Below are 141,736 nucleotides of genomic sequence, written 5' to 3' on the forward strand. Positions count from 1 at the left end.
GATAAAGAAATGCGATACATAATAATACAGTAAAAATAAAAGTAAATACGTTCCTGTACCAGGAGGCGAGAAGCTGCTGAAGCCGAGCGGGGGGAGGAGCGTCACAAAGCAGTACATTTAACCCAAGTTTTTTTATATAACCGGTTTTACGGCCGTCCGTTTTTAAGTACGAGTTGTCCACCAGTTGGATGTTCTTAACTCACGGACTGCCTAGATATTTACTGGAGCAGTTCACTAACCGCAGCGCCACCTGGCGTTCTGTTATGGGTACTGGATAGTTGTGTTGTGATAGCTGGATATCTGACAGCACGGGGAGATGTGTAGTAGAGCACTTCTGCACTTTTTCCAACACACACACACGCACTTTCATTAGCCGGAGGATCTGATTTGTATGATAATTCATCCTGTGGAGACAGCGCCCCCTATGGGTGCACTGTATGTGAGGTGCGTGCACATTGAACCTGCATGAGGAGTTGGAGATCATGCATGTAAGACCCACTAACACAGCTTAGCATGACGTGTCTGGCCCCCTACTGATCTGCCCAAAAATGAGCCCCTCTGTGGACCCCCCCCCCCCCCCCCCCGGGACCACAACTGTCACTGTACTAAGGATTCATCACATATTGATTCAGGATGTTTAGCTGGACATAAATATCGGGGATTATCTGCTCACACAAAACTCACGGTGCTGTCATTCTTCTGCTTTGGTCCCTCCATTCCTTCCCGCCACTTCTTGACATCCGCGGGATTAAAGGCGTTTCCCTGTCACCGCCAGACACGGCGGACTCGCTTTGGTAAACTTCCAGACGTCGAGTTCTGCCAGTAAAACCTCTGCGCATGAAGGTGTTTCCTAAACAAACACGCTGCGTCACGTCCACCGATCACGCACGGCCCGCGTGTGCAAATACAGTGTGAAGGGTCACTCTTACGACACACCCTGACGAGAGACCCAAAGGCATGATGGGTAGCCCTGACTAAGTGTCCTATGGAATATTGGCCTTGTCAAGTCAGCCAATCAGGGGAGGGGGAGGGGCTGATACTGCTGTGAAGATGGTGTGGAGTTGAAACAGCCAAGCGGAAGGGTATTCTGTTATAAAACAGAGGTGTACCAGTAGGCAGGGGGGTGGTGGTCTGTGGAATGCCCTGTTTACATTTGGATTAGTCAAGTACCAACATGGAGGTCAACACAGCATAGATGGAACCCGGTGGGAAAAACATTTAGCCAGACTGCTTAGATTCAGATTGTCCAACCAAGCTTTTTCTCTGGGGTTTCATGCAACACCACACTTCATGCCCTTTGATGACCATAGTCTTGCTAGGAAAAATCACGCTATTGTTCTGCTTCGAGCCACTATCACATGTAAAGTATGGTACCCGTCAGTGGAACCAGAGAAAATGAAGAGCAAGGAGAACGGTGTTCCACAACAGAGGAGCCTAAGCTAGTCCTTATGGCAGACTAATAGTGCAAATTTCGTGGCAAAGTTCTACGTGGTTCTTATGATGTTGACAGTTTGCATTCCTCTAAAAATGTGGCAGTTCTGATTATTGCAGGAGTAAGAAGGTGACAAGGGAATGCAGTTCTCCCAGAATGGTCATACAGGTGCGGCCTTTTCCACATGGCTAAACATGTGGGTGATTCTGGGGTGGGGGGCGGGGAGAGGAGGATTTGTTCTGGAAGTTTCCTCCGGAGTGGAGCAGGCGATCATGTGACTTGGGAAATGGGTGCAATTCCTCCCCAGGGTTGTTGCTCGCGGTTCCAAGTGGCCACTCTGAGTCCAGCCCAGAAGTGGCCACGTCTAACCACACGTGCAGGAGGTACGTTCCACACAGCGAGAGGCGGATCCGGACCTATGCAGACTTTGCTCAGCTTCAGACCAGCTACTCCATATCTGAGGAAAAAACAAGAAGACTCAATTATGTCTCTCATTTCCAACGCCTAACGTCCGTTTTGCAAGGCAACCGGGATTAAACACCCCTATGAAAGGAACATGCAGCAGTACTGTGGCGTGTCGTACCACAGACCTGTTCCAAGGGCATCGCTTTGGGTTGAGTGTGTGAGGTCTCCACCCATTTAAGGGGGTCCCGGGGGTTGTATCGGCTGGTTTTGATTTACGTCCATGAGATTACATGTCCTGTCTTGTTGTTAAAAGCATCACGCATGCACCAATCCCAACGGTAAAGCACTTACGCCTGACTCCCTCTACCCGTCTGCTGTTTGGCTGAGAGGGACGTCTGCGGGACTCATGTGGCTCCAATGTCATGGCTAAACCTCTGGGGGCCCCCTGCTGGCGGGAGTAGTGTACCACAGCACGTCTGGCCCTCAGAGTGGTACAACCCCTGCCCAACCCCCCCTTTTTTTTGGGGACAAGGTCGCACACACTGAGGAAGGCAGTCCTAATTAATTAGTGGGGAATTGCTGCTGAGTGTGCTCCCGGGGGGGAAAGGGGGCAGGGGTAGGCTGAGAACAGCCCTTTGAAGAGGAGGTGGGGGGGAGGGGCCGGCCCACAGATACCCCCGGCACGCTCGCCTCTTACCACAAGAGAGTACAAACAACCCCAAGTGAGTCTATTCCCAATGCCATCGGTAGCACCAGGCACTGACAGCGCCGCCCTGCAGGCGTACATGAAGATTGCACTGTGTGGTGACATCTCTGTCCCACTCTGGTGCCATTTTAAAAGGACGTATACGCAATATGACGTATGCTGTTAATAAGAATGACAAATCCCCAGTTAATGTAAACCTCTTATGTAAAGATGCCGGTCTGAAATAGATGGACAGAAAGCATCACTGATGCGCACAGACACACACACACATGCACACACACGCGGTCTGAAAGCCTCTTACCACTGGTCTTCGTTGCCATGGCAACCTATCCAGCCCATTCTTGTCCGGTGCACGCAGGTTCTGTCCGGATGACACACCTCAGAGCCTGGTGACGCCCCCCGCCCCCCTTGTCTCCTCGCCAAAGCAGGGCCTGAAGCTCCAAAACAGACACTCCACCTAGCCAGACCGGGTGGGACCAGCTCCATCACAGGCATCATTTGCCCCCACCCTCCCTGCTTGTCCGTTCTATGTATCCCACAGCCATGTGCCAATCAAGTCCTGGCAACCCCCCCACCCCTAACACAGTTCTGCCCGTACTGTGAAGGTTGTCTCCCTCACAGGGCTCTGAAGAAGGCCTCACAGGAGGCTAATACTGACATCCAGAGACTTCCACTTGCACCCGGATCGGTCCGCCCAATCGCCCTGGTTCTCCATCCCATCATTATTTACATAAAAGTTCCATGGGAGCAGGACAGAGAAGCATGACAGGTAACATTTCAGGCACCTTCAGACACCTGCGTGGCCCCTTCAGTGTCAAAGGGTCAAGCTCTGCTGCAAAGGATTCTGGGACTTTGGGGGTCCTCTGTGACTCAGACGCCTTGTGGCAATGTCAATGTGCCCCTGCCTGGGGTCTGCTGAGGTAGATTTGTGTTTGCAAATGTCTGAGCTTTTTTATGTATTATTATAGCGCCATTGTGTGTGTGTGTGTGTGTGTGTCTGTATGTCGCATGAGTCAACAAGATGGCGGTAAATTGCAAAAAGCTCTGGGTATGTCAGCCATCTAGTACCATCCTATTCGCCAGGTGGCCAACGGCTTCAAAGAGGGAGCAGTTAGTCCACCCCACAACTAGGGGGCGCTACACAGAACTCTCGTCCGGCTGGCTGGTCACCAGCTGGGTGTGCTTCCTCTTCTCCAGAATACGGTTAAGCTCCTCGGTGAAGGAGTGGTAGAGCGGCGACGTGCTCTCAGGGTCAGCCTGCCTCAGGAGCACATAGCTGTTCCCGTTCATCTTGCGCAGGACGCTGGGCAGCGTCGCCGACAGCCCGTTGGCGTATTCGGAGGCTGGCAGGGGCGGAGGTGCTGGGAGGGGCGGAGCCTCGGGCAGGGGCGGCTCCTTACCAGGAGACAACTGACCCTCGCCGGGGACGATCTGCAGAAAGCCACCACCAGTGCTGTCCTCGGCCCCGCTGTCCTCAGCCTCCTCCCACTTGCCATTGCAGCGGCTGGAGATGGTCTTGAGCTCCAGGTGGGAGCTGCGCTTGCGCTCGGCGCCACCCTGCTGGTGGTGCAGCCGCTTGCTCCTGTGTGGGCCTGCCACAGCACAGAAGGACACATAGAGGAGCACGGTGGTCAGCACGAGGCACAGGCCGCCCAGGATGGCCACCAGCGAGATGTAGAGTGTCTCCATGTTCCGGAAGGTCTGTGGCAGCGGTGGCGGCGGTGAGGGCAGCGGCTGTTCGGTGGGAAGGTCTGGCAGCAGTGGGCGGGATGTGGGCTCTCCTGGGCCAGGGCGGATCCACACAGCGTAGGTGGCCATCGGGATGCGCAGCCCGTTCTCTGCGGCCAGACAGACGTAGCGACCGCTCTGCTCGGGTCGGGCACCAATCAACAGCAGCCCGTCAGTCCCAACCCGGTAGCCCGAGTCCAGCCCGTAGCCCTGCAGCTCGCGACCATCCAGCGTCCACTGCGGCGTCGCCAGGTTGGAGCGCAGCTCGCACTGCAGGAGCACATCGTCGCCGGACGTGACGGAGCGCGTGCGGCGGATTGTGGAGTCTGCAGGGGGGTACAATCCATTAGCGAGATCTGGCCTTTAAAACACTGGAATGATGTTGACGTGTCGTGTGATCTGAGTGTGACGTTTGGTTCATTTTGTTCCCGGATTTAATGGCAGTGCCCTCAACAGGAAGGCCTGGCATCACACTCCTGACAGCTAGGGGGCGCTGTGGAGTATTTATCTGGATTGCCATATAAGCAGAGGCACAGATAATAAACAGGTAGGGGTTTGGTGGGAGCGGCCCAAGGACTGGGTTATAGTTATGGTCACTCAATCCAATACCACCTGAAGTTTCACATGGAGCCCCACGGGGTCACGCCCTGTTAAGTCTGGAAGTGGGCGGGGTCACACTCACCATTCTCCTTGGGGTTTCCACAGCCCCGGTTCCCTTCAGCGACGTCCTGGACGAGGCTGGACCTGCCGGGAGGTGGGGCAGGGAATGAGTTCGTTTCCCGCAGCGATGCCATACAGCGCACTCTCTTCCTCTCACACCCAGCGAAACATGTTTGGCATCTTGTTTAAATCACATGTGCACACGTGCATCCTGTGTATTCCCCCGCATATGTACAGCAGCACAGGAGCAGACAAGATGTAAAGATGTCTGCCCCGGGATGAACCACCCCGTCCCCTCCAGATCGACAGGCCCTCACCTGTCTGCTCGAGACTGTACCCCTACACAGGCGGCCCCATTCCAAGCGCACAGGGGGTCCCGAGCGAAAACGCAGTCATAACAGGAGGAGTAGCGTCCGCACGTGGAGAGGGGCAGCTGGAGGACGGCGGAGGGGGAGCCCACGTAGACGCTCCTCTTTGTGGGGGGGCAGAGAGGGACATGTTAGCATGTTTATCTCCCGTCACACACAGCCAGCGTAACACAGATGCTTGTCTGCAGAATCCCTGTATTTACATGACGGAAAACAGGCCCTGACACGTCAGTGCGCGGCATTAAATCAGCCAACAGGGGGCGTCTTCCAGGGTTTTCTGCTCATCGTCATTTTCTTGTTCAGGCTTTTAATGACAATAGTCAGTGGTGGCATTTAGTTCCACTCATACTACGCATTTGCATGCCGCCCCTGAGGTTTGGGGCCCTCTGTTGGCCACAAACAGTCATTACACTAAGTAATAAACAAAAGTCTCCTTATCTAGGAGATGTTGAAGCAGCATTCTCTGCTAACCAGCTAGTTAGCGATGCTCTTCTGACTCTGCTTAACGAGCGAGGGAGACATTTACATGAGCACTGATGGATTCTGCAGGTGAACGTGAACCCAAAGCCTAAACGACGATCAGACTGGTACGGACATGGACGTCACCTGTGCCTGTGAGATCACGATCCTCTCGACCGGCTGGGGCTTCTGAAAGAGCTGCAGCTCCTCGGTGATGTGCACCTGACCTTTGACCTCTACGGCCCTGTGCAACCAGCCATCATCTGGGGGAGGGGGGGGGGGAGCACATTCCTGGAACGTAAGTCTGCCTGGCCGTAACGGGTCCCATACAGTCATCAGCAGAACAGGTATGGCAGAGAACCATAGATGAATAAGCAGGATGAAGGTATCTCTAACAATCCTGCAAAGAATGTGGCCGCATGAGTCATACTTGGAGGTCAGAGGTCGCCGCCGACCCACCTGTCCCAATGAAAAGCAGGTCGTACTGCTGACTGTCCAGCGCCGCCACCCTGAGCACAGCAATCTGGGTGTAGCTGACCCTCCTCTTGACCAGCAGGGGGCGATTTTCCATGGGGCGGATGTGCTGAGACACCAGTGGGTGTCTGCGCACGAAGTTAAGTACCTCGTCTGGGAGGTCGCGTGAGGAGTTGATGCCCTTCGCCCTGAATGCATCTGTGATACACTGGGGGGGGGGGGGCATTCAAACAAACAGCATGACTGGAACTGCGAGGGTCACTGTACAGTCACACTGCATGATCTGTGTCATGTGTGAACATGTGTGTAACAGAAACAGCGGCCCTGCCTACAGCCGATCCCTTCACCTCCTGCCCTCAGTTATATATTCACCTGCCTTCTACAGAATGACACTGGGGATTCCAGTTGGGTTCTCACTTCTCCCTAGGAGGCGCTACACTGACGTCACTCACTCCTTAAACTGACACGGAAACGTCTTTCACGTCGATGTTCCCAGAAGGTCCTGTCAGGATGAGCTGGCTGTCTTGTGCTTAATGAATGTCGCCTTAATCCCGGCTCAGCTAGACAGCTTCCTGTAAACCTGACTGACTGTTAGGGTCTCGAGGTTGAGGGGTCAGACGCTGACTTTTTAAAGTATCTTCTTTGATACTAAGCGTCTTTTAAAACAGCTTTTTACAGGGATTTGTATGCGGGGTACTGGTGCACGGGAGCTTACTGAGCCGGGTCGTGGTTCCGGAACATTCCCTCTGTATTCCGTCCACTTGGAGTCCTCGTTCTCCATGTAGGGCCCGTCGAAGGCGTTCTGCACTTCCTTGATGGAATAGCGGCACACTGCAGACGTTTTCCCATTTTTCCTGTGGATGAGTGTTTTTCCGCAGGTGAGGAGTAAGGTTAACATTCTACAGCCATCGACTGGGGGCTTCTGCTCTGCTCGGGTTGCGAATTTCCACTGAGGGAGACGCCATAAATGACTCAGACTCCTGGCAGTTTGGGCGCAGCTTACAGGCTGGACGACTGCATGCGGAGAATGACAGGGAAACAGGCCGGGCCATCAGAGCTGACAGAACTGATCCTGGATCAGTTTGTTCATCGTGATGACAGGCTGAGACTGCTTCAGGACCCATTTGGCTGTTTCTGTCTGTAAACTGGAACATCCCGCCTGCCAGATGACTAACTGGAGTGGGACACATCGCTGGCAAAATCACTGTGACAGCAGAGTGACTCGAACCAAAGGGAGTCAGAGCAGCCGATACAGAGCCAAAGGGAGTCAAGGCAGCTGATACGGAGCTAAAGGGAGTCAGAGCAGCCGATACAGAGCTAAAGGGAGTCAGAGCTGCCGAAACAGAGCCAAAGGGAGTCAGGGCAGCCGATACAGACCCAAAGGGAGTCAGGGCAGCCAATACAGACCCAAAGGGAGTCAGGGCAGCCGATTCAGAGTTAAAAGGAGTCAGGGTGGCCTGTACAGATCCAAAGTGAGTCAAGGCAGCTGATACAGAGCTAAAGGGAGTCAGTGTAGCCGATACAGAGCCAAAGGGAGTCAGGGCAGCCGATACAGAGTTAAAGGGAGTCAGAGCTGCCGATACAGAGCCAAAGGGAGTCAGGGCAGCCGATACAGATTTAAAGGGAGTCAGAGCTGCCGATACAGAGCCAAAGGGAGTCAGGGCAGCCGATACAGACCCAAAGGGAGTCAGGGCAGCTGGACAAAAATATATGGGGGGGGGGTGCTTGGAGACGAGGGAGAAGCTGGAAAAAGACTGAGAGCAGAGAAGGGGATGCATCGCCCTTGATGATTTTTAAGCTTTTGCAACTGTCTCTCCAACTCAAACCAGTGCTCTGCTGTTGCATAACATTCATAAGTGTTGGAGAGATGGCTTTCAAAAGGTGATTGATATGGGAGGCAGCACCCCTAGAGGCCGGAGGCTAACAGGCAACTACCTGTCAAAGTCTTATACTCTCCCCATATAATCATGTAAATGCAACATGAGGGATGAGATTTAGATGCATTCGAGTTGCACTGTGTTTATCACACCTGGGTAGTATTGTGCATCACATACATCAGAGGAACTCAAATGGTGGACTGTGGTCTACATCCGGGCCGAAACACAACATAATCTGGACCCAACCCGCCCCAACCCCAAAAGATTCACCAAGCAGGCATCCCTGTGCCCCACACACCAGGACCCTGAGGGTCGATCTGCGTAGCACCAGCATGGTGCGTGGAGGGGGGGCTTTAAACATGGATGCTTTGCTGGCTCTGTAGATCCCAGTGCCGGGGGAGGGGACCTGGAGGGTTCTCGGTGTCCTCACCAGCCTCAGGAGATGAAACACGGTTTTATTCAGCCTCGATCCCTGGCCCAGTTCTCTGACACACATCCACCCAGCAATCAGCTCAAAATCTCCCAAACACCCCGAGCCAGGTCTCATTAGGGCACTGCCCTGACCCCGCCCCCTACTGAATGACACGCCCTCAGAGCCCAGCTCCACCCACAACCCCTCCTGCAGTCCCAGGCTCACCCAGATCTCTGTATCCTTCACAGTTTATCATTATATTATTTTTAAAAACTGCTATAAATGACTGTAAGACCCATTTCTTAACATAGACTGCAAAGTTCCCCTTATTCTTCGTTGGTATTTCCTGTTTTGTTATTATTATTTGAAGCTACTCTGTTTAACCTACATTTGGTTGAATAATGTCAGTTTTAATAAACACTGCAGCTCAGCAAACGTCCCAGTTCTCGATCGATTGGCTTAATTTGATAGCAGTTAAATTAAAAAACGCATTAAAAATGATTACAGAGCTGAGGCCCAAATCCCACCCCCAGGGCTGGCTCTACCAATGGCCTTCTCCTCCTTCCCCCGATGACCCGCCCTTTACCCAAATCCCGCTCTAATCTCACCACTCCAGGCCGAAGATGCCGTAGAAGATGCTGTCCTGGGAGGCCTGTCCTGGGGCCTCCATGACGAAGACGTCACGCAGCACATTGAGGTGGAACTCGTAGTCGGGGATGGAGCAGAGCAGCCGGGCTTTCAAGAAGGAGGTCCACTTCTTCTGCAGGGTGCGCTGGCCTCCCCAGTCCCCCTGGAGGAGCAGATGGAGGAACGGCGGACGGTGAGGGGGGGGCACCACAGTCACACTCTCTTTATGATGGGTGGGGGGGGGACTAAATCAAAATCGCTGGCCAGTCGCTGCTCTATTGATTAAGGAAATGGACCAGAGACAACGGTCAAAGGTCACGTGCAGAGTGATGTGGGCCACAGGAAATGACATCATATGCCGCAGGGATCCATCCATACGCCGTGGGGCTGAAGCCTCGGAATGAACTTCACAGATGTGCCCTATCCCTCCTGCCGTATCTGGGCTCACCATCAAACACGGTGCGAGTTCAGACCAGCCTGCCCAGAGATTTGGCAAGAGCTCCAGGCTCCCTCGGGAAAGAACACAGACAAGCAGGGGCGCAGAGGCGAGCGGCAGCATGCCCGCGCCGAGGCGACAAACGAGATTCCCACATGCGCACACACACACACACACACACACACGTGCCGTTAGGCAGACCTCAGCCTTGCCTGTGCTGCTACTGCATCACGTGTTTTAAACATTCTGGCTCATGCTGAGTCTTCGTTACCATATTAATTATCCCTCTAATTACTCTTCAGCCGTCGGAGGACTGGATCCAAAAGCTCCGGGCCAGAGGGGACGACGCAGCTCAGCATCGTCCCTCCACTCGGAGGCTTGCCTGATGTGTCGCTGGCCTGGTGCAGCATCAGCCGAGGAAAAGCAGTCCTGACTGGGAACTAGAAACTAACCTTTGGGAGGAGTTGAGTGGCGTATATGTGAGGGTTGTGTGCAAGAAGGAGAAAGCATGAACCATGTGTTCTAAGAGCAAACCTTCACCTGGTAGGAATGCTTCTATCTGCGAGGGAGCATCAATCTCACTAGAACCATGCTTTTTGCAAGACAGTGTTAATCTCATTAGAACCATGTACTCTCTGTGTGAGTGTTCCTTCACATTAGAACCATGCTGTCTGTGAGGGAGTGTTAATCTCACTAGAACCATGCTTTCTGCAAGGAAGCGTGAATCTCATCAGAACCATGCGCTCTCAAAGTGAGTGTTCCATCTCATTCGAACCATGGAGGGAGCATTAATCACAATAGAACCAAGCTTCTATAGAGGAAGGAACAGCCGCTGCATCATCAACGTTATCAAAGCCACCAGTGGTGGAGACGAAGGTGGATTTGGACATTGTCATGGTAACGGTAGGCGGTGACGTGGGTGCTGGTGACTGTCGATGTCTGTTTAAGGTTACGGCTGACGCACCTTACACACGCGTGCCACCCTGGCCACCCTGGTCTGGCTGTAGTAGGCCGTCTGCTCCTGACTCTTCTCCGTGAAGAAAAAGTAGATCTTGTCATCGTCCCCGATGGAGCTATTGATGCTCTCCCGCAGCATGGCAGATCCCACAAAGTCGGCCTCTGGAACCACACATACCGTCCCCTCAGTCCGGGATTCAAGCCACGGGCAAACAGCCCCCATCCAGCACAGGCCACAGGGTATTTTACCCATTTGCTCTACTGGAGGCTCATCAGAGCAGATCACCTGACTTCAGGCACCAAACGTCAAAGGAGTAAACCGCCATTCCACAAAAAAGTTTCTTTAAATAACAGCGGCATACAAAGTGAATACACAAGAAACCACTGGTGCAACCAGCAAAATCGGTGACACCAAAGAAACCGGCAAAACCAGTGAATCCAGATAAACCAGTGAAACCAGCAAAACCAATGAAACTAGAGAAACCATTGACACCAGCCTCTATGATCCCATGACTTTAGGTTTTTACACCACATTTTTGGTCACCTCCACATGACACATGGAGTGAAAGATGCAGTCACACGTGACACATGGGGTGAAAGATGCAGTCACACGTGACACATGGGGTGAAAGATGCACTCACACGTGACACATGCGGTGAAAGATGCAGTCACACGTGACACATGCGGTGAAAAATGCAGTCACAAGTGACATGGAGTGGAAGATGCACTCACGTGACACATGGAGTGAAAGATGCAGTCACACGTGACACATGCAGTGAAACATGCACTCACACATGATACATGCAGTGAAAGATGCAGTCACACGTGACACATGCGGTGAAAAATGCAGTCACAAGTGACATGGAGTGGAAGATGCACTCACGTGACACATGGAGTGAAAGATGCAGTCACACGTGACACATGCAGTGAAAGATGCACTCACACATGATACATGCAGTGAAAGATGCAGTCACACGTGACACATGCGGTGAAAGATGCACTTACACGTGACACATGCAGTGAAAGGTGCACTCACACGTGACACATGCAGTGAAAGATGCAGTCACACGTGACACATGCAGTGAAAGATGCACTCACACATGACACATGGAGTGAAAGATGCAGTCGCACGTGACACATGCAGTGAAAGATGCATTCACATATGACACGCATGACCCAGCTTGCATGGGTACAAACACGGCTGCCCACACAACCGGCTATTGCACCTCACGCATAAATATGCGACCGCAACTTAGGCTGCCTCTCGCACGAGTTTATATTGTGAGCAAATATTTGCAATGCAGTTTATAAATATTGATGCAGGATGCGGGCCTGGTGTCCGGCGCTGGGCCGAGGTCCATCGGGCTGGTGCAAATGGCTCCATGCAACACCCTGCTGGGGCTCTGGGACAAACCGTGTTCATGTCACCCCTTTGTGTGTCTCAGAGAGGCTGTCAGTACATGCACATTGACACCGGCTCTGGGGGGGGCGGTTCCACAAGGTAGGACTTCTTGCTTAGCCAGATAAATTGTCAGATTTAAGGTAGTCTGAGCTAAATATAAGGGAAGGCAGATAAAGGCCATTTAGATTGGCTCAAATCCAATAAAGTATCCAGCTACAACCCCCTCCCCCCCCTCCCCCGCGGGCCTCACCGAGCAGCCAGCGGTTGGGACCTTCCTCAGTCTTCACCATGGGGTTGGGGAAGTTTCGACGGATGTCGGGGGAGCTGCGGAAATCATACTGCGTGGCCGTGTACATCTCACCATCTGGCAGGACGTGAGGGGGTGTATGTATCAATCAGCCCATACTGGCTCTGATGCTGATATCAAAGAGGTCAGACACACACACACACACACTCACAAAAATGAGACATGTCAGCCCCCAAACTCTGCCCCAGTCACCTGAGAACCACCTGCACCGCCCCCTAGAGGAAGCATCTTCACATAACAAGAGACTCTGCAGTCCGATAAGCATGCCGGTTGACAGTCTTGCTGTGACAACGGAGGCTCCGCCCCCTTACCCACGAAGAGGCCGGTGTATCCTTTAGCTGGGTCGTAGGGACACTTCTCGCGACCTTCCTCGAAGCGCGACGTGAAGGTGAAGCGTTCAGAGTCCTGCAGGAGCGGGGGACAAGGGGGGGGGCTTGTGAGGGGGAGTCTTGGAGAACCTCACCCACCACCTCCCACCCAAGTATGTCTGTGACAGGCCGTTCGTGGGGGGGGGGGGGTCTTACGATGTAGACGCAGAGCGGCCGGAAGGCGTTGGTGCCACAGGCGTATAGGTGGGTCTCGTTGAACCTCTGCAGGAACCGGATGTAGTTGAAGCACTCGGTCTGAGGGGGGCACAGAGCAAAAGACCTTCAGGCAGGGGAGGGGGGTGGACCAGCCTGCCCCCTGGGGTCTGTCTGAAAGGCCTGTAAGCAAGGCCTGGGGAGCAGGAAGCGAGTCTGCAGGGGAGAACCTGTGCGACCTGATAGCTGGGAAGCTCACACACACTCACATACACACAGACACACACACTCACATACACACAGACACACACACTCACATACACACAGACACACACACTCACATACACACAGACACACACTCACATAGACACACACACACTCACATTCACACACACACTCACATAGACACACACACACTCACATACACACAGACACACACACTCACATACACACAGACACACACACTCACATACACACAGACACACACACTCACATACACACAGACACACACTCACATAGACACACACACACTCACATTCACACACACACTCACATAGACACACACACACTCACATACACACAGACACACACACTCACATACACACAGACACACACACTCACATACACACAGACACACACACACTCACATTCACACACACACTCACATACACACAGACACACACACTCACATACACACAGACACACACACACACATACACACAGACACACACACACACATACACACAGACACACACACACATTCACATACACACAGACACACACACACATTCACACACACACTCACATAGACACACACACACTCACATAGACACACACACACACATAAACACACATACACACACATACAGACACACACACATACACATACAGACACACACACAGACACACACACACCTGATTGTCTCGCCCTTTGTTCATACACTGCTGCTTCTGCCCAGCTGAAGCCTCCCAGCGGATCTGAAACAAACAAACCAGCCAATTAGGGCCCTGCTTACAGAGAGGTGGGGTAACCCTCTGGCTCCACCCTCTCATTTTCCCAGTGAAGCCTCCAGCGTAAAGGAGGCAGGCACCCTGCACAGGGCGCCCCGGACCCTCACTCACAGACTGGTTGCCAGCGGGGGCAGAGATGTTGCGGGCGTCCAGGGCGTAGAGGACCTCGCGAGCGGCCACATAGAGCGTGGCCTCTCTCTCCTCCAGCAGCAGTGTGCTGTAGTTACGCACCAAACTGGAACCAAACCGGCGGCATCCCAGCAGCCCTGGAACAGCAAAGGGCCACAGTCAGAGACTCCGCCCAGAGTCAAGGCACTTGGGAGTTTGTGGTATGTGTGTGCGTGGATGGATGGATGGATGGATAGATGGATGGAAAAACAATATTAACATTGCCTGACTTCTCAAAGGGATGGAACACAAAGCCGTGTTATAGGGGATGGAAGTAGGAACAGGTGATGATGAGTTACCAAACTGGGGGGGGGGTGAGGGTCAGGCCTCAAGGTGTGGGGGTGTTTGGGGGTGTGTTCTTATATGACCAGTAATCAGACACATGTGAAGTGACCCCGCACCCCAGTCTGTGCACCCCCCCTACTCCAAATCCGGTTGCAGCCCCCATAAATTGTGACCTCCTCTGCCTCCTGCCGCTCGTTTTCACCTCCAACCCCCAGCGCTGACCCCTGACCCCTGACCCCGTCTAGTCCTCCCCAGGCTTAGCTAACGTCATACTCATACACACTAACCCTAACACCCCTATGAGTACCTCACCGTCTATCAGGGCCTCTGAGCTCTACCCCGCCCCCCATGTCTCTGTCACAGGACAGGTGCATTATGGGATGCCCCACTTTCCTTTTCGAGGTCTGACTATGTGGGCTGCTCCTTTCTGGGCCATGCTGGTACATGTGAGCTCTGTGGGATTGCTGTGCTACATTACCGCTGCCCGCCAGGGGGGTGCGCCAACCACAGCTGCCCTCTATCTGAGGCTGCTTCCTCTCCCACTCTCTTCCACCGCTCTTTCTATTCATCCCCTCCCCCTCTTACACTTCTCGGTCACCTCCACTGTCACCTTTTCCTCCTTGCTCTTTCTCCTCCTCTATCCTTCCTCCTCTATCCCTCCTCCTCTCCCTGTCGAGCTTGCTGTCGACCTGCCTTCCCCCCTTACAGACTGGGAGTCCATCCTCATCAAGCTGGAGTACCTGTGCAGTGACTCGCTAGCTTGCTGGGGGGGAGACACTCCTGCTCTATGCTCCCTGTTGACTCACCTCCCCCCACCTCCCTGTCTCTCCTGTAACCTCAGCCCCCATCCAGAAGCCAGACAGGCCTGGTGACCAAAAGCTCTGCTGCTTTTGGATGAGATGCGCTGACTGATCTTACTGCTGCACTGACCCCACTGCCGCACTGACCCCACTGCCGCACTGACCCCACTGCCACACTGACCCCACTGCCGCACTGATCCCACTAACCGCACTGACCCCACTGCCGCACTGACCCCACTAACCGCACTGACCCACTGCCGCACTGATCCCACTAACCGCACTGACCCCACTAACCGCACTGACCCCACTGCCGCACTGACCCCACTGCCGCACTGATATTACTGCCGCACTGACCCCACTAACCGCACTGACCCCACTGCCGCACTGACCCCACTGCCGCACTGACCGCACTGCCGCACTGATGTTACTGCTGCACTGACCCCACTGCCGCACTGACCGCACTGACCCCACTGCCGCACTGATGTTACTGCTGCACTGACCCCACTGCCGCACTAGCTACTAGCTACTAGCTACATATGGCATGACATTAAACACCTTTGTCAGACTGTCAGGGTTCCTCCAAACCCAAATGGATGGGGGTTGGTCTGAATCTCTGATCCAAGGGCTCCAGGCTCCAGGAACCCAAGCCAGCAGCCCACAGAGCTGCTCAGGTGAACATGACATGGCGTTGGGCCAACCTGAAGCATCACACACACACTCACACACACACATGCGTGCTCCTCTTGGCTAGCCAGCATAACTCCCTGACCTCTGGCAGACTGACAACAGTTCGCCGCAAGGTCTAACATCCAATGGCTCGTAGAGCTTAGAAATGGACCCCCCCATCTCTACTAATGAACAAAAACCTTCCCTGCCTGTTACTCACATGTACGAGGTAAATTCTGCTGTTTAACAGAAACACTAATGCTTTGCAGAGGGGAATCCATTCAAGGACAATGTTGTGGTGCATAAACAGACGCATTCCTGTGCTCTGCAGCTGGCCTGACACTCTGTATACTGGTTTTTATTTAAGAGCCAGTAAAGAGACCTGCAGCCAGTCAGTAGTTCTCACATGAAAGATATGAGCTGAGAAGTCGCTGGTTTATTCTTGCGATCATTGACAGGGCAGGGGATACAATGGCCTGCAGAAAGATATAGAAGAAAACTGAAGTGGCTGTTGGGGGTGTTGGGATTTTGCTCAGAAACAGTACCTCCCCCCCCACTAAGCCCCCAAAAAGAGCCTGTCCACCAAGCAGCTTCTGTCTGACCTGTAGAGGCAAGTCAGAGCAGAAGTTCATTTCCATCCTGCAGTTCCTGAGACCCTCCAACCTGGAAGAGGATCTACAAGCATTTCACCAGCTGGCGGGTGCCTCCACCTCCCCCCCCGTCTGTGTGGTTGCTTTGCCCCCCCCCCCACATATTCTCCCTCTCCACACCCAGCAGATCAAAGTGGAACAGCCGTTCTGAGCATTCGGGTCTGGACTGGGCCCAGAGCACTGCACAGGGCCTCCAGGCGAGGCAGACGAGCGTGGATTTGGATGAGGAGCACGAAATCTGTGACTGTTTCCCTCACATCAGATCTGATTATCACTTCACTGCTTAGGGGACAGTTTCATCCAGATTATAATGCCCTTTCATTCCGCTCATCACCGGAGTGATTATCGGTTATCCCCGCTGAGGTTCACGACACTTCTCTCCATTCAGACCCTCGGCAGTTTCACACACAAACGTCTGTTCTTAACCGTGACGCCACCTGCTGGTCAGGGCTTGATCTTCACCAGCCGAACATATGGCAGCCGCACTGAAGCACGTCCACCAAGCGGGGACCAGCCGCCTGTCCTCCTTTCATCCCGTGTACCTCCTCTATCTCAGCCTTTGTACCTCCCAAATAACCCCTATCACATTCTCCTCCCCTGGGCTGCGTTTGTTGTTCTACGACCTACTTTTCACCTCCATATCCTCCGGTTCCCATTCTGACTCCGGCTGTAAGGATTTCCTTTCATGCGCGGTGGTATTGGTCAGTATTAGCTATTGTCTCGTGGAGACACAACGCTGGCTCCGCCCACTCCCGTCCAAGTGTTACTTGTTCCATGACATCACGGAAGTTATCCAATCAGCTGACTGGAACAGAAGACGGCACTGTCTGTGCCCCCTTGTCAGTCCTGGCCCGGAGAGCAGGGCGTGTGGTGATGACACTCTCTCACGCAGCTCCACAAAAGCTGTCATTGTACGATGGCGTCGAGGGCCAATCCAGCCAGAGTGTGTCCCCCATGCTGCCACTCCCTGTGGGCCCAGAGGGTATGACGAGGGTGGGGGTGCCGCTCTGCCTGGGGGGGGGTGTCCTTTGAGTTGTACGTTGCCATGCCGACTCTCCCCCACATCTTCAGCTCTGCACTTTCCCAGCTATACATTGTGCCTGAGAACTTATGTTTCAGGGCACCAGTGATTTGCAGCCACATTTTATACAGCACAGAAGTGCAGCAACTGGATAAAGGCAGAAGGACCAGCCACTGGTTTAACCAATAAATGCTTGAGCCCATATTCAGACATTATATGATTGGCCGATCAGTGTTCCTGGTGTGCGGCCAATCAGAACACCATAACCAGGGATCCTGTAGCAGCACTAATAATTTGCTATAATTTGGCCATGTATTGTGTGCTTGATAAGTATTACCCTTATTTACACAATTCCCAAGGTAAGGGCACCTGAACAGGGGCAGATTCGCCAAGCAAACACATGGAACAGTTAGTCCTATTTTTTAAATCCCCTGGAAATGTGATATGGCTTCCGTATCATGGATAACAGGTTTAGCCAGGTGGTGGGTAAGTCCCAGATCATAGGAAGCAATCACAATGCGTGCTCTGTTTCCTGGCTTTGAGTGCATGCAGCGTGGCACTGTCACGCAGGGGGGGGTCCCACCCACGGGGTCCTGTAAGCCGCGCCTGCAGGGGACAGCTGGGAGTCCCACTCAAATGGAGGTGTGTTTGTGTGTGTGTCTGTGTGTATAAGAATGTGAATGGGTGTGTGTGTGTGTGTGTTATGTACTAAATCTCCCCACAATGTGATAAAAAGCTGCAATTTTACTATTTATTTAGGGTTGGGTAGGGGTTCAGGTCATCATGTTAGGGTTAGGGTTTTGCTCCTAGAAATGAACGGAGAGTCCCCACAAAGATATGAATATAAACGTGTGTGTGTGTGTGTGTGTGTGTGTGAAATCGTCCACATCCATGTGTGTCCACAAACCTGCTCACCCCATCCACATTCTGCTACGCTTGCAACGTTCACGGGATCAGGTAACGTTTGTGCGTGATTTGGTCTGATTATTATTATGTTTTGTACTTTCGGTCTTTAAACACTCATGTTTCGATGAGGAAGAAACAAGGTTGAATTTAGTCATTTTTAAGGTGGGGGTGGGACATAGAAGAGGCCATAATTCATACAAAGGAACCAAACCTTATCAGTAGCCAATAATAAGTGCTGAATCAGGATGGTGCACCGTGAGGGCCAATCAGCTTGCGGCTGGGGCCGGTACCTCTGTGGCCATGTCCATCTACAATCCCCTGTGGAGAGCCTACAGTGAGTATGCTCCCCAGGTTGTTTAGGCTTGCTGGACAGACAGGGCACAGCAAGGGGGCGCAGGGCAGCCCAGGAAGGGGAATTTAGGAAGGCTAAAGGTTGGGTCACATGATCACTCCTCCCCCGACCCAGCCCCCTCCTCATAAAAATAGTATTTTGTGGGAACCAAGGTTATGCAAGAAGATACAGAGGGTTATTCAGACAACATGCAGTTATGACAGCCACGCTGACACGCCCCCCCCCCCCCGCAGGGCTATGCACAGCCAGAGCCTCCCGATGAGCAGCAGGACCCCCCCCTCCGACACTCCAGGTGCACGTAGCCTGGGAGTGACAGGCCGGGCCCGAAAATGCTGGTCCAGTCCCATAATTCTCCGTGTGGCCAGTGGCAGAAAGAGAAAGGATGGAGTGTAACTGGATCACACTGCGAGCGGAAAGGCTGAACGAGCTGCATGCCGTGTGGCGCCGTGGAAACCGTCGCCGCGGGCGAGGCGGTCCTGCAGCTGGCTTTGTGAGGCTCCTCAGCACACCCAAGTGTCACATTCCCACACTCGCCTGAGGCGCTTGCTCTGTCCTGCACACGGACGACCCAGAGTCACGCGAAGAGCCACCCCTCCCAGTCCGCCACGTCACCCGCGGGGCTCGCTGACACGCCCCCCCCACAGGGACCCTGTCCTCGACATGCACACACCTCACAGAAACTCTTCCAGGTAATGATAGTTAAGCTTTTGACTGCAAACCTGCTTTCTAAGTACCGGAAGGCCTGCTTCTTCTCCACAGACGCATAATCCTGCATGGTGCAAGGACTGGGCGTGCCCCCCCCCCCCCCAACCCTGTGCAGACCAGTCTTCTATAGGAAGGCCTTCATAGTCAACGACACCAGTCACCCTCCTGATAATCACAGCCTGACCTGCTAGGAGCTGGATGATCAAGCTGATCCAGAACCAGCTAATGAAGACAAAATGCAGCCCCGCCCAGGCCGCCTCCCCCTGGCCCTGGCCCCGCCTATGACTCACAGCAGTCATGCCATTGGCTGGCGTGGCACCTTCGGTTTATACAGGGATCTGATGGCTTTTCACAAACCAGGACTCGCTTTCGTTTCTAACTTTTGCCCTTTATGAAGCACAGATTAAAAATGACCAAAGTGTAGCCTCACACCTCCGGGGAGAGGGTTCGAATCCTGGCCCCTGGCTCAGCGTGTGTGCAATATGCACGGCCTCCCCACATTTGATGGACTGACATCCCCCCCCACAGGGTGGCCCCCGGCTACGCCCATTAGCCCCCAGATGCACAATCACCCTTGACTGGGTCGGTGCTCATGGGCAAATCTTCAGGCTTGGCAGACAGAACCATGTGACTTTATTTGGGTATGGGGGGGCAGTATAAAAGACAGTTATCTGAGATTCACACAAAGGAAATAAAATGAGTCTGAAGGGTCAGGGGTCAGAGGTCACTGACCTATGTGTTCACCTGACCTCCCCGCAACCCTGGGTGTCCATGCCTCTCCTTATATCTGACCCCCCCCCCCCCCCAGTGCATACAGTCCACCCCCCAGATCCTGTTTGCCCTGACCAGTCAGCTTCTCCTTGCGTTATGTTTGTCTTATTGAGGCCCCCCCCCCCCCCCCGACACTGCATCGTGAGCTTTGTCCTCTGCCCCCGCCCCCAGTGAGGGTCATTCTGTCCACAAGACAGCACATGCATCGGGCCGCGTCTCAATGCCGGGGACACCGGTTGTCTCAGCCCGGTCTCACCAGCCCCCCTGTTAAAGGTGAGCCATCACTGAGGGAGGGGACCTGAAATGACCTCCCAGCGGAGAAGGATCATAAGCCACTATGAAGGTTTGGGACTCAATAGGGATGCCCCCCCCGACCCCATACCCCCCTGGATGCAACGGGGAGGGGTCTGCAGGTTTTGTTATTTCACAGCCGAACCCTAATGACAGCCTGTACCTGCACTGAGCAGGCAGACACACACTCACACACACACATGGGCACACACTCACACAGACACACACACACACACAGACACACACACACAGACACACTCACACAGACACACACACACACACAGACACACACACACAGACACACACACCCACACACACCTCCTGCCAGTCCTGTCCGCCGGCCAGGTGAATCAAGGCTGTGGGTGAACCAGCTTTGTGAGATTCCAGCTGAACTGGGTCTACTGGCCTCCGCATTGTGGGGAGACGTCAACAGGTATGAGAAGTTCCTTCCATTTCAGTCAGCAAGTCAATCAGACCGCATTTACAAAGCTGCTCCTTAAGGGTCATTTCATGGGGAAATCCAGCACTGGTTCAGATAAGGAGCTCAGGTTACATGACTAGGTCACATGGTCAGCTGAAAACATCAAACATTGTACTACAAGGATCTATTACAGTGGGAGGTGGGAGGCAAGGGGGCGCTCTGGGAAAAGATGTGAGCATTGGAAAAACCCCCCACATGGCTCCGTCTGCCCTGTCCCTCCTGCCACTAATGCCCATCGGGGCGGGAACCTATCAAGACCCATCTGACCCAATGTTAGGCCGCCCCGCAGCGGCTGCCTCCAGACCTCCAGCCCCCCACAGGCTGCCTCCAGGGCCCAGTGAAGACAGAAGGCACGGGGTGAATTAGATGTGGGGGTGGGGTCGGCGAATGTTTTCCACAAAACTCGAAGGAGACATGGGGAGGGGGGCGAAGGCGGCAGGGTGGCACGAGTAACACAACAGGCCGTTGTGGGGCAGAGGAAAGCAGCAGCAACCAGTGAGGATGGGGAGCTTATTGTAAGACCACAGCAAGACAAGAAGACACCCCCCTCCCCTCAATATAATGCGGGACCGGACAGGACAACCTGCAGGAAGTTCACGGGGAGGCAGCAGCATAATGTGGAGGGCTTGGGATGCTGTGCTGGTGATCGGTAGGTCACCGGTTCAAATCCCAGGGTTGGTAGACTGATGTCACCACAAGGTCCTTAACCCTGAACTGCTCCAAGAACTATCTGACCCTGATAAAAGTGTCTGCTAAATCAATGAAATCCATAAAGAATATTTTAAAAAATGTATGGAAGAAGATGAGCTATGCAGGGATATGTGTCGATAGAACACAGGGATTCTGGGAGAGCAGAAGCACACAAACTTCCCTGGGACTCGCAGACAAGGACACACAAGCTCACACACGTGCAGAAACACCTTCACTGCAGCTCCCCACACTACATGGGATATTAGATAAAAACACAGGGCCATAAATACACGTTACCGTGCACATCTACGGGGGTGGGCGGAGCTTCCCTGGGGCAGTGGGAGGGGCCGGCATTGCCATGAGATGAGGTGTGAGGTGTGAGGCGTGTTGGCCCCGTGCCCATGCAGACAGAGGGGTGACTAACTCTCTGTCATTCTGGGGGGGAGGTCAGCTCCATGCATGCAGATCTGAGCAGGAACGCTGATGGCCACGATAAGGAAGGCAGATCCAGCCCCCCCTGCAGTGTCCCAGCTCCAAGCCGGACGCGATCCGGGCCCCTGTTTCCACGGCAGCCGCTCCGGCCCGGCTGCAGGCACGGCTAGAGCTGGCTAAACATTTACCAGACCTCCTAAAGGTTTATATTCCTCCCCCGGCCCCCCCAACTGGGAGCCGTTACCATGCCGACACGGTGTGACATCATCTCACAGAACACATCTATGAGGAAGGGACAGACCCCACCCCCCAACTCCCCGATGCAGCATGGACCCCCACTATGTTTTTATCTGCCACTGGCCTGCCCGCTCCGACAACGAGGACGAATGCTAAAAGAAATGGGGGGGGGGGGGGGGGGGGTCAGCGGTATGTTTACACTCAGTGAAGTAGGACAGGGCTGCAGAGGGGTGACTTATGCAGTCTGACAGTCCGAAGAGGAGTCGGGCTGGGCCTCGGAACATTCTGGAAAGCATGTCAGAATCCCCGCAAAACAGAATGACTGCAAACAAGGAGGGACTCGGACGGGCCAGCGAATGGTTGGTGGGCCAATCAGTGCCCAATCAGTGAGGGTTTGGGAGACAGACGCAGGACACAGACGTGGGGGGGTGATCCTACCGCTGAAGGGCACGGTGATCCTGGGGGTGACGTCCAGCTCCAGGTCGGACTTGAAGGGCAGCCCCCAGAGCCGGGGAGCGTAGAAGTACATCCAGAGGAACGTGAGATGCAGCCACATCTTCACACACGCCTGCTCACTCTCTTCACGGGCCTCAACGGGAGGGGGCGGGGGGGGGGGGGGTGCAGTGTTAGCACGTCTCCTCCATGCCAACTGGGTCTGGAGTGGAGAGAGACAGCCGCAGACAGGAGGACGCATTTCTCATTGCTCTCCGGAGTCACAGATGCGCTGGATTGTCCAACAGCAACACTCTCTATGGACAGCAAGGCATGCTGGGTAACAAATCAAACCCATGATGTGACCAGTGCTCTGCAACCCACTATTACAATTACAATTACAATTACAAACAGGCCGTTTGCGGATGATCAATTTAACCTGGTTACTTTATTTTTATAACAAAGTTAACAAGGTTACAGTATCCAAATCATTCATTTGCTTCAATGTTCTTCTGTAGCAGGTTAATGCTCTGTGTCCCCAAAACACACACACACACACACACAATGCAAGGTCACGCAGGTGAATGCACAGCCACCCTCCACAGCACAGGATGGGGGCCAAGGGAAGAGCAGCAGAGTGTCACCATCACTGCGGAGTGGAAGGTACACTTGGAAGTGATCCCCCGTTTGTTCATGAGAAATGCACATCATCAACCTGCAGGGGGCACTCTGGCCTGGACTCAAAGGTGACGGATTAAGGTGACCAGCTGAAGGTGCTCATGTCGAGTCCCCATTTGTGTGCACGGCCTTGTGGGTGTGTGGGGCACTAATGAGCCTGCCGTGAGCCATCCGGCGTCACACGAATGGCCGGCCAACTCACAGATGGTCGAGTAGTGACAACGACAACAAGCATGAAGAGGCAGTCCGCCCTGGTGCATGCCCAGGCGAGAAACAACACGCTAATTACCAGGAATAACACAGCCCCAGGCCAGACAGACCCCCCCAGCACCACGTCACCCCCACAGGACCTACCTGCCTGGAAATAAAAGAGCAGGACTCTGAATATGCGTGAAGTGCAAAGACCCAGTGCAGGCGCCAGAGTCACGTCCCTCCAGCTCCGGGTGGTGATCAGGTCGCGTCCTGCTCACCTTCCTCGCCTGGTCTGCTTAAGCCCGGAGAGGCAGTGGACCTGGTGCCTGAGACACTGTCACTCTGTCTCTCCTTCTCGCTCTGTCTCTCCTTCCCTCTGTTCCACAAAATAACATGTGAACAGGGTAAGTGTCTCTCCACAGCCTTTATCTATCTATCTATACGCGCCTCTTTCTAAGCTATAATGATTCTTTCCCTGTCTCTCTCTTGCTCACAGACAGTAAGCCTCTCTCTGTCTCCTCTTTCTTCCCTCTTTCTCTCACTCCAATGTAAACAGTAAGTCTCTCTCTCTCTCTCTCTCTCGCTCCCTGCCTCCCCTCTCCCTCCGCCCTCCCTCGGTTAGTTCCCGTCCCTGGGAGGAGATGTTCTCCGCTTGTCTTCAGCCTCGGCAGCCCCGCACCGGAGGACCATGCAGCCCGCAAACCTCTAGCACGTCTTCGCATTTAATCCCGTTGCCATGGTGACAGCTTGGGTATAGCAGCGGGACTGTAGTACATGCTGGGCTCGCAGCTCACACACACACACACACACACACATTTAATTTAATTTCTACGGGGAAAACAATCTTAACCCCTACCCAGCTCTAACCTTAACTATAAGTAGCATTTTTTGTTTTTTGATTGCATTCACACAACGTCAACATAACAGGTTTTCATCGCATTGTGGGGGACATTTGATCCCCACAGTGGAATATAAACATAACCCCCCCACACACAGAGGGCAGGCCTCAGTACAGGGCTCACACAGGATTCTCTCACACGCGGTACTCTCACACAGGGTACTCTCACACTGGGTACTCTCACACTGGGTACTCTCACACAGGGTACTCACACACAGGGTACTCTCACACCGAGTACTCTTACACATGGTACTCTCACACAGGATTCTCTCACACGCGTTACTTTCACACAGGCTACTCACACACGGTACTCACATGCACCGTACTCTCACACAGGATTCTCTCACACACGGTACTCTCACACAGGATTCTCTCACACACAGTACTCTCACACAGGATTCTCTCACACATGGTACTCACACAGGATTCTCTCACACAGGATACTCTCACACAGGGTACTCTCATGCACGGTACTCTCACACAGGATTCTCTCACACACGGTACTCTCACACAGGATTCTCTCACACACGGTACTCTCACACATGATTCTCTCACACACAGTACTTTCACACATGGTATTCTCAGACGAGATTCTCACACAGTACTCACACACAGGATTCTCTCACACACGGTACTCTCACACATGATTCTCTCACACACAGTACTTTCACACATGGTATTCTCAGACGAGATTCTCACACAGTACTCTCACACGTGATTCTCGCACAAGCAGTACTCTCACACACAGTACTCTCACACACGGTACTCTCACATGCAGTGCTCACACACAGTACTCTCACACGAAATTCTCTCTCACGAAATTCTCTCTCACACAGTACTCTAATCCACAGTACTCTCACACGCGATTCTCTCACAAGCAGTACTCTCACACACAGTACTCTCACACATAGTACTCTCCCACACAATACTCTCATAGATGGTACTCTCACAAATCATACTCTCACATTCAGCCCGCATAATTGGTGTCATTAATGGCTCTACAAGCTCTACTCACACATGCCAGAGTGTGAGTTTACGTCCCCAGTGATGGAGTGGCATGCATTCTGGGGTGGACTCTGTGCTGCCTGAGATGGGGTCCAGTCCCCCCCACAACCCCTATACCTAAAATAAGCCATTAGAAATATAATGGAGGGATAAAGGCTTTATGGTCTCAATACTCAGCCGCAGAGTGGAGATTGCCTCGCTGGTAGGGTGGATTTTCCCATCCACCTCAGTGATCTGAAAATGAGACACAATAGCCTGATGTAGATCGATATGACCCCCACCTTGGGACCCTGGCTCTGCCAAGGAACCCCCCTCTCTGACAAACCAGTTCCGGGTGCAATGGGGGTAATATGTGCACGGACGCCGGACACAAGGAGCCACCGCTCTGAGCTGCGAAGCGAGCGATAAGAGGTTAAGAGGAAACACTTCTCTGCATTAAGAAGCCCAACACATGACAAAATTCTTCCTCCTTTCTTACACATCCTGGTTTCCTCAGAGATCCACCTTGACAGACAATATGAACCAAAAAGACCGGCAGTAGTAGCTGGTCATGTGGATAAACATCTCAGGCCTCAAGCTGCAGGTGTGTGGACAGGCTGCGAGGGTCTGTGTCTAAAAAGCCCGGCACCGGGATGGTGTGTGTCAGTCTCTGCCAATGGGTCGTGCCAGGAAGGAGATGTGGGTCACAGCCCGGTTAGCTGCGTGCCTTCTGAACACTTTCCCATCAGTTGCCTCCAGAACGTTCTTAATTTCACGGACAAATACATTGTGAGGAACAGCGTACGGCAGAAAAGGGAAGATCTGAGCAAAACGGAAGATGCGAATTTCACCCTTTTATTAGCCAAACAATGATGACGTCATGATGGGCTAAGCTGGTGGGGGGCTGTCATGGCCCCCAAAGCGAGATACAGGATCTGGAGCGGGCAGGGTGAAGGCTGACATGGGTGGGGCACCAAGGACCCGGAGGCATCGGTCCCTGGCCTCTGTGAGGGCGGACAAGGCCAATGTGGGGGGTGTGACGTTCAGATGGGCCAAAAGCAGGAATAAAGTAACATTTTGACAGATGGGCAAGGCTGGGGTACACCACCGGGGGGGGGGGGGATGGGGGGGGGGGGCTCTGCATGCAGTTACCTCAATCGGTGCCTAACAGTTTCTGTAAGCGCAAATGCAAAAAGATGGCAGACAGCTGTAAGTAGCTGGGTAAAGATACACTTCATCTTTTCCTCCATCTAATATGTGCTCTTCAGTATGCATTACTAGTATATTTCTGGCCCTTTGCTAAGAGTCTTGAATGGTACATGAAGTTAATCTGACCGGTTTGGGAGTAAAATGTGACATATGTGAGGGTTCGTGGAGCAGATTACGCTGTGGCAGGTGAGAACAGCCTGCGTAAAAGTTTGTGATTAATTGTAAAACATAGGAAGTGCCCAGAGTAATCTGTGAGTAGCTGGAGAGGAGCCGCTCCTCGGGGTCAAAGTGCACGTTCGTGGCAGAACACGCGTCTGTGTTTTTCTCAGTTTGACGGTGAGCGAGTGATTTTGCAGCAATAGTGTAAATTTATGGGGAAGCGGGCGTCTCCCGGCCAAAGCGCGTGGAAAGTAGAGCCGGTCCGATTCATGGACTCAATAGCCCCCCCCCCCACCCGAATGCTATTATATGGGCCTTAAATGGGCCATTGAAAACAAACAGTAAAAAATAAACCATCCATGCATCCAAGGAGCACAAAGGGGTGTTTCAATTCACTTTCAATCTCTGCTCTCCATTAAATTCACTTATTAAGCTGCAAACAGACAAAGGGGCGGTCCTAGGCATCACGAGGCCGGCTGTGCGCCAGAGACAGGCATTTTAATCACGGATAGGACGCGGCGCCGGGCCGGGACCACATGCGGTACGTTCGGGAGCGAAGTCTGCTTCCTCACTGCGCTGGTCCATTGTAAAGGGTGCCATTTAATTAGCTTTTCTGTTCACGTCAGACAGAACCAGGCTGTGTGGACCGTGCTGAATTATGAAAGAGGCCAGTGCACCACCTTGGTCTGCAGTTACGGGAATGAGGGAACGCCGAGCCAGTGAAAAATCATCAGTGCTGGAGCGGCAGGAGCAGTTGCTCCTGGAGACGGCCTGTCCCAGCAGGTGCGGTGCACTGCAGGTGGTCCTAAATATATAAAGCCCCTCACACCCAGATTCACCCCCTGGGGTCTGAAGGGCACCCTGGCATCCCAGATCGAGGGCAGGAGATCCGAACGGTGTAATCCTCAAATCCTCCAGAGAAGTATCGGTGCAGCAAAGTCAGTCTGTCGCCAGACAGGGCGAAGAGGGGGCGCCGTCTGTGCGCCGGGCTGCCATCTGTGACTCTGACGACTGTTAGAGATCACTGGTGTGACATAGGGGCTCTCCCGTAAACACTCAGGAGGCCGGACCGGCCGAGGACACACCGGGATCCTCTGCGCGGGCTGTGAGCTCTAACGACCCCGCTGTGCCTCACGGCCCTTCATCTGTTCGCCCGCATGGTGCGGGGTGACCGGGGGACACGTGGCCGACACCACACCGCTCGGGAAACACGCAAAATCCGCCCACTGATCAAGTCGTTGCGTATCTCTGCTACACGTGAAAGTTAAAGGGTTCTTTGCACACGTTTATTAACGATAATGTCCAGTTTGAAATATCCCCGGGTTATACTGAACAATTAATAATATGCCGCCTCTGCTGTAGGTTTCGTGCTTAGAACGGCGTATTTTAAATCCATCTGTTCGTTTCCTAAGCAGCTGCCTTAATGAGAGATTCTGTGGAAAGCTTGTGAAATCTCACGGCTCCTCCGCGCTGCGCTTTCCGTAAGCCTCGCAAATCCCCGTACACACTTCGCCAGTCCCATTTTATGGGTTTATCTCTCCGGCGCGTCGTTTTATTGTTGCAGCAACACAAAAACATGTAGGGAAAAACAAGGGGCAGACGTTTTGACTCCCTTTCAGTACGATTTCTTTGAAGCTAGTGGATGAAAGACAGTCCAATTGGGGGGTAATGGTGTAAATCTGCAAATCTGCCCTTCCTCGTCCACAAAACTGACTATTATTATTCATCGTTTTTTACCGGCACGCTGCCCCGTGTGTTATTAAGCCAAAACAGTTCAAACAGCCCATGAAATAAACTTGTGTCCAGCGGCTTGCTGACAAAAACACTTTATTTGCTATAGAGGCGACGGTCCTTTAAATAAGCCATTGTCACAGCGGGGACATGACTGGCGCTGGGAAGCCTTGCAGCATTGCGGACGGTCTCGGTGTGACGCTACAGAAACAGACTAATTCACAGCCATAGAAAGGATATCGATCATGCCAGTAAATCACAAAGGCATTTATGTCGCAGTGCATGGGGATCATTCGATCTCCACATGTTAATGGCTTTAAAATTAAAGCATCGATTCAGCACAATGACACCTACGTGCCGGCAGGTAGGATTTTAACACAACTATTACACCCAAAGACCCAAATAAAGCCTATCTTTCATTTCAGCTACGGAAGAAAAGACTAACAAGCACATATTTGTGCTTTAAAGACACATACAGCTAAAAATGCTGGACAAAGGCATGTATTGATGATTACACTAATAAGGAAATACCCTAACGGAATGTTAACAGAGTCGTCTTTATATTTCGATCAGTGCGACTGTCTCCAATTGCACGCAATAAAAACAGTCCACAGCAACGAAAAAAAGATGACCAAAACCACAATGCACAGTGCCTTACCTGATTGTTGTGAAGACTTATAAAAAGAGAAGGAGTTTATGCAGCATGCATCTGTTTTGCGGATCGCAGTTTAGCGAAGCCGCGGCCGGCCGGACTGCGCTTCGCTCCCCGAGTCTATGCCTTTGACTTTGGTCCCAGGTGCCGACACGCCTCTTAGTCACTGCACTGTCAACAGGACATTTTTCAACACAAGACGATTAGATTGGCGTAAATATGCGCAACCGGTTTCGTAATGGAGCTTATTAATTACCGTCAGTTGTTTTGTGCATTATGATTTCTATTAAGAATTTAATAGGCAAGTTAATGTTACTTTGATAGATGCTTTTGAGTGTATTAGCGATTAGAGAAGTAGTCTACAACTAAATGACACGACGTGTCTCGCCATTTTTAAACGTCATTGTAGTAAATATTTAAACCGAATGTTGCAACACTCAGACTTCCAGCTCTTCTTTGATCCTTTAGTTTTTCAAGTCCAAATTCTGTATATTTTTATGGTAATTATCATGTGAGAACCCGCACTTTGTGTTTCCTGCATTTTACCCTGGAACTGACGTGCTTTGAATAAATCCCCGATAATGAAGGCATTTATCTATCAGGGAAATCGGGTGTAATCATGAGAAACCCGGAATAAAGTTATCAATAGATTACACACATCGAAATGAGAACTTAGCTAGAGAAAACAGAGGCATTGGAAAGTGACTAAAGTTGGGCACGTCTTGTTTTATTTCATTAATATAATTGCTAAGGCGGGTTAGTCAGCTTTGTATCTTGGTTTAGACGTGTGTGAGTCAGATTAGACCATTCGTTTCCAACCAACGAATTCCAAGTTTTTCCCATTTGAATTCAAAGAGTGAGTCGTTTTTGTTAAAATTAGTCTCAGTCCTAATTTCTAAAGCACTGTGACGTTCGACAGCATATTTCGACGAATGTCAAGGTCATTATAAAACAATTAAATCTTAATACTAGAGAGAGAAAAACTAATCTCAATAAATAAGCACGTTTCAGTAAAACTGACTAACCCACAAACACACAATACATACCTTAAAGACAACTTAATGCGACTTTAGACAGCTTCTACTTAGTAAAAGCGTGTGAGGCGATCTACTGCCATCTAGCGTCACATTGTAGTACCACAAACACACTTGATCGCACTCGTACGGTTATCTGTGACACGCCAGTTTGGCATGATTTAAAAAACATATCTAGCTGCTTTCGTAGTGTTTATATGTTGTTGCCATGTTACACAGATTTTCTCCTGCAACACCGGTAGCGTAATAGGCAAACCGGTATTTCTAAATAGTTCACTGTTGCGTGTGCCTATGAATGCACTGACATCCCGTCCTTGAGCCCGGAGATACCTGGGATAGCCTAGCGTCCACCTGACTAACACGATGTCGTGAGGAGTATTTTCATATATATTTTCAGTTCAGTTCACTGAGAAAATCTCTGAAACATAAAACATGAAGATTCATCCATCCATCCATCCATTTTCCAAACCACTTATCCTACTGGGTCGCGGGGGGTCCGGAGGCTATCCCTATGCAGGGAACAACCCAGGATGGGGGGCCAGCCCATCGCAGGGCACACACACACACCATTCACACACACATGCACACCTATGGACAATTTAGCAACTCCAATTAGCCTCAGCATGTTTTTTGACTGTGGAGGGAAACCGGAGTACCCTGAGGAAACCCCACGACACATGTGACCCATGCGGAGACTCGAATCTGGGTCCCAGAGGTGTGAGGCAACAGTGCTAACCACTGCACCACCATGCCGCCCCCACATGAAGATTCCGTCGTTCTATATTTTCCCTCTAAGTTTCCCATAAGTTGACGGTCGCTTCTTCTCTGCCTTCTCATGTTATGCAGTAGAATCGTATGGCCACCACTTGGCAACGTGTAAGGGGGCAGGAAAGCAATGACGCAGGGGCCAAATGTGACCCAGAATATTGGTTTACGCACAACTGCTCCCCCTGGTGGTCTTCAGGGCCAGAACGCCGTCCCTGTAGAAAGCACACCCCAAAGGTGCGAACATCAAGAGAATGGACCACCGAACCGATTCGGAGAGAAACGGCACTTTCACTGAGTACACCACGCGCAGGAAAAGCTGTAACATCTTACCTCTGCATGCATTCAGCAGGTCAGGTTCAGAGACCGTTGTTTTTTGCTTTGTACTATGCATGATGATGCTCTGTAAAAGGTGAATGTTTCTGGATTTATGAGTGTTTTAGGCTGGATTCAAATTGCTAAACGCCATTGGTAATTATAATATTTATATAATATAGCGATAAATATGATATGTATGTAATATATAAAGTTAGTCATATACAGTTACAGAAATAGTGATTTTTATGATATCTGTCCAACTTGAGCTGTAAATGCGTATTTTAATTTGTAGTGAACCCTAAGAGTGACCAAGCGTGATATTTGGGGGGGGGGGGGGGGGGTAAACAGGGGGTGCGGGGATTTATGGGTCGTCACACTGCTCCAGCCTCACTGTGCAGAAGGGGCCAAGTGGGTCTGAGTGTAAATATAAGGGTGGGGGGCATCTGTTTATACATTTCTCTGGATCCTTTACCACAAATAACTGATTTTATGAGGCCCTCCTACCTGCCAAATGGGTTCACATCACCCCCTACCTCTGTGCCTGTGACTTTATGTCTAGCCCAGGAACCCAAGAGTCCTGTCCAATAGCTGATTATTTTCTCTGGAACCAGTAGCTTTGCCTCTATGAATAGAAAGCGAACTTCTCCTTGTTTCGCATCTGGCACACGGAGCGCTCACCGCTCGGGATTATGGGTTTGCTGTTGTTTTTATTCCAGAATCTCCATCAACAATGGATCTGTGTTCTACTGTGGTCCAGAATTCAGAGGCACACAAAGGGGCCGGTGGCGGCAAGGCGGCCGGAAACAGAAGTGCGTCTATTTTCCCTGAGACCTGCCAGACACGCGGATGCGAAGATGCAGTTTTACAAATCCGCTTTGTCTGACATCGCGAAAGGAGAACTTCTTAGGGGGACGATTCAGTTCAGAGATGGGGCGGCTTTGGATTTTATTCCAGAAGTGAGACCCAGGTTTCCGAAGGGGTATTCAATATGGTCGCCACAAAGCACAGAAAATGGAAACATCTCGAAACAATCAAGCTTTGATTCACTGCTTCATGTCTACAGATTCTTGCCAGGGCGGATCTCATGAACAGGCAGTGACCGGTCCCCAACCTGATTACTGCCTCCTGCCCCCCTCCTCTCCCCCTGTCCCCCCCCCCCCCCCCCCCCCCCGAGCCTCCTACACGGGGCACATCAGCAGTGATGACTGCCTGTCCACGCAGGGCATTGCGGCTGTTTACTCAATTGATAGTGTAGCTTACAGAAAGACTTCCATTCCCCTTTGTTAGCTTCTTATTCCGAGGGCGGCATGACAACAGAAATGAAACTGAAACCACTGTGTTAATCCAACAATGAACCACTAGGGGGCGACAGCCCCACTGTCATGGTGCCAAATGCCCACCACACATTTTTAAAAGCTTTTATATGAAGACATGACACAGTCAGTTAGTAGTTGCTTTTACTTACCTTTTCTAAAAAAATGCCACAACTTGAAGCCATTGAAATGTTTCACTGCCTTTTCACCCAGAAAGACATATAAACACATAAATAACTCAAGCAAGGGCACAGGAACCTGAGGCTTCCCCCCCCCATGTCCATCTGCACTCACCGGGGGGGGGGGGGGGGGGGGGGGGGGGGGTCAGGTCTAGAATCGAGGCCAAAATTTTGTTTAAACTAACCAGTTGAGTATAATAAGTACATTAGTCTGGATTTTTACTTTCTAGGCCTGAACTATCCACCCCTTGTCACGCCCCGGTCATCCTGACCCCCCCGTGTGCCACGCCCCCCTCTCTACCTCTCTTCTTTGACGTCTTTGATGTTCTGGGTGGTACGCCGTGTTCCTGAGCTGCCCTGAATAAACCCCATCTTTCCCCGTATCTCCGGACCCCGATGCCCCCCTCCCCGCTCCGTACCAGTGTGTCATGACATCTCTGGTACTCACAAGGGGTTCCTCTGGGACGCCCCCCCCCCCCCCTCCTCCCCTCCGAAAATGAATCTCTCCCACAACGGTAGTATATTGGTGAATTCCAAAATTGCCCTAACTGTTTGTGTGTGTGGCTTAACTGACCGCAGACTGATTTAATGAAAAGACTCAATCTGCTATTTAACAAGAAGGATGAAGAAAGCTGCAACTTTTTAAAGGGGGGGTGGGTGTGTCATCCACAGTAGTGTAGAAATTTCCTGTTGGCCCCACCCACGCTGCTGCACAGGGAACGCGGGTAATTAGCTTCAAAAGGCTGGTTTCGCTTGTAATGCTGTGAGCCATTTTGAATCACTGACCCTCTTGTGTGTTTCCAGGAATCAGCCAAGTTTGGTCATCAACACCACCTAGGTCCTCCTACCGAGAAGGACACCAAGAGGCCCCTGGCAGGGCTTAGTGGAAACTGGAAATGCTATACTGGGAATACCCAAATCCACCATTAGACCAGTATTGAGTACAGACTGTCCCTCGGACTCGCGATTCCCCTCATAATGTGACATCAAGGGCACGTTCTACGATCTTGTGTCTTTTTTAAGAGGGGAGGATTAATTCTTTTTTTTAACAATATTTACACACAGTATTTCATTTTCGGAGTTTAATGATTTACAGAATAATAAAGGTGTCAAGATATTATACAAGTCAGACAATGAAGAGAAAGTCATAGGTTAATCATTTTCATTTGTTCACTCTAGAAATTTCTCTGACAAAATCATGGCCTTTCTACCCAGACCACCCACTCCTTCTGGCATTACTCATAGTTTAACAATTGGGGGGTGGGAGGGTCACTGCTTTAAGTATGGCGTTTTCTCGTCAACATATGTACCCGAGACAGTCATATAACATCATATAGCAGAATGTCTGCTATGCATGAATGCATGTCCATATTAAAGAGTGTGTCTATGCCTGCGGGATGTAGACGCCTCTGCATGCAGGATGTAGACGCCTCTGCCTGCGGGATATAGACACCTATGCCTGCGGGATGTAGATGCCTCTGCCTGAGTGATATAGACCCTCTGCCTGTGGGATGTAGACGCCTCTGCCTGCGGGATGTAGACGCCTCTGCCTGTGGGATGTAGACGCCTCTGCCTGTGGGATGTAGACGCTTCTGCCTGCTGAATGTAGACACCTCTGCCTGCAGGATGTAGACCCCTCTGCCTGCGGGATATAGACACCTCTGCCTGCGGGATGTAGACGGCTCTGCCAGTCAGATTATCACTTCAGCTTACCGCCTTTCTGGAAATTTAAATAATTTCTGCTTACGAGCAGTTTGCCTGTGGTGCGGGCGGTACAAAGGGTTCTGCGGTGGAAAAACTGTAAACATTCAAAATGAAAATAAACTTTGCTAATGATGACAATGGATATATTTGTTCATTCAGGTTTCAAGGCTTCAGTTTCAGTCTTGATGGCAGTTTACTGTAAAATCAGGCTTCAGAACTCATGACAGGTGGAATCTTCCTGTGCAAAACAATCAAACTGACCAACAGAAAGAGAATCCAGCCTGTTAGCTACTAACACCGGGTTTCACAGCATAATTTCTCTCTCGCATAGACTCAACTTCCTAGCAAGATTACCGTCTGCTTCTCGCACCAGAAAAAACACTCGCACACCAGTACAAAACAGATGATGCACACTGGGAATCAGCCGATTGGACAGAGATCTGTACATAGCTGGTCAAGAGGAACATTTTGTAGAAAAACCTGCTTTTTTTCACCAAAACCACTAAAAATACTCATTTTCATTCCAAATATATTCTTTTTAAAAGGTCCGTTTGCACCTCTGCCACCTTTCTCTCAAGAAAATGCTAGAAATAAAGCTGTGACCCACATCTTCGCATTAACTCATTTACCAGAAGTGACTTACAGTAGAGGAAAAAGGTTCTGGGGGTTTGAACCCACAACCTTTTCCTTGCTAACGCAACACTACAGGAGGGTTTCTGCGAATCTTTCTACCAATCCCTCCAGCCTTCACTCTCCATTTGTGACAGTAAAAAGGCATGATGACAACGATCAGGTCAGAACCCAGGTCTCCTTACACCAGTTTTTCTCAAACTGCCCTGCTTGTTTTCCAGCTCTCCCTGCCCTACACACTGCTGATTACCTGGATCAGGTGTGTTCAGCCAATCAGAAGCTGAAAGACAGCTGGGACTTGTGTGTGGGGCAGGGATAGCAGGAAAACAAGCAGGGCAGTGGGGCCCGAGGACCTAGTTTGAGAACCACTGCCCTACACCCAGACTGAAATGTGGCCCCTTTCCACACACAAGGGCACCTGAAGAGACATAAAGCGATGGTTCACTCCTTACCGGGGTTGTATGTTGCTCAGCAGACTAAAGCACTGTGTCTGTCACAGGAATGTCACTGGTTTAGATCCCATGATTAGCTGTTGGGCCAAGCAGCAAGTATTGGTTATAACATCAACAGGGTTTTTTGGGGCTTGGGCAGTAGGACGGCGTCCCATGGATAAACTGCACAAGATTCATCTTGAAAACAAAGGTCACAGCATTTCAGTTCCTTGGCTGATGTTTTAAGGTTGCATGACAGGCTGAGTGATACTGACCCACAGTTAATAGTAGTTGAATGACTTGTCCCTTAAGAAGTCATATCCATGACTAAAGCTACCGTTTTTCTATTAGGAAACATCCTCCATTAATGCACGGGAAGTGCAACGTGACTAATGTGCTTCCTGAGAGTTTATCGGTAAACTACTTCCAGTGAAACAGAATTCAGCTTGCGACGGAGGGTAATCAACGAGGGCCGTCCTGCCCCCTCTCTGCTAGGAGGTCTTTGCCGAAACGAAAGGCGCATTCAGGGAAATAGGATTCGGGTCCCATTTCCCGTCCCACACGGTCACCCAACGCGTGATGCAAGATTGGTACCAGATTGCGTGAAATGTGATAAAACCACGTGAGGTTCGCTGTCACATTTCGGCAGAAGCTCGTTAACAAGTTAACTCAGTATGCAGCCATGGGGAATCACACACGCAGAAGCCATTGAGCACAGACAGGCAGCTTGAGTTGTAACTGGGGGGAGGCTAACTAGGTCAGCTGGGGGGTTTTGAGCCACCATTTTCTTCAGCCTTGGTAAGTTCAAACACTACAGGGATCCATTGTGCTTCTCCGGTATTTTTTCTGTGTTATATGTAGCTTTATGTGAATGTAGATGCTCTGCAAAGTCTTGAGGCCCAAAGTACACGACAAAGGGAGTAACTCTCACCACAGAAACCACTCTTCTCTCAGCTAACCTGAAACGCCTCGTTCGAATTCCAACTCTTACTTCCATGACACAGTGAGGTCACCTGGGTAACATAATTCTTATTGGCCGCCTACCTCCAAGTATCTGGCAGCAGACTGCAAGACAGGGGCAGAACATGTGGAAACAAGCTGACCAATCAGGAAAGCTGACCAATCAGAGTACACTGAGAAAAATAATGTGTTTTTGGAACATCGACGCATGTAAATCTATTCTAGTAGATTCCAAAAATAAAATTCTGAACAATGAAAAATGCCACCATTAAAAACACCCCTGAACACATGGCAGGTAAAACCTGACAGCTACCTAGCTAACTGTTCAAGTTTAGCGTGGTAAAATGTAAAAATGTGGGATGAATTTTCCCATTTCCTTCCAATTCATTTTCACGACTCAGGTATGAGATCTAGATTTAGAATTATTTAAAATAAAAGTCTGTATCCAGCTTCTCCCTCGGCTTCCAATCAAATTTGACAGGACTAGAAGAGGAAAATCATCTTAACCAAGTGACTTAACTTGCACCTGAATCATGCCAATTATTTTTGTTACGTTAAACAAAGTCTATCGACATGTAGCATTGCTGAGAGTAAGCAGGTTGCGCAGTGAGCGTGAGGTCACCACCCAGGCATGCGTGTCCGCAATGGCTTTCTACGCATGGTTACTCACATGTATCACTACTGTGTGTGACCATCTCAGCCCAGACGGGAACAGGGAAGCTGACAGCCCCCCTAGGGACCTCGGAATATCAGGACTTATTCCAGGGGACACGCGAGCAGCAAATCCATCCATAGGATCCTGTTGTTCATATGGAAAATCGGGCACCGATTAATTTAAATGACCCTCTACTATTTGCATGAGCACCTGGAGGTAGCCCCCTGTTGGCCATAAACAGTTACTACATTAGGGGCAGTGGGTGATTTTTTATTTTTTTTTAGTTGGTCCCCTAAAAACAACAAACCTGCCTTTGCCATCTACTGGATAAGCAGTTATGGATAATGAATGGATTTGTATGAATTTTCCATATATTTACCTGAGAGAGGATTACAGAGAATTGGAGACTATCCCAGGCCGTCGCAGGGCACGCACTCGCTGGCAGGGAGCCTGGAGCCCATCACAAAGCAGCAGAGAGAAAGGCAGGGGCACCCTGAGACACCCTGGGGCACCCTGAGACACCCTGGGACACCTGGGACACCCTGAGACACCCTGGGACACCCTGAGACACCCTGGGACACCCTGAGACACCCTGAGACTCCCTGGGACACCCTGGGGCACCTGAGACACCCTGGGACACCCTGAGACTCCCTCGGGCACCCTGGGGCACCCTGAGACACCCTGGGACACCCTGAGACTCCCTGGGACACCCTGGGACACCCCGAGACACCCTGGGACACCCTGGGACACCCCGAGACACCCTGGGACACCCCTCGGGCACCCTGGGGCACCCTGAGACACCCTGGGACACCCTGTATGGGAGGTCAGGCCACCATAGCAGACACACACAGCTCAGGGCCATGCATGTCTTTGGACTGAGGGTAGGAGATTAGGGTACCCTATGAAAATTGCAGCACGTGGAGAACATGCAAAAAGTCCAGAGAACAGGGATTCAAACCAATAACCCTGCATATGTAGTACAGCAGTACTAGCCACTAAGACGGCTATTCCAGCCATTCTCTCTGTCAGCGAATGCACACTCCCTGCTCCTTTTTGTAACTCACTTTTACAGACACGGCATACAGCTGTGTATAAAGGTCCAACAGAATCCTCCTGCACAGATTTCACGTTGCTGGGGCCGCATCCTACAGAGCACGCAAACCGAAAGCAGCACAAAGAAGCGCACAGCCATAAGGGACGTGACCTACACGCCCGTTATCTTTCCCTAGAATCTGTACAGCTGGAGCGTGACCTCTTACTGTGGAGGCTGTGGGTTCCAGTCCTAAGTGTGTACTGGGCTGATGTCGCCACTCTGCTCTTTTCACAACCCCGGCCAGTTCTGTGGAAGTCGTAAACATTTCGAGACTCTGAGTAAGGCATTCTGTGTGCGTGTGGCCAGTTATGTAAAACCTTTTTAAAAACACCTTCTTATTTATTTCCCTAAATTAAAAGTGCCAGAAATGTCTACATTTGTTTTGAATTTTGGCGGTTTTGAGTCAACGGCTGTTAGTGACATCAGTATGGTGTCAATGAGAAGCTCTGAATGTGTGTGTGTGTGTGTGTGTGTGTGTGTGGCGTCATGCCACCATATCTGTTGCATTGAGTCACTGCATATTCAGCAGCCAAGTGTGAACTCTGCTGACAAAAATCATGGCATCTCCTCAGTCCCAACACCACACACACACACACACACACACACAAGGAAACTGCATTTACACACGTGTGCCACACATGTCCTGCCAGATTGCCCCCCTTCCTGCCCCCTGTTTGCAGGATTGGCCAGGTCCCTGTTTGGCCAGCAGGTGTCGCTGGCCATCCCGCTTGGTCTTGGCTCCTAATGTCCTTCTGAGGTTCATCGTCTGTTACGTTCATTTCTGTTACGGTTCTGTGTTTCTGCATCCTGTCCTCATTCGCTGTTTTGTAGTAATGTTCAGTTGCCCATGTTATCTAGTCTCCCCTGACATTTGATCCTTTGATATCTGTTGATTGACCTTACTTGTGCTTTATTGTTCCTACTGCTTGTTAAATGTCCACACCTGTCTCTTGTTGAACCTCATCGTGTATTTAAGTGCCTGCCCTCTAGTCTTCAGTCGGTCATAGTGTGTGCTTGTGTATGCGTGTCCCTGCCTTTGTATCCTGCTTGGTCCCTATAGCTGGCACACTTTGTTTATCTTACGCCCACTGTATGTATATTCTCCTTGTCTGTAACCCTCCTTTCCAGTCAGTTTGCGTTTACTTGTTCACCTGCTTGCTTTGACTCCTCGTGGTCCCTCTGTTTCTGGTTTTCCTGTGGAGGTCAGTTTTGTCATTATGAAAACGAGCCCCTTTTGGTCCGAGCCGCGCGTAGGTGCCCTTTGGCCACGCCCTGTCGTAAGCGTCGCTTTCCATTCTTTTTGTTTGGCATTTTGATAAATCATCCTTAGATGAGTAGAGAGCAGAGGAGAACCCAGAAGAATCTGGGAATCTGGAAATGTTATTAAAACAAGCAAATGTGTTTCCTGGGAATGCAAATGCAAAGCAGGCAAAACAAAATTAAAGAGGCACAAATCCTCCTGTACGCCCAAGTGCGATGCTTCTGTTTTGCCAGATTGCTTTGCCTTTAAACATACTGATGTCAAATTCGATATTTTCTGCCTCTCTGCTTGGCTTTGGTGGATGTTCTCTTAGTCAAGCTTAGAAACAGCGTCTCACCTACAATCGTGTGGTCGACTCACTATCTAGGAGAGTCAGACCCTTCGTTCCGCTTATCCAGAATTTATAGTCAGACCGCAGCAGCATGATGGGGTGTACGACTGGAGAGAGTCTGCAGCCTGATTCACAAGTGTTAGTGAACATGCTTACTGAGCACGCTTACTGAGCACGCTTACTGAGCACGCCTTCTGCAAAAATGACCTTCACACAGTCACAAGGGTCACTTCAGATTTTATTGCTTTGCAGACAATAAAGGTGCATGGAGTGTTAGGAAGTGAATGCTTTGATGATCATGGTGCACATGTAGGGGCCACATATAATACAGAATAAGCCAGAATATAGCATCTGTAATATACATTCAGAGTAATAACATCATCTCATATTATAGGGCACACATGTCGAATAAGCATGCCCATGTCTCTGAAATCCCACACCTGCATTCAATTCTGGTTCACACACCTCGACACCTCTGACACCAGCATTTAGGAAACGCCCACTAAATAGAAGTGGTGACTAATGCAACTTCTGAACATAAATAGATGTGATATTTAAAATTCTGATGACATTCTTACTGGCACGTCTTAAAAGATGACATCACGCCCGCATGATGTTGACCCCTGGCCCTTTCACGATTAGGAGCTGACAAAGACTTTCCTCCAGGGCCTATGGGGGTGAACATCCCGCCCCCCCCCCCCCCCACCCCGGCAAACACGTCAGGCTCTGAGGGCGTCACAGGTCTGAAATCAAAACGAAACTGCATAGTAAGGACACCTCTCGGGGCGGGGCTCCTGTGACCGGCCTCGCACTATGACTTTGCGATCGGCTCCCCAACCACAGTGCAGTGGCGATAAGCCCCCCCCCCCCCCCCCCCCCCAAGGGCTTACAGTAAAAGTACTTTAATTGCCGTAAATGCAGAACTTTTTCTAAAAAAAAAAAAACTTTTTCTAAAACTGTACTGGGAGTGTGTGTGAGCGTGTGTGTGAGCGTGTGTGCGTGTCTCTGACCGTGTGTGTGTGTGTGTGAGCGTGTGTGTGTGTGTGTGAGCGTGTGTGCGTGTCTCTGACCGTGTGTGTGTGTGTGTGAGCGTGTGTGTGTGTGTGTGTGAGCGTGTGTGTGCGTGTGTGTGCGTGTGTGTGTGTGTGTGAGCGTGTGTGTGTGTCTCTGACCGTGTGTGTGTGTGGGGGGGAGGGGTATTGTTAAATGGGAGGCGCTCCTTTTATATATACAGTTTCAGTGAGTAAAGTCAGGGGCAGCTGGACTATCTAGCCCCCCCCCCGACACACACACACACACACGCCCAGAGACACGCACACACACACACGCCCAGAGACACGCACACACACACACGCGAGCTGACGCTCTTGCGAAACAGGGGGAATTCCAAGGCTCCCTTCCGGCCCAGCAGCGGCCCCGCCGGTCTTTTATGGGAATCGGGGGCAGAGCAGTTCAGCTGGTTTTCCTTAGAAGTGAACTCGGCATTGAATCACGGAGCGGGGGTGGGAGAGCAGGGAGGCGGGGGCTGGGGGGGTCGGCCCCTTCCTCCTTACTGGGAAGTGACTGGGAGGACGAGTGTGATACGGAGGGAGAGAGTGATCGAGAGAGAGCAAGAGAGAGAGAGAGATGGAAAGGAAAACAGAGAGAGGCTCATAGGTATTTAAGAGGCGCCCTCCTACCACAAGAGCCACACGTCTCCTCGGCGTATGTGAACGCGGACGGCGTGCAGGAGCCCAAGCCTGAGGTAAGAGTCTCTTTTTCGGGAGCCTGTGGGGGGTCCGTGCCTGGAGATAAAGGTCACGCCAGTCACATCCAGTCTGTTCATGACTCTTATTTTAGGTTTTGAATATTGGCGTGGGCTGGTGAAGCACCTCGCTAATGGGCACTGCGAGACTGTTTGTAACAGGGGTCGCTGGGATCGGTGCGTGTGTGTGTGTGTGTGTGGGGGGGGGGGTCAGATATATATTACATTGTGGAGACCAAATGTGATCAAATAAAACTGCTATTTTGTGATAACTTCCTACTAAAAAAAATGTTATTCTGATGTTGTAGGGACCATTGTGGGGAAATAATTTTTTTTAAGATTTGTGACTGCAATCACAAAAAAGTCCTGTGTTTAGTTTGGTTACTTATGGTTAAGGTTAGAGCTGGGTAAGGGTTAAGGTCGCCATGTTGGGAAGGGTTATGTCCATAGAAATGAATGGAGAGTCCCCACAAAGATATAATTACAAAGCTGTATCTGTGTGTCTGTATGTGTGTGTGTCTCAGGGAAGACAGTAGGACTATGCCGGGGGTGACGTCCTTTCCTGAGCTGTCTGACAGACAGTCCCATTTGTGCTGGCTTACTGGGACAGACGAGCACAGGCCACAAGACATTCAGGACCAGACTTAGAACCCAGTGGTGCGTTTGGCTCTGCTGGAGAGAACAGAACCAACGGCCACCCGGCCCCAAAGCGGCACGTGCAAGATGAATACAGGGTGTGCATGGTGGCTGGCTCGGATCTGAGGAGGGGGCTGCTGTTGTACCTTTGAGCGAGGCAATTCAGCTAGAAAAATCCCTCTGGAGAAATACAACAAACATGAAGGCAGGTGGGTCCAGACGACTCTGAGGTCATCAGATCGTATCATACCTGATGTGCTGTTATTGGCTGTGAACATCCTAATGCTGACCAGAATTATTGCAAGATATGCATCAACAAACACTATACAGACAGTTCTTGACTGACATAATCTTCTCCACACACCCTTATGTAAGTCGGATTTACCTGTCTATATCATTTAAGTTACTGTATAGGTAAAAAGCACCAAAATAAGGCATCTATCCATCCATCCATCCATCCATCCAACCATCTAACCACATGTCCTGATCAGGGCTGTAAGCGAGATGGGAGTGTAGGAGGGACGATAGTTACCGGCATCCGAGGTGTGTATCTATATCTTCTGGATTAGGTATATTTTTCTAGAGGAAATGATGGAACGTGCTTATGGAAACGTGCTGGGGGGGGGGGGGGGGGGGGGGGTTCAGCGCTCAGAGGTAATTCAGGTGTCGGCTGGGTGGAGCCGGTCGGACTCCATCTTTCCTGGAACGTCCACATGGCAGCTGACAGGCATGATGACGTCCCTCAATCAAACAAGCTTTCCCCGGAAATGGAACTAGGGGGGCTGTTTTATAATTAGAAAGAGACGCAGGAGAATGCAAAGGGCTAGAGGCCGGAGGCGGAAGCAGCACGTGCGTGTGGAACGGCACGCAAGGAAAAGAGAGAGAGAGAGAGAGAGAGAGAGAGAGAGAGAGAGAGAGAGAGGGAGAGAGGAGAGAGAGAGAGAGAGAGAGAGAGAGAGAGAGAGAGAGAGAGAGCCCGAGGGGCCGTAGCGCTGATAGGTGACCGTGACTCACCCCACGTCCCACGCATTCCCCGCAGCCCGGTGCCGTGACTCGTGTGGTCACCAGCAGACACGTTTTCAGTCTGTTTTTTAATGGTCCATTTCTGTTTCTTATTTGTGAGAAGGATGGAGGTCGAAGTGGGGGGTGCACTGGAGGGGCGTGGGTAGCCTGTTGTGAAATGTGATCTTCAGCGGCTAGGTGGGGGGGGGGGGGGGCATTCAGAGGCCCGCTTCCATGTGCAGGAGGGATGGCTAAACTTCAGAGAGACAGCGAGTTCCTGGACACTGGGGGGGGGGGGGGGGCGATCTTGGTGGAGAGCAGCTCCACTCTCACACTTTTAATTTAGCATCACCTGCACCCGTGTAAATCACGTAGGAAGGTGGAACGACACAGAGAATCCCCCGGGCCAGGAAGTCCCGCTACTTCCTGTGCTCCTGCCCCCTTTGACACGACTCTGCTCTCCCCACACCACTTCACCTGAAGACCGGCCCAAGATGGCCGCCGATGGCGTCAGGACAAGGGACCCGGCCCTGAGAACTGAATTCCATAGATGGTGGGTTACACACATGAAGCGTCTATGGACTCAGTTCTTTTTGCCAGGCGCCCACAACCACCGCAGCAGCACTGGGTCTGTCAGCAGCCTCCCTGAGGTTTAGCAGAATGCGAATGCAAGTTCAGCCAATCAGGGAAATGCAAGTGCTACAAGGGAGACTGAACTGTCATTGGACAACCGTTCATGATACATTGTGTCTGATTGGTCCATGGTGCCTTTCTCAGTTACACCTGAATAAAACGTGTGTGATTTTTGAGTCCATGCTTTGCTGCCTGTTTCTCCTCTTTTCTTCATGCATGGAAATCGCATTAAATTATACATCACTAACAGCTGTTCCGTTAGAAGAAGGGAAAATCCACTATTCGGAAATCAATGTTAAGAAATCAATGCTGACAGATTTCGCCTTAAACAAGCTGCAGACATCAGATGTGTCTCCTTTTGTCTGTTTGTAGCCGCTATGGAATTGAAGGCATTTTTACTGTTTACTGTACCACCGTATTGCCACCGCAGCCCGATCTCCTCTTTCAGAGACTCGCTCGATTAGTCCCTGTGACTGCAAAAGGGATGCAGATTGCGAGGATGCGCATGAATCATCGGCAGATGCGCGTCACGTCACGTGTCGCCTTCCTCGGGAAAAGGCGGAAAATTGCGACACTGACGTGCTCCGCTGTTGTGCATCGCGCCGCTTGTGTGGCAGATTGTCATTAATTACCGCTGTCCGTGCGGCTGCAGGGAGACGGTGCAGCTTGTCTGAATGAGCTGAGATGAGGCTGCTGGCTCCTTTGCGATAGGGGCGCTGTAAGAGCACCGGTCCTGACAGGGCCTGCGCACTTTCCGGTCTCCTTCAGCCCATTTCAGAACCCAAGGAAGTTTGGTTTTAGCACTGGCAGGGACCAAATCAGCTTCGAACCCCCTGCCATAAAATTGGTAGGAATATGTCTCCTCTGTCCATACTATATCAGAGTTGGCTAATTCAGGTTCAGATAGTAAAAGTCCAGACTGAGATTTTGTTTCAACCATCCAGTTTCACACTCTGTTACTCTTTATGCTCAACTGGATGGTTGAAACAAAATCACAGTCTGAACTTTTACTCTCTGGAACTAAACTACCCAACTCTGACTACATCTATGCCCTTGTATTGAACCGGTGTATATCCGTGTTGGGGGCACTGCAACAATGCCTCTCCCCCAGTCTCCCCCAGCACAGAGCCCTCCTACTTTCATTCCAGCCATTAAACTGCCTGATCCATAACCAGCTCCATTGTGAAACTACCTCGACATTAACGACCAATCCCATTTATAACAAAATAATGTGCTAAAGGCAGGTTGGCCCTTGCCTTGCCCCGCCCCCTCCATCCTATTGGATGGTTTCTCCCTCTAATCAGCATCTGATTGGCTTAGGTGGAAAAAAGGAGGATTTTTTAACTGAGACAAGCATTAAAAGATAGGATAAGGTAAGATAAATGCCACGTCATCTCCTTCCAAAAAATCCCATAATCACCTGGAGTGACCTAAATCTAGCAAATCTGGCAAGTATTTCAGAAAATTATTCTAAGCCAGTCAGAGAAATGTCAAAACACGTGGTCATTCCTGTTACGTACGTACAGTATAGCGCAATAATTTTGCTCCAACTAACTCTATGTTTTCTTGATTTTTGTCAATCATTAATCAAGGACAACCTACTGCACTATTAACTAATCGTATGCCAGACGGAAAACTGCCCTGTTTAGAGTCCAAGCATTGGGAGGGATTAGGATGCATCGCAGTCAGGTTTGGAATCTAGTGGTTTGGTTGTTGTGGGGGGGGAAATGAAAAGAAAAAAAAAACAAAAAATGTTAAATTGCAGAACATTCACGTTACCTACAAATGTAATGCATAAAGCGTAACAGATGGGGAGCATCATTACTCGCACATAATACGGATAAAATGACAAGACATGGCGACATCAGCCTCTTCTAACCGAGCTGCGATGAATGCTGCAAAGGGCAGAGCGACCACAGCAGCTGCAGAGCGACTTCTCTGAATGAGACCTGATTAAAATTTGCAGTTAGCGAAAGTTGCTTTTCTGGTGGCGTTATGGCTGCGCCGATTGGCCCCTTTCAGCCCTAGCGTTGTGAGTTTGCAGTGTACATATACGGCACCATTATAAAATAATAGATTTATTATAAAGCAATATTTATATTAATTGTAAAATAATATTTATTTAAATAATAAATTCAGCTAGTGGAGAAATTTAACACAGACTGGCTGGGGTGCCTCTATGGAAAGGTCGTCCAGCAAGATATCAGTAACTTTTTGGCGAACACAAGAAAATTCGTTTTAGTTTTTATTGTGTTTTTGTGTATTTGCATACGTTCTAATGCTTAATTGTGTTTTTTTTTTCTGAGCAAATATAAACTTGCTACCCAGGTCATTTCTGATACCACACTTGCTTGTGTTACACCCCCTGTTTAAAAGTACACAAAAGGACTGTACAATTTTGGTTTTCTTTTCTACTATTTAGCCACCATCACAACTGCTAGTTTTCCCCAATGATGGTCGTATATCCACGTTATACCGTAATTTTTATAATATATGCTGCCCTCAATAAATCGACTTAATAACCTCAGTGGTGTTTAGAGTTTTTTAAATAAATAAATCGCCAGACACATGCAGACATTCATACCTGTTAATGGAAATTTGAAATTCCGTATTCCGATGTTTGTTACTAATTATTAATAATTTTGCTGGTACATTGAAACTGCAAGCCTTAACAGAATATAAGGGGCATGTGACATTTTATGCATGGTATCAGTTCTCTGATCTACTGTTTATCTGACGGTCCTGAGAAGATCGGCACGAGGAGAGCACGGAGAAGCTGAAGAGGACAAAACACAGAGAGCGTCGTGGTTTAAACTGTAAAGCGGTAATTAGTGTGAACATGCTATTTAAGGATCGTTTCCCATCAAGATAACAGCAACATTTCCCTATTTTAGATACAGCCTACAATGGTCACAAGAAACGCCTGTAGCCGAAAAGTGAACTTACGAATAAAAACGAAAGAATGATAGAGCATGTTGGCGGATTTCCCTCAGCGTAACTGCGTTCTCGTTTCTCCTCTGAGCTCTCGAAACGTCATTTAGAATTTCCTCTAACGGCCACGTGGGGCTGACTGCTCTCAAGCTCTGGAGCAGATTGCACTATGTTCGGGGGCCCAACTCTGACATCATTCCGTGGGATTTCATCGACACCCTTTCTGATTACAGGCACAGAGACTTGACCCACAGAGCCAAACACCAGCAATCGGCCATTGAATCTTGCATGAAGTGGATGCAAGCAGAAGACACGCAGGACAGGACAAGCGTTGTTGGCAAAGAGGCACAGTGGTTGCATTTCAAAACTCAAAGAGCAGGGATAGATACAACACACAAAAGTATGCCTTCAAAATGACCACAGAACTGAATCGCCCCATCTGTGACCCAGTCTGAACAATGCACAACCTGCTATAATGCAGCTAATGCATTGCAGAAAACCCGTATGTTCATTAAAATCGCGTACTAAAATACACATATCCAATATGGAAAATGGGGCTAGGGGAACACGACTTCAATACTTAATGACTTACACAAAACAAAATGAATTAAATAATGAAAGCAGTAACGCCAGTGGCCCATAATGTAATTATATTCATTTTAAATAGCAAATGATAACGCATAAACATCTCCCATGGGTCTTATGAGTCTCAGGAGAATTGCCTAGTAACTGCTTCAGCTGATGTGCTGAACTCGCTAACTTGTTGAGAGCTGGAAGTATGGCACCATCTTGTGGTGCAAATGCAGCAAATAGTTCATGAAGCATAATTAGTCGGGAGCAATAAGCCGCAGCCACTGTGCGGTCGGGCGCGGAAACAGCACCAATACAGCGGATTACGCAGGAGAGGTACCACACTGAAGACGGCATGGATATATACAGTCTACGAAAGGCAAATGTAAATGAATTTAAAAACGGTGCCGTGTTTTTAAATGATATTTTTAGATTTTTAGAATCTAAGACTTGCAATGCGTGTATGTACATAAAGGCCTATTCTTTTAGATGTGAGATAGCTGTTTTTGCCTGCAACTAAGGTTTCTCGCTAAAAGCATATCGCTTTGTAGTTTGCGACTTATTGACTAGGTTTGCTGTGCATGACCAAATACCAACCATGACAGTATATGGCCGTTTTACAGAACTAGCTGCACCCTGCGTCGCAAACACCATTCCAGGATGGTAATAAACAGCATTCTATAGTTTCCTCAGTCACCAGATCCCGAGATCGATGAACTTTTATTTGAAGTTCTGGAGTGCAGAACACAATGCTGTGCTGGTCAACCCATTTAATGACATCGTGACAAGTTAGCAAGCCAATTTCACTTTGTCTCAGACAGGGGGCCCCAGTGAAGCTTGCCTATACAAAACCATATGGGCTTCGACCATAAACCATATTTCTTCTTCGCAGAGACGTGAACTTCGGCCGAACATCCCATTCCGCACAGTTCAGGACTGGCATGACAGTGTTACGTAAACTAAAACTGTCCAGGAGGCAAAGCGCGGCTCAAGATCTACTCTTCCTCAGCTCCTTTACAATAATATGCCTATATTATTAGCAGTTCCCTTCAATTTACTCCCCCTCTTCGCTGTATTTTGTCTATGTACACATACAGACCTTCCTTTTGCTTGTATTACCTGCTCAGTAAATCCATATTGTTATAACATATTGACTGCTAACATATCAATCCGTATATCTTCCAAAACTGTTTATCCAGTGATTATTGCATACATGTAAATACAGGAATAACGGTCCTGGTTTTAAGTTACTGCTGCCATGTTGATCGACTCTGATCTTTTGAGAAGAGACAACGGGGAAATAGTGAAGAAAGCGGAACGGCGATTTGGAACGCGGGGGTGGTAAAAGCACGGCGGTGGCGACGGCGCACGGACTGCAGGTGGCGCTGTGGCTGCGGACTTCGGGCGGCGGAGACCCCCGGCGGAGCGAAGGAAAAGGGGGCCGTTCTGTGGCCGGCGTGCGGGTGGAGGGATGGGGCGTGGCTGGGTGTCTGGTGACGCGATTAAATTTCCTGGCTCTGTGGGGCCTCTTTATTACCGGCGAAGGTGTGTGTGTGTGCGTGCGCGCGCGGCGCGGGGAGGCTGAGCATCGGCACATTTTCCGGGGGCGCCGTCCGCCGCGGATCAACAGTTTGCGTGGAGCATTCGGCGACATGGTGAGCGATAAAAGCGGTGATCAGGGGTCGCAGGGGCGGGGAAAAGCGGCGGTAAGCTGTCTGGTTATAGTAAGTTAGCGAGGTAGCTACATATTGTAAATTACAACGAAAAACCGAAGCATATTTAAGCAGAACCGAAGGTTTCCATTGATGCATTTTTAATTGTGCCATTTGGACGGCGATGGCCACGTAAAAGAGGAGGAAGGAGGGAGGCATAAGGCAATCGTGAGTAATCTTACTGGTTAGCGCCTGCTGGCTAACCAGCTAGTCGGTAACGATCTCTGATCTGGGACGTGGAGGACCTGTGGCACCACACCGGCGTAATGTAAAATCATGACGTATAAGTTCAATAATAAGCGGAAACATTGTAACGTTAAGTGATGCGCAAAGATAGTAAATGTATCGTGGGTGGGTAGATAGTCTAGTGTGATGTTTGAGTCGGATGGGATACGCGATGGAAACGTGAATGTTAGTATTACAGTGGGTAATGGTTAATTTTCCTGCCGCTGAAAAATAAACGCGACCTTTGGGAAGTTTGTCCGAAAAGTAAACGCGGTCCTGTGTCTTATGAGCAAGGAAGTGGCCTCCGTCCTACCATGATCAGTTTCTGTGCTAAATGTCACTGTCAACAGGCGGTGTGTGTTTGTACCCGAAAGCCTCGCAGGGTGTCACGGTCAGGATTTCCAGCTTATTCTGCCATCATTGTGTTAGTTTCTGTCGGATTCCTATGACATCTTAGCGGCTTCAGTTCACGCCCTGAACACCAGCGGCATCGTTAGAACGTTAACGACTTGGCTCTAGTGAAGGTTTAATATTTCCGCGGATTATACTAATAATTAGCCTTATAGTTGAATTACTACGAAGATATTTACTGTGCATTGCAGAAATGTCAGTGTATGAGCGGAAACGCTTAATCGCAGTTTTACAAAGCGCTGCAGTACGGCGCACCAGGGGGCGCGTGAGAATTTTTTTTATACTTTGTAATCTTACTTATCTAGACCAGTTTATCATGGTTTATACTTTCTTTTTTATTTTAAAGTATCTTCTTTAAGGGCTTTAATCGCCTTACTTCTCATGCGGTTTCCTCTTTACATTGTTTCTTATCTGTTCCCAGTTTCATGTTGTGTTGTTGTTGTCATTTTTTCCGCTTGTGAACATGTTTGGATAGGAAATCTTTCCGCTCGATAGGAGAAACTGTACCAGACTGTGCTCAGGCTATGTATATCATGTTAGTTTTATTGTGAATAAGTCTGGGACGTAAACCAGCAACCTTGTGACCGCTGGGAAATCAGGCAGGCCACACCTCGATCTCTGTGCACCCTTATGCATCAGGCGCCCAGTAGTGAGAGTGAGTGTGCACCCGGACGTGGGACTGGGTTCACACTTATCAGATCAGGACAGGTGACATCAGATCAGATCCTCAACGGAGCTCATGGGTGGTTCTTTAAACAGTCTGGGCAATGGGGGGGGGGATGTTCCAGAGGGAGGGGCTCATGGAGAAGCAACAGCAGCTGCTTCAGACAGGCCCTCTTCTGATTCCAAGCGGGACGTGCAGCCTGTGACACGGTGGCTGGATTGGGTGTGTATATGTGCTGGTCTCTCCGCTCACCTTGGAGCACATCCTTGGTAACCATGGCAGCGGTGCCTGACAATGCGGCGAATGTCACTGTCCGAGTGCCACCATGAATAGACCTGGAGGTTTTTGTTTGGACAGTGAGCTGGGCTGGGACGGAGGTGTGGGGGGTGGATTTGGGGGCAGGCAGTAAGCAGGATGTGTCTTCTAACTGACCACGCCTCTCCTCTCATTCACCCAGAATGTGTGGAGAGTCTTTCTAGAAGATTCCCATGATAGACATCCGTGAGAGTCCTTATGTGTACTCCATGCTCCAGTGATGTACCCGGAGATTGGAGCTCCTGTGTGTGTGTGTGTGTGTGTGTGTGTGTGTCCCTGAGGTGTTTACCCTGGTAGGGTGTGTAAAATAAACGGCCTTTTCCTGGTCAGCTTACTCAAACACTCAGAACTGGGAATGAATCGTTAAGGATCCTGGAAGCTGACGTCTCACAGCTGCCTCCTCCATGCCAGGGACTGTGATTTAGGGTTAAGTTCAGCTTAACGATTAATGACTTGGCTCGGTTGTGATGGAGATGGGGGTGGGCTGATCCTGAGAAAATGGCCTGGCCTCCTCCCACCCGGGACTCACTTTAGCTGATGTCGGCTCTCCTGTTTGTTTTGCTGTGTGTGTCCAGTTTGACTGTATCTATGCTTTATCACGTTCTTCAAACAGGAAGTGATGTCATTATCAGTTGGTTTAATTGGATTTCCTCTGGTATTGTTGCTTTCCTCCTGCATAGTGTTTCTGTGACGCCGTTACTAAGTTACTGAGTAATTATTTGGTTCGTGCTGCACGGCTGTTTCCTGAGGTATGAGGGGCGTCGTTCTCTGTGAAATTGGCACAGTTGCATGCAAACTGTATCTGTTTCTTAGATTTGCTGTTCTGTGTCTCCTCTGCCACAGAGACAGGACCGGGGCTGACCGGCACAGGCAGCATCTCCAGGATGGCTACGGCTCGGCCGAGGGGCTGAACGGGCCTGGCAGCGGCGGCCAGTGAGCATGGGCGAGCGGACGGGGGGCCCCAGCTGGCCCGGGGTCCCCACGGCAGTGCTCTACGGTTCCCTGTCGCTCTTCGTCTCAATCCTGCACAATGTATTCCTCCTGTATTATGTGGAGACTTTTGTGTCCATCTACAAGATCGACAAGATCTCCTTCTGGGTGGGAGAGGTGAGGACCCTGACATTCTCCCGTCACCAGCTCCACAGCAGGCTTACTTGCATGAAAATGCAGGGGAGACCGAAATATGATTGGTTCAGAGAGATAACCAGTCAGATTGTGGAGGAGGTGGGTCCAAGACATCTGATTGGTTGATCTGACGTCTGACCAAGATCTGATTGGTTCAGAGAGATGATCATTTTTCATTCTGCCTTCAGAACATTCTTGTGTAAGTAAAACTCCCATGAGCTTATGTCAGCACTTTAACATGAGATGCCCCTCCTTGCCAGACTGTGTTCCTGATCTGGAACAGCCTGAATGACCCCCTCTTCGGCTGGCTCAGTGATCGCTCCTTCCTCGGCTCGCAGGAGTAAGCCCCCTCACCGCCTCTCCCGCCTTCCGTGCTGTCGGCTGTGTATAGAGATGCGGGTATATAGTGCAGTAGGGGCAGCAATGGCAAAGTTGTGATATGCAGGGGGTAGGCATACAAGGGAATGCAGGGTGGTGGTCTTTGTCTGGCTCGGCAGGTTGTGGGAGTCCAGCTGCAGTGCAGTCTGCTCTTCAAGGTCTTGGTACTGAGCGACACCTAAGCTGGTCTCCTGCTCTCTGCTGCCCCCTGCAGGTCAGGCACCCAGCTATCCTCCCCTGAGGTGGTTCTGAAGAGGGTGTGGACCCTGTCCCGGAGCGGACCCCTGTTTGCGCTCTCCTTCCTGGCCTTCTGGGTGGCATGGGCCCCCCCGGCACTGCAGTTCCTTGCCTGCCTCTGTCTGTACGACGGCTTCCTGACTGCAGTGGACCTGAGCCACAATGCACTGCTGGCCGACCTGGCCGTGTCGGCAGCCGACCGCACGCGCCTGAACTTCCACGGCTCGCTCTTCAGCGCCCTGGGCTCACTCTCAGTCTTCCTGTCCCATGGCTTCTGGGACAAGGCGGACCTGTTCCCCTTCCGGCTGTTCTGTGTGGTTCTGGCCGGCATGTCAGCATTGGGTTTCACGGTCGTCTCCCACCTGCTCCGACGCCGCTTCCAGAGTGGGGCCCGGGCACGGTGGAGCGAGGCAGAGGCCCTGAAGGAGTATGTAGGACTCGTCACATGGGGGGGGGGGGTGTCCACGTGGCTTTGAATGACAGGCCTGTGCATGTTCCTGCTGTCCCACTCAGGCTGTGTGTGGATGCCGCCCCTCTGGCCCGGGACAAGCCCGTCACCCTGGGGCAGTACCTAAGGCAGCTGTCCAGACACAGGAACTTCCTGTGGTTCGTGTCCATGAACCTGGTTCAGGTGTGTGCATTGCCATGACGACGGCTATCAGGGTGGTGCTGGGTCACATGTTCCAGCCTCAAATGACACTATAATTATACCAAAGCTATAGACCTTGGCCTGTGTTACCTAGAAACATTTTTTTTTTAAAATTTATGATTGGTTTAAGAAAGCTATTCAATATGGCACAACAGTCTAATTGCTTGTCCCAGTGGGATGAGGCTGATGTTTAGTTTCCAATCTCCCTTCCCTCACCTTTCGCTCTTGTCACCCCCCTTCAGGTGTTCCACTGCCACTTTAACAGTAACTTCTTTCCACTGTTCCTGGAGCACCTTCTTTCGGACAAGATCTCAGCCTCAACCAGTTCCTTCTTGCTGGGTAAGAATTCCTCCGGCGGGGGGCGGGGGGGGGCGGTTTTATGGGTTCCTGGAGGTGCCTCGGGGTTAGATAACTGGGACTTCATGGAAGTGCTCCAGACATTTTGTATCCTGTGGGGGGATCCAGGGGGCTGGGATTCTCTCCAGCTCAGCAGTTCTGTGCCACGTTGTGGGATGAGACACACACACACACACACACACACACACACACACACACACACACACACACACACACACACACACACACACACACACGAGGGTGCAGATCCCGAGAGAGAGAATGGGGGGGGGGGGGGCTTTTATTCTCCACGTTATCTCTGACTATGGAAGTACTTTTGAGTTGTTTGAAAGGTGCTATATAAACAAATTTTGATTGGTCGATTGATTGATGCGCTCCACCCCCTGTGCCAACAGGGATCTCGTACATCGCCCCCCACATCAACAACCTGTACTTCCTGACGTTGTGCCGGCGCTTCGGGGTCTACAGCGTCATCCGCTGGCTCTTCGTCCTCAAGCTGGCCTTGAGCGCCGTCATGCTGCTGGCCGGCACCGACCACATCTACCTGCTGTGCCTCTTCATCGCCAGGTGAGGGGCCGTCCTTCCAGCCCAGCTCCGCCCACTTCGGCTGCCCGGGGCGTTTCCGTAATACCTTCGGAGTTCCTGCGGACTGGTGCGGCACTGCTGTAGGGTCCAGTCAAACCATTGTAAATTCAGAATACGCAGGCATGCTGTGGAATGAAACGGCGGTCGGTCGTCCAAGACTTACAAAACGACTCTACACAGAAGACAACACAAGACGTCCAAAACAATAACAGAAATAAACACACAAATGTGCTGTATGTAGTGAGTCTTTTGATTAGGGCTGCGCAGTGGCCTTGTGCATTTTCTGCTTAGACAGCTCACAGTGAACGAAGAATGTCTAAAAAAGTGTATAAAGTAGAGTCCATTTGTCACGCAAAGGTGAAGAAAATGTTCTCTGCTGTGAGAAATCCTGGCCTCACTTGGCAAAGCGCCCTAGTACAGCTTGAGTGTGGGATACTGGGGGGGGGTGTGGACCCACAGAGACACTGACGTGAAACAGACTGAATCAGGGATCTGAGGACTCTAGCTAAGGTGGGAGGGGCCTGAAGGCTGGTGCCCGACTGGCAGCGGGTGAGTATCTGGCACATTTGAGTGTAATGAGCACCTCCTGTCCCTAAAGCTAAGGAGAGGGTGGTCTGCACCGTGGTCTGTCCCGCAGTAACCGCGTCTTCACGGAAGGCACCTGCAAGCTGCTCAACCTGGTGGTGACGGACCTGGTGGACGAGGACCTGGTCCTGAATCGACGGCAGCAGGCCGCCTCGGCGCTGCTCTTTGGAATGGTGGCGCTGGTCACCAAGCCGGGCCAGACCTTCGCTCCGCTCGCGGGGACCTGGCTGCTCTGCTTGTACACAGGTCAGTAGAGTGAGTGAAGGGGCGGAGCTAAAGCCACAGACCTCATTTGTGGGTGGAGTCTATGCAGTATAAGAGCTGTTTTGTCCATTCCCCACCTTCCCCCCCCTGACGGTCGCGTTCAGAGGCCCATAAAACCTCAGACGTCTGGCATGGGGGGGTCCTGTCCCGGGCTGTCTGACAGCCCAGCTGTGTTCTCATGCAACCTGCCCATGTTTCTTCCCTAAATTAAAAGCTGCAGGGCTTAAGTTCTGCGACCGCAGTCAGTGCCGCATAACGCCAGTACTCAGAAGATGGAGACGGAAGGGAAAGGGGGGGGAGCCAGTTTGGGTATCTGCCTTTGCTAAAACCGCTCCTAATGCGCAGGGTAGGTCCCTGCATTGCATTACCTGGAGGGGATGTCATGACCAGTGCCAATGTGGGTTCGAATCCCATCTGTATGGCAAGCCCTATTAGCTCTAATGCATTTCTAGAGGATATCACTAATTCAGTTGCAACTACTGAGAATGCAGATTCCATCCATCCATCCATTTTCCAAACCGCTTATCCTACTAGGTCGCAGGGGGTCCGGAGCCTGTCCCGGAAGCAATGGGCACGAGGCAGGGAACAACCCAGGATGGGGGGCCAGCCCATCGCAGGGCACACTCACACACCATTCACACACATTCACACCTACAGGCAATTTAGCAACTCCAATTAGCCTCAGCATGTTTTTGGACTGTGGGGGGAAACTGGAGTACCCGGAGGAAACCCCACGACGACATGGGAAGAACATGCAAACTCCACACACATGTGACCCAGGCGGAGACTCGAACCCAGGTCCCAGAGGTGTGAGGCAACAGTGCTAACCACTGCACCACCATGCCGCCCCAGAATGCAGATTCTTTATCAGAAATTCATCAGAAATACGACTGAATTTTTGATATCAAGAATCTGCATTCTAACTAATTAGTAGTGAATCTGAGAGATCCTCTAGAAGTGAGGTTATGCTAAAACGGCTCGCCGTACGTCTTCCTCTCTAAATCGCCATGGCACCTTGCTTTCCTGCCAGGCTACGACATCTTCGAGCGCGACCCCATGCAGGACGCTGTAGCTGTACGGGCTGCACCCAGCCCAGGTGCAGAGGTCACAGTGAAGGTGGCGCTCCGCCAGGGCTGCTTCTACCTGCTGGTCCTGGTGCCCATCACCTGCGCCCTGCTGCAGCTGCTGGCCTGGTCCCGCTTCACACTGCACGGCCGGCGGCTGCAGACTGTCAAGGCTCTCCGTCAGGACCCGCAGAACTGCCGCCCTATCGATGTCAAGGCTGTGTGAGCGCCGCCCTTGTGGCCGGGAGGTGAATAAGTTAAGAAGCTGGTGAGGGGGATTGAGCTTCCTAAGAGATTGGTGACTGAAATGGCGTAGTAGCCTTCCACAGAGAAACAATTCTGCCACAACACCCTCTCTGGCTCCCCTAATGGATATCCTGCTGGGTGGTGTTGCTAGGGAACCGTAAACCTCTGTTTTTTAACTTTTAAACCAACATACAGAACAGTATTTATGAGACATTCCAGGCATTTTTGCCCAAGTACAACCAACCAACTGGTCTGTGGTGGTTTTGCATTTTTACTCTACTCTAAAACTAGCACCTGGTCTACGTTCGTTTTCTTTGCACTACTGGAGCAGAACCATGTCATCGAGCTGAAGTGCAGTTGTCATTTTGATTGCTATTGCCAAAAATGTTATGATTTCACGTTTCATGATTTAAAAACTTAAATCGTGTGGAATTTTATACAGATTTAGGAAAATATTTTCTTAATGTTTTGAAGGTAATGACTGAACTGAGGAAATAAGGAATGCATTACTTACCTCCACAAACCTCAACTGTTTTTATGTTCTGTGTGTGTGTGTGTGTGTGTGTGTGATCACATGGATGCCAGTAAAGTCCTCTTTAAATTGTGGTTTTAGGGGCGGTGGTTAAAATAACAAACCTGTGTGGTAATGACATTCCTCACCTTGTCGTCTGCTTCACTGCCGTTCGTTTGTCTGTAGCCAATCAGGGCCGATCCAGGTGTTTTATAATGTCTGTGAGTTTCAAAATGGAAAATTTTGCAAATATATATTTTTACAAACTAACCCTGCCCAATGTTTTGCAGTGGCGTAAAATATCTAGGCAGATATCCGAAGACGCGTAAAACGCTTTAAGCGTTGCTTTTCAGCTTCAGGCTTACCAGTCCACGTCCACAATTTCATATTGAACGATAAAATCAGTCCAATGTGCCACCCGTCTTACGATTTTTAATGCTAATAAAAAAATAATACTGTACCTCATTACCGGTGTGTGTTTTTTTTATTATTATTCTGACTTGGTTTGATTATAATGACGCATTTATGCTTATTGTGAAGGTCTTTATTGGGTGGAAATTACTCTGACAAACGAGCTTGGCTATGATTGAGAATAACTGTTTCTGGGGCACAAGGGATTCATTTGTGTTTTTTTTCCTGCCTTTGTAGTGCTTTAAACGAGAATGGTGAGTGAGATCTTTTTAAATGTATGATGTCCACGTTTATATCAGATGCAAACAAAAATCACCCATTTCCCAGTCCTTGATTCCAGTCATTAGTCCAAATGGCTTATTGCATGCTGTAGTTTTGAGTGTCCCCCCCCCCCCCCCCCCCCCCCAAGGGACGTGCTAACTTTCTGACATGTAAATGCAAGTAATAAGGTGACAAATTCCTTTGGGAAGCCGAGGAAATATGCCACTTCCAGGAAAGGTACTGAGGAAGACTAACAGCACTTTGCCATGCACTTGCATATGGACGTTTGATGCATGTCAAGGACAAAGATTGTGATTATTTCATGAGAAATGTGAAATTCCATCTGCGTTCAGCTCTGAGCTCTCTAATCAGTTCGACCCACATGTAATTTCCATGAAAACAAATGAGGAATGTCATTCGCACAGAATATGGAAATCATACACGTCTATATCATTGCCTTTGGAAAAAAAACCAAGGAGTGAACCTCAGAACCACCGTGGGCGTCTGCTATTCCAGAGCAGCTGCCATGAAACGGCAATTCCTGAACCGATGGCCTTACCTTATGGAAGCTGGTTACCTTACCTTTGCAACTGGCGTCTTGCCTATGTCCTACAAATACGGGAATTTTCACATAATAAATTGAAGATTAATTTTCAGGTAAATTGTCACTGAAATCCCAGTGATTCATATGTGAATCCGCAATAAGGACAGTCATTAGAAGGGAGCTATTTTCCTTTCATCAAAGTCTGGTGTATTTTTTTTCTCATGAATGTACATTGACACTGAGCATTTAAGTAGGCTTTCTCTTCCATATAATGACTATGAACTGTCGTTTAAATCCCACATCCCAAAGCGCGCGTCAATTTAAATAAATGTCACTGCAGAAGTTGGAAATCCTCAGCTTTACAGGAGCAACCTGCTTTGTCCTCCGGATTCACAGAGAGGGTCCGACAAAGGCCTGAGATGTGAGGTTGCTATGGTTACTCACAAAGGAAAACAAACAGCATGGCAGAGTGTGAGGGAAGTATCAGTACCACGTTAAACTTGGTTTCCATAGGAACCAGAAGGGGTGAGGCACAAATGGATATCACAGCCATTCTTCTTAAGATATAAAGGAGGATTTTAAGATGGTTTAAGACTTCCTGTTTCGTGTGTCCCAGTGCGCCCGACGAGGATAAGCTGATAGAAGACGAATGGATATTTCTTGTATGTAGTGCTGCTTCAGCTTAACCTGATGAGACCTTTCAACCATTAAAATACTTATCCGAAAACCCCACGCTGCCTATTGTAATAAGGAAAAAACTCACGTAGTCAAATGTGTTTCCATTGGGCTCATATCTCTAACATAGTTGAACATTAAAATTATCAAAAGTGACAGCAATAGAATTAAAAATAGATATAAACGTATCTACACTCTCTTTTCCACTTAATGTGGAATGTGGTCTATTTCATGAAAGCTATTTCATTTACTCGGTAATGCCATCTTCCTTCTCAGGAAAAACTAATCGTAATAACACGGCCATTTGGTGTATTAATAATCTAAACGCTGTTATAAATTAATGTTATAGCCGCTATATAGCCGCATCCACTGTCCTTTTCTACCTTTAGCAGCTTATCATTGAAGCGTTCTTACACAGGATTATATGCAAGAACTCGTTTATGATTAAGAAGTTGAAAAATATTAAAATAATCCGCCGTCAAAAGGATTGGCTACACGTGCTACCATATCTGTACTGGGCGTGTGGGAGGAGATGGACCGACATCTGCAGAATATAGATAATCCAAGAACAAATGAAAGCTGTTTCGAAAAACAGAACAAAACACTGAGCAACAGAATCACTCAAAGGCTGCGAGTCTAACGTATACAGGACATTCATTCGCTAATAAGGCCGGGGCATGAGGCTAAGTAACGTGGATATATATTACTGGATGAGTGGGATGAAGTTTTCCATCTGAAAATCTGAGTGTTTCAAACTGTTCGCCTCCCATGTATCTGAAAACACTAATGGGATTTGTTAAACAATCATAAGGAAGTGCGACCGACGTTATTTTGTTACGTTATGCAGCGTCATTCTCTTCAGCTGCTCTGATAATTAAAAGAAATCACATTTTAGAGTTGGTCGGGCGTTCAAACCGGCCCTTTTTGCCCTGCTCCTCCTTTTTATCTAATAAAATTCTCCATGGCACTGGCAATAAAAATTACTACTAAAAAAATATGGCCGATAACTCGGACAAGCCAATTTTGATGAAAAATCACTCAGCAACGTGCGGCTCCATTGAAAGTGAAGGTTCCTGAAGAATCCGTGGGCCGAGCGCGGACCTCATACCTGCGGCCACACCAGGTCCCCTATGAAATGAGCAGAGAGTATAAAACAAGGTAAGAAACAACTCTGGTGGATGTATAATTTATATTCATCTACGTCCACGGTGCATCTAAGATGGCAGCTCACGCCTGCGCGCATCTTATCTAATGAAATTGGTGCTTGAGAGTTACGGCTGCGTAAGAGGCTATATAACCATATAAGTCTATAATTATCGTAATAGTACCCGTGACTTTTCCTGGTGATCATGCTGGACATGGTTTAAGCCTCGGAAATGGAAATGTAATCGTCTATAAGTTTTCAGAGCGTTACTGGAGAAACGGAGTGAGGGCAGGTGAGGAAGCGCGGTTCTTGTTTGCTCGTATGTCTGCTGTTCTGAGACCAAATGATACCGTTTGATTGCTGTACATTCAAGAAATCCAGTGTCCATCAGCGAGCACTAGGCCTGCACAGCGTGGCGTCCCTAATCATTTCCCAAAAGCAGCCTTTCTTTGCTGAGGATCTAGGCCAATTTGATGAGTTACATTTCGATACAATACAGTATTGCCACGTCAAATGTGTGATGCAAAAACACCTAAACACGTTCTAGGCTGATGGTGTACAGTTGTTCCATCATAATTTAGGCTTAGATACTGGCTGATAGGCCTGCTCTGTGGGAGCCGTACTGTTCTGAATGGCACTGGGAACATTTGATGTAAACCAGCTGTGGTAAGAACATAAGACATTTACAAACGAAAGGAGGCCATTCAGCCCATCAAGCTCGTTTTGGGGAGAATTCATTTAATTGCTCACAGTTGTTAAAATCTTATCTAGTTCTGCTTTAAAGGAACCCAGGTTTCAGCTTGCGCTAGACTAACAGGAAGCCTATTCCATACTTTACACGCTGTGTAAAGAAAGGCGTGGTTTAAATTGTGACGTACAGGAATCTCCCAGCAGCTCTGCTGTTGCTTGCGTCTCCCCTTAAGCATTTTATTAGAATCCATGTAGCAAAAATGTTGGTTTTTATTGGACTCTAGGTTTTTAACCTTTTTAAATGGATTGTGCCTCTATCAGTGCCAACGTAACCTTCAATACAAATCATGCCAAAGTATGCCGTAATGGCGAATGTCAGCGCAGTGAGAGTGGTCGTGTCTGCTCCCCTGTTCTCGTCAGTAAACTCTGGTTTCTTTTCATATCGTATAAATCTTTCGCCTTTTACTAAAGATTTCCGTGGAGAGGAACATTATGAGTATAATCTAATTTTTTGATGCCCTGCTTCACGGCGGGGCTTTCTGTGCTGGTGAAAATACAGAATTGTTGTTTTTCTGACTTTGCCAAAACTCAACTAATAAATGCTGTTTCCCGACTGTAATGTTTTTGAGTTAGTGGTTTTACTACTGCTTTACCAACCAATAGCCTTTAATGTTCTTTAGAAACTCTATAGGTGTAAGGGGGAGGTGTGAGACAACAAAAATATAGACTGTGCAGGATCCCCCAAGAACTGGGTTGAGAACCATCACATTTGATGTAAACAGGCCGTGTTAAGAGCATAAGAAACGAGAGGTGACCTTTCGAGCCATCAAGCTCGTTTGGGAGGAACTCAACTACTTTTCTAACTCTGATTTAAAGGACCCCGGGTTCCAGCTGGCATTACACTAACAGGAAGCCTATTCCATACTTAACTACACGCTGTGTAAAGAAGTGCTTTCTCAAATCCGTTTTAAAATCCTGCTAATTTCCACCTATGGCCACGAGTTCTAGGATTTTAAATTAATACTGAAGCAACTATTTGTTTGAACAGCACCCAGACCTGTTAGAATCTTAGGGTGTTTTCACACTTGGTCCGTTTCATCCTATAAAGTGAACTCAGATCGATCAGTCAGCATTTTTTGCATATATGTGAACACCCCAAACGAACTGAGACCACATCGGGAGGTAGTCCGGTCTCAGTCCGGTTGGCTTTTAGTCCGTGTCACGGTTCGTTTAACTTGTGCATTATGAACACAAAGCGGTCCTGGCTTGCTTCGATGTTTACCATTTAGCTTTGCCCAAGGCAGATCATGTGATGCAGTCACAGGGAACAAGCAAAAATAATGGCTGCAAGTGTGGGACACGGCATAGTTTGGTCACGGGGGGGACTGCGGCGCTTCTTGACATTTAGAACAAAGAAAACATAAAACGTCAAATATCTACAACACACAGGAATGCAAAGGCCATCTTGTTGGAAGTGAAAACTACCCAGAATCCAAAGCAGTAAAGGTCTGAGATTGGGCTCCATAAGATCTTGAAGTAAGAACAGAAAAGGGACTGAGGCCTCATCTGAGCTGAAGTCAACCAGAAAGAGAACTGAGTCCCCTTTCAAATGAACTCACATTGTGAACACAAAAAGAACTGAATTCCTTTTCTGTTGGTCCACTTTTGGGACCACTTCTAGAGGTCTGAGTTCCGTTCCTTTAAAGAGGACTATGTGTGAGAACACCTTTATATACCTAGATCATGTCCCACCTTAGTCTCCCTTTAGCTGAGCTGAATCTGTTCAACCTCAAGCAATCTCTCCTCATAAGACATTCCTCTAAGATGAGGAATCATTCTTGTAGCCCTACGTTGAACCCTTTCCAGGGCAGTAATGTCCTTTTTTAAGGTATCGTGACCAATCCTGCACACAATATTCTAGGTAGGGTCTGATTAAGGAATTGTATAATCTTACCATCGCCTTCCTTGACTTGCATCTCTAGGTGCATAGAATTTAACCCAACATCCTATTGGCCTTATTAATTGCTTCCTCACACTGGTAAGAGTGGGACACGGAAGCATCAACATTCACACCGAGGTCTTTCTCATAATCAGCTACCTTTATTTCAGTGGAACCAATAAAATATCTGTACTTCAAATTCTGCTCCCTGCATGAATTACCTTACATTTTTCTATGTTGAATTTCATCTGCCAGGTATCAGCTCAGTCATTAATTAAAGCAAGATCCCATTGTAGCCTCCTTGTTTCTAGATCAGTATCTGCTACACCACCCACCTTGGTGTCGTCTGCAAATTTAACCAGTTTACTGTATGTATTGGTGTCAATATCATTAATTATGAACAATAGTGGTCCTAAAATTGAACCCTGCAGTACCCCACTATGAACGCAGGCCCACTGTAACATTGTGCCTCTAATAACTACTCGCTGCTTACTGTCAGTTAACCAGTTTTTGATCCAAGCTGCTACAGTTCCTAAGATTCCTGCAGCTTTGAGCTTAAGCAAGAGCCATTTTGTGGGGGACAACATCAAAGGCCTTCTGGAAGTCTAAGTAGATCACATCATAGGTCTTTTTGCGATCAATTTCTCTTATAGCTTCCTCAGAACTTATGCAGATTAGTTAAATGTGATCTACCTCTCCTAAATCCATGTTGGCTATCCCTCAGAATGTTATTTGAATCCAGGCAACCTTCCATTTTCACTTGGATTTTAGCTTCCATTACTTTTCCAGTTATGCAAGTTAAACTAATTGGCCTATAGTTTACTGGATTACAGTCAGACCTCGGACATTCGCGAGATTAGGTTCCAGAACCCGTCACAAATGAGGAGGATTCGCGGATGTTCGGTAGTGTCACTAAAAATGGTAATATGTGCTTATTTCTATACTTTAAACCATAAATATGACCACAGTCATGCTCCCAAAACACTTTAATTTCATTTAGAAGTTAGCTTAATATATTACCTTTAAAAAAAATTTAATAAATAAACGTTTGATGTAAAAAATAGAATACAGTATTGCCTAATGGATATTTGTCACAATAGCACGTTTACAGCACAGTATACTAATGTTACCCCTACCAATTCGTAGAACACGGCATTCACAGTAAGGTAAAATGAACAGGACTGTAAACTTATTGACAGAAGTCGTATACGTAACCAAGGTACAATTCAATTAAGTACGTAAAGGAAACGTACATACAGGGTACAGGTATTAAGTCAATTAAAAATTACGTAAAGACGCACACAAATGTAAAAATACAATGTGCTAACCACGAAAAAGAGAACGAACAAAAATACATACATGAAAAATGTTTAATAAAACGCAGTAGAATGAAATTTTCACGAATCTGTGAATTTGCAAATCACGAAGCATGAATGTACAAGGGCTGACTGTTCTATCCCCTTTTCTGAATATGGGTGTTCTGATTGGAAGCATGCTAATATAAGGTACCACACCAGCAGATAAGGATTTCTGAAATAATAAAGGTTGGCTAATAATGTCCCTAATCTCTCTAAACTATGGGTAAGATGCCATCAGGGCCCTACAGTTTATTTATTTTAGGTTTAGCTAGGCTTTGTAGCACATCAGCTTCAGTTATGCATGTATTGGTTATACACGACGCTGAATTAGTAATAAGAGGTAGTAAGCTACTTGTGTGCTACAGTGAACACCCATGTAAAACAAACTCATTTACTATATCAATTTCATTTTCAATTAAAAGGCCCTTACTATCCTGCAGATTAGTGATTTCAGCTTTTCGAGCGCTTTCGGAGTTAAAATATTAGAAGAAACTTTTAATTGCATTGGAGGCTAACAATGACATCTTCCTTTCGACATTCCTCTTAACGAGTCTGTTATTTTCTAACTCAACGTATAGACGTACATACTCGTAACGTTTGTGTATTTTTAGTGTGTGTTCTGCCTGTTTTTAGATTTACTTTCAGAGTCATGATTTATTTTTCCCTAATACAAAAATATATATCAGGCTGGATATAAAATAAAATTGTGTTGATATAGGTAAATGGATTAGTGTTCCATGTGATGATTAACGAATAATTTTTTGTTTTAATACATTCATAAAGAAATAATATTAGGCTAAATAATAAGCAAAATATCTATACATGTCGTATACTCAAACGCCAGAATAAATAACTATTTTGCTTCACCTTAGATGACGCGAATTATTCCTAGTAACAATTGAGAAGGTATGCGGTGGCTTTGCTAGGTTAAACTATCGTTTATATCTGTATCTGTCTCGCTAGTGACTTTGTACTAAATAAAATTAAGTGCAGTGAAGCGAAAGTGTATTTCATATGTTCTTTGACACACCAGCATGAGAGTACATTAAACGGTCTTGGTATTGTCTTCCTGGCCGATCGGCGTGTCCGCGGTGCTCCTTGGGTTCGGCACTGAATACGGTCTCTGGTATCGCGGATAGTAAGTTAGCTCTGTTTGCAGGTCCCGGCATACACAGAAAAACAAGAACAGACAGCCAATCTTATCCCTTTTTTCAGTTTTATGTGTAAAATGCATTTATTTCCATTTTCAAAATTCCCTTTTATAAAGTCAGTTCAGCATTACTTACTCGCCAAGTCTTTACCGGCAGTGTCCAATTTGCATAAAGTTCCCATCATGCATTATGTTTCCTTGAGCTTTTCTCAGCCGATCGTTTTATTTAAAGTTTACCATCAGATTATTAAAGTGTACTATTGCATCTTGCTTCCATATTGCATACACTGTGTTTTACTAGTTTACCAGGTTCAAATTATGATAGTGGTTTATTTAACCCCGATCAGGAATGGTAGTCCAATGAATGCTGTCGAATCCATTCCCCATGTCCTTCAGTAAACTCTGGTTTCTCTTCATATCGTATAAATCTTTCGCCTTTTACTAAAGATTTCCGTGGAGAGGAACATTATGAGTATAATCTAATTTTTTGATGCCCTGCTTCACGGCGGGGCTTCCTATGCTGGTGAAAATGACAGAATCTTTATTAAACTTACTATAAGCTTGAAGTATGAGTTCTAATGTTTGTGTTTTGTTTTGTTTCGCCCTAAACTGTTTTTAGGTTTTTGCTTATCAGTGAAAAATCATTTTTCTAATTAAACAATTTAGATTTTGGAAGCAGATTTAAACCTCCACTGAGCTTTGTGATAATATTGGAGCTTTACCCAAGCATAGAGAATGTACGCACATGAGGGGAGAAATGCTTGCGGTTTAGTCACACAAAGTACACTTTCTGCATGTAACCAATACAGTCACTTCCATTGTTTTATAATGAATATTATGAGTTACTTAAAGGAAAAAGCATCAGTTATCTAGACCCCATTTTCACTGTGGCGCAAAGAAAGTCGGCTACAGAAGTATTAGCATAAACTTGCTATAATACGCGGAGAGTTGCTTGGTATGATGGATTGTGGATGAAGTGTTCATTGTTGCCACATTTTCGTTTTGAGTTGTTGACTAATACTCAAGATAAAAAGGTCTTTAAAGTTCATATAGTGTGGCAAGCCGTTTTTTTGTTGTAATAGATATTTTTAAAACTTTGCTAAATGTTTAAAGATCACCTTGCCAGTTGTATTTGGAGAAATTCATGTTTGTATCTCAAAATGAGTCTTAATCAGGTTAGTTGCAATTCGTGCATAGAAAAACGCATACCCTGGACTACGGGAGCTTCTGAAAGTACGGACTTTTCTCCTTGAGCACTGTCATATGCTATCTTTTATGGATAATACATTTTGTAGGTCACAAATTGTCAGTGAAGCGGTCTGTGTATTCATATAAATGTAATTTCTGCGTAACAAGAAGACGAGGTCAGTGCACGAAATTTTAGCTAGTAGAACATCACTGGAAGATTTTTGTATGTGTTCATTTTGGGAAAATGTCAGTAATTCTGGAGACAGTGGGGGCTTCGTTTTAAAATGGGCCCTTATTGTGTTGGTAAAGTGTGTGAATGTATTTTACCTACGGATGGGGGTGTAAGTGCAGGCGGCGCATGGGCAGTGATATCATGTACGGTCTAATGAAGGCCAGTCGGCAGTAAAATGTACAAAGGGACCCCTGGTCAGCGGCAAAATCTAAATTAGACATTAAAACTACATCTGTTTAATATATCATTTTATATCTCCTGGCGTAACTGGAGCGGCTCTTTCTCAACCTTCTTAGACCCTAGGTACAACATGCTCAGGACCCCCTACAGTTTGCCTACTAGACAGATGTCGGTGTGGAGGATGCCATACTGTACCTCCTACACCAAGCCCATTCACACCTGGACAAGGAAAAAGTCACTGTCAGAATCCTGTTCCTGGATTTCTCTAGTGCCTTTAATACAATTCGGCCCTGTCTGCTCCATGAAAAAATGTCCAGAATGCAGGTAGATCCCTGCCTAGCTGCCTGGATCCACAACTATCTCACGGATAGACATCAGTACGTCAGGCTGAAGGACGTCACCTCTGACACTGTAGTAAGTAGCACAGGAGCACCACAGGGAACTGTGCTATCCCCTCTGCTCTTCACCCTGTACACCTCAGACTTCTGCTATAACTCGGAACTATGTCACATCCAGAAGTTTGCAGATGACACAGCCATCATGGGGTGTATCAGGGACGACCAAGAAGAGGAGTACAGAGGTCTGGTGATGAACTTTGTAGCTTGGTGCCACACAAACCACCTGCAGCTTAACACCTCAAAAACTAAGGAGCTGGTCATTGACTTTGGGAGGTCCAGACCAAGTCCACGACCAGTTCTGATCAGGGAAGAGGAAGTGGAGGTGGTCAACTCATACAAGTACCTAGGACTGTGGGTGGATAACAAACTGGACTGGACAATCAACACACAGCACCTGTACAAAAAGGGTCAAAGCAGACTGTACTTCCTGAGGAGGCTGCGGTCCTTCAACATCTGCAGGAAGCTCCTGTGGATGTTCTACCAGTCTGTGGTTGCCAGTGTCCTCTTTTACGCTGTTGTGTGCTGGGGGAGCAGCACAGCAAAGAGGGACTTATCCAGGCTGGAAAAACTAGTCAGGAGGGCCGGCTCGGTAGTCGGCATGAAGCTGGACTCTCTGTTGACAGTGGCTGAGAAGAGAACTCTCAACAAACTGCTGTCCATTATGGACAATGTTAGGCACACTCTGCACACTGTCATGAACAAACAGAGGAGCCTGTTCAGTGACAGGATGCTTCTCCCCAAGTCGAGAACCAGCAGACTTAAAAACTCCTTTGTCCCACACGCCATCAAACTGTTCAACTCCTCACTGAGGGAGAGGAGGAGGAGGGGAAACAGGAGGTCAGAGTAGGACGGGGAGAAACAGGAACAATAAATTGCACCAGACAATCGAACATTCGGACTGTGCAATGGACCACATAACTGTGCAATCTCATGTGCAATACCGCAATATCTATTCTCTACATAACTGCTGCTAAATCCCTCTATTTCCCTTTTATTGTGAATAGTTTTTCCTTTTCCCCCTTTTCCCCCCTCCCTACTCGTATCCTTATCTGTATGTTGGCTCTTACTTTAGTACGTGTATTTTAAATTCTCTTATATTGTATTTTTTATTGTATTTGTATAACTTGTAATATGCTGGTGTACTGCTGCTGGAAACTAGAATTTCCCAGAGGAACCTTCCCGAGGGATTAATAAAGTTCTATCTATCTATCTCTCTATCTCTCTATCTCACATTTTCCTGAGACTGCTGGTTTTGTTTAAATGAGAAACGTAGCCTGTAGGTCCTGTCAGTGGGCGTGGTTTCCCCGAAATGCATCTCTGTTAAAAACGGGCTCAAAAAAATATAAAAATATTTTCTAAATAATGCAGTTTGCTGTATATTTGCTGATTTTGTAATTAAAAATGTAATCAGTCATTCGGACTCGAAAATTGCTTCGCCTGAATTTAATCCCCTAATCGGGCGTGTTAGCACAGTGCATGCGGTTGCATCGACTGCATCGGTTGTTCAGTAAACTCTGGTTTCTTTTCATATCGTATAAATCTTTCGCCTTTTACTAAAGATTTCCGTGGAGAGGAACATTATGAGTATAATCTAATTTTTTTAACGCTCCGCCTCCGGGCGGGGCATCTTTTCCTGTTTAATAATAGAATGTGTGTTTTATTTAATCCATAGCTATGTTGTTGTATTTTAGCGAAACTGAATGTAGAATCTGAACGTAGTTATTGTTAATATACTAACGAGTAGCTTTCACGAAACTACATAGTGAAACCTGGTTGCGTTCTCAAATCAGCAAATAGCGTGATACTGGTAATTGTATTAATTCGCTACTGTTTAGTTTGTGGGTGACCTCATGATTACGGTCCGCTCTTCACGCGTTATCCAAAGAATAATCTGAATAGGCAGGTTTATACTATGGACGTGCTTTCATTAAACAGTTAAGAATCTCTCAACGAGAAAGCAGTTATGTGTACATTTAGTGGGTTTTAAAGACAGCACATATTTTGTATTGAACCTTAAGTGGGGGGTAGTAAAACGAGTGCGGCGCATATTGTATTTTTTTGGGGGGGGGGGGGTTGGTTGCGGACTAGTCACATGAGCACAATACTACTAACGGGTGGATTTGTTTCCTTTATACCCCACGAAGTTAATGGGGAAACTTATTTTTATAGCTACTGTAAATACATGAGCAGCGGGCTGGTTCCACAGTTGGTGGGCGTGGTTTAAATTGTGACGTACAGGAATCTCCCGACAGCTTTGCTGTTGATTGCGTCTCCCCTTAAGTATTTCATTAGACACGACGTAGGAAAAATGTTGGTTTTTATTGGACTCCAGTTTTTTAACCTTTTTAAATGGATTGTGCCTCTGTCAGTGCCAACGTAATCTTCAGTACAAATCATGCCAAAGTATGCCGTAATGGCGTTTGTCAGCGCAGTGAGAGTGGTCCTGTCTGCTCCCCTGTTCTCATCAGTAAACTCTGGTTTCTTTTCATATCGTATAAATCTTTCGCCTTTTACTAAAGATTTCCGTGGAGAGGAACATTATGAGTATAATCTAATTTTTTTAAAGCTCCGCCTCCGGGCGGGGCATCTTTTTCTGTTTAATAATAGAATGTGTGTTTTATTTAATCCATAGCTATGTTGTTGTATTTTAGCGAAACTGAATGTAGAATCTGAACGTAGTTATTGTTAATATACTAACGAGTAGCTTTCACGAAACTACATAGTGAAACCTGGTTGCGTTCTCAAATCAGCAAATAGCGTGATACTGGTAAATGTATTAATTCGTTACCGTTTAGTTTGCGGGTGACCTCATGATTACGGTCCGCTCTTCACGCGTTATCCAAAGAATAATCTGAATAGGCAGGTTTATACTATGGACGTGCTTTCATTAAACAGTTAACTGCTTTCTCGTTGAGAGATTCTTATGTGTACATTTAGTGGGTTTTAAAGACAGCACATATTTTGTATTGAACCTTAAGTGGGGGGTAGTAAAACGAGTGCGGCGCATATTGTAGTTTTTGGGGGGGGGTTGGTTGCGGACTAGTCACATGAGCACAATACTACTAACGGGTGGATTTGTTTCCTTTATACCCCACGAAGTTAATGGTGAAACTTATTTTTCATAGCTACTGTAAATACATGAGCAGCGGGCTGGTTCCACAGTTGGTGGGCGTGGTTTAAATTGTGACGTACAGGAATCTCCCGACAGCTCTGCTGTTGATTGCGTCTCCCCTTAAGTATTTTATTAGACACGACGTAGGAAAAATGTTGGTTTTTATTGGACTCCAGTTTTTTAACCTTTTTAAATGGATTGTGCCTCTGTCAGTGCCAACGTACTCTTCAGTACAAATCATGCCAAAGTATGCCGTAATGGCGAATGTCAGCGCAGTGAGAGTGGTCGTGTCTGCTCCCCTGTTCTCGTCAGTAAACTCTGGTTTCTTTTCATATCGTATAAATCTTTCGCCTTTTACTAAAGATTTCCGTGGAGAGGAACATTATGAGTATAATCTAATTTTTTGATGCCCTGCTTCACGGCGGGGCTTTCTATGCTGGTGAAAATACAGAATTGTTGCTTTTCTGACTTGGCAACTATAGTTAGGTTTTGGCAGTTTTTTGACTGTAATGTTTTTGAGTTATAGGTTTTACTACTGCTTTACCAACCAATAGCCTTTAATGTTCTTTAGAAACTCTATAGGTGTAAGGGGGACTGTATATAGAGATCCCCCGAGAACTGGGTTGAGAACCATCACATTTGATGTAAACAGGCTGTGTTAAGAGCACAAGAAACGAGGAGGCCCTTCGGCCCATCAAGCTCGTTTGGGAGGAACTCACCTACTTTTCTAGCTCTGATTTAAAGGACCCTGGCTTTCTGCTCGCTTTACACTAACAGGAAGCCTATTCCATACTTAACTACACGCTGTGTAAAGAAGTGCTTTCTCAAATCCGTTTTAAATTGTTCTCCCATCAATTTTCACTTACGGACAAGAGTTCTAATATTTAAACTAATACTGAAGTAGCCATGGGGTGGCATGGTGGTGCAGTGGTTAGCACTGTTGCCTCGCACCTCTGGGACCCGGGTTCAAGTGTCCGCCTGGGTCACATGTGTGTGGAGTTTGCATGTTCTCCCCATGTCGTCGTGGGGTTTCCTTCGGGTACTTCGGTTTCCCCCCACAGTCCAAAAACATGCCGAGGCTAATTGGAGTTGCTAAATTGCCCATAGGAGTGCATGTGTGAGTGAATGGTGTGTGAGTGTGCCCTGCGATGGACTGGCCCCCCATCCTGGGTTGTTCCCTGCCTCGTGCCCATTGCTTCCGGGATAGGCTCCGGACCCCCCGCGACCCAGTAGGATAAGCGGTTTGGAAAATGGATGGATGAAGTAGCCATTTGACTGAACAGCATCCACACCTATTAGAATCTCTCTAAAACAAGGAATTATTCTTTGTAACCTTATGTTGAACCATATGGTTTTATTTTAAATTCCTTTTTTATGGTAAGGGAAATATTAAATCTAGGTTTTAAGCATGGTTTTTCCAATATACTTGGTGTTAATACGCTACTAACGTCCTGTACAATAAACAGGATCTCCCCGTGAGAAATCTGTTAACTTACGTGTGCATTTCAGCGGGACTGGAACAGTGTGAAGTTTTAAAGGTGTCACGTATTTTGTATCGAATTTGGAAGTTGGGGTAGAAGAGCAAGTGGACCATTCATTGTATTTTCGGTGTTTTGGGTTGTGGATTAATCACATGACTAACATTTTCCTGTTCCTTTTCGTTAAAGGTGACGCTGCGGTTTCCCCAGTCGGTGGGCGTAGTTTGATCTGTGACGTGTAGGAATTTCCCGACAGCACTTGCATCGCGTGCACCTCCCGTTATGTATTTTATAAGTAAAAATGTAGTAAAACTATTGTTTTTTCTCGGACATAATGCTTTTAATGCAGATCAGTACTGGAACCATTAACATGTACATTTTACAGTATGGCATGATTTGCACTGCCATGAGCGTGAATGTCAACGCAGTGAATTCGGTCGCGTGCGCCCCTAGCACCCTTCAGTAAACTCTGGTTTCTCTTCATATCGTATAAATCTTTCGCCTTTTACTAAAGATTTCCGTGGAGAGGAACATTATGAGTATAATCTAATTTTTTGATGCCCTGCTTCACGGCGGGGCTTCCTATGCTGGTAAAAATAAGAAGTAATTTAGTTGTAATAACGAAAATTATGCATTTTTGCGTAGTGCGGATTGAAATTATCTTGGAGGGTTAATTATGCGTTTTGTGTGTTCTTGTTTAACGTTTAAAGAATATATCCAAGATTTGGTAGGTAAATTTCCCTAAGTATTGGGACTATATCCAAACACGCGTGATGTAGGCTTACGGAAACGAAAATGTTTATTTGGCGGTATACTGACACCAAGCTGTGAGTTAATTTAGCTATGATCAGTTTCCATTGAACAAGATGAATCACTTCATGGGGGAAAGTGTGTGTGTGTGTGTATATGTATATATATATTTGACATCCTATTCACTCTGGTGTAACGGCAAGCACAGTATTGACTGCGTGTGGATCGGCTGGCATCCCGTTCAGCCTCGCGCATTATACTGGCCGGATAGGCTACCGCTGCCTCAGTGACTGTATACTGGTTAAGCTTTTACAAGATGGATGTTTCACCAGACGCGTTTCCTCACCTTCATAGCACGCGTGCGCATTTCGCGACTTTTTTGGTTAATTAGCATATTTCCCATCATGCATCGTTGTCGTTTAAATTATGGACGTATGGGCCGGTTTTTCTTAGCTGTTTTTAAATGACAATTTGAAACATGATGTGATATAAGCAAATGCTAAGAATGTGTTACTATCAGAAGTTATGGTACAGTGGGATTGCTTTGCCATAATTGTGAGGTTCAGCGCAGTTTCTGCGGCTGCAGGGACGCGGTATAGCGCTCAGTAACTGCTGGTTTCTTTTCATATCGTGTAAATCTTTCGCCTTTTACTAAAGATTTCCGTGGAGAGGAACAATCTGAGCGTCAAGTAATTTTAATGCCCTGCTTTGTAGTGGAGTTTCTTTAGATGGTAAAAAACAGGATTTGCTTATTAGAAAATTGCTGGAAACAGTATCAGTTACGTGAGAACTTTTTGGCAGAAGCGTTATAGTAAAGAGGTGATTGTTGTGTTCGCGTTACTGTTTTATTTATGAAAAGCGAGTCGTTTCGCTTTCGGTGCTGCTAATTCTAAGTAATAGGACGTTTCGTGTCATTGTCGACTCTGCATGCATTTAACATGAAATTCAAGCTTTTTACTCCTTGCCATCTCACTCATAATTAACCAATGCATTTAATTACTTCTATAAATTTCATCGTTCATCGCCGTTTCAAGCGTTTGAAAAGGTAACATGAGAAGTTTTAATCACTAGGGGGCGTCAGTAAGCCAGGAAAGGCTCGATGAGGTATCTCTTTTTGCAAATGGCACCTGCATTTTCACAGCTCCTCAATGCTGCTAAATGACCGCAGCATGAGTGTGCATTGTATTTCCAAGCCATTATTCCAATAATGATGCAGATCCACCCAGACGACCGGCTTTGAGTTGTAGTTGAGCTTCCAAATAGTTTTTGGTGTGTGTGTGTGTCAGTCAGAATTGTTTAAAATAGTGTGACACTCACCCTGGAGATAAATTTAACAGTTATGGATTGAGCTCTGCTTTATGCTGCTATGAAGATTGCCGCTGCCAATGATTGATGTTGTTTGTTCCGCATTGCCTCTTGCCCTGAGGAGACCAGATGCACTAGTTTACATCAGCATGTAGACGATCACAGGAATTGCAGGCACTATATCAAATTTGGGCTGAGTGAGTCATAAAGGGGCCGCCCGGAGCAGATCCTGGCTGAAGATGTGGAACTTGCAGATGCTGATCTGACTTGGGAAGGCCACAGCTGTTGTACTTTTATGCACATTGATTGCTAGAGTAAATTGTATTCCTAGTTTGTCAGTCTGACAGAATTACTGGTATTACGGTTGAAATGATCCCCACCTAATTTTGTAGTGGTTAGATGAGGCTACATGTGGACGGTCTTTGATTGAATATGGATGGTATACACATCTTTTCATTTTCGGGTCAGGGGCTCGGCTGGTAAGTCGCAAAGGCCTCTGGTTTTTAGGATTTGGTGTACATCTTCAGTCCACTTGTCACCTTAAAGTAACGAAGTTTCTCTGTGAGTTGGGAATTGTGAAATTGGTGAGGGCAGCCAGAGAGATTTGGTAGGTAAGCCGAGTAAAAAGGTCAGTGTGATGTTTCTGAAGCGGTACAAAGTGAGCGTGCACATCGATCAGCGTGCAGATGTGCAGCTAATCCTGCATGGGGGGGGGGGGGTATGGCAGTCTCACAGCACGCTCGTTCACACACGGATGCATGCGGTAACGTTATCGCATTAGGAGTGTGGCGTGGGGGTAGAAGGACGGTGCGGCGTGCTCACGTGTGCATGCGGCTGCGTCCTGCAGGCTGCATCTGGCCTTGACATCCAGCGATGCTCAGGCTTTGCCAGCCTCCTTCACGGTGCGTGTGACCAACCAAACTCCCAGTACACTGAGACTCCATGCTGCTTTACAAAATTCTCCCCAAGCTTTTCCTTTGCTTAAAAAAAAATGTGGCTGCCAGGCACAGAACTGATTAGTTCGGTCCTGTGCAAACTTGACTCCGCTTCTGAAGAGCTACTGGTGAATCTATAGGTTTAATTAGGTATGGAGCTAATACAATTTCTGTGGGCATATACCTGCCTGTGTACCCAAGTGCGGAGAGAAGGCAGGTGACCCCCCCATACTTTCCAGCACAGGTCATATCCCAAGGGGCTGGTGTATCTTCGTTATCATGTGGGTGGCATTCTGACGCAGATATTCTGTATTTTGTTTTCCTTGTATCACTTGCAGAGGCCTCCAGAGAGGCGTGTTAAGGGTCTTAAAGAGAAGGGGGGTGGGGGGGTAACAGGGACAGTAAGGCCAACAGGACGAGCACCTCCTCCAGCTGGGCCTGTTTCCCGCTTCTTTGTTTTGTTTGTTTGGAAACAGGACAAGTCTTCCTGTATGAGAACACCCAGGTGACCATGTGACCAGCCCCCACCAATCAAAGCAGATGGACTCGGCAAAGCCCCATGTAGTGGGACCGGGCATATACCATGAGCTCAGCCTGTGCCCTCAGGACCCCCGGTAAGGCTGTGTGCTGATTGGGCAGGCAGAGTCATGTGGTCTTAACATGAGGACTAAAGTCATTTTTTTCAATTGAGGCTTTCAGGCTGTTTAGCTACCTGCCTAATAGTGCTTCACACTCCTGGAACCAGTTTGGTTTTCTTAAATTAAGCATTTAAGGTACAGAGTAACGTGGTGTGGGCTAGGAGGGTCTGGTGGAGAGAGATGGGTTTAAGATGGAGGGTGAATCAGGGAGGTGTCAGACATTTCAGTTGGAACAAACTTTTTTTTTTTTCTTCCTCCTCCTGTGTGTTTTACAGCCCTATGCCTGCTATTTTTAGGTGCCTTTACTGTCAAGTGTCAGCGGTTGCCATGGCGTCTGCCCCCCACCCACCCCCGCCGGTTGCCCATAAACACCGAGTGCCGTGGGCGTGCTCCTGGACTGCTGAAGGACTTATGCAATAACAGCAGCCTGGGAACCTTCGTAACGAGAGCTTTAAAGCGTTTAATTGGCTGCTGATGACGCTCCTGTGGCGGGAGGGAGCGCCGGATTGGTCAGAAGCCGCGCTGTGGGCAGACAGGGGCGTGTCCACCCTCACCCTTGCATTCTGGTATTTACCTGAACATCCCAGATCGATGGCATGTTCCCCAGGGAGATCTTCGGAACTTACTGCAATCTGGATTGGCCAATATGTAGTCCGTCTGCTTTTCTGGGTGTCTTATGGGGTTTAGTGCAGAAGTGAGGGGGGAGGGGGGGGGGGGTCCTGCTCTCTGGGAGCATCACACCCCTTTTTTATTACTGTGCGTCTGCTTTGCCTCATCTCGGGCGAGCCGGGACATTAAGGTGAACTAGCTTGTGCTCCTGTAGCCTGAAGGCGTTATCTGGGACATCAGTGGTCCTGGGTTATTGTTTCTTTGGAATGTTCACCCTCCCCCCCGCCCCACACCCCCACCCCCCACCCCCCACCCCCCCGCCCCCACCCTCACACACTTCACCAGAGGACCTGTGAAATTACCATTTTTGGGGGATATTCAACACACTGTGCTTGTTGTCATGACTTCAATGTTTTTCTTAACCCAAAAATTTTAATATAAGATTTTGTTTTATTTTTAATGCACGTTATTTTGGCCATGCTAGTGTAGCATTTGGAAAGTGCTCTCTAGTGCCACCTTCTGGCTGCCCTGGGATTCTGCCTGTCTCCGTGACTTTTTAGAAGCAGAATCCGGCCGTCTCGCTAAGTGATTTGGGCCCGTAACTGCTGACTGATACGCTAGTGTAATGCGCTACTGTAAATGTGCTGCATTTCAGCTGCTCTCTCTGACCCCTGCCATGCGCTTCAGAGTACTGAGGTCTCTATAAAATGCCTTCCGAAGCCCCAATGAGCCCATGAAAATCCTACCCGCAGAAGCATTAAAGGTCATGTCCACTATAAACACTGTACCCCTGAATGCTGGTTTGGACCAAAATGGTTTGGCAGGACGCTAAATTGGGAGCCGGGGGGAGTTACTCTGATAAGGAGTAAACAACCAGTTCAGGGACAGATTAAATTAATATGGTACATTCAGTTACTCTTAAAATCCAAGTTTAGATGCTCATCTGGACGAACAGTGTTTTTTTTTTTATTATTTTAAATATTTCGCTGTGCCTGACAGCCAGTCGCTGTTCCTGTGGATTGCTGTCATGGCGGATATACTGCAGCAGGACTGGCACTGCGGAGCAGGGGGGCGAACCGAGCGGCAAACATGAAACCGGCGGCTTTTTGTGGCTCCTTTTTCCTCCCCCATCCCGCCTCTGACTGCCCCCACTTCAGGAGGGCGGTCGCTGCTCGGTTTGGAGATTCCGCACTGACCCGAAGCCTGTGAACTTCCCGGCCCCTGCGGTCACGGGTTCGAGGCGATTTGTGCCGGCTGAGGTGCAGGGCGCCGGAGACCAGCCTCGGAAATGGAAGATTTAGGTCAAGTCACTTTGCTTATTAAATGCGCTGTAAGCAGCATACAGCTACCATGAGTGGTGAGGGGGGGGCATGGTGTGAATTATCAGTGCATGTTTCACATTATTGCCGATGCGACTGTCACATGACGGGTAACGTAACTTGAGTTACCTGGGTGGCAGCGGGTCTCAGATATTTGGTTGTATGGAGCAGAACATGAGTAAGGGACTTGCGTGTCTTGAGGCTGGGGGCCGGGGGGTCAAGTGTTGGTCAGGGTCTCTGTACTTTCTCATCCTGGATGGATTCCCGTTGCATTACTGTCGCCCATGAAGATCCATCTGCATGTCCGACGTGTGAAACACCTTTAACTGTTGGATGTATTTAAATTGTCCTTCTTTTAACTCCCTTAGGTGAAGTTAAGTCGGTCAAATAGTAACAATTTTACTGACTCTTCAAAAGAAGTTTTTACTAAAATCACACCAGAGTCCTTATTTATTTTTTTTTAATGCTTATTTTATGCATCTCTTGTTTTAACTGTTAACTGTTTGTCATAACTCCATAACTACAACTGTTACGTTTCTGCTGACGGGGTCTGTTTTAATACTGTCGTGCTCTCGCCCTGAGTACAGCTCCAGGTCGCTGGCACACTGCTAAGAGGCAAAGTAAGCAAGCTGGGATGTCACCAAGGGAGGAGAGTCACACAGGCCCCCGGGGTGAGGAACACCCCGCTTCTGCCTTTTTACGGAAAGCGTGCTGACATCAATATGCAGAAAGCACAGCCCCTGAGGACCCACCCCGCCCCCTACCCCCGAGCGATGTTGCAGGGGAAGCTCCATGTTGCTTTAATAGTGGGCGTGGCTAACACCATGGAGATACAAGTTGGAGCAGCTCTTGGGAGGTTCTTTGATGAATGGGACCCAACCTGCCCTCTCCTTACCCTGTGACATAGTTGGCCCTGGGCCAGGCTCGGTCGGGGGCGTGTCTTAAATTCCAGCCCACCGCATCCCTTGCCGGATCGGAACCTCCTTGCTCCCAGGCTGGGTCACCCCTGATTGACTGCGACCTTTGTTGCGTGTGTCCGGGACCTTCAGGCACTGCCGGCTGCCCGTGTCACATGACACCTTACTGGGTCTCCCCAGACCCCTAATTTCACCTGGTTACCTTGGTGTTTACTACTAATGCATCTGGTCCTCGGGGTATTCAGGGTGCATTTTAATTGGCTCCCGACTGACCTCTGACACCCCAGGTCATGTGAATTTGAACAAATCCCAGGCTGTGATGAAGCAAAACTTAGGATGGCCCCCACTGAGACATGCACCCCCGCTGCAGCTCGTATAACAGTAGGCTGTCATTCTGAGGTCTATGTATAAGGTTCCTTAAGTATTACGCCACCTGGTGTCCAAGTGATGCACAAAAACAGTGCCTTATTTTTGACAACACACCCGTAATATACACAGATAATAAATGTAAACTGCTACGATTAAGATTTGTTGGCTTCGTGCTGCTCCCTGTGCTGGTGTGAAGGTCATTTCCGGCAGATGTCAATGAAGAAAAGGCCTTTTGTACCAGAAAGTTCTGTCTGTGGCTGGTGTCATCAGGGTTGGGAGGCTGCTCACTAATTTCCCCTGTGCGGCATGAGGCGCTGGCCCGCCTACCTTGTCTTTGCTATCTTCTCTTCCTAAGACTGACTTTGAAGGGGATATTCCACATACTGTAATTAATTAATAAAAATTTCTGCCTGGGATGTAAGTGAGGTGGAACCTGCCAGGTTTGCACAATCCCTGGGAGCACGTCTCCAGAAATGTTATCCTCCGGACGCAGAGGTTAAAGCGGATGATCCGTCATTGTCGGTAGGGAGAAATTCTGCTTTAAGACAAGGATGCGTTTGCTGTGTGAGTAAAGGGCCCTTTTGGATCATGTCTGGCTACAATACTATGTGAGCGCTGTTGTTTTTGGGGCAGAATTCCTCGCTGACAAGCCAGGTCCCCGGTTGCCACTTTTAGCGGGTCGGCGCTTTCTGGGAATGGCGTTATTGATGGCTCACACCATTGTGAACACGGAGAAAACACGCCAACTACATACTCTGCACCAGCGGTTGGAGTCGAGCCACAGCAGTGCTGGACCCCACCAAATATGGTGTTTAAAAAAACGTATTTGTGTTTCATGCTGGTCATGTTGGAATGATGGGTAATATAAGGTTTGTTTGAGGTTATTTGTTTGTGTTTCGTATGAGCACTTGCAGGTTGCTTGTTTTGGGATCGTGACCCGGTTTGTCGTTTTTATGCTCGTATATTTTAGCTGCGAGCGACAGTGCTGCTGGACCGGCCATCGGACATTTGCCTGCAAACTGCTGCCTCTTCATCCGCCAGCTGCAAGGTGAGTGTGGGGAGGCAGGCCCCCCCCACCCCCCTCACAGAAGGTGTCTCTGTACCCAGACCGGGCCTCTGTCCGGCGCCACAGCCAAACCCGTGGGCCCCCCGTGTGACACTGCCTCTTACCTCTTGTCTGAGAAATGCGAGCCGCGGCCCATTGACAGGGGGCCCTTGTTCTGGACACGAACTCGATGCGAGCTTTTGTGGAATTTTGCCACCGCCCCCCCCCCCCAGGGACAGAGATGGCTACAGCCGTCACCATGGCAACAAGAGGTTAGCCCTGGCCCCACAGCCTGCTGCCCTGTTATCTGCAATGCTATATGCTAAGTTTGCACTGCACGACTTTTAAAATCGCCAGGACGTTGTACTGTTCACGCTGCACAATCTTGTCTTGTAATCGGGAGTCTTGAAGTCATTGTGTTTTACACACTACATGACTGATCAGTGACAGGGGGTCACACGCTACAAGATCTTTAACCAGGAGGAATCGCTGATGAGCCTGTCTGGACCCTAGACTATGTTTTGTCATGAAATCGCATGTGTGAATGACACCGGGAAATGACAGTTCTAATGTCAACGTGCTATGAATTGTTAAAACACATCTATCAAAATGACAACACATGTGCTCAACATTTACACAAACAGAGCAAATTGACGTGTGTGTGTGTGTGTGTGGACATGTTGAGCTGGCCATCCCTCAGACACACAGTCCAGTCCCCACCCTCCAGAAGTGACAAGGGGACAACGCATGCTGAGGCGCACAGTGTGCAGACGTCACCAAACGTCTGCAGAGTCAGTAGCTACAGACCTCCAAAACTTCATGTGGCCTTCAGATTAGCTCAAGAACATTGCGTAGAGAACTTCATGGAATGGGTTTCCATGGGGCCGAGCAGCTGCATCCAAGCCTTACATCACCAAGTGCAATGCAAAGCGTCGACTGCAGTGGTGTAAAGCACGCTGCCACTGGACTCTAGAGCAGTGGAGACGTGTTCTCTGGAGTGATGAATTCGCGCTTCTCTGTCTGGCAATCCAATGGACGAGTCTGGGTGTGGCGGATGCCAGGAGAACGGTACTTGCCTGACTGCATTGTGCCAAGTGTAAAGTTTGGGTAGAGGGGGGTTATGGTGTGGGGTTGCTTTTCAGGGGTTGGCTTTGCCACTTAGTTCCAGTGAAAGAAACTCTTAATGCTACAGCCAGTTTGGACAATTTTATGTTCCCAACTTTTGGGGATGGCCTCTTCCTAATCCAACATGACTGCGCACCAGTGTGCAAAGCAAGGTCCATAAGGACATGGATGAGAGTCTGGTGTGGAGGAACTTGACTGGCCTGCACAGAACCCTGACCTCAACCTGACAGAACACCTTTGGGATGAATTATAGCGGAATCTGTGAGCCAGGCCTTCTCATCCAACATCAGTGCCTGACCTCACAAATGCTCTCCTGGAAGAATGATCAGAAAATTCCCGTAAACACTCTCCTACACCGTGTGGACAGCCTTCCCAGGAGAGTGGGAAGCTGTTATAGCTGCAATGGGTGGGCCAACTCCATATTGAAGCCTGTGTATTAAGAATGGGACGTCATTTAAGTTGATGTGTGTGTCCCCGTACTTTTGGCAACATAGTGTATATATACTGAAGTCCCATAAATCAAGGAAGAAGCGTTTCATTAGTAAGAAACGGGGAGGAACCAGGCTGCAGCTTATCCATAAAATGAGAGTGAAACAAAAAAATTGTGCTGTGGTCTCAACTTTTTCCACGGCTGTGTGTGTACATATAAACGTTCAGGAAACAGTGTCACGTACCTTGGGTTTTTTAGTGACCCGGCATATATAATGTGTGTGTGTGTGTATGTATCTGTGTGTGTGTACATATACACACACACACTCACACACACAAAGAACAGTTTCTCAACAAGTTGAACTGTTGACACTTTTTTTTTTCTGTAACTCCTCAGATTTTGCCTCATCCTGTGTCTTGCTCTCTCACTGGCTGTAGCTCATTGCCAGTCACTCTCACTGGCTGTAGCTCATTGCCAGTCACTCTCACTGGCTGTAGCTCATTGCCAGTCACTCTCACTGGCTGTAGCTCATTGCCAGTCACTCACTCACTGGCTGTAGCTCATTGCCAGTCACTCTCACTGGCTGTAGCTCATTGCCAGTCACTCTCACTGGCTGTAGCTCATTGCCAGTCACTCTCACTGGCTGTAGCTCATTGCCAGTCACTCTCACTGGCTGTAGCTCATTGCCAGTCACTCTCACTGGCTGTAGCTCATTGCCAGTCACTCTCACTGGCTGTAGCTCATTGCCAGTCACTCTCACTGGCTGTAGCTCATTGCCAGTCACTCTCACTGGCTGTAGCTCATTGCCAGTCACTCTCATTGGCTGTAGCTCAATTGCCAGTCACTGTCACACTGGCTGTAGCTCGTTGCCACTCTCATTGCCAGTCACTCTCACTGGCTGTAGCTCATTGCCACTCTCATTGCCAGTCACTCTCACTGGCTGTAGCTCATTGCCGCTCTCATTGCCAGTCACTCTCACTGGCTGTAGCTTGTTGCTGTGCTCATTGGAGGCAAATCGGTGCTTAATCTGAGGCTTTTGTTGGCGATCTCCAAAAACTGTAATTGAGAAAAATATCAGGATTATATTAGTATAAGTGTGAACTTAGCATGAGCCTGACTGTCCAGTGAAGTGGAGCTCCAGCTGACCGTAAGATGGGCCCAGAAGCTCAAATCCATCAAGGTGGCCAGCAGACAGGAAGCACTGAAGCACAACCCCCCAGGTCCCCCCCCCCCCCCCCCCCCCCCCCCCACAGCGAGTGTCCATTTCGCTGATGCTTACGCCCCAGTATGGACTGATGTGCGCCGCGTTGTTCCAGCACTGAATGAAGATCATCTTAATGTGCAATGTGCTTTCTGGGAGTTTGGGAGTCAAGTTATTTGCCTTTTTTATGATTTATTTTACCCTGTTCATCTAAAAAAATAAAAAAAATCACAGGGATTACAGTATTTTAGGGTGTGTGAATTTTATGCTGAGACAAAGATTGGACTCCTTCAGTACTGAGTCTCTTCAGAGAACCCTTGAGTACTGCTGGTTTGACTTTGTGTCGCATGAGCGATTGCTGGAGGAGGCCTGAATGAGGTGCATTACCTGCATCGTGAGGGAGCATCAGTTACGGCACTACGGCCATGTGGCGCGTTTCCCTGAATGTGATCCGGCTCGCAGGATCCTCATTGCTGAGGGCCTGAGCGGCTGGACCAGGCCGAGGGGACGCCCACGTAACACCTGGCTGCAGCAGATGGATGGTCACTTCCGGAGGGTGGGACTGGACCGTGTGTCTGTCTGAGGGATGGCCAGCCCAACATGTCAAGGCAGCATGTCAAGCAGGAGGATGCTGAAGCTTTAGCTGATTGCTGCTGGAGCGAGAGACCTTCCTGATTCACGCTGGCATGTTTGGGTACAGCTGGCTTCTGGCAGGTACCTGCTCCTGACCTGGGTCTTGTATCAGTATTGGCCTTCATTCTATGGAATGGGACACTGGGACTGTCCTACGGAGATGACAGGATATGGCTTATAGAGGGTGCCATGTGACTCACTTGGGTTGCTGTGCCTGTATTCAGAAGGTTGCTGATTCGAAGCCTAGAGTCAGCAGAGTGACGTTACCATTGGGCCTCTGTGCATGGTGGACCCTGCTCTCTCATTTTAAAAAAGTCACTTTGGATAATAGCGTATGTTAAATTGAAAGGTAGCACTTTATATTTGTGAGAAATATTATTTTTATGGTTCTTAGGGAAACGATCACTCGTAACTCGCAACTCGTAAGGGGCGGTGGGGTCTTTTGTCCTGGCTGATCCTCGTGTGACAAATGGCGGCCCTTTCATGCGTCTCCTTACTTACTACTGAAGGTTCAGGAGTGGCATGAAGGTCTGTATCCACCGGGGCTCCACTGATGGATGGTCTGTCCGGATGGTATCGCGCAGAGGGACACATTTCATGGTGTAAACCCTCCCCCCGCCCTCCCAATCACCACCAACCTCTACCATCTCTGTGCCGGGAAAAGCCTGCCCTAGTTCATCTGAACGTCATACCCCCAGACAGGTCTGCACCCCCCCCCCTGGGCTGCTGCCACCCAGACAGGTCTGCACCCCCCCCCCTGGGCTGCTGCCCCAGACAGGTCTGCACCCCCCCCCCCTGGGCTGCTGCCCCCAGACAGGTCTGCACACCCACCCCCTGGGCTGCTGCCCCCCAGACAGGTCTGCACCCCCCCTCCCCCTAGGCTGCTGCCCCCAGACAGGTCTGCACCCCCCCCCCCTGGGCTGCTGCCCCCCAGACAGGTCTGCACACCCCCCCCTGGGCTGCTGCCACCCAGACAGGTCTGCAACCCCCCACCCTGGGCTGCTGCCCCCAGTACAGGTCTGCAACCCCCCCCCTGGTCTGCTGCCCACCAGACAGGTCTGCACACCCCCCCCCCTGGGCTGCTGCTTCATCTCCTCTTCCACCTTAGTGGGGCTAAGCTTTCTGTCTCTTTTTTTTCTCTTTCCTTTTAAACCCCCACCCCAGGTGATCCTCTGCCCGTCTTTCCGCCGGTCGTTCCAGTCCTGCGCGGTGGGCCACCGACAGATTGCCTCGTGGGATTCTTAGGTGACGCCCACACGCAGTCCCCATTGGCTCTTCAAATGGTCCATGAGCAGTCTTTTCAGCTCGGCCCGCCTGATTGGTCGATTGGCTCCTCCGTAGGCCTGCTTATGAAACCTGCGGCACTTCAGGTCTGGTGGGCTGCGGTGGGAATGTGGCGTGGGTTTCCCTTTAACTTGTAGGTATCTGATTAAAAAAACAAAAAAAAAAACCTGCTTGGTTTTTTCAGACTGTGAGCCAGTGAAGATTCCTGGTGAATGATCGCACTACTGCTGCTCCTGTGGTCACAGCTTCGTGGCTGACCTGCATTTTTGGTTGGTTCTGACAGGCCAATCAAATCCAGCCCGTCAGGTCCCCCACCCCGCCCCTGCTTCCAATCCCCATGGCTTTACCACCAGATTGCCCCAGGTCTGAACAGCAGCGACAGGCCCACCGGAACATTCCAGTACACTCAGAGCATTGCTCTCCCGCGACGTGACATCATTGTCCGCACCCACCGCAATATCCACGTCATGGTTACTGCGAGCCCCCCCCCCCTGACACGTGAGCGGTTTGGGATGCAGCAGACGTCCCACACAAAGCCTGTCACATGGGTTTATAACCCATCTGTTAATATGGCTGAACCCCTTCTGTAATGTACTGGTGTCATACTGGTGTAAGGTTGACTCTGGTGTCATACATACAGAAAAATGTGGAACGACAAAAACGTTTAAAATACTTGCTGAATTAATCTGTGTAGGAATAAAAACCCAGGAGGCAACCATTCCTCCCAGTGGTGTTCCCCAACACGTACCTGGCCTGGCCATCAAAGAATTTTACGGCATATGGGTTCATTTCCGGGAGAACTCTTCCAAGAATGTATTACCTCAATGGAAAAGTTACTAGAAATTCATGCAAGCAGTGACGTCCAGATCTCACGTGGCACTCAGTGTTTAATCTGCAGAACAATAATGACGTAAGAAATCTTTTCAACCTACTGCAGTCCACTGCTTACTGAATCTTGTTGCTTTATTAGAGGGTGGGCGAGACGACGGTTCTGCCTCCCAGTGTAAAGTGACATTTGTTCGTTTTTAATGTCTTAGACCAGAAGTTTTCTCGGCTTGCCCCATAATCGTGTGTCTGCCCCGTATTAGTTAATCCCCTAACTGGGGCCGCTTGGGTCAGGCTTTCAGTGCAGCTGAGCATGGCCATTGGGATAGATGTATGTTCGGACTTCAATAGTGCATCCGCTCCTGAAAGTATATGGATTTTATTCAGTTATAATAAACGTGCTCGTGCACGAAACATTAAACATTTATTAAGTAAATGAAAATGGACGTTGTGGGGCGAGGTATCCTAATGTTATTCATCTCGTATTTTTTTGTAAAGAAATTAAAGAGTAATGTCTTCGTTTGATTTCACACTAATATAATTAACGGGACGCTGCAGTTCATTGGTTTTGTTTCAGGTGATTCAAACACGTTTAACTTTTTTTCCCGTCCGTAGCCTTTCGGGAAAGAGGGAGGGTAGTAACCATGCAGGAAGTGATCGAGTCACGTCCATCACAGGGCAGCTATTCAACCCCTGCATATTATGTGTTAGGGGTATAATCCTCATTTTAAATTGTTAAGATTATGCGAAGCAAATAACTCATAAGGCGGCTTTTAAAATGGCACATATGGAGTTAAATCGTTTGGGAGCAGAACAGTCTAAACAAGTATTGTCTTGTGGTAGGAAGATTTCCTGCCACAATCTTCAAAATGTGGATCTCGGGAAAACGATAAGGCTCATTCTGAAAAACCGAGTCCGTGTCTCCGGGAAAATGTGGTGATTGTATCTTAAAGGGGCAACGTCGCTTCAAGCAGCGACTGGCGCGCTGCTTAGCATTAGCTAGCAGTTTGTGTTCAGTGCTTTTCCACCCTCGTTAATCTTTATATTTATGCAAACCGCTGAAAGCTTAATTTCATGCAATTTAAGTGAGTGAATATTCCCGGAAAGTGGATTTAAGACGAGTGCTCTGGCCGTAAAGAAATGCCCGCGTTACCAGCCTTGGTGGAGGGAGGGAACCAGAGAAGCGGTCAGCTGTGCTCCTTAACCAAGCCCTCTCGGGGTAAGGGGTCAGTGAGAGCCGGCCTCCCTGCCCTTATCTGCCTGGGAATTACTGGCAGTTGCCCGGATCCTAATTACAATTCTGATGGGGCGATCAGGACGGGAGAATGTCTGGGACCGCGCGGCTGCCTGGCTAGGGGTGGTTGGGGGTGTTGGGGCTGGGTTAAGGATCATGAGAAGCCGCTTTCAGGAATTATTTACTTGGCTTTATTTGGGTTGAGTTTAAAACAAAGAGACAATGCTAGGGACACCGTGTTTTTGTGTACATTGGAGGGAGTATTTGTATGGATACCGTCTGAGTGTAATGTTTGTAAGGACTGGACGTGGTGTTCAAACCAGGGGCTATGCACGCGGGGGGGGGGGGTGTACTCTGTCGCCTCATGACAGCCAAAATAATATCTTGAACACATCGTTGATTTCAGCTCGTGAGCTTGATGTGTGTTTTCTCTTGTACATACCCTCCGCAAAAAAAAAAAAAAATTGTGGGGGTCAATGAGTTGGTCAGGGTGTGTTCTGTCAGACTGCTGATGGGGCAGCATGACCTGTCAGTAATTCAGCACCGATCAAGCAGGACCAGACAGTCCCAGCGCCCACAGTGCGGCGTGTGATCATATACGTATGCATGCGTATAAATCTGCTGAGTTTGTGCTGTGGAAACGTAGCGATGCTTTTTGTTCATCTAGCTGCTTAGAAGGAGCTATTTCGACTTTTATGAAAGCAGTAAATTTGGTTTCTTATTTACGAACTCTGCCCCATACCTTTTACCCTCCTTCCGACTCGGCCCATCTCTCATTTAAAGAATAAGAGACATACAGCACCTTCGGCTCCGCTGGGGGGCCGCCGTTGCCCTTTTAAATTTCCAACCACCCCTCCCCGCCCCCTCCGTGCAAACTGCATTATTGAGTGTAGGTGTCATTTTCTTTAAGAATTTAGTGCACCCTCGCTTCCTACTCCTTCCTCAGATGTTTTAATAACCCCTTTGTAGAAACACCTTTTTCTTTTACTGACGCCTGAAAAGGTCGGGGCGACGTGCCGGACGGCATCTGAAAGCCCCCTTAAGCTCAAACCCGCGGTTCAATCAGTATCTTTTCTGGCCCGATCATTTCTCTCCAGACAGAAATGATACACAGCTGCCGTGAATGCTTCTGGCAGCCCTGCTGGCATGTGTGGCGAGACCTTTGTGTGTGTGTGTCTGTGTGTGTGTCTGTGTGTGTGTCTGTTGTGTGTGCGCGCATGTGCGCCTGTGTGTGTGCGCATCTTCGCGTGTTTTTATATATTTTTTGTTGTTGCCGTTCTCTAACGCCATTGATGTTCTTTTTTATGAAGTTCAGTTTGCTGCAGCCTATAATAATAAATACGAGTCTGATTTTTTTTTTAATTCTGAGCGGCATTTTTAAACAAACAATATAATGTGTTGCATTGCATTAACCTGCATTAGTTGATGTATTGAAGGATGCTTGCGATATGCATGACACTGTGAGACTGGACAGAACAGAACACTGTGTACAAATAATATATATGGAAACGATGAAAATTTGCATAATCCGTCTTGCGATTGCAGTAATTTTTACTCATTTTCGCCACACCTTAAAAATAAAGTGTCGCGACTGCAGCGCATCGGAATTCTCAGTTTTAGTATGAACAAAGGAAATCCTGAAAGCCATGCAAATTACTTCGCAAAAATTCTCCCCCAAATGCAACCGAGCGCGTTGCCCTTTTAATTCGTGTCCCCGCCCCCTACGGCCATCAGCTCCTTCTGGTTTAATGTATCAATTCGGTGACGAGTCACGTGACATCACGGGGGGGTGGGGGGGGGGGTAAATGCGAGCTGTATTCAGACTGGCAGAGCAGTGCCTAGCATTCCTCTCCTCATCAATGCTTGCTTTAAAGAAAAGGAAAAAAAAAATCATAAATAAATACACACTACGGACTGGACTAAACCAAAAAAGACCACTGGATTTACAGCTGTTCAGTTCCCGGGGAAATATCCGTGCTGAAGGATTGGTGAAGCTGTTTTTTTGCGAAACATTTTTTTTTTACTTTGTATAAACAGACAACGGAGGAAAGAAGGTAGAAAATAAACATAAACGTCGTTTTTTTCCCTTTTAAAGAGGAAAACAAGATGGCTGATGACAGCAACCGATAACAAGGGCAAAACGGCGCCGTCCCCTTTAAGACCAAAAAGGGTATAAAATATTTTTATACAAGTTAATCTTCAGAATTGGATACATTACATTCGGTGGCAAACGATTGCGGAATAAAGGCGTATAAGTCTATATATGGACACGTATATGTCTGCATTTATACTTAGGATGAAACAGTAAATCACTTTCGTGTAGGGAATTATTTCGCGTTGTTTAAACGGAGACAGATTATTGTGGTAACTAGCTAGACTGGCGAGGTAAGAGCGAATATTCGGAATAGATTTCCGAAAGAGACCGTGAAAACAACGTCGATAATTTACCCTATAGCACATTATTCAGTCACTTTGTGTGTATGTGTATAGATTACCTAATGAACTAGCTTCACAAAAAAATACGTCGTTTTTTTATGATTGACTTCCTTGATGCAGGGGAATCGAAAGCGTATATAAATTAATATATAATGCAGTATGTAAAATACTATGTACTTTCGATGAATATATAGCAAATGTTTATTTTCAAGTAAAGGTTTTTTTTGTATTATATAAAAGTATATATTTAGCTAATTAACAAGAGGGGGGAAGCGAAACGGCAGAGGCCTTGTGTATAGATCGATTTTTTTTTTATCCGATCGGTTAGCTATTAATTGCGACTCAGCGTCACATATTCAGAAGCTGTACTGTATGTAATTATTTCTGGGGGAAAATAGCCCGATTGATGCTGCTACGTGATACAGGATATAATAAGGGCTTGGCGTACTTTGGAGAGGTCGTCCGTCTGCGATTAACCGAAAGCCGAGAGGAGAAGCAGGCGCTGGATCTGCTTTTTGTTTTGCGCGATAGATGAAAGCTGTCACCGGCTTAATCAGATTTACTGCGGATACAGTCGGAGCGGCCTGCCTATTATGGTATATGGGACGATAATAAAAGACTGACTATGCAGTACTGCTACACGGTACCGGTCCGCTTCGCCCTGTCCTTTAAAATATAAGCAAGACGGCGGATCGCCGATGCGCACTTACGCACCGGTCCGGGGAAATTTCCGAGTTTACTGTGTAACGGGAATCCAGCAAGTAATCCTCCTTTTTCCCTCCCATCTGCGCCAGACGTAAATCCAGTCTGGAAATTTCAGAATCGTTATTGTTTGTTGTGCGATCTGATCTCCCGATAAAGATCTGATATTTCTTGCTCATGTTACCGGATCGGAGCGGCGTGTGTGACGTTCTGAGCCGCTCTCGCGACATTGTGAGCCGCTTGTATGTAACATCCTTCTGAATAATCCTAACCGATTGCACATTTCTTGCCCGATCACTCTCTTTTTTCCGTTTATTGTGCCTTGCCAGCACAAGTGTAGCTCGGATTCATCGGGACGCCGGCGCTTAAGTTGCATTTCGTGGCAGTTTTGGCTTCGCTCGGGAGATACGTTATTATCCCCGCCTGGTATTTGATCTGGGAGAAGCAGCGACGCCTCGTCACTGTACGTTGCTGGAAGTGTTTCCATAAAAGCACATAAATTAATATCAATGAGAGAGTGCTGAAGCTTCTCCATTTTGACCCCTCCTCTCCGGAATTAGACTCCGTTTAATCCCAGAGCTAAAACCCATAGATAAACGGACTACAGATAATTTTGCTGGGTACCGATTGTCTCGTGTTCAGGTTTTACTAGGTAGCTAATTCCGCTGGACTGCTTTGAAACACGGATTGTTTCATTGACACAAACCTGGAAAGGCTTGCGGTCCATCGAGGAGTCTTTTTTTCCATTTTATAGATCCAATTTAATCGTCTTCTTCCTGATACAGAACACTGAAAGTGGGGTAATTAATGCAAAAACCAGCCGGAAGTTTCACTAAAGAGCTGCGATGGCTGAAAACTGGAAAAACTGCTTCGAAGAGGAGCTGATTTGCCCGATCTGTTTGCACGTTTTCTCGGAGCCCATTCAGCTGCCATGCAAGCACAACTTCTGCCGCGGATGCATCAGCGAGGCCTGGGCCAAAGACACGAGCATGGTGCGCTGTCCTGAGTGCAACCACGCCTACAACCAGAAGCCCAGCCTGGAGAAGAACCACAAACTGTCCAACATAGTGGAGAAGTTTAATGCGCTGAATGTGGAGAAAAGCCCCGCAGTGCTGCAGTGCATCCTGTGCAGACGAGGGCCGCCGCTGCCGGCGCAGAAAGTGTGTCTGCGCTGCAACGCCCCCTGCTGCCAGTCCCATGTCCAGACGCACCTCCAGCAGCCCTCGTCCAACCCGGGCCACCTGCTGGTGGAGGCCGACGATGTGAAGGCTTGGAGCTGCCCGCAGCACGACGAGTACCGGCTGTACCACTGCGAGGCGGAGCAGGTGGCTGTCTGCCAGTACTGCTGCATCTCCCGGTGTGCAGCTAGCCACGGGCAAGCCGTCAGCGATGTGGAGGTCCGGCGCAATGAGATCAGGGTGAGTCTGTGGGACTGGGGCCCGAGGAGCCGCGTTGCAGCGCGCTGTTTCGCATCTCTGTTAAATGACGAATGACTTGTGAGGCAGACGTGTGTATGTGTGTGTGGGGCTGAGGATCTGCTGTTTATTCCCGTTGGACGTTTGGGAAGGTTTCGAGCAATCTGTGATGTCCTTCTGCTCTGGTGGGGCTTTGCTGTTGAACCTTTAAGGGTGCTGATCCATCCGGGAGTAAATTAGCTTTATGGGTGACAGGATGAAAGAACGTCAGGTTATCAAAACTCTGCATTTTCCCCCTGGCAAACAGGACCGTCCTAATCACAGTAATACACTTCAAATCACTCTAGTCAGCAAAGCAGAATTTACTCTGCAGAATTTGTTCGTGTCCAGTTGGATGTGAGTTCAGATCCCAATACCACTGTTATGCCAAGATAAACCTTTTTTTTGCATGCATTACTAACTTTGAGTCAGGTCAGTGACTCCAGATAAAAGTGTGTTGTTAAGCAAAAGTGCTATGTAGGCTAATCTGTTTGTCCTTAAATAAGCATTTCACATCATTTTCCCAGTTCCTGAGTCAAGCTTCAGGCCTAAGAAAGGCTAGCAGATCTTATTTTCTAATTTTCACGGGATTGGTCTGCGGTGGGGGGCAGGGAGGTTTATGCTGTACGTTCCCCTGGAGTGTATGAATTTTCAATTGAGATCCATCATGCCCCCCAGCCCCCTTTCCGTCACAGTGATACACAAACGAGCTGAGCCAGGAACAATGTGTGTCTCCCCCCAAGGCTTATCTCGCCGAGCACAGGAGCCGGAGCTGCGCAAATCGAACGTGGGGCCGTTCGTTCTGTCACATGCTTTTGGAGGGGGGGGGGCTTTCCTTTTGTCTCCAACTGTAGCCCCTCGTCCCCCCCATTTCTCGTGGGGGCCGCGTTCCTAAACACGCGGCCTGCTGACAGAGAGCCCCCCCGGCTTCCTGGGTGCTGCCTGTGTGGCTTTTTCTTAATTATTTATTTTTAATTTATTTTTCTGGGCTTCATGTTTCTCTGCCCGCCCACCCGCCCGTCTGCGCCGCTCCTAATTGGGTCAATTAATCATGAGACCGGAACGCCGGCGGGGGGGTGGGCGGCACTGTGGGAGCGTAAGGGCTGTCCACGTGAGGAGGGACTGCAGGCCCGGCCCGTGCCGGCCTCTGAGTGGCTCGATGGGCTGTCAATCAAATGGGCTGTCATGCTCAGTTATCTTGCATGCTGTTATTTTTCGAGAATGTTCCAGTTGTGGGGGCAGTAAAATAAGGACAAAGGCGGAAAATCCAAGTTTGCTGGTGGGGTGGGTAGGGGGGGGGGTGTAGAGTGAGTGTGCAGGAGCAGCCGTGTCAGGTTTAAACATCCCCCTACTCCATTTGTCGGGTTGGTGACATCCTGTTCATTCAGGCAGGAAGTGATGTCAGAGGAAGTGAGTTGGCATCAAAGACCCCTTTATTATTGTTGTCGTTAAGATGAGCAGTGCTGCTGCTGGCCTCTGCCGTGGGACCTCCAGAGAGTCATTGGTCCGTCAGCCGAGTAACAATGAAGTACAAGTTAGCACTGGGTTTTATTGAGGCATGCAGGGGGTTGGGGGTGACGTGCTTCTAAAGATGACCGAGGTAGCAGAAATGACAGAACCTGGCAGTAATTGTGAGGTGACGTTTCACCCCCAGCCATGGTGCCCGATTCCCCCCCCCAATTCTGTCCTTTCTATCATGGCAGATGGTCACAACGAAAGATGCCCTGAACACTTTTTTTGTCCCACATCAGCACTGGGGGGGGGCGGAGCTTCGCACACCCATGTGACGCATCTCCCTTGGTGACCGTGCCTCTGCGCCTGTTTGGGAGAGACGCTGTTGCCGTGGCGCCCGTCCCACGCTGCCCCGCCTGCTCTGGCTCTCACACGCTTCCTTTCGCTCATTTTTATCCACGGCTCTCCTTAGCTGCACGTTTCTTGGCTGTTTTTCCGTCGGCACCATGTAGACTTAAAACCAAGTCGTATCCCAGTGCGCTGTTTGTCATGGAAGACCCGCTGTTTGTGGGGGTCGTCCTCCTGGGAGCCGAGGGGGAGGGGGTGTGGGTGTGGGTGTGGCCTGGCCGGCGTCACCACTGCGGCCGCCTGTAGGAATGTGTTCCGGGGGTCAGTGGCTCGGTCCGGCGGGTGCAGCTGCTGCCATGGGCGGCTGTCCCTGGCGCTCCGTCCCACCACTGGCCGGCATGACCCCCCCTGCCCCCCCCACACCCAACCCTACAGCTGTGAAAGCTGACAGAAAGCAGGCCAGCTGGTACAGGCTGCTTCATGGTTTCCTGCTGGCTGCTGGTATCTGCCTCTCTCTCTCTTTCTCTCTTTCCCTCTCTTTCCCATCTTTCTCTCCCTCCCCATGTCTCTCTTTCTCTCTAACTCCCTCCCTCTTTCTCTCTTTTCTCAACTCTCTTTCCCTCCCTCCCTCTCTCTCTCTTTCCCATCTCTTTCTCCCCCTCTGTCTCTCTCTCTCGCTCCCTCTATACCCTTGGGTGACAGTGCATATGAAACATATCCCTGGAATGGAGACCCCCTCCCCCCGTACCCCTCCCCGCCGCTGGGCTGGTTGCAGTGTGTGTGGTGGCCGTTCACCACCCCGTCTCTGTTTGTGGGGGTGGGGGTGCGTTGGTGGAGTGACTGGGAGGACCTGGCTACTTTCTCTGACGGCTTATATTTACATGCTTGCGGGAGATTTAGGGCTAATTGTGCCGTGGGTGTTTATCTGTGTCTCTGGGTCCCCATAGACCACATGCTGTCCTGGGATCAGCTCCCGATCTGACCCCCCTCATCCCTTCCCCACCTCAGTTCAGGCCCATATTTCATTCCTCCAGAACTGCTGAAGCAGCGTGAAATCTATGACTCCCTCAGTGAGGAACCGGCTGCTCCAACTTCACCCCCCACGTCCTGCATCCCCCTCCGCTCCGGGGCCTTTTTCGGCAAACGAACCCTCGGCATGTTTGGTTTGTGCTGGTAACCTTGGCGACCACGGGAGGTCCAGAGCAATTCTCGTCCCGCGTCTGTCAAAACACACTCCTACGTTCCAATGGCGTCCGGCACAGGGACGCTCCACCCTGACCTCGTCGGGTTCCGCTGCCGGGCCACTTTTCTGGAGGCTCGCTCGCTTTATCCTGGGTTGCAGATCACCAGTGAGGGCTGCCATGGCGACGCAGCATAGCGTGGGGGGTGGGGGGTGGGTGTCTCATGTTTCCTGTCTCTCTGGTGACTTGGACACACATTTCCCTGAGATTCTCAGGCTCGTTTTCCAGCTACACTCTAGCCGAGGGTCTCGCCGTCGTATTGACGCCGACTCTTTGCTCTCCTGCTGCCCGATCAGCTTCTTGTATGCCTCTCCTCCGACTCCTTAATAGCTGATGAGGTCCCTCCCCCTTGCTCTGCCCGGTGTGGGCATGGGGGTGAACTCATATACAGTGAAACCGTGTTGTTGTTGTTGTTGTTATAAAAATATCACCTTCCTCAGTTGGCACGTATATGAACGTTTTACAGCTGAATATTTAACAGGAGGTTAAGAATTCTGGAGGATGTGAGCGGACGCCGCGGCAGACGCACACAGCGCCACCTGATGGACGGTAATGAAAGCAAACCATTGGCTGATGCAGCTCCGATCACAGTGCTGTGGGCCCGGGGCCCAGCTAATGGACCACAGCACCCGGCCACGTGTGGGGGAGATGCATCGACCGTCTCCAGGCCACACATCAATAAGGCCCCCCCGTCCCGTCCCACCCCACCCCCCCAAGCACCTTCATAGGAGTGATAGAACCGTTCAGACTGGCCAGGATTGTTTACTTCATGGCTAATGGATCCTTCCCTGTGTCAAGCATGTCTATGTTTATCTGTGGGTGTGTTTGTCTAACATTGTGTTTCTGTGTCTCTCTAATCATGTGTCTGTCCCTCGGTTGTGTGTATTTTTCCTCTGTGTGTGTGTGTGTGTGTGTGTGTGTGTGTGCACGCGTGTGTGCGTGTTCGTCCTGTTTGAGGTGACTGGTCCTGATGAACATCCAGTGAAGCCACAGCATTTCATCTCGATAACAGCCTGATTATTTACGAGTCTGCGTCTTCTGCTCTGCATTGAATTGGGAATCGCTTTTGTTTTTAATCATTGTAATTCTCTCATTGTTTTGTGAGTGCTGCAAGGCTTCTAACTAGGGGTGCTGGACGCCTGTTGTTTCTGGCTTGATTATTATTATTGTTGTTATTAATTTTTCTTTTTAGTCGGTCAGCCTAGACCTGCCTGCTCCAGCTCCCTCCCCAGCGTGTCGATCCACAGCTGCCATGCAGACAGACTCTGACTCGCGTCTGACTCTGCCCCTTGCCCCGCCCCCCTTGGGCCTCATTGGCCCCGCCCCCCCAGCCTCAGACCGGTCGCCCAGGGCCTCAGGAATGTGGCTTCCCTCATGGCCTACAAAATGCCGTCGCCCCACAGCCGAACCTTCACGCATCCGGGGGGGGGGGGCAGCAGGCAATCTGTCACTGACACTAAAGCGGGAACAAACAAAAGGGAAGAGACACAGGAGAAAGGAGGGGGGGACCACAGGGAATGGGAATTCAGCGGATTCCTCTCTCTCTCTCTTTCCCTCCCTCCTGGGCCAATCAACGATGGCTGTATGTGTCAGCCGGGGGGGGGGGGGGGGGGGGGGCTTTTCTTGCCCTTCAGCTCCTTCCCAGCTCCTGCTCGATCTCACCCCCTCCCTGAGAGGGGGCTTATTTCCCGGATCATAGACTGACAGGTGGAAGAAAAAAGAAAAATCTATTTTTCTTTTGTTGCTGTACAGATGCATTTAGTTTTCTTTCTTTCTTTAACTGTTGTCCTTAATGCTGAGTGAAAATGAGTTAATTAAACTCAAACTTTGTGTGACTTTCTCTGTTCTTCACGTGAGGCCCTTTGTTGTCATAGCAGCGAATCACTCAGCACACACACACACGCACACACTCGGTACACACACGCACACACACACACGCAGCACACACGCACACTCGGTACACACACGCACACACACACACTCAGCACACACACACACTCAGCACACACACGCACTCAGCACACACACACACTCAGCACACACTCACACAGCGTCTGCTTTTCACACGTGACTTTTATGCGAGAGTAAATCGACTCGCTCCCTGGTTACTCGTCAGATTTTGAGCAGTAATTATGACTCGTGTTACCCTCTTTGTCTCCGGAGTCGGGGCTGAATGGAGAGGATTCAAACCGGTCTGAGGATAGTCGTCTTTCAATGGCAGCGATGTATGTGAGACCCAGGACCTCACTTATCAGCAAGCTAGCGGGCCGGGCCGCTGCAAATCACCCTCTCATTTCCTTTTATTTTTAATTTAACAATTTTACCTTTTTTGGTCATGAGGCGTAAGTTGGGTACTTGGCTATATTGGTGAGATGTTTCTGGCATCTTTAATTAGTCATGTACCCCCCCCCCCCCCCCCCCGGTGAGTCTCTGGGCGGACCTCCTCGTCCACTTGCTTTTCTGGCTTTTCCCGGCCTCTGTTTGGTGCAGTTCCACCGGTCGCCGCCAGCCAGGAACAGCCCCCAGCCGCTTAGTCACACTCCTCCTTCATGTGAGGTCATGTGACCTGCCGGACAGGGAGAGAGATCACCCATGGCCCCTGGCTGAACGATATTCGTTCGGGAAAGCATGGGGTTTTTTTAATTTCTTTTTTCAGGTGGATGAGGCAGAACTGGGTTCACCCGCCCACATTTTGCATTTAAGTTGTTAATATAAATACTGCAGTTATTTTAAGAGATGCTTCCCGTTACGATTCGTCATGCTTGAGGCCTGATCTGTGTAACTCGAACAGCTCACACTCCAGCAGAATTAGCCTCTCCGTTCAGTGTTCTGTGAGCAGTATAAGTCTGTGTCCCACCCATGCCTTTTGTTGGGGGGTGCTATGCTTTAGCACTGTTGTACCAGTATAAATACCCATTCTGGAAGAGCTACTGTAAATGATACTTTTTCCTGTGCTCCCGGGTCACCGATCTTTGTAAGTGCAGGTCATTCTGCCCATTTAGTGTGGTGTAATGGAACTGAAGGATGAGCCTGTCCGTTTTGTCTGGTGTAACAAAACTGAAGGATGAGCCTGTCCGTTTTGTCCGGTGTAACGGAACTGAAGGATGAGCCTGTCCGTTTTGTCCGGTGTAACGGAACTGAAGGATGAGCCTGTCCGTTTTGTCCGGTGTAACGGAACTGAAGGATGAGCCTGTCCGTTTTGTCCGGTGTAACGGAACTGAAGGATGAGCCTGTCCGTTTTGTCCGGTGTAACGGAACTGAAGGATGAGCCTGTCCGTTTTGTCCGGTGTAACGGAACTGAAGGATGAGCCTGTCCGTTTTGTCCGGTGTAACGGAACTGAAGGATTGATTATTTCATATTTTCTGACTTCACAGAGGGGACATAAAGACCTCTGATTCCTGTGCATTATATCAATAGACTGATTCTGTGTGTCTAACTGAATCCGCAAGTTTAGCTTGAGTCCATTTTAGGTTTAGTTGCAACAATATCTTCAACCAAACAATTGCATTTTTACATGCATCTCAGCAAGGTCACATGACATTTTGCATTCCCATTCTTAGCCGTGAAATGGAAGCGAGTCCATTTTTCTCTAGCCTGCAGCATTCAGCCGAACATTTGCCGTTTGAATTCAGATCTGTTTAATTAAAGGTACAACAGCAGACCCTTCTGGGTATTTTACTGGTGAGATCAGAGGTTGGAAACCTTCTGAATGCACTGTAATGGCTCACAATGGCCCCCCCTTTTCTCCCCCAGCAAATGCTCATGAAACAGCAGGACAGCATTGAAGAGCGAGTGCAGGACATCGAAGAGCAGCTCTACAAGTTAGAGTCAGACAAGTGTCTGGTGGAGGTAAGACCCCCCCTTACCTGTACTGCACCACCCTCTTGACCGCACCAGGACTGCCTCTGCACCATTTTCAGTGTCCTACACCTTATCCTAACTAAGTGAGGGTGTTGTGTGGCTCAGTGGGTTAGACTGCTGTATCTGTAGTCAGAAGGTTGCCAGTTTGAATCCCATGTTTGTCAGTATGGCCACATCACAGTGGGGGTCTTGAGCAAGGCCCAGACAAATGCGCTATGCCCATGAAAAAATGACTTTGAGATGGGATATGGGAAAAGAAGCATCACAGTATACAAATGGAAAATAAGTAGAGCACTGTTAGTTGGTTGTGGGTTTGAAGCCCAGAGAGTCCACATAAATTATTACTGTTTTTCCACTGAATACCGCTTTGGATAAAAGTGTCAGATCCCTCTCAGCTGCATAGGTGCCGCTCCTGCGCATTGCACGCATTTGCCGACTCTGACTTCACACTGCTGTGCAGGGAGGTGTGACTCGGGTGCTGTGAGTCAGGAAGGATTTCCTAGAAATGGCTCATCCCCTGTCCCCCTCCCCCCCCCCCCTTGCTCACCACCGTCTGCAGGACAAGGTGCAGCAGCTGCAGGAGGAGGTAAGGATGCAGTACCAGAAGATGCACCAGCTCCTGGAGGACGATCTGGGCAAGACTCTGGAGGCCCTGGACAGGGCCCGGGCCCGCTTCTGCCAGGAGAACTCAGCCCAGGCCCTGCAGCTGAACGAGAGACGCCAGGAGGCCAAGAAGCTGCTGAGCTCCGTGCAGATGGTCTTCGACAAGGCGGAGGACATCAACTTCATGAAGGTGCCACCGCCGGCCAGCCTGCGCACGCGGCCCACGGCTTCCATCACGCGCCGAATCCCGGCCTGTTAAGCCAGCTCTTCCCGTAAACCATGCTGGTACAAAAGTGCTTCCCTCAACAAATCGGGGGCAGTTCTTCAACCTTACAGTAAATCAGACTTAAAGTGGCCACCCCCACCCCCACTTTTGTGGAAGCTACAGTTTGCACTGTTTGTTGCTGGTGGTTTCATCAGTAGCCAGAAGAAACCGGTTGTGGAGGGTTTTGTGCTCGGCTCCCTGCACGTCTATCCAGAGTGAGATACTTCCCCAGCTGCCACAAACACTGCTGTGATTAGCTAAAGCACACCCCCCACCCCCCACCCCCCCCCCCCCCCCCCGCAAAAGCAAAAATGTTTTTCAAACTTCCTTGACAAAGTCCAGGCATCTTGACATCTTGGATACCTCAGGACAAACAAAGATGGCAGTTTCCTGCCGCTGGCAAAACTAACATTTTTTTCTTGTTTTTGTGTTTTTCCGCAGAACACAAAATCTGTGAAAATATTAATGGACAGGTAAGCCATTCTCTCATTAACAGTCGATCTTTATATGACTAAAAGAACTCGTTCCAGATTAGGAATTAACGACAATAAACAGCATGACACGAAGTGCGGGCGTGACGGCGAAGGGCGCCTCGTGATGGGGGGGGGGGGGGGTACAGGCGAGGGGAGAGATGGGTGTGACAAGGACCGCAGGGAGGAACGGAAACAGAAGGGAGCCATTTTGGCGTAAGCGAGAGAGATAAGGCATGCAGGAGAAACAAAGCAAAGCCGGCCATGCGACGCGGCTGGGGTGCGAGGACCGCCTCACGATGAAGGGCCCGGGGAAGTAAAACACACTGTGAGATAACAGCCCCCCCCCGACCAAGCCATCTTCCAGCTGTATATCCCTGTCAGGGTCACAAGGGGTCGGGAGCTGGTCTCAGACTGCTTCACCCTGGATGGAGCTCCTGTGCATCGCAGGGCTCGCACACTCACACGACACGAGGAAAATGTGCAAACAGCAGACTCCCGGGCCAGGGCTGGGACCTGAACCCCCCATCGTGGACGACTCGGGCATCGGCACCACCCACAGAGCCACAAAGCTGCCACCACACTCATAAACGGCCTTATTTCACAATCTGTACATTCAAGTGTTACCAGTTCGTACTGCTGCATATTTTAATGGCATGATAAAGAAATAAATGAACCTTATTCAGGGTCCAACCCAACCTTTGGTGTTGAGTCATTGTCCTTAAACACCACGCCCCCTGGTGGCCTCATCTGCGTGTGCGCTTTGTGTGTCTGAGGTGTGACTGGGATACCGGCTCTGCCTTGCAGGACTCAGACTAGCGTCGGAAGTGCTCTACCTCCTCACAAAGTGGGCCACCTCAACTCCAAAATCTTCCTCTCTGAGATCTCCAAGAAGGAGAAGAACTTGCGCAAAATGCTTGAAGGTAAGGTGATGATGTCACCGATCGATGTCAGCAGTGGTGGAGGCTCGCGGCGCTGCGCTGCTGCTTTGGAGACCGTCCTGCACAGTCGGCGCTGACGCGCGGCAAGTTTCAGCTGGTTTCTCCTCGTGACAGTCGTGCCCTCCTCCCTCCTCCCTCCCTCTCTCTCTCTCTCTCTCACCCCTCCCCCACCACCTTCCCAGTTCCATTCAGTGCCCCGGCCAGTTTCCTGCAGATCATCCCAGCATACTCCTGCAACCTGAACAGTCTCGGGGCCGAGAAGCGCAAGCACACGGCTGCCTTCCCTGATGGCTCCGCCCCCGGCTTCCTGGAGCCGCCGTCCGGCACCGCAGCCAAGCAGCCGTACCTGGGCCAGGGCACGGCCGGCTCGGGGGAGGGCCAGTCCTCACAACCCATGGTGCCCTGCAGTTCTGCCCAGCACATGGTGGGCCTTGGGGGCGGGGCTGGTGGTGGGAGTGGTGGGGGTGGGGCCAGCGGGGGCACCGCCCCACAGCCGGTGCATCACTCGGGCTCTGTCTTCGCGCCCTCGCACTACCCTGGGGGGGGCAGTATGGCAGCGGGCGCAAGATCCTCATGTGCACGGTGGACAACTGCTACTGCTCCGCTGTGCCCTCGGTGTCGAGCCACCGTGGGCACACGGCGTACCCGCGCTCGGGGTCCTTCCCCTGGACGGTGAGCTCGCAGGAGTATCCGCACCCACTGCCCGCTGCAGCCTCCATGCCGCAGTCCCTGCAGGGCCTGTCCGTACGGGAGTGGCTGGACGCCTCGCAGAGCCACCGGCACCCTGACTTCTATGGTCTCTACGGCCAGTCCTCCACCAAGCACTACGTCACCAGTTAACCCTTCCGCCGCCGGCCTGCACAGGATGCCCACTGGAGTTCCTCTCTGAGGGTTTGTTTTTTTTTTGCATTCCGTGAAACATCTAAAGGGCACATGAGCACACACACACACACACACATTCCCAACCCGCCCCCCCACTCCGACAGAGTGTTGTGCCCCTGTGTGTGTGTGTGTGTGTGTGTGTATGTGTGTGTGTGTGTGAGAAGTGATTCCCATTTAGGTTTTTTTCTCCTTTACTAAATCAAGAAGCCTCGTCTCTCCTTTCAGTCTGGCATCACCCAACAACGGTCTGCTGTTTCTTTAAATTAAGCCGCTTTCTTGACAGTTTAGCAGATCTTATTCCAGAATAATATTGTGTTTGTTTACAGTCTGGCTTAAGCCATTATTATTATTATGATAATTATTATAATTATTGTTAGTTTATATATAAGGGTTCTCATAATTATTATCATCACCGTGCTAACCTATTCAAGATGGCCGCCTTCATCATGTCCTCCCGAGTCCTCGCTGGAAGGGTGACAGGGTAGCGGGCTTCAGCCCAGGGTTGGGGGTCGCCTATGTCAGTCAGTGTCCTGTTAAAGCCACCTGGCAGAGTGAGGCTTTGATCCCATCCCGTAACCCCCACCCCTTAGTGGTCTGCAAGCCCAGGACCCCCCACCCTCCACCCACTCCTTCAATCATTTTATTTATTTATTTTTTTTTAAGTTTAACTCTGATAAGGAAAGAAAAAGCTTTTTTTCCCGTCATATTTTATAAAGTTAACCTTGAAGGGACTCCCAACAAAGTGGACTGAAAACTCGTTACAGCCTCAAATTACTCACAAAGACTCTACACAAAAGACTTAGATGGTGTGTGAGCGGCTCGTGCTGAATGCAAAGAAGCTCATTCATGGACTACACAGACGGGAGGGGGAGGGAAAGCGCTTCAGCATCTGAGATGGATGCTGTTATTATACTTCCTGCAGATTGATGTCACTTCCTGCACCAAGCACATGACTTCATGACTTCCTGTTTGTAGCTGTAAGCATGTTGGGAAAGGCACTCGCGATTCTTGCAGTGTGGCGAGAGTGTGTGCAAGGGAGGGAGGGGGGCTGGGTGTTGGAGTGGGTGAAGTTTTTTCATGACTTTTATATAAAAAAAAATGGACTGGACTGCTCAACCTGTATAAAAAAATGGTCAATATGCTTCAGAAAGAGCAATTAAAAAGTTGACTGACAAAAATGTATACAAGATCTTTTTGTAAATATTTTGTGAAACAAAAAAAAAAGCATATGTGATTTGGAAAAAAGTTCCAAATAAATTGTGGTTTCAAATAAATGAAAGCAAAATGTCACAGATATTTACCTTTTTATTCTGAGCAGGCCTGATTCCTGCGGGGGTGTCACCGGCATGCGATGCAGTAGCTTCTCCTTCCTGTCCCTTTTGTCTTGCCAGGAGAATGTTTTTCACCCTGAGTTTCGTCTCATGTTGCAGACTGCACTGGACGGCGATTGTGAGTGCTACCGGGAGGTCGTGCATGGGGCTCTCGCTGCCTGCCCCTAATTGCGTGTGTAGCTGGCAGGCCGGTTCAGGGTTGGACGCGCCGCTGTGCTTGAACGTTTACCGATGAAAACAAAGCAGTTTGAGCCGGACGGAAGGACAGTCCGGGCAAAAACGTCCGAGCGCTTTAGCAGCCCTGTGCTAAATGCTACAGCTGGATTTGCGTTGTTTCTCTAAGCCTTTGTCACCACCTGACAAGGCTGGCATCCGGAAACGCCCTGTCAGGACAGGCCACAGCCTCTGCTGTTTGTTTTGTGTCCACTGCTCTCTCGTCCCACATCCAGACTTACACCTTAAATCCACACAGGCCACAGCGCTGACAGAATTTTGCACGCACGCCACACAGCTGGAGTGGCCGGCCGCCGGTGTTCTGGAAACATCCGGCCCGCTGCTTCGACTGGGTTCGTGCCAGCGATCAGTGGCTTTTCTCACTGCTGTCTGGAAGGGGGGGGTTCCCATCGTGGGGATGTCTCCAGGGTGCCACTAGGAATACATTTTGTAATGGAATAAATATTTTTTTAGGATGAGAACAGACTGGTGTGCCATCATCGGAGCTGTTCCCATGTAATCGGCAAGGTCATCAGCAGAAAAGTCAGAGAAGCCCTTTACAGTAAAAACAGGGGGTAAAACATGAGAATTTCTGCTACGGCCAGCAGGCCAGGTTCAGTTAGAGATGTAGTCTGTCGTGCGGCTCTTTAGCTAACCAGCAGGCTAGTGTTCAGCTTGCTTGTACTCACCCATCTTCTGAATTACTCACCTCAGGCGAGAGGCCCAGCCTCATTTCCAGCAAAGTATGGATCATGCACGTCTAGCTACTGTCACAATGTTTTCCTGTAGCTCCAGACACCCTTTCTGAAAATTTTGGAAAATGAGTAATTTTCCTTTATTGTCTTGGTCTTACTAAGGTGGGCTGGACCTCATCTCCTGTTCATGGTCACGTTACGCCTCTCTTACGCCTTTTCCACATGAGGTACCCTCAGCTTAAACCCGTCTGGTTGTTTCACTTGGGATCGGAGCGTATCACGTTCATTTCTCTGTGAATATTCCTTTATTCAGTGACTGAGCAAACGGGTTCCATCCAGGCACTCCCCTCGCTCTCGCTTCTGGACGTCGTCGTTTCATTTTTATACAGGATTGCAGGCACCCTGTTAGGCGTCTCTAAGGGAGATCTTATTTAATTTTAATTTATTTTAATCTTTTATTGTTGGATTTAACTCGCACTTTATAATAATAATGTCAGTTACCGGGGTGTATGTGGGCAGCGTACAGCAGACCGGACCGGACTGCGGGGGCTCATGCTTTATTCAAGGCGGGTGTCAGGACTCCGCCGGGGTGGGGTGGGACATGTTCTGGTTCTGTGCGACCGACCGGGGCAGCTTGCCAGCAGCTTTCCACGTGTTTCTTTGCGGCACTTCTGCTGTTAAATGTGCGCGCGCGCTGTGTGTACGCGCTGTGCGCGCGCGCTGTGTGTGTGCATGTTTCTGTGGGCTTCTTCCCCCTGCAGCTGGACTGAACCTCCTGAGCTGATTTCTGGCGCTGGAGGAGGGACGGATTGCAAAACACAGGCCGTCCAACCTCGGCTCGCTGGAGTCCCTCCAGCTCAGTTCCTCCTCCAGTGTGAAGTTCCTCCAGTATGGTCATATTTCATAAGGTCCTCTCTCTGGGACCGTGAAATTGTTCTTGCTGCAGCAAAAAAAAAAAAAAAAATCTCAGTTGCGAAGGAGGGGGAGATTCACCTCCAGTAAGCAGTTGCTGTGACCCGGGGGAGGGGGGGTGGAACATTTTCAGTTATATGCCTGTGTCAGTTCCTGCCCCTAAAATTAGCTCCAGCACAGCACCCCCTTTCAGACGTCAATCAAATTACAGGAGGAGCGCGGCTCCATGTTGGGGGGAGTCTGGGGGTGTGCTTCTGTTTACAGTAATACATATAAAAGCTAACACACATGTATATATACAACATGTACATATAAAAAATATATAAAAATAAAATGATACAAAAATGATGCAGTTTCTGTCATTCGCATAGACGCGCAAGGTGATTTTAAACACTGTAATCCCAAATGTATTTGGTATTTCTCTGATTGATCAAAGAGAATTAATCCGCGCCCTCGCCATTATATATTCATCAAAGGGTGTCTGAGGTGTGTCAGGTTGGTGAGGGTGAACACAAAGGCGTTCATTTTATTATTCTGTTTTAAAAAAAAAATAGCTTTACATTTCTGGAGCAGAATTTCCTTTTCATTGTGTGGGAGGTTGCGGGGGGGTTGGTGCTTAGGAGGGTCTGAGATGAATGTGCAGCGTGGGGGCTGTAACGGGACTCCTGGACTGTGAGGGTTATGGGGCGGGTGGGGGTGAGGAAGGGCATCGGAGTCCTCATCAATATTTAAAGCTGCTTTTCTTTATGACTCATTTAGGCGTAATTGCAGGCTGAATTTGAAACCTTGCCGTTTATTTCTTATGCCTGTACTGCGGCTTCCAATGCAGGCCTGCCGGGATGGGGGGGGGTCACGGGGAGCAGGCTGTGGGGCGGGTGGGGGGAGCACAATTCCGGCTCTAGCACTCATGTTCCCATTTCTCTTTTTTTGTTGCCTGTCTGCTGCTCTGGGGTAACACCGCTGCCCCACCCACCGCCTCCTCCCCCATGTCCTCCTCCGCCTCCCTTGGCCTGATACTGAAGGCGTGTCTTCGAATGACAGCCCCGGTCTCACCCCCCCCCCCCGTGAGTCAGCGGAGACGCTGGGAACCCTGTGACCCAGATTGCCAGCAGGTGAGGCCTGATGTAATTTGATTTCCTCCTGCCTCCCAGTAACCCCCCCGTTCAGTGAAATGACAGGGACACCTGTGACTCACAACAGGAGTTATTCTTCACCGAGCCACAGGCCCCCTGTAACCGGCTACACCCCCCCCCCCATTTTTACCACCCATTCGGACAGAGCTGCCCCCGCCTGAATAAACAGGAAGTGAAAGGTCAAGCGGCAGTGTTGTGAGGAAGCAGGAGCGGCTGGGCAGCGCGGGGGGGGGGGGGCGGGAGCAGCCGGGCCACAGCACCCATCCAAGTCGTCGGTCGTACATTTTCTTTTTTCCTCACGCCGATCTCATTCATCTCCCAGCGGCACAAACTGCAGTGAAGCTCCCTCTAGTGCCAGCGTGCGACCAAGAGGCCAGACCGAGGAGCAGAAACACCAAAGGTCTTACGCAAATCGGTTATTTGCTCATGTGTGATGGGAATGATGCAATGATGAGGTTACACATTAGCCGGGTGTCAGTACTACGCTTGTAGGCTGTTCTTTGCCCTACCCCCCCTCCAGAATATGACTCTGCTTTACAAAGGCGTGTCCCCACCTGCCTGACACAGCTTTCCAGGCCATCTAACCTTCAAAGTGGCTGCTTCCCACCCCCGCTCCACCCCCGGTCCCCTTTCTTATTTTTTCACCCTGGGGGGAACCTGGGGAACGTCCCAAAACTTTCAGATTGGAAACCAGAGTGCCGGTTTTCTGCAGTGGGGGTGGGGGGGTTTTGTGTGGTTGGTCCATTCCTGTGACAGCAGCCAGCCCAGGCTCAGGCGATCCATCAGAACCAGCTCCATCAGTGCTCCCAGTATGAGCCCAGAGACCAGAGCTATGGTCTGAGCGTTCCCCATCGATCCAGACAACCACTGCAGAGTCTTTCACCATCATGCAGAAAAAGCAGGAACAGAATTCATTAGGCGTACAGAGACACTGTCCCTTGGTCAGGAGAGCCGGGACAGTGAGGCTGGCCCCCGCTGGACCTGGCCCCCGCTGGACCTGGCCCCCGCTGGACCTGGCCCCCTCACAGCCTGCTCGCGTCTCTCCCTGGCACCTCCTTGGCCTCCACGCGGCCCCCAGAGCACAAGACTGACAGGCGTGGCCCTGTTTGCTATTCCGACGCATTGCAGTGTTCTGGGGGTGTCTTTGATTAGCCCAGAAACTCTTCAAACAGAAGTGTGGTGTGTGGAGGTGGATGCGTGTGTGTGTGGGGGGGGAAACAGTCCTCCCTGGGGCCACAAACAGCAGCTGCAAAACAGCTGCCGGATTCCCAAAAGAAGCAAGAGAGGGGCGGGAGTAAAGCACCTTCATCCTGCTCTGAGCCACGACAACGTGCAGCTGGCAGCCCCCTATGCCCCACCCCTGACAAATGCAGCCCAGCGCATGCGGGCGCACCAAACAGGAAGCGGTACACAGTGAGCAGCGTAACAGTGCAGGCGTGGTCTCGCATTTGACCATGGCCATGGGGGCGGTGAAATATGCTCTGAAAATTCCCAGATAGTTACTGGTTTGCATCCCAGCAGGAGGAACCATCAGTATAAGATGTAACTGGGATCCTGGAGTGCAGTGGGGAGGAGAGGAGAGCGAGGTGGGGAGTGGAGCGGAGGGGAGTAGAGAGGAGAGAGAGCTGGGGAGGGGAGTGGAAAGGAAAAGAGAGCATGGCGGGAGGAGAGTGAGGCGGGGAGGAGAGCAAGAAGAAGAGGAGAGTGAGGCGGGGAGGAGAGCAGGGAGAAGAGGAGAGTGAGGCAGGGAGGAGAGCATAGAGAAGAGGAGAGTGAGGCGTGGAGGAGAGCAGAGAGAAGAGGAGAGTGAGGTGTGGAGGAGAGCGTGTCACGACAGTGGGTATTAGGATCAAAGCACTTCACTCCCCTGAGGCCTTTGAGTTCCAGGGGCGTGTCCATCACCAGTGCACGCTGGGGCCGGTGTGGGGGGAGGGCGAATTGGGGAGAGGCCCTCACACCTCCTGCCCTTGGGCTACTAGGACTGGGTGTGTGCGGGGGGGCTTTGTGTCTGGCTTGGTGAAAAACCGCACCCCCCTTTGCCCACCCCCCCCCTCACTGCCATGTGTTTTTATCAGCAATGACTAACACGGTGGGGTGGGGGTGGGGGTGTGCCAGTGTGACTGGCAGGCATAGTAGCCGGTGAGAGAGGCTTACACTGAGGCCCCTCCCAGAAAAGTCAACCAGGTCCTGTGGTGTCAGATCCTTCTAGAACCTTTTTAGCTGCATTAATATGCTGCTGCCACATTGTATTGACGTGCTCCCCGGTACCAGCGGCTCCCAGTGACCTCCCCCGGGATGCTGGCCGCAAACCATCGATAGTGAAAGTGCTCCGGCATTCTTAATGGCCGTCTCCAACATCCAGGGCTACATGTGTAATATAATGTGTTATAGTCGGTCTCTGGATTAGAAGAACACAGGAATGTTAGAAATATTGAATATGTAAGTGAGGGTAACATTTTACATGGAGCTGACTGGAATGTGAAGCGTGAATCTCCACTGTGGTTCCGGCAGGACCAATACCAAAGCAGGACCCTCTGTCTCTTCTGAAGGAGCCTTTCTGTATTCTGCTCCAAACTGGTACCCAGCAGTGAAGTATTGATTAGACGTGACCTTGTCTTTTCCCTTTAAGATTGTCTCTCCTTAAATCACGCCTTTGATTGAGACGCCGTGCTTCTTTTCTGTCCATGAATAACAGCTCTTTGAGCCTGAATGTTCTCCCTGTCACTGCCCGCCAAATGCACTCCGTCGCAGGAATGTCCTTCGTCGATTAAGGTGACCGGAGTGGCGAGCAGTCTGAGCAGCTTTACAGAGTAATGAGGGCCGGCTTGGTTATATAACGTTAACCGTAACCCTAACCCTATCCCCAAGCATGAGCGGTGTGTCTACAAGCAGCCATATTGGTGCTGTACAGTTGCACTGACGGCACCGATATGGAGCCTGCCTGTGAAAATCCGCTTTTCCTCAGCCAGCAGCCAACCCCTCCTCCCATTTACCGGCGGGTCACAATAGCCACCCCACCCCCCTCCCCCCCGTGCTGAAATCCGGGGCTGTGCTAGGTGTCGCTGTGCTGAAAGGCACTCGGACGCAGAGCTGGAAGCCCAGGAGCCTCTCAGGCACAGGAAATGACATCAGTCTTTCAGGCCCAGCAGATGGGACTTCGCTCCGGCACGATGGGCAGCTGGGCAGCTGTGACACGCCATGGAGCTTCTGATCACGGCACACAGGTCCGTGGCCTCTGCTCCACGCGCTGATCCGGGGGACCGGTGAGGGTCTTCACAGGTCACAGCTCAAAAGGGCCAACGACTGGACATTTGCTTAAAGAACCGGACCTTAAAGCGAACTTGCACCTGTAGTGAAAAACCGTACACTGAGTTATTAGGAACTGGTATCTACTGAGCAAATCAGTGACGTAAAATGGAAAAATACTGTTATACCTGCAGGAACTTGACTACAGATAATCTGCTTCGAGATGGAAAGCAACCATTAATACAGCAGGCAAACAATATAATTAATTGTAAATTGAGAAGTTTTAATTAATGGGTAAAATCTCCATTGTATTGGAAAGCACTGTTTTAGGTATTTGGCCTTACATCTGTCTAATGACTAAGCGAGTTGGACAGCATCTTCTTCACACTGTCACGCAAGCAGATCCTGGCACTCATCTCCTCTGTCTCAGAGACACTTCAGACTGCAACATACCCAGGTTCTCTGCTGAAACGGAGCCCAAGGGCTTAACGGACCAGTCTGATTACATATTTTTATACGTCCATACTTTGCACGCGAGGGTGAGTCTTCGTTTATTTCCACATCTGGAAGTTAAGGTGTAACTATGGGAACGTGTTGGTGCAACAGAGACATTCCTGGATCTGGAAGGGGCAGGCGAATTGGCTGCTCGGGGCCTCCTGGTCCTGTGTGGGGAAAACGGGAGTCACCTGCACCTGGATCTGAGCCCGATGGGCAAACCAGGGAAGACTAACTAGATTCAGATTCACCAAGTATTCCGGTAAGACTGGCCCCAAGTCTGGAGTCCTAATCTACCAAATGTCAGTGCCTCCACAGTGGTGTACCAGGCGTGGCAGCCATCTGGACTGCTGGGTTGCTCCTCAGCAAGGCCTTCTTGCCGTGAGAGGCGGGCCCTGCTGTCCCTCACGTTTCCTGACCTGGTGCTGCCATTGGCTGCATTAGGAACAAGTTCCAGGTGAAAGCCTTCGTCTCCGCAAGCAGACCTATGCTGCCATCACAGCGAGGGCATCTCAGTAGACCTGGTGACACCCCCGAAATGCCAGACGGGTGCTGTGAAGATGTCTGGCAGACAGATGGACGGACGACCAGCTGCAGGGAGGCTGGACTGGCCCGAGTCACTTCTCCTTCATCCTCATTCGTGGGGGGGGGGGACCTTCTGAACCGGCAGCATAAGCCGGCTGGTTGTCAGGCTATCGAGTTAGGAAATTAACGAGCTAGCGATTAAGTGGGTTAGCGAGTTAGCAGGTTAGCAAGTAAGCGAGCTAGCGGGCCATGTTAGCATTGTCCACAGACTCCCTTGGCCCCCTCGTCCTTTTCACTGTAGTATCATATGAAACAGGCAATGCTGGGAAATCATGTTCTTCTCCCACCGTCTGAAAAGCAGCCGGGCCCCCCCACCCAAATCCCCTCCGGGCGAGCTAGATAAGAGCATGGAGGCACATTAACATTCACAAACAAACATGCCGACATCAAAGTGGTGCCCGACGTGTGTGCATGCGTACCGTAAGGCCCCTGCCGCTAATTACACCTGATTTGGAGGGGGGGGGGGTTTGCTTTACAGGCATTGGATGAAAGGAGAGCAACGAGGACAGACGAGACGGATCAAAGTTCTGCTGCTGCGAGGCGCCATGTCGAACAGGGCGCACTGCGCAGGTTGCCATGACTACAGCGGGCTGGATGGTGTCACAAAACCAGCATGGCCCCATTTAAGACTGGAATGCGGGGCCACTTCAACAACAACCCCCTCCTCCCCGGAACACCAAAATAGACCACCCTTCAGGGACCACCCCAGACCCACGCCCACCGCGCACGCTGGGTAGTGAAAGCCCACCCCCTCAATGTGTTTTCCTGGCTCCTCATTACAGCCCCATTAATCCACATCACACTCCCCAATAAACTGAACATTTACGGAGATTTGGACCAAATATCCCCTAAGGGAAGAATGACATGTAAACCTGATGCACTGTGTGCGTGTGAAATATAAGCAGGGCGGTAAGCAGATGGAGACAGGTGGCGAGCACGTCACCGCTGTTCGATATCTCCTTTAGGGAGATTCCTGTGTTGTTCTAACCCATTATAGGCCGACTAAAATACATCCAATTACACCTGCAGTCCTAGATGTTCGGAGCAAAGATCGACAAGATTGACAATAACCAAGTATTTTCACTATCGATGGTCTGCGGGCAGCCAGATCAGTTCGGTCCATGGGATGACGGCAGCAAAGAAATTAGGCGATATCTGCGATATTAAGAGCGCTGTACAGGCGCAGCCTGAGGAGAGGGGTGCGGAGGAGAACGAGAAAGTGGGCTGCTGTAATTATGCACAAGAAATTCACACAAGAATGGCTCTACAAAAAAAAAAACAAAGCAAGCCAGCCATTAGGAGCTTCATATCTGAGCATACAGAACTGCGAAGCTGTCAGAGGGAGTCACTGGTCTGTAAAGCCAACATGAGGTCAGTCATGCACACTGCACACATAGAAATACACGCACACATAGACCTACACATAGACATAGATACATACATAGACATACACACAAATATAGATATACACACATAGACATCCACACAGTCACAGCTGCAAAACACCCTTGCAGCTGCTGACCCCTCAACTGACCCTCAGTCAGCCTGGTACAGCCCAATGAGGAGGACCCCCACCCCCCCAGTGCCCCCACCCTGGTCTCCAGCCGAGAAAACAGCTGGTTAAGCTGCCTAAACCAGTTACTACGGCAGCTGCTTGTGTCAGTGATCGGCTTCAGCTTGCCTGAGAAAATAGGTGTCTCCTTTAGAGAGCAGAGTGCGAGCACAAAATGGCCACCTGTCTTCTTCCCGCCTTCATCTGTGGTTAAATAGCCTTGCAAGGAATTGAAACCCACCATAGTTCGGCAGGCCTGTACGAAAAAGCCTTTTGGCCCTGCTGATCCCAGAATTCTGTCCTAGAATGCTCTCTTAGAATGTTATCCCAGAATGCACCACGACAGGGCCTATCTGAGCAGAAGAAATATACCGTAAAGGATGCAAAATCTAATTTTGATTTAGAAACATTTTGCACCAATGGCAACCAACTGACTGCTCAGTTACTTCATTTCTCATTTACAGTGAGGAATGTAGTTGATGCTAAAGGTAAAGATTCTATTCGATGGGTCTGAAACCAAAATCAGCGAATGAGGAGCAGTGATGACATCAAGCAGATGAAGTTTGTTATTATATTTACCAAAGTCTGTAATCATTTCCAACAATCACAGGCCGGCCAGATACCGCAGTAGTCACAGAAATACCGCAGTAGTCACATTTAGTGGCCGTCTCAAGATTTCACAGAATAATGTCACTAATGGCTTACAGTGCAGATGGATATGAAACAAGAAAACTTAAGAATGTCTGTATTGAAGAACCTCCAGGAACATACTGTTCATAGCACATCACTTATCAAATGCAAACAAACACACACACACACGTCAGGCATATGAAAGCCATGACGACTGGCACATCTATGACGTGTGGGAAAAATATGTCTGATGTCATCAGCTGGGCGTGGCCTCTACTCAGGTATGAGATCAGTGACAGATTTCCCAAAAGAAGACAGGAATACAGCAGCTTCAGGCGACGTGACGCCTCTTTGATGTTAATAAACCAGGAGAATTGACGATATACGAGTGACTTCCAGAGGACAGATGATACACGTCACAGGACAGGGTTGGTTTTTACAAAGCTGTTAGCATGGAAACCTTCCCGGGGGCCCAATGAAGGAATATGACCACGGTACCTATTCTCTCGCTTGATCAGCGTGTGGATGGATTTTCAATTCAATCTGGGTCCACTTTCGTTAACATTAGCGTGCAGCACACCGTCGGGGGGTGGTACCCCGCAGCCCCCTCCCAAGTGTGTTTCATCAGCTCACTGTAGTGGGCAGGATGGTCGACTCCATCGGTGATCCCTCTGGACCTTTTGATCCCAGGAGACCCCCTTGTCTTTCCCTCCTCAGGCCCACTGACCCGGCACAGGACCAGACACTCTACTTCCTCTTCGCGTTGATGCTTTTACAGACCCAGGTCATGCCGTCCTGAAACACCATGCGACACACTAGCCAGGTCAGAGAGCCTTCAAGGACACCTTCTGTACGAAATTTAGCAGCTGCTGCTCAGTGTAGGTTCATCTTATGGGACCTTACCTAACAACATTATGGTAACCAGCCTGGCCCTTTAAGGAGGTGATGTAATCTGCAATCATGTCATCAAGGATTGCCTATAGCGATCTGAACAAAGGTCCAGCTGGTTCCCAGGGAGGCAGAACTGGGTCCAGCGTGTTACCTGAATGCAGCAGCTCACCTGGACGCCCTCGCCAGTCAGCGCCGAGCAGGACTGGATCTGCCAGATACGATCCCGGATGGTGTGCAGGTTAAGGCCCTCGGCGATTTCAGAGGCAGGTGCGGCCGTCAGCAGGTCCTGCTTGTTAGCGAAGATTAGCACAGGGACGCCACTTAGCTTCTCCTCATCCAGCAGCTCAGCCAGCTCCTGTCCAGACATATGAGCACACGCAAGCATACAGGTGGTTCACTGCAACGAATCGGCAATACACAGGGCAAACCCAGGCACAAACATACACACAACGCTACCTGGCCCGTCTCCTCAAACCTTTTACGATCTGCGCTGTCGATGACATAGATCTGAAAAACAGGACAGGAGCTCTGAGTAAGGGTGCCAGTAGGGGGCAGAGTAGTTAAGGAACTCAGCTGACAATATGTAGATGGCCATAACATCCGGAAGCTGCTGCACGCTGAAGTGGTTTGTGATTAGGGTGGATCCAGTCGGCAGAGCCCAACGCTTCCTTGGCCAAACTAGAGGCAGAATCCCGACCCGCGACTCACAAGCACGTCGGTGTTCTCGAAGTAGTTCCTCCAGTAGGGCCTGATCTTCCGCTGGCCACCGATGTCCCACACGTTGAGCCGGAAGCCCTGAGACTGCACGCTCTTGACGTTGAAGCCCTGGAAAAAGTCCACGACAGGAAGTCAGGCCCCCCAGACGGATCATCACAGGGGACGGGGTCTATTCCCGAACACTGGCACAGCCTTTGCCACATGTTACCCAACAGCATTAGCTAGCGGTGAATGGGGGGTGGGGGTGGAGGACAATAAGGCTGATTCACCATCTTTGTGAAACTTCTAGAAAGTCTCTAAGGGAGAGTGCTGACTCATCCCGGCAGTTATATATAAACATCTGCGGCAGGTTATTTTTGACAAGCCGCCACATTAATTGTTCAACAGCCGATCCGTCGTGGCCACAGCTCTCGGCAAACGAGGGTGAGGCCCCCCCGACACGACCCGGCCCGCTGGTCCAGCTAGAACGCCCGGAAGGGCCTGGTCCCGGGTGGTGAGGCCCCCCGACACGACGCGGCCCGCTGGTCCAGCTAGAACGTCCGGAAGGGCCTGGTCCCGGGTGGTGAGGCCCCCCCGACACGACGCGGCCCGCTGGTCCAGCTAGAACGCCCGGAAGGGCCTGGTCCCGGGTGGTGAGGCCCCCCGACACGACGCGGCCCGCTGGTCCAGCTAGAACGCCCGGAAGGGCCTGGTCCCGGGTGGTGAGGCCCCCCGACACGACGCGGCCCGCCGGTCCAGCTAGAACGCCCGGAAGGGCCTGGTCCCGGGTGGTGAGGCCCCCCGACACGACGCGGCCCGCCGGTCCAGCTAGAACGCCCGGAAGGGCCTGGTCCCGGGTGGTGAGGCCCCCCGACACGACGCGGCCCGCCGGTCCAGCTAGAACGTCCGGAAGGGCCTGGTCCCGGGTGGTGAGGCCCCCCGACACGACGCGGCCCGCCGGTCCAGCTAGAACCCCCGGAAGGGCCTGGTCCCGGGTGGTGAGGCCCCCCGACACGACGCGGCCCGCCGGTCCAGCTAGAACGCCCGGAAGGGCCTGGTCCCGGGTGGTGAGGCCCCCCGACACGACGCGGCCCGCCGGTCCAGCTAGAACGTCCGGAAGGGCCTGGTCCCGGGTGGTGAGGCCCCCCGACACGACGCGGCCCGCTGGTCCAGCTAGAACGCCCGGAAGGGCCTGGTCTCTGCTGCTTCTCGTTCTCGGCCAAGGCAGCTGTTGCATGCGCCCTGAACATACTTATATAATATTACAGTTGACATCAGCTCTGCTTTAATTTTCCTTTCGCATTTTTTATCACTTCGTGTTTATCTGGAAAATGAATGTTCTAGGTTTTAGGTTTGGCCACCATCAGGTCTGACTGAGAAGCTTCCAGAAAAGGCTGAGCATGCTTCCTCGGCGCCGTTCACGCACATGCACTTACACAAACACGCCACGGCGCTGAATCATCGCCGCCGATACCTGGGTCATACCAGCTCACCTCCGAGGACATTCTGATTGCTGGTAAACTGCCTGATTAGCATGAAGCTCGCTCACTGCTTCTAAATTAAACCGCTTTCTGCAGACTGGGGGGAGCCAGAGCCGCCCCTCTGCAGCCGTTGCAGGACTCCCCACACTGCACGGTTTCGCCCCGATATCGTCGATCGCACCTACCCTCGTGCGGCGGCCAAAAAAGATCTAGCGAACAAACTAACTACAAATGTCCTCGGCCTACTTCCTCAGCTCTGTGTGATTAGCGAGATTAGAGAGGTGGACCTCTGGCTGTTTTCAGGCTAGGCAGCGGTGGGCCGGAGAGCCCGGTCCCACGGGAGCCTTCAGCTGGTTCATAGGTCCATTAGAGGAGCCCAGCTTTCCCACGCATCCGTCAGCTTGGGGCCGCTGTGATCCACAGGCACGGGGGCGGCAGATGTCAGCACAGGCCAGCTGCTGGGACGCCCTTAAATTACATGCCTGTGATTTTATGTGTGTGTGTTTGTGTGTGTGTGTGTGTGTGTGTGCACGCTGTCCCCGCTGGAGGCTGCCTCAGCAGGGCATGTGCCGCCCACCTGCGTGGGCGTTATGTGGCTGACGTCCTCAGATGCCAGCTGCTTCAGCAGGGTGGTCTTGCCCCCGTTGTCCAGACCCAGCAGCAGTATCCGTACCTCCTGGTCCGGGGAGCTCTTCAGTTTACGCAGGATGGAGAGCAGGCCCTAGAAAACAGTGTAGCCTGCTAGGGACCCCCGCAGCATCCCCATTACACAGCCTCTCGGCGGGGGGGGGGGAACAGACGGACCCAAAAAGGCTTTTTTTCTCCCTACTTGGGAATTTGTGGTTCCTCTCCTCTGTTGTATCCTTTCTTTCTTTCTTTCTTTCTTCCTTCCCTCTCTCTCTCTCCTCTGTTGTATCCTTTCTTTCTTTCCTTCCTTTCTTTATTCCTTCCCTCTCTCTCTCTCCTCTCACCTTTTTTGTGTTATTCTACATAAATGATATAGGAATGTCTTACAACACATTCACGTAAAGCGCCTTGAGGGGACTCACTGTTGTGAAAGGCGCTATATGACTATAAATTGAATTGAATCTAATGCTTACGTGAGGAACTGGAACCGTGGAACAGTAGATGTGTAACCCAAGGCCTTTATTTTAGATCTTGGAACAGGAGCTTTTGTTAGTGCTTTGTTTCGATAAGTAATCCGCGTTTCTGGCCTTGCTCAAAGAGCTCCACTGTTCCGGCAATGGAGTTCCAGATGTTTCCAAAAACCAAAGAAACAACACTTAAGTGCGAAACAAATGCAGCTCAACAAGTAGAACACTGTGCTGATAATGCAAAGGTTATGGGTCGGGATCCCACAAAGCACACAAAAGTTGTAACCCGTCCAACTACTTTGTAGAAAAGCATCACATGAATGAAAATATTTATTAAGCTCATTAATGTGGCAGGGAACCGCAGAAGTGCTGGTTGGGTGCATCTCCAAGGTAAAGCAGTGGTCTACCTACTGGGGCGTGACCACACTCCGGAATCAAGTGTCCAGTTGCCACACTCCCGTCTCCCTGCTGTTGGAGGAACTGTCTACAGTTACTGGTTTCCAACCTTTAGCACTGCAACTAGTATTTAGACTAAGCTGTTAAATTAAGGTGTCCCTCCGGCGAAATAGAACAGCAACCTCAGAAGGTTACAGGAATTAATCCTGGGCTGAACTCGTCTGGATGATGAACTGTAAACATGCATCCGTCGATATAACAGGTAGGGCTTTTCATGAAAAACTATTCTAGTCTCCTTATATGTCCTTCGTAAGTTAATTATACTTGACACCTACTAGTCCAGGATTTTTCCATGCTCGTTATGCAACTCACTCTAATATAATTCTTAGCAACTTTACATAAAGGGCGCTGCTAATTATAGAAATTAGTTTTTGTTCCCTAAATCTGCAGTTAGCATTGAGCCTGCCAGCGTTCACATGCGCTGCCGTCACCAACAAACACTTTCACATTGATTTTACCAAAAGGTTTTGTGTCCAGTTGGAGATTATGGGATGGCTGCATTAGGTATTGGAATAATTTATGGGGTCTTTCAACAAGTCTGGTCCTCAAAGGTTGGATTCCTGAACGTTTTAAAAAGCATTTGAACGTGCTTTATACTTATAAACTTACTTGAGGTTATTAACATTTAAACATTTGTTTAAAAAAATAAATAAGACTTAATTAGTATATGGGCTTTGTGAAGCATTAAACTTTCTCCACAGAAGGAAAGACAACAGGGAACAGAGCCAGCATGAGCAGAAGGTGATATGATTGGGTCTCAAGTCATCACCACCCACTTCTCTGGTACTGTAACCTATCTGCACCAGGTTATCCGCATCTATGGCCTGGTACTGTAACCTATCTGCACCAGGTTATCTGCCTGCATGGCCTGGTACTGTAACCTATCTGCACCAGGTTATCCGCATCTATGGCCTGGTACTGTAACCTATCTGCACCAGGTTATCTGCCTGCATGGCCTGGTACTGTAACCTATCTGCACCAGGTTATCTGCCTCCATGGCCTGGCACTGTAACCTATCTGCACCAGGTTATCCGCATCTATGGCCTGGTACTGTAACCTATCTGCACCAGGTTATCTGCCTGCATGGCCGGGTACTGTAACCTATCTGCACCAGGTTATCCGCATCCATGGCCTGGTACTGTAACCTATCTGCACCAGGTTATCTGCCTCCATGGCCTGGTACTGTAACCTATCTGCACCAGGTTATCTGCCTGCATGGCCTGGTACTGTAACCTATCTGCACCAGGTTATCCGCATCTATGGCCTGGTACTGTAACCTATCTGCACCAGGTTATCCGCATCTATGGCCTGGTACTGTAACCTATCTGCACCAGGTTATCCGCATCTATGGCCTGGTACTGTAACCTATCTGCACCAGGTTATCTGCCTCCATGGCCTGGCACTGTAACCTATCTGCACCAGGTTATCTGCCTCCATGGCCTGGCACTGTAACCTATCTGCACCAGATTATCTGCCTCCATGGCCTGGCACTGTAACCTATCTGCACCAGGTTATCTGCCTCCATGGCCTGGCACTGTAACCTATCTGCACCAGGTTATCTGCCTCCATGGCCTGGTACTGTAACCTATCTGCACCAGGTTACCTGCCTCCATGGCCTGGCACTGTAACCTATCTGCACCAGGTTATCCGCCTCCATGGCCTGGTACTGTAACCTATCTGCACCAGGTTATCTGCCTCCATGGCCTCATACTGAGTCCCATTTGAACAAAGTCACTCCATCCCACAGATTAAGCTCTATGCTCTTAGATATAATAGAAAACGGACGAATTACAAGTCAAAATATTTTTTTTCCTGCTATTCAAATGTAATATATTAACAAAATCAAGTAATTAAAACGTTAATTTCTGGCTGTTGCACTGGATAAGGCTTCTGCAATGGTTTCCTCTTTCTCTTAACTCTTCAATACATTTCCGCCTCGGTTTTTTTTTAATAATCGACGACGCAGACTAAATGTGCTCAGCGAGAAAAGATTCGTAACTAACGCCCTGCTCTGAACGGCTGGTATTATCGCTGAATGTAAGTAATTCATTAGCTCACCATCTTTTGGCTGTAGCTCACGAAGACGCCGCCGCCGGTTACCAAGGGCCTGTGACGTGGTACACAGCGGTGCACATAGATTGCTGACGTCAGCACAGAGCACATGCTTCGATGACATAACTCAAAAACAAAACTCAACGATCTTCCTTCTGTGCTACCCCGACGAAATATATAAACATATCTGTAAAACATCTCAATATATAACTTGTTTTAATGTATTTGCAAAACGTATAATTTTAACTTGGTAAGTATCTGTCTGGCGTTTTCATGGCTACGTTTTGCTGATGTGTGATTTTGGGGAAACATTCATACATCGACTTGAGGTATTTCTGAGTTCTCTTTCGGTTTGGTAACCTACTCACTTCAGCGATTACCAGCTGTAGGTGCCTAAGTGCAGTGTCTGTAGAGTAGGGGGTGGGAAAGCCGGCTCGCCACGTCCATTGGAGTAGAAAGTGCCACGTGCGCCCTCCCAGCGCTCCCATCACCCAAATCGCGCCGGTGTCTCGCTCCTTCTTGGCACAGATCGCTGTCACTCGGTGCGCTTCCTGCCCTTCGTGTACGGGTCGGTAAGTAGCCGCCGGTGGTTTGCTCTGCACTTTGCATCGGGCGCAGTGACAGGTGACATTCTTTGGGAGGTTCACACATGTGCAACTGAACATCGGGGGTCGTATAAGTAATCAGACTTTTTTGCTAAACATGGTCATATGTTAATTTCTAAGGGTTTGCCTCCCCGCGTTTAACTCGAAGCTGGTCTCACGCGTCTTCCACCCCGATGTCTGGGACTGGGCTGTATGCAGCTGGTTCATCTTATGATTATGGGTGATTTGTGTTTCCCCAAATGCAGAAACTCAACGCCGCCGCGGTTTCTGCTCCCTCCTCGACTCGGCAGCACTGCACGATAAACGAAATCTTCCATGTTAGAAGTTGTATTCTCCATTCCCGAGGAACAAGTTATGGGTTACAGAAGTCACCAGACTTGTTTGCTGTCAAAATCTGTCAGAATACCTTTTCCATGTTGCCAAAACTTGGAGTGGTTTTAAAATGCATTTTCTGAAAGTGGTTCCTTTTTTGCAGACTTTTCATACACTTTACATCAGATTCTCACCCACCCCTTTTTGGCACTGCGTATTGTCATGGTGTTACCTCTATGTTTAGGGGCTGCAGTATAATACTGTCATAAAAGGGCAGGCATAATGTCTTGCTGCAGTATTTATGAATACTGGGGTTGGTGTGAGTTAGGCCTAGATTTCATTAATCTGTAAAAAAAGGTGTTTAAAGCTAATTAGGCTAAAGCTACTTCATGCTTGAATTTGGGGGAGGGAGAGCTGAACACAGGAGAACAGGCAGGTGTCCCTCCCCTGTCCAAACAAACCCTGACCCTGATGCAGGTTTTACAGGGGGGAGACTAAGTTAAAGTTTAATCACCTTTGCTGCCTCAGCCAAACCCTGAGCTTGCTGGCCTGATATCTAGTCTCGTGGCTGTTTTCAAATCCAAACTTTCTATTTCTGTGACTTTACTTGGTGGATATGCGTCACACACACACACACACACGGCCACGTTATCGTGTAAATTTGCTTTGGCTAAATTTGCATGCTGGGTTAGTAAAAAGTTATTGTAATTGTCATTGTAAAAAAAGCTTTTTACGTGCTTGTTTGGGTATGTAGTAACTAAATTAAAATATCTCCTATCCTTTATCCAGAGGTCCCTGGATTTACTCGTCTGTTATATTTGTCTGTTTGCTTTTGAGGTGTTTGCAGGTGTCTGACCCCCTAAGAGGGAGGCAGTCAGGAGAGCAGCGGACGGGACGACATGGCGCTCAGTGGATTTGACATCGACGCTCCCCGCTGGGATCAGCGCACCTTCATGGGTCGTCTCTGGCACTTCTTCAGCATCACGGACTTCCGTACGGTGCTGCTGTCCGACACCCGGCTGGACGAGGCCAAGATGCTGGTGGACAGCTGCAGGTAGAGGGGAGATTCCCGCCTTGGCTACCCGGCTGAGAGCTGCACTCGCGTGTATCTGCCATGTTTACAGCGGCTTCTTCTCCTGCTGGTACAAGAAACTTCGATATTTATTTGTGGGCGCAAATAAACCTTAAGTGGGGCTTCCGGCGTGTTCCGATGGTCGTACTTATGTGATGGTTGTGGGGTCCACACCTGACATACGCCTGTGACCCTCAGAGCCGGCGCCGTGCCCCCCGGCACGACCAAGGAGCAGCTGTACTATGCCAAGAAGCTGTACGACTCTGCCTTCCATCCAGACACGGGCGACCGCATGAACCTGATTGGCCGGATGTCCTTCCAGGTGCCGGGGGGTATGGCCATCACTGGCTTCATGCTGCAGTTCTATAGGTGAGCTGTGGCTCTTGGGTGCCCGTTGCTTGTCCCTGTATCACCATGACAGTGCCGAGCGGGTGCCGCCGTTAGTGACCTTTTGCTCTGCGTTACCCAAACAGAACCGTGCCAGCTGTGGTTTTCTGGCAGTGGGTCAACCAGTCCTTCAACGCCCTGGTCAACTACACCAACCGCAACGCCGCGTCGCCCATCACTCCCAAGTACAGCCTTGCGTTTCTCTTTACGTTTTTCCACCACATTTGGTCGTCGGTTCATTGTTTTTAGCTTCTCTTTGCCTTGTTTATATCGAGATATCTAAAATATGCTGTCGAATCGAACATTTCCTTCCTGTTTGTGTCTTGCATGCCTGCCCCTTCAATGTGTTCCTCTTTAGTTGGCCGTCCGTTTGATTTTTGGTCGTTTAGCTTCTCTCATGCCCCCTTTCCGTCCCCCCCCCCCCCCCCCCCCACCAGGCAGATTGGCGTGGCGTACGTCACAGCTACCAGCACGGCTCTGGCCACCGCAGTGGGCTTGAACCTCTACACCAAGGTAACCATGCCAACCTGTCCGTGGTTCTGATCCCCCTTCCTGAAGGATGATGGTCTTCCTGACACCAGCTGGGCTGAAGCTCCCTGTAATACTGATGGGACGCATCAGAAGAGTGTGGAACATCTCGTACATTTGACCCGGTGATCCGGCTTGTTAAACATAGCTGGTTCAGTTTTTTTATATTTTTTTTTTGGTTGAAAATATAAGAAAGCCCACAAATCTGGTGAAGGGTGTCGTTGCTGTTCAGATGCAGGACCTCCGTTGGTCCTCAGAAGGTGTAGCGTGGAGAACAGCATGTGATTTAAGGTACGTCCTGGATGGGACGCCCTGCGTTGCAGTCACGAGGAGTCTGAGAACCGGTTCTCAGTCATTCCGAAACCATCGCCCCGATCTCTCTGCAGCGTATGTCATGGTGTAGCTCTCATACATCATGGTGTAGCTCTCATACATCATGGTGTAGCTCTCATACATCATGGTGTAGCTCTCATACATCATGGTGTACTACTTTCAAGCAAACCCTTCCCATTCAGAAATGTTTACAGCCGAAGTGCATGGCATGTGAGTCAAATCGGAAAATGGTATTTGGTCAGATCTTGGTAGAATCCAGCAACTCGACTTCCAAGCGGGATGATGCACAAAGCCGTACAACTCAGATAGCTGGGTGGGGGGAGTGGAGATGGATTTTGGGTGGGTGGCGGATTAGGTCATAGATCCTGGAAGTCTTGTGCTGCCTCAGTGTGTTGACTGCTGGCGGAGGAGCGAAACCACGTGTAGGAATGTGACCAGGCCTGAGTCACCGAGTGCAGTTTTGAGAGACTGAAAACGCAGCTCTAAAGAGTGGTGATGTCACTTCCTGTCCACTGAGATGTGATTCATCTCCGGCGTCCCCTTGCCTCTGTCGACAGAAAGCACCCCCCCTGGTGGCCCGCTGGGTGCCCTTCGCCGCTGTGGCCGCAGCCAACTGCGTGAACATCCCCATGATGAGACAACAGTGAGTCGATGTTTTTTATCCTCTGAAGCTTGTCCGCGTTCTTATTTATCGTACGGACGGCTGCTCGCCCAGGCATGGTCCTGTAACCCTGCTGGGACCTCTTAGTCTGCCCTCTGTCATTAAATGACTGACCGGTCGTCACGGAGACCTGTGGCGGTGTCAGATATTTGTCTGCTTTTTTGAGCCGGAATAGCCGGGGGTGGGACAGTAAGTGGCAGTTTCTGAGCCGGGCAGTGTGTCAGGACCTCTTTGGGCTGAGCCAGACCGCCTGGAGTTTCCTTTCCATCGCGTGTAAATATGTCTGTGACCACCTAGTCTTTCCACTGTAGGCTGACGCCTCCTCCCACGTCGGCCATTTTCCTCACAGCCGGGCCGCTCCCGTCACCGTTGTCTGCTTTCTGTCTCTGACAGGGATGGGCTGGCTCACTTCACGCACACGTCTCCTGTCCGCGGCGGTGTTCCACACGGGTGTCATTAGCTTGTTCTGTAATCCTGTCCTCGGTTCCCTGCCTTTTTCATAATAATAATAAAATTCGTTATGATAATCTCAGTCAGCATGTTCTCCCTCCCTCCCAGAACCACAGCACAAACTTAAGGGGTTTATCAGATTACTTATCAGATTTAAAAAAATTTAAAACAAGATACAAGACAAGACTACGGCTGGACGTTTTTACCCGAGTCTTTCAAGTTAAGTGCAACAGCAGGCTTCTCTGTTAATTTAAACGGGCATTTGCTTGTAACCGCTATGGCCCTGGCTGCTGGTTGGCTCATCAGCTGTGTCTCGTCTCCCCCCCCCGCTTTAGGGAGATCCTCAACGGTATCGCCGTGACGGACGAGAATGGGGACAAGCTTGGACACTCCCGGGTGAGCGGAGTGTGGTCGCCGTGGTGGCAGCGGAACACGGGATCGCAATGACGGCAGTAGAGCGCTCGGCCAAGCCAACCAGAACCTCGCTGGCCGCTGCTGTGAAATGGAACTGTCGGGGGGGGGGGGCGGGGGTTTACGTAGTGTGATAGATGCCGGGGGCAACTCTGTGAGGAATAAAATTCAGTTGTCATTAATTATGCCACAAAAAGAAGGACAACGTTTGGAAATTTTAAGAGCCGGCCAGTAAAATAAGTGAGCAAACAGATTTTTTCTCAGTGCTTGTAGTTGGATGATAATTGATTGTAATTGTAATGAGAGCCTCCTCTCCGCATTACAGAAAGCGGCCATCAAGGGCATCACACAAGTGGTCGTGTCCCGCATCACCATGGCAGCGCCGGGAATGAGTAAGACCTGCAGCAGGCGTCTGAGCACTCGAGAGTGATTTATAAATGTTCGGCTGGAACTCTCTACACAATGATGCAAATTGTATCCCTGTTAGAAGTGCTCTGTGTCCCTTTGTCTTCCCTGCAAGTCCAGTTGGTCTCTAAGGATGGAGACGCTGTTGCTCGAATTGCGTAGCACACTTGCTTTCTCTCTCTCCTCTTTGCAGTCATTCTTCCCATTATAATGGAGAGACTGGAAAGGTACCGGTTCATGCAGGTGGGTCCATGTCTGTCTGCCAGTGTCTGTCGTTTTCTCGCATAAGCACAAGTGCGGGGGAAGATGGCTGGAATGAACCGAATAAACTTAATTCTATCATTTCACCTTCCCGCCAGTCGAACCTTTAGATGTCTCCAGCGCCCCCTACTGCCCACGGTCCTGTAGCCTAGAAACAGTCTGAGCACGAGACGTTTGTTTATCGTTTCGTTTATTTAGCAGACTCTTCACCGCATGCCTGTCTGGGTGGTGGGGTGGTTGGTGGTTAAGGGTCTTGCTTGAGGGCTCAGCGCTGACATCACTGCTGTGACCTTCCGGCGTCCTTATCCGCCGAGCCACACACCTGGTGGAGTCCCAGGTGATTCCAGGTGTCGCTCACCCATTAGTCGGAATGTGAGCATCTTGTAGGAAGACTGCAAGCCTAAATGTGCAGTTCATCTGGGCGTCTGCTGGCTCGCGGGCCCGGTTTGAGCATGGGGGGGGGGGGCTTCGCCAGGCTGACGGTCGTTTTGTCGGTCCTGAGATTGACCACTTTGGCTGCCGGACGCCTGGAGCTCAGGGACGCGTCCCCACAGCTGGCAAACACTCAGCTAGAGCGTGAAGACTGAGCCCTTTCTGCGGGCAGCTTGCACATACAGGAAGCTGTCGAGATGCACATACTGAGATGAGATTCTTCGTGCTCATAGACCACATAAGTGGCTCTCGGTTAACATCAGAGGCGCCTTTTAAATATTGCTGGCAGGCTTGGTGCATTGGAACTCTATGGAACCATGTCTGTTAATATAACCTGGCATACAAAGTCATTCAGACCACGTTTCCCTGACCAGCGAGTGTTTCTACAAACCCGTCCTGATTGGAACCTTCTGCCTGAAGTGTCCCGCATCTTGTCCGTGAAGAATTACCACCTTCGCCGTTCCTTTATGCAAATGCCAAGAATAAATAATGTCTGGAATTCCATGACTTCTGCTTGTGAAATGAACTTGGATTGAGCCCAAGCTGAATGAGAAGCCAAAGCAGCATCATTGGTGTTTAAAACTGTAATATGTTTTTCTTTGTCTTTCCACCAGAGAATCACATTCCTCCATGGACCATTACAAGTGATGATGGTGGGAGTGTTGTGAGTATATGTCTGGCCTTATCGGGGCGTTTCCGGAAGCGTTGGGTGCCGCGTGTGACGTCGGTGTGGTGTTCAGGTTCCCTGCGTCATGGGATCCGTGCCCAGCTGCCGGTTCCCCACGAAGCAGAAGAACAGAGGTGTTAAACTTTCTTGTTAGTTAACCAGGCACGGTTTACGCCTGTCTGCAGAAGCGGTAGGAGTCCGATGGGTGGGTCTCTGGGTGGATGGGATAGATGGGTGAGTGTGTTGGTGGATGGGTGGGTCTCTGGTGGGCATGTAGCTGCTTCTCAGCCTGATGGCGGGGAGGTGGGGGGGGAGTCTGACCCTTATGGAGTTTGTTGTGAGTATGACCTCAAACTGTCACTCCTTCTGCTGATTTCGCCTCTCTGATCTTCTCCTCCCTCCTCCTTGCCCCCGCAGCCTCGTCTTCATGGTGCCTGCTGCCTGCTCGCTCTTCCCTCAGAGATGGTGAGCGTCCCGGCATCCTTCACCAAATGAGCGTCTCCCGTGCGGCTTCCCCCTCCCACACCCACCTCTTTGCTTCTGGCTTTCAGCTCCATGGCTGTGTCCAAGCTGGAACCCGAGCTGAGGGACTCCATCGTTTCCCAGTACGGCGAGAGCATCCGCTACGTCTATTTCAACAAAGGCCTTTGAAGCTGATTGGTGATCAGCCATCGCCTGCTCACTGCCCCCCAGCCAACAGGAGAGGTCCGTGGTCGCTCACTGTGGTAGACCACTAATGCTGCATTATTATTTTTTTTTATTTCATTCTTTTTGGGTGGGGGTACGGAAGGCAATGTACCTCCATTGAAGGAATGCCATTTAAATAATGAAAAGAGAATTTGTTTTACTCATTTTTCTATAAACCATTTTTAAAGCAAGCTGCAGGTCTCTTTATTATTAGTGAAATACTTATTTTTTGCACTTGGGACAATTATGCACAATATGTAAGGTTTTCATTGTGTATTTCACTGCTAAAGCCTTTTCAGAGAATTTACTGGAAGCCAGTGCTGTAGGTGTGAAATGGATCCCGACAGATAATTGTTTATGTTCTCCCCCTAGTGGCTACATTTAGTATCTGCTGACATCCAGTGAATAGACACAGATTAGTTCTGGTATTTAAATCTAGCAAGATTATTGGCACAACACAAACGGATAAGAAGGCAAACTCTGACCTTCATTCACATGGAAACCCAGACCTCTACAATCTTTTAAAACACTGCAGAGCCAGAGGTGACACAGGGCCTTGTTCACCAATGAAAGGAAAATCATACAAACCGCACATATACAACAAAGCGTCGGAGACGGACCACACTGCATGATGAGTAATCGCTGCCTCCTTCCAGGAGAGAGACGGGCAGTCACTGTCACCACCCCAGGTACCCGGGAATTCAGGAACACACTGACCACAGAGTCCTGGGAAAATATCAGGGCTCGTCAGTGCCGGCCTCTGAACTGAAAGGACAACCTCCGGCTGTGTCGGTCTATAAACGGGATGTGCAGACCAAAGACGGCCTGTGTGTGCTGTAGCGCCACAGCAAGCCTGTGTCTGGATAAGCTGCTTGGCAGAGGAAGAACCACGACCATCCAAACAAATCTATCGCTTCTGCTTTTCCTCCTTTTCGTCTTAAACACTGAAAACATCAGTGAGACACTGGAAAGAAAAGCCTTCAGTTTACGCAGTGTCCAGCAGTGATGTCGATCTGTAGGAGTTTTTTTTTTTTTTTTTGCCATACCTCGTATCGTTTGGGTGCCTGTCTCACTGCTAGTTCTGGTTCGTGTGTCTGTATGGGGGGGGGGATGAACAGATCTGGGGGGGTCGGCCTTTTTGCTTTCACTTCGGATTGGCTGGCAACGGCAGAATTCTGCCAGCCCAGAGAGAAGTCGCTTTGAAAGATTTGGCCCGACTCTGCTCCCAGCTCGCGGTTCCGACGCCGGTGTCGCCTCAGCCGACTTCTCTCCTCTCTTCAGAAACGCGAGACGGCGTGTCATCATCAAAAGCCGGCGGAGATCACAGGGTTTGGTAAATCCTGCTTTGTTGGCGTATTTGCAGCAGTCACAGGCAGCGATTCTGACTGACTTCATTCTCCGTCGGCTGCATATTTTAATACCCTTTGGTGTGACGCCGAGGTCTTTCTCTGTGTAGTTTTGGAGTTAAACTTTAATTGGGTAGTTTCTGTGTTGATCGAATGGGGGGAAAAAAACTACAGATTCAAAGATTCTTGCTAATTGATTTCTCTGCAGATGCGGGCAGGAACATTTTACACTGCATTTGTATCTCTACTCCCCTGCTTTCTTATTACTAATGCAGTAACTTTGCTGAAACAGCAGCTAACCCTTTGGGGCATAAACCTCTAAAAATCCTGTAATACCAGATTGCTCCGCTGTTCTTTAACAGCTGCAGACCCAATACGAACCTGCATGTAAGTAATAAGCCAGTGGGACAGATTTTCCGGAAGAGTGCTGCATGTTTCAGCATCCGTGCTTCGCTGTTTGCCCACCTATGGCGCATTTCTCTGCTCTGTTCTCCCTCCTGAAGGACGACGCTTCCCTAAGCAGCTGCTTTAATCATGGCGCGAACTCCAGAGGGTGAATTTTGCTCTGCGGTTTCTGTACTTTAAGCAGTGAAACCCGGGTTTTCCACCTGAATCTAAAGGCGAGTTCCACAGCCCCTTGAATATTTTGCTTCTTGAAACTGGCAGTGTTGCTCAGATGCCCGTAAACAGAAACTCCACTCGCCGCTACCTTCTCCCGTTCCCAAAACTGGATGAATGCAACCTAAATCAGTCATGCATGAAATAAGGAGAGAAGGAAGTGAGTTAAATTTAGGACAGCGGCCTAAACATAGCTAGTGTCTCAGTCCAGCCAGTGACGGAACCCCCCCGGCCTAATCTGGGCCCGACACGGAGGTGAGGTAAGATCACTGCTCACAGGTGTCTTCAGCAGAAACTCCTTTATTTTCACCTGAGTGCTGGATTGTTGGTTACGATGGCATTGGGGAGTAAGTAGGTACAGTGTTCTTAAGATATCTTACTTCTCTAAGCTATGAGGGCCATGAGCTGGCAGGTAGCCTGATGGTTAAGCTCTGGAATGGCGTCTCCTAGATTTATAGGGCCTGCAATGTCAACCAGAGCCTCGTGTCTCTTCCCCTTTCTCAGTCTCCCAGCTAGTTCCCATGTTAATATTTTTGCTCTTGTTTGCTTACCAGGCAATTGATCAGGCAGCGACAGACACGCCTTTCAGTTTTACAGATTGGACTTTCACATCTGGACGTCCTCTCACGCTTGTAGGTCTAATAACTGGCTGAATGTCATATGCTCCAAGGACAGACACTGCCGCACCCCCTTCCCTTTCGTTTGACCGTTAGCTCGCATGCGCAGAATTTCCAGGACTGACAGCTGATCGGTATCACGTGTGTGATCCGTATATTGAAGGCAGAAACGATGAATAAAAACTACCTTTTGGACGTTCTCCTGAAAAGTATGCTGGACGCAGAAACAACTAATGCATGGGCAGGCAATGTAATTACTAAAGAAAAAGTGCTCGAAGAAAAGTACTCCAAGTGATTTAAGAAAAAAATAATAATTCGTAGCGTGTAACAACTGTAAACAGAGCAGATAATTAGTCCAGAACCTAAATAAATATTTAAAGCTATAAGTGTGTGACTAAAGACATCGTCTGTCCTGAGGAAGACAAAGAATGTCTCTAGACAGGTACATTGTAAAAAAAAAGGGGGGGGGATTAAATATCTCATATCTTCAAGAACTCGTCTCTTTTCCCCAAGCGTTTTGTGACCTTATTCGTGACATAAATGCTGAATTTCTGTCAACACCTCTGCGCGAGTCCCGGGGCTTCCAAAAGGTAATGGTTAATTTATCAAAATAAAATAGGTGCAAAGATTAAACGTTTTCTTTAATTTAACTCAAGTTGGCCCCACGTAATCACCATTTGCAGAGGTCTATGCATCATTACTGTCTTCTCTTCATCTTCTGGCAACGAACAGAATGGAACTTCAGAAAAGGTTTTAAAATCCACCCAAAGACAATTTTCGCAGGAAGGAGCAATAGTTTGCTATATGATCGCAGCGACCGAACCATTAAATTCTGTTCACATTGATTCACGTTCTGTGAAATCGGACTTTAAATAACGATACTGTCACCTTTTTTTATTGGTGACACTGGGGGTCATGGAATGGTTGACGGATTGGCTGACAACTGCGTGACTGTAACAGTCTTTTTCGTGGTTTCTTGGCTCTGAATTGACACTTTTAAATGTCGTTTGCACAGCATACACCCGCGATAATTCAAAGAATGATCTTTCGAAATTAATCTGAACAAACCGCCCATGGCTGCGTTTTCTAAAAGCATAGTTGCTGAGTAAGTGAGTCGCTAACGGGAGATTTAGGGAAACGCGTCATGGGTCGCATTATGTCCTAAAACACACACCCGTTCATATACATGCAGCCAGTGATGTGTGATTGTGCTGGTACCCATGCAGTGCGGGGTCGGATGTAAATTATTCATAGTACATTCTAATCGATTTGCGCGTTATGTTGTGCTTCCGTGAAAGTAAAGGACATGATTAAAGGAAACCCAGTCGTTACATTTTCCCCGTCTGATTACTCCCGTTTCCTTTCCCAACGTGAGATCACGTTTTTGTAAGTAATGATGATAAAACGCCGTCTTGATAGGTACTTTATCACCAGCACATATGAAAAATTGCATTGCCGTTACATTCAGGGGGGAAAACTAGAGTGCCCAATTCTTAAGAATCAGTGGCTTCTGTGAAAATGTTTTTTTTTTTATGTTGAAGCAGGGAAAGCGAAAGGGATTTCACAAGAGACAATAAAATAATGCGGGGTTACTTAGTACCCGGTAAGGGAGTCCCCACATTTCGCAAAATCTATTTGTGGAACTTGGGAAAATCTCTTTTTTAAAGGCTACTTTTCCACCAAAACATGAATATTTCTGCTAGCGGCAACATGGGGCTTTTTCCCCCTAAAACGAATGGATAACGAATGAAGAGTAACAGCCAGGGGTCCCATCATCGCCAGGTGCTCCGGGTGGCAGCAAAATGAACCTCTAACAAGAAGAAAGCGGCGAAGTGTCGCGACTGATGAAGCCTAAATTACTAAGTACAAAGCGGAGAAAAAAAAGGAAATTACCGCAGGGAAAATTCGGCGGAGACTTTAACGAGCGTAAGGGAAGCACCTAAAATCCGCGAAGCATTTGCACTATTCCGTACGCCGTCATTCCGCGTCGGAGTACCGCACATATATCTTCGGGGGTGACGATAAAATAATACCCCGCCTGCGAACCTGTCCAATTTGTCAAGCTGTCGCATGGTAGACAAATATATAAAAACTAGATACATAAAATATGCGTGTTGCTGCCTTCCTCGTGGAGGAGCGTATGAAGGAGCAGGTGAGCCTTCACATCCACCCCAAGCAAAAGAAAGAAAGAAACCGTAATTAATGAATAAATACATGAATGTGCTTCGGCCGCTGGCCTTATTCTAGATGAAGGTACCCCTTTCAGCGGTTTTAAAACCCTGAGCTCCTTATACGCTTCAGCAGATAATTTCTCTGTTGAAAGTGAGGGGTAAATAAAGAGACCCGGGTTAGTGACCTGCTGCATGAAAATAAACAAATGAAATGCAGCCAGGCTTTGGCCGATGGCTGTATGTGGCCTGGTAAGAATATCTGCTGCCTGCTTCTCTAGCTTTCTGTCTGCCCCCCCCCCACCCCCCACCCTCCATTTCAGCTCTGAAATACATTGGGGCTGCACATCACTACTATAAATCACTCATTAGACCTTGGACATCTGTGGATAACATAATGGGGGTATTTAAATCAAAGCTACAGATGGCTGAGTTATGCAATTTCCCCCCCCCCCACCTCCAGTATTGAGCCAAACAGGAATGGAACTGAAACAGGCGAGATTTGTTTGCTTTTCTTTTTCTCATTATGATTAGAAATATGAACTGAGGGGGGGGGGGGGGGGGGTTGAGTGTAAGACGTTGGTGTAGAAACCAACAGTGACAGGGTTCACGTAGATGCAGCACTGAAATACCTTCAGGAAAAAGTGGAAGTAAAATGCAAAACAATATAGAATTTAAAAAAAAGCCGAACGAATAAAGCAGGATTTAAAATTCAGAAATTGCATAGCTGGTTATGGGGGCGTGGAGTATTAACTGCTGTGGAGCCGCCCCCCGGTCAAATATCTGCTGAAACAGAGATAATTCATGTTGCTTTCTCAACATTGTGCTGCACCATCCAAGTCATGTGAGAAATATTAACCATGAGCTCCAGCTAAGGAAGGTTTTTTCCATACAGTAAAATCTTATATAATGATCGCTGCTATTTTGTATTTTCCTCTTTGTACCAGCTCTTGTTGACTATTAAAACCTTCTCAAAGCCTTAAGCAAATACCTACCTGAAATTCAAACAGGCACATTATTATTAAAAGTAGCCTAATATTTACTTTGCTCCTCAGCCATCACATTTACTCAAAGCTACTTATAACTTTTTTTCTTTTTTCATAATTTACACAGCTGGAAATATTGCTGGTGCCATTCGGGTCAGGGACTTTGCTCAAGGGCACCACCGTAGGCACGGCAACCTTCAAGTAAGACTTCTTTGTCCTTAACTACCAATCTGCTTCCTACAACAGGAACCCACTTCCTGCTGCAGTAAGGAACACCCACACGAGACCTGCAGTAGGCTAACAGGGAACATGTGGAAAGTAAACTTGCAGACAAAAAAAAAAAAATGAGGACTGTTTGCATCAGTTTAAGATTAAGATACATAACAGATTTTTCTTATCTGTGTAGTGTCTTTACAAGTCCTATTACAGGGTTAAATTTAACACCTACATGTAACAAAGTAACTAAATCTGATCCTAATTATTTAGAGTAGACATTTGAGTGGATGCAACTTTACTTTATTAACCGTTAATGCAAATTATACCTTCCTTTCGGGCAGAGATAGGCTCGGCCATCATTTCTGTATATTTTATGGTGACACCTAATGGCTGAAAGGAGGAATGCATGTCCTCCATTTTGTTTTCGTCTCGTTCAGATCCCATTTCCCCCCTAAACAAAAACGAGTGTTTCTCTATACGGCTCAGCGTCGTGTAACTGTACAACCTTTTAGTTAGCTGCAGCACGTTTGTCCTTGACAAGCTGTAGCCAGTGAACGTGTGAAACCCTTACAGAAGGGCTGTTCTGTAAGTCCACGCACCTGTAAATGTTGGCGCTGAGCATAGCTGATGAAGTGGAATTTTTTTGACGGGAAGATTACTGAAGTGGGGCACGCATGAAATATTAAAAAGAGAACGCCAACTTCAGTCGACCGAGGTGTTCAGCTTTAAAAGAAATAGAGTTTGGCAGATAGACACTGTGCTAAACTATTAAAACAGGGTGTCTCCAAAACTTAGACCGAAAACAAACTTTGTAGTTTACTGCGTAATAAATTTTATCTGAAAGGACAGCCCCATATTTTAAGATCTCTACTATCAAAAGATCAAAGTTGACACTTAGTAATAAAGATCAGAGATGCCTACTGCAAAGCAGTTTTTGTCAGGCTCATTTATGCAGGTGCATTTTCAATGCACAACAAACATACCCAATTGTTCTGCAATGTATCCAGTGCTGTGCTGACATAGTCTATGGTTAGGCAATCTAGCGTCTTTTCATCTTATTAAGCAGAAGTCATCTGCCGCTTTCTCCCTGTCTTCTGGGTCCACTTTAAAGTAGGCTATGCACCGTAGGCAGTAAACAGTTTCATTTGTCTATTTTGTGGGGCCTGTATCATGAAGCAGGATTTCTTGTTTGGTGGCTGGATAACGTATCGGATTTAAGGTACCTCGCTTTAAATGGGCATTATCTTCGTTCATTTCCATTTAGTCCAGACTACCTTAAATCTTGTTGTCTGGCTAGGCAAGAAATCCAGCTTTGTGATACTGGCCTGTGGCCGTCATTCATGCTGTCTCCAGCCTCACAACAGGCTGCCTATGAGTTATTATTAGTCCTTGGTGGGACTGCAAATGTTTAGCTTTAGAATGACTAGTCAACACGTGTTTCCCACTGACTCAGTAACCCCATTATCAGCTAACAAATGGTTAAATTAAGCATTCCCACTCTGAGGGTCAATAAGTCCTGCAATGTCTGTAACAGAAAAAATATAGACCTGTATTATGCCTAATACACTTAGTTTCTGGTTAATTAATATATTAAGTAAGAGCGCACTACTACATTATTTATGCCCCCAAGTAGGGTTACTGAAGTACAAATCACATAAGATTCAGAACATCGCCTCATTCCCACAAAAAAATGAACACAGTTGTGATTTGCTTTAAAACAGATGTGAAATTGATTTTCATCGTTACGGTGTTCGGCGTATTAAACTTCCTTCAGCTACCCTGGAGGATCCGATGTATTTTACTTTCTTCTCGCATTCCTTCTTATCCTTGCTTACCAATAAGTCGCTCATTGGGTGTTATCTCGTTCAATTCCCCCCGAAAATAACTGCATAATCCATCCATCCATCCATCCATTTTCAATAACCGCGCTTATCCAGCACCTAGTCGCAGTGATCTTGATGCTGACTGGATAAATTTGCATCCCAAGCCATCGTTTCAATCATTTTATCGAGACTACATGCACCAAAGCAGGTGAATATCAATAGGATTGTGTATATATATGAAGCTCTTAAGGGTTTGGGAAGTAAATTGATGTTATCTGTGGTGGTATGTGATAAAACATCTATGACAACCAATTACCAGATTTCATGCTTTTTACTGTATTTTTATAAAAACAAACCATCTCAGTAGATACAAATTCCGGCTGAACGACGGTTAACAAAATATGTAAAAAAAAAACAAACAATTTCGAGTTTAGATTGCAGAAAATACACGCACAATGCACACTCACATGATACCACAATGTGGATTTCCCGACTGAGCAGATGGAAAACGTACTGACTCCCCAGCGGAGCCCCATTGACGGTAGCCGCGTTTTAATTATTTAGTTATTGTGCCTCCTGGTGGCATGAATTTGTAATTGTTAGCTGTCATGTCAAAATATACCGCTTAATAAGATTTTTGTTTCCATCAAAATGATATTATACTTAAATGTGTATCACTTTCAGTGTGCATGTCCTAAAATAAGTTTTAAAAGTTTGCAACGACATGCATACTAACAACATAGTAACATATTAATATATGATACAAAAGTAGTGTCACGCTCAAAATATTTCTGTAATTATTATCATGGCAGTGATTTGCTATATTTTGCAACATTTCGTTTAAAATGGGCATTTTCACGCAAAAACGGAAACACGCTTGTTGACGTTTACAAAACATATTTAAAGGTTTCGCATCAAAAAGCGGCACGCAAGTGCGCGCAGGGCAGGCCGGATGGCGCGAAAAATACATGAAACAGTGAAGAAAGACGCCCAGGTAAGTCTGATTTTTCAATGTGACTTCATTTCTGTGGGAACTTAGGTTTTGTTCCAGGAATTTTTGTTTTTTTAGGTAAAAATTGGCTACCAGTTGTCTCCGAAGTGGTAGAATTAACGTTGTGTCGTTACCCCAAGTGGGACCCTATAATCATTTACATTTTCGCCAAAGCCTCTAACGTTTTGCCTTTATTAGTTATTTTCATTTTATTTTAAAGGTTTGGTATTCGCCTATTTTACCTAGTTGTATATGTGCCTGTGTGTCCGTCTACAGTGACAAATGCCGTCTGAGGGCCGCGGCCTGACCGCAACGGGCCAAAATGGCGGCCCTGCATAGGCGTGTTGATCATTTTTCCTCAGCCCCAAACAATCGTTAAAAAGACAGCTGTGTTCTCACCACGACCAGCGTTTTTTATGATAAAATAAAATACAGTACAGTTAACAGCGCAGGAAAACGCTGACATGCAAACGCCAGCTACATGTAGTGCCCTTAAAAAAGTATTTCAAATGCAGAAATTGCATAGTTGGCCATGGAGGCCTATATTACAGTATTAAGGGCTGAGGATTGCAAACACGAAATACTGCTGACTCCTAGCAACAGTTCCCTCCGGACAAAAAATCCACCTAAATAGGAATGAGGCTGAAACAGTATATTTACTAAAAACTCATGTTCCGATGCGAGATGCTTCTAAATTTAGGACTAATACCAAAGGCGGTACATACCAATTTAACAGCAAAATGGGTCAGTAGTGAAGGCGCTCTCTTTAAAGCTTCTGGTTCAGAGCCAACACTAATACTTCCCATTAAAAATAAATGGTAGCAAAATAATTAACTTAGTAAGAACACACTATAATGGTAAAAAAATAAATATGTATACATGTATTGGCAGTAGCTCTACCATTGTGGTTAATGTAATGTAATGTTAGATGTTACAGTAAAGTAAGACTGTAATTTGGCATTTTGGCCACACGGTGACACTGTCATCACACGTGAAGGAGAACGCTGCCGTTCGTGCATGAAAATGCCAGACTTGTCTTCTGAGAATACGAGTGTGTGGTTTTGATTGTTATTTCAGAAACTTTTGCTATGCATAGTGACCCGAGTTGGCGTCCTTGAAGAATCTTGTTTGAATGTACAACTGGTCATGGCTTGTACCTAAGAATGTCCACCATTAGCATGAGTCCAGCGTTGTGATTAGTGAATGACCAAAGCAATGCGCGGTGTAATTCTACATTTTTATTTGATAATACTGTATATTTTGTTCAATGACAGGATTTCCACGTATGAATTACACAAACAACAAACACATGCATAGTCTGGTTCTCATTATACAACGCTTCTCATGTGGTTCCAGCACAAGTCGCACCATACTTTTCCGTACTTCAACAAATTAATAATAGAAAATTACGTAGTAAAAACACGGCTCGACCAAGCTTTAAATTATGTCACCGTTTTCAAATTGTAATAGCATACATGAGTATAAAAATACCACATTAAATGTCTCTCTTTATATTATTATTTTAGGAGTATCTGGAGATTGAACTTGTGGAAACGAGTGATTCATAAGGTTTTGGTTAATATTAGTCTATTCAGAGTAATACCATGTTACCTGCTTATTTGGGAAGTATTCTCATTATACATGACATATGTGTAGCAAGAAAATTGTCACAAAGACATTTTCATTAAGGAAAACTATATGTTAGCTATACGATAACGAAAAACGCCCCAACTTTGTCAAAAAAAAAAGTCACGCGACATTTGCATCCATTAACTAGCCTACAACGACAGAGCAACGAGTTTGCCTAGCAGTTATCCAGAATATTTATGGACAGACTTGCACTACAAAAACCACAGAACATGCAGCGTTAACCCAACTTTAGCCCTGCTTCTTTATGTGTTACTAGCACGAGGGTATGGATGCATCTAAATGGGGAAAAGAAATCGACTAGGCCGTTACCTGGAGGTTAATATTAATGTAGACCCTTTCTTGCCCTACAGAAACCCTGAAAAAAACTGTTAATCCTTCACCAAGACTCAAGTAATTGTCCTTCCACTCAGCAACATCTAGTCAGGGACATTTGGGTTATTTAAGTCTCCATGCAGTGTCCCTCATTTGGAAGAGAAAATTGGAAGGAGTGCCATGCTATAATGGGTACAGCTGTCTTCAATAGGAAAAAAAAAGCTTAAAATCATTTAATATGAGATATATAGCCTTATATATCTGCCTTACCATCAGTCTAAAAATTGTACAAATATTCAGCAATCTGACACGGAAATCCATGATAGATAACAGAACATAAATCTCTCCTTTCAAATACCTTAATCACCATGGAACAAAATCTTACAAAAGTCAACTGGACTGCAATTTAAGAAAATACCTAAATTTTCTACATTTTTTGACATGGAAAAACAAAGGCGTAATATAAAATAGCAATAAAAAACAATAATAATAAAAAATGAAAATGTTATACCAGGAACTATAAAAGACTAAAAAAAAAAACAACATTAAGGAAGTACAGAAGAGGATCCGATCCTCCTTGTTTTACACAAATAAATCTTAGGCAGCGTCTCCCTGGCAAGTGCAAATCTAGGTCTACCCAAAAAATATGAATGAATTTAGAATAATAATAATACTTAAGACCGATGTCAAAATATTAAAAAAAAAAGGCATATGCATAGGTACTATACAGGAGCCAGGAAGACAAGGGCGTGGCAAATGGAACGGGCAGCCAATGACTTGAAGCACAATAACAAGTACCAACCCGAGGCATCTGCATAGACTGGTCCAGTGAGATGTCACTCATCTGCTCAGAGGTTAAAGGTTATAATCAAAGAGAACATTATCAGCATTCAGTTGAAACTTTGAGATAATGACGGTTAGGCTCTTTCGTTTGCATGCACTAGTGATACACCTATAGCAACTGAAAATGAATTCAGGGTTGTGTTTTAAGTGGTGCCACCACCATGAAATGATTTGGTTTTCTGGCAGAATGGGGCAAAATTAGTTCCTTCTTGGCTTTGGTTAGAATCTTAAATCTTCGGAAACCCTGGAATAACACTCCTTGAACGTTAACAAAGGAACTTACAAAGGAATATTTGAAGTTCTAATAGAAACTGAGAGACTGTCTGTTGGAAGCAGCCAGTTTAGGACTTAAGAACTGTGTATAGCTTTGGTGTAAAATATCACTTCCAATCTGTACAACTTGTTGAAAAGCAGAGTTATTTTTCCTTGAGCATTTTAGAAAGTAATGCCCCACCATTATTTCATACATCCAAACAGCACAGTTTACAGAAACTGAATGATATGTTAGGTCTGATTGATATCTGGGTGGCAATTGGTTAGTTAGACAGCAACGGCATTTAAGTGGCATGTGAAATGTAGGACACGATTTACAAATTTCATGGAATGTTTCAAGATCAGGCATAATTGGTAGAAAGAGAATCAAGCGCTACTTGGGGCAAGGGAAGTGCTCTCCTATCTCAGAGTCGTCTTCCTTTAAGAGGAAATGATATCATCACCAAACCAGTCTATGTGTGTGTCATATTTTTCTCACAATAAGTTTAATCATTATTTAATCTTAGCTTTTAACATCTTCACTGGTTTGTTTTCTAACTCAAAATGATCATTTTTGCAGAAATGTTTCGAACAGGTGGTGCAGTGGGTGGGAAAACACGTATGATTAGGGGTCCTCAATGTCCAGAAACTCTTTCTTGGGTGGGGCGATGCCGCGGTACCAGGCACAGGAGCCGTCGCTCCTCTTGATGCAGGCATAATGGCTGGCCTGCCGTCCGCTCACACTCTTCTCCATCACCCAGTCTGTCCACAGGCATTCCTCCGGGGCGGTGATGGTACAGGGGACAGCAGGGCAGCGGGTGATCTGGGATAACAAAACAGTTGTTTTTGTGTTGGCAGCACTGGCTATGATACAAATGAGCTTGTAACTGGAAAGATACTAACTCTAATACTACTATTATTAGTACTCTAATAATACTGAGAAACACCACAGTTGATCACAATACTGTTCAGTACTTTATGTAGAAGCAGTGTTGTGTCCGCACTTCAGGCCCCTTCTCAGCCTCACTGTAATACCCAGCCCCCTCACCTTACACCCACAGCCCATCTGGTAGCGCTGGCTCAAGCTCTTCTTCTGTGTGGGGGTCATAGAGTCCCAGGGCTCAATGAAATCACAGAGGGTCACATGCATCTTGCCACCAGCCTCTGCTTTGCCTATGGAAATAGAGGTGGAGGGTTACAAACCCTTAGATCAAAGAAGGACAGTGGAATGATGGGGATTGTTGTGTTTGTCTGATCAGCATTCTGACTTTTGGACTGAACTGAGCTTAGGGCTCAGTGTCTTACACCTGCATGGAGGTTTTCTTGATTGATTCTTCTGGCAGCTGAGTTTCATCCTTGTGGATGAGCACTGCAGGGGGATGAGGTGGCTGGGGAGTGATTTATGCGGTCTTGATGACCAAAGTTGTTAGTTGTGATTTGTTCAGCCATTCCGCCTGTGGATTTTTCCAACCTAACTACAGTTCTGAGGATTTCTGGATTCTTTTCTTCCTTGATGCACCCAGCTAATTTTTTTCTCTCATTTTCTGTTGTTGACGGTTTCTCTATTATTTCTGTACTTGTGTCGATGCAGGTGCAGAACATCTCTCTTACTTCTGAAAATCCTGCCTCAGGTAAACTTTTCTCCACATACCTGAACCTCATGTCGAACATTTATACTTGGGGCAATTCCGTTTCTTCATTAGTTTTATTTAGTCAATCTGTAATTGCTTTGAATACTACGGCAGAAATCTGTGTGCGTGTCTATTTTAGCACACATGCTCACACATCGTGTTGTCTACTCCCATTTTAGCTACTTACAGAAGAATTGCTACAGTGGCCACATCCCGCAGACTCTGTTCTACATTTGGCTATATCGTTAATTTTTAAATCCTAAATATTTTAGTGTGATCTTTTTCTAGTCTCGTTTAGCCCTACTCAAAGCACACAAAACGTTAAAAATGATTAATGCTATTTGGTTATTACGTACTGTATTATGTAAAATATAAAGCAACGGGGTAATTTTAGTTATAGCAGCAATTATTTTGACATACAGGAATCACAATAAGTGAAATAAGTTTAATTGGTGACAAAGACAGGCTAGGCTAAATGGGACATGTCTGTGGCTGACCTCGCATTATTGCACGAGTCCATCAAACCTAAATCTCTTCTCTGAAGATGTATTTGCTTTGCAGTAATGCTGTGGTGATATTCAAGTTTTGATTTGCAATACTGCCAGACAACTGCATTCTCATTCACTTTTAATATGAAGCGTTTCCACACAAATGATCCTTTCTTTATTTAGAGCCTCATCTTGCACATGCTGTCTACCTTCGGCCATATTGTTGCATAATCGAGAAGGAATTTTTTAATTGGTGCTTTTTAATAATCAAGTAATTGAGCTTAATTATGTAATCCTGGCAGCTCTACTACACGACAACACCACTGCTATGTCAGTCTTTATACTGTGCCGTCCTAACATTTGGTGCTGCCTGTGGTCAGACTCCTACCTGCAATGAGGTACTCTTTTTTCCCGTTGGGCTCCAGAGTGACCCCACATACCGCAGACGAAGGGGCAGTAAATACAGCCTCAATGTCTACATCTGGACCTTTGAACATCTGTTAGAAACAGGTGGAGAGTGTTTTTTTCACTTTTATCTAGTAAGCCTTTTTTAGTCATTTATGTAACTGATTTTTTTTAAATTAAGCAAATCAGGTTAAGTACAGCATGCAATATTTGTGTCCAGTAACCATTAATGATAAAATCAGTAAACATTTGTTGACAGCAATATAATTAACTGCCCTGCTGCTTACTGCCCCTACTGGTTTTACCTTCAGTGAAATGGGGAATTGTCAAATAAATAGGAATTCACAGGAAGGCTTTTGACAAGAACTGAGCAGTGCGTTAGATGCTACATATCGAATAGCTGATATACCGTTTTGTAGTTTTCGTGCACACCAGCTGCATTTGTTGGACACTTGGAGCTTACCTTGATCTGTTTGATGTCATACTGAATCCGCTTGATCGGATTACCGTAGATGTCATTCCCGGAGTCCACCTCCTTCCTCCCAACCACCTTCGCCCGGATCACTGCCAAGGGGAAAATGTGCATGAACGGCATTAAAAACCCAGACACTGGTTAGACGAAACAGGTAAAAAGGGTCATCTTACTGAAGAACACAAATAATTCTGCTGCTTTCTTTCCTGGTAACACTTTATAATATTAGCTGCAGTGTCTTTTTACTTACTCGAGTCTCCTGAGAGCTGACTGATGGTATGTCTGATCTATACATTTGCCCTGCTGAATTTCAGTGTGATTGAGACTGGATAGGGGCAAGGTGGGAACAGCAACCGTAGTAAGCACTAAATCCCAAGCCCGTAGCTCCCAGTTAAATTAAATTATTGGCTAACAAGGTTTCTTCAGGATTAGCCAGGTAATTTTTTTCACCAAGTGCTATTCAGTAAACACACTAGAAGTATCAAGGATTTCCTTCCTTGACCTGCCACAAAGTGGGAGCCGTAGGGAACATGTTGTTCGTGGGATAGCTTGTTCCAAACAGGACAAAGCAATGGACAGATTGGTTGGAGGATCCAAGCAGATGAGGAAGGAAAGTGAAAGACAAAAAAAGATCAAAACGGGGCACAAAGAACAAAAGGAACAAGAGAGGAAGAGAGAACCTAAAGCATGCTACTGCTGTCCCACACACGTCTTCCAGTGGACCCTGACTTCAGGCCGATGGGGTCAAATGTTAAAATGGAAGCAGTTTCTAGCAGTGCTACTTGAAGTACTCTGTGTCATAAGTAGAATGTGGAGAGGCTTAGCATGGAAAATATGAGCCTGGAAATATTACATACAGTGGTATAAAATAAGCGAAAGGGGGTAAGAAATTGCTAGCATACAGGCTCAGCTGGTGGAACAGTCAACGTTTCTCAGACTAGAGTCCACTTTACGGCCTGGTTTGGTAGCTTCACCACGCTTAACAATGACCCCCCAATCTAAGTCACACACATTTTGCCGGTTTGCACACAAGCAGTCCAGTTACGTCACAGAACCCATAGGTACACTTGCAGTACTACCTTAACCTCACGTGCTTTTAATAATAATCATCATGTATGACACATAGCTGAAGAAACAAAGGATTAAAATATATCATGCGCGCAGCCCATCGTTGTATTTTGTCTGACAGTGGCATCGCACATCCTGCCGCAGAGCCATTAAAAAAAGTCCGACATGGCTTTGCTCAGACACAGTAATTGTCGCTGAGCAAAGCCGGCCAGTATTTCCACATCCCTGGACTATCTGGGACTTCTAATAGCTTTTCCTGAGTTAGCAGAATATTCTTTCTTAAAGAGGCACAGATTCCCCCCCCCCCCTCTTTTAAGTAGGTCATGTGAAATATGTTCCACTAAACTCTATCACACATAAGGATTGTGAATGCATTGAGACACATAGCGGAAAATGGTCAAGGAAGTGAAAAATGAGTAATCAAGTAAGTTGATTTTTTTTTTTACTATACC

At 48.6% G+C, this 141,736-nt stretch overlaps 6 protein-coding genes and 7 non-coding genes across 16 annotated transcripts in view; 10 read left to right on the forward strand and 3 right to left on the reverse strand.

Annotated features, from left to right (window-relative positions):
• Positions 1-576: 576 nt before the first annotated feature.
• Positions 577-30,138, reverse strand: sema4gb (sema domain, immunoglobulin domain (Ig), transmembrane domain (TM) and short cytoplasmic domain, (semaphorin) 4Gb). 3 transcript variants are annotated; one of them, XM_048987340.1, is made up of 17 exons: positions 29,179-30,138; positions 23,702-23,915; positions 22,676-22,892; positions 13,894-14,048; positions 13,687-13,749; positions 12,775-12,873; positions 12,562-12,655; positions 12,194-12,307; positions 10,549-10,703; positions 9,130-9,311; positions 6,948-7,086; positions 6,218-6,440; positions 5,906-6,021; positions 5,249-5,403; positions 4,954-5,009; positions 2,845-4,597; positions 577-1,889 (listed from the first exon to the last, which is right to left on the reverse strand). In XM_048987340.1, the coding sequence occupies exons 3-16, from the start codon at positions 22,791-22,793 to the stop codon at positions 3,681-3,683; spliced, it is 2,586 nt and encodes an 861-aa protein (XP_048843297.1). In that variant the 5' UTR covers positions 22,794-22,892; positions 23,702-23,915; positions 29,179-30,138; the 3' UTR covers positions 577-1,889; positions 2,845-3,680. The 3 variants fall into 3 exon arrangements, with proteins under 3 accessions (XP_048843297.1, XP_048843295.1, XP_048843296.1); XM_048987338.1 differs by having other exon boundaries at positions 4,954-5,015; positions 29,179-30,137; XM_048987339.1 differs by lacking the exon at positions 23,702-23,915 and having other exon boundaries at positions 4,954-5,015; positions 29,179-30,137.
• An 18,674-nt stretch (positions 30,139-48,812) lies between these two features.
• Positions 48,813-57,155, forward strand: mfsd13a (major facilitator superfamily domain containing 13A). The gene is made up of 9 exons (XM_048987954.1): positions 48,813-49,017; positions 51,533-51,796; positions 52,075-52,154; positions 52,407-52,856; positions 52,943-53,060; positions 53,321-53,417; positions 53,831-54,002; positions 54,658-54,851; positions 55,900-57,155. The coding sequence occupies exons 2-9, from the start codon at positions 51,629-51,631 to the stop codon at positions 56,157-56,159; spliced, it is 1,539 nt and encodes a 512-aa protein (XP_048843911.1). The 5' UTR covers positions 48,813-49,017; positions 51,533-51,628; the 3' UTR covers positions 56,160-57,155.
• Positions 57,156-60,836: 3,681 nt separating this feature from the next.
• Positions 60,837-60,952, forward strand: LOC125716115 (U5 spliceosomal RNA). The gene has a single exon (XR_007384273.1). It is a non-coding gene; the product is annotated as a U5 spliceosomal RNA (small nuclear RNA).
• Positions 60,953-65,259: 4,307 nt separating this feature from the next.
• Positions 65,260-65,375, forward strand: LOC125716113 (U5 spliceosomal RNA). The gene has a single exon (XR_007384271.1). It is a non-coding gene; the product is annotated as a U5 spliceosomal RNA (small nuclear RNA).
• A 2,994-nt stretch (positions 65,376-68,369) lies between these two features.
• Positions 68,370-68,486, forward strand: LOC125716118 (U5 spliceosomal RNA). The gene has a single exon (XR_007384276.1). It is a non-coding gene; the product is annotated as a U5 spliceosomal RNA (small nuclear RNA).
• An 843-nt stretch (positions 68,487-69,329) lies between these two features.
• LOC125716117 (U5 spliceosomal RNA) lies at positions 69,330-69,446 on the forward strand. Its single transcript, XR_007384275.1, has one exon. It is a non-coding gene; the product is annotated as a U5 spliceosomal RNA (small nuclear RNA).
• Positions 69,447-70,285: 839 nt separating this feature from the next.
• Positions 70,286-70,401, forward strand: LOC125716116 (U5 spliceosomal RNA). Its single transcript, XR_007384274.1, has one exon. It is a non-coding gene; the product is annotated as a U5 spliceosomal RNA (small nuclear RNA).
• A 1,513-nt stretch (positions 70,402-71,914) lies between these two features.
• On the forward strand, positions 71,915-72,030 carry LOC125716114 (U5 spliceosomal RNA). The gene has a single exon (XR_007384272.1). It is a non-coding gene; the product is annotated as a U5 spliceosomal RNA (small nuclear RNA).
• Positions 72,031-72,808: 778 nt separating this feature from the next.
• On the forward strand, positions 72,809-72,920 carry LOC125716119 (U5 spliceosomal RNA). Its single transcript, XR_007384277.1, has one exon. It is a non-coding gene; the product is annotated as a U5 spliceosomal RNA (small nuclear RNA).
• A 15,039-nt stretch (positions 72,921-87,959) lies between these two features.
• trim8b (tripartite motif containing 8b) lies at positions 87,960-102,015 on the forward strand. Its single transcript, XM_048987318.1, is given in 7 exon segments — positions 87,960-90,625; positions 97,457-97,552; positions 98,124-98,357; positions 98,874-98,905; positions 99,710-99,825; positions 100,026-100,385; positions 100,388-102,015. Coding segments are annotated over 7 exon segments (1,707 nt in total). The 5' UTR covers positions 87,960-90,052; the 3' UTR covers positions 100,684-102,015.
• A 9,429-nt stretch (positions 102,016-111,444) lies between these two features.
• On the reverse strand, positions 111,445-117,792 carry arl3b (ADP ribosylation factor like GTPase 3b). The gene is made up of 8 exons (XM_048988302.1): positions 117,739-117,792; positions 115,686-115,693; positions 115,415-115,517; positions 115,163-115,306; positions 113,117-113,233; positions 112,865-112,915; positions 112,578-112,763; positions 111,445-112,312 (listed from the first exon to the last, which is right to left on the reverse strand). Exons 1-8 carry the CDS (start codon positions 117,790-117,792, stop codon positions 112,265-112,267), a joined length of 711 nt encoding a protein of 236 aa, XP_048844259.1. The 3' UTR covers positions 111,445-112,264.
• A 488-nt stretch (positions 117,793-118,280) lies between these two features.
• On the forward strand, positions 118,281-125,589 carry sfxn2 (sideroflexin 2). Of its 2 annotated transcripts, none has more exons than XM_048987737.1 (12): positions 118,281-118,437; positions 119,942-120,158; positions 120,375-120,545; positions 120,650-120,748; positions 121,001-121,076; positions 121,982-122,067; positions 122,871-122,931; positions 123,272-123,338; positions 123,545-123,594; positions 124,659-124,708; positions 125,129-125,176; positions 125,263-125,589. In XM_048987737.1, exons 2-12 carry the CDS (start codon positions 120,004-120,006, stop codon positions 125,360-125,362), a joined length of 963 nt encoding a protein of 320 aa, XP_048843694.1. In that variant the 5' UTR covers positions 118,281-118,437; positions 119,942-120,003; the 3' UTR covers positions 125,363-125,589. The 2 variants fall into 2 exon arrangements, with proteins under 2 accessions (XP_048843694.1, XP_048843693.1); XM_048987736.1 differs by lacking the exon at positions 118,281-118,437 and adding an exon at positions 118,448-118,759.
• A 9,797-nt stretch (positions 125,590-135,386) lies between these two features.
• timp2a (TIMP metallopeptidase inhibitor 2a) overlaps positions 135,387-141,736 on the reverse strand; it is a 16,167-nt gene continuing 9,817 nt past the window's right edge. The window contains exons 2-5 of the mRNA XM_048987480.1: positions 140,208-140,308; positions 139,728-139,836; positions 138,269-138,393; positions 135,387-138,043 (exon numbers count right to left, since the gene is read on the reverse strand). Of these exons, the coding sequence (XP_048843437.1) occupies positions 137,846-138,043; positions 138,269-138,393; positions 139,728-139,836; positions 140,208-140,308 (533 nt within the window). The 3' untranslated portion in view covers positions 135,387-137,845. The remainder of the gene's footprint in view (positions 138,044-138,268; positions 138,394-139,727; positions 139,837-140,207; positions 140,309-141,736) is intronic.

The sequence above is a fragment of the Brienomyrus brachyistius genome, chromosome 20 (genome assembly GCF_023856365.1).
Source record: "Brienomyrus brachyistius isolate T26 chromosome 20, BBRACH_0.4, whole genome shotgun sequence".
NCBI classification, from domain to species: domain Eukaryota; kingdom Metazoa; phylum Chordata; class Actinopteri; order Osteoglossiformes; family Mormyridae; genus Brienomyrus; species Brienomyrus brachyistius.

What these genes read in the sequence shown, in the direction of transcription:
- arl3b (XM_048988302.1), bottom strand. Translation starts at nt 117,792, where the DNA reads ATGGAGGCGGATAACCTGGTGCAGATAGGTTACAGTGCCAGGCCATGG. An exon ending in TCGAGAACACCGACGTGCTT is followed by an intron (nt 112,916 to 113,116) that starts GTGAGTCGCGGG and finishes CCTGTTTTTCAG; the next exon opens with ATCTATGTCATCGACAGCGC. An exon ending in GGTTTGAGGAGACGGGCCAG is followed by an intron (nt 112,764 to 112,864) that starts GTAGCGTTGTGT and finishes ATGTCTGGACAG; the next exon opens with GAGCTGGCTGAGCTGCTGGA.
- sfxn2 (XM_048987737.1), top strand. Translation starts at nt 120,004, where the DNA reads ATGGCGCTCAGTGGATTTGACATCGACGCTCCCCGCTGGGATCAGCGC. An exon ending in GCGTCGCCCATCACTCCCAA is followed by an intron (nt 120,749 to 121,000) that starts GTACAGCCTTGC and finishes CCCCCCCACCAG; the next exon opens with GCAGATTGGCGTGGCGTACG. An exon ending in GCTTGAACCTCTACACCAAG is followed by an intron (nt 121,077 to 121,981) that starts GTAACCATGCCA and finishes CTCTGTCGACAG; the next exon opens with AAAGCACCCCCCCTGGTGGC.
- sema4gb (XM_048987339.1), bottom strand. Translation starts at nt 22,793, where the DNA reads ATGTGGCTGCATCTCACGTTCCTCTGGATGTACTTCTACGCTCCCCGG. An exon ending in ATACACCGGCCTCTTCGTGG is followed by an intron (nt 12,308 to 12,561) that starts GTAAGGGGGCGG and finishes ACGTCCTGCCAG; the next exon opens with ATGGTGAGATGTACACGGCC. An exon ending in TGGAAACCCCAAGGAGAATG is followed by an intron (nt 4,598 to 4,953) that starts GTGAGTGTGACC and finishes ACCCCCCTGCAG; the next exon opens with ACTCCACAATCCGCCGCACG.
- mfsd13a (XM_048987954.1), top strand. Translation starts at nt 51,629, where the DNA reads ATGGGCGAGCGGACGGGGGGCCCCAGCTGGCCCGGGGTCCCCACGGCA. An exon ending in TCTCCTTCTGGGTGGGAGAG is followed by an intron (nt 51,797 to 52,074) that starts GTGAGGACCCTG and finishes CCTCCTTGCCAG; the next exon opens with ACTGTGTTCCTGATCTGGAA. An exon ending in TGTCCATGAACCTGGTTCAG is followed by an intron (nt 53,061 to 53,320) that starts GTGTGTGCATTG and finishes ACCCCCCTTCAG; the next exon opens with GTGTTCCACTGCCACTTTAA.